The sequence below is a fragment of the Staurois parvus genome, unplaced genomic scaffold (genome assembly GCF_062004578.1).
Source record: "Staurois parvus isolate SC_StPar_1 unplaced genomic scaffold, SC_StPar_1.0 ptg000770l, whole genome shotgun sequence".
Lineage (NCBI taxonomy): Eukaryota > Metazoa > Chordata > Amphibia > Anura > Ranidae > Staurois > Staurois parvus.
Window position 1 is genome coordinate 1,582,423 of NW_028318566.1, and position 144,179 is coordinate 1,726,601.

The 144,179-nt window shown below is 43.1% G+C and overlaps 1 protein-coding gene and 1 pseudogene across 1 annotated transcript; one reads left to right on the forward strand and one right to left on the reverse strand.

Annotated features, from left to right (window-relative positions):
- Window positions 1–16,595: 16,595 nt before the first annotated feature.
- LTC4S (leukotriene C4 synthase) lies at window positions 16,596–96,041 on the forward strand. The gene is made up of 6 exons (XM_089654510.1): window positions 16,596–16,780; window positions 42,724–42,853; window positions 53,091–53,190; window positions 54,046–54,116; window positions 61,742–61,823; window positions 94,099–96,041. Exons 2-6 carry the CDS (start codon window positions 42,796–42,798, stop codon window positions 94,208–94,210), a joined length of 423 nt encoding a protein of 140 aa, XP_089510636.1. The 5' UTR covers window positions 16,596–16,780; window positions 42,724–42,795; the 3' UTR covers window positions 94,211–96,041.
- A 10,626-nt stretch (window positions 96,042–106,667) lies between these two features.
- LOC149444809 (olfactory receptor 5V1-like) lies at window positions 106,668–107,539 on the reverse strand (annotated as a pseudogene).
- Window positions 107,540–144,179: the final 36,640 nt, after the last annotated feature.

Genomic DNA, 144,179 nt, shown 5'->3' on the forward strand with positions numbered 1-144,179 from the left:
TGTGAAAAAAATGAGTGTCAAACGCATAAAGTGCAAACCGCAACACGCCAAAATGTCCCTTGAGCTGTGAATGGTCACAGCGATCACATGCACAAGCTGGGCCAATCACATGTTATGTGATTAGCTGTGGCCAAATCACAGTTAAGAAAAAAAAATCCTGAATGAATTGATTTCATTCAGGTAAATGCTTGCTTATAGCAAAGTCATTCTTTGCTATAAGCAAATTGTGTAAAAAAAAACAAAAATACTGATCACTTCCCCAAAGTAGTACAATGTTACTATGGTAACATTATACTACTTTGGTCATAGTGAAATATGAAAAAAAAAATCCTAAAAAAAGAGAAAAAATTTAATAAAAAATAAAAAATGTTAAAACTTTTTTTAAAAATTATCAATTTTTTTTTTCGTACTGTCACCAGTCAGTGTCCCTGATCACCGCCATGCCAGTTATATGATGACGCTGTACTGCACTGGTGACAGTATGTAAAAAAAAAATTGTGAAAATCATTTTTTTTATTTCTGCATTTCCGAAAAATTATGACAAAAAAATTACAACTTCAAAAAACTCGCCATGCCTGTTATGAAATACGTCGGACTGTCTACTTTGTAAAAAGGGGTCATTTGGGGGATATCTGTACTGTTCTGACATTCTTGGACCTCAAGAAATTAGATTGGCCGTCAGTACTTCAGGATTGATCAATTTTCAGATATATACTACAGTTTGTGAACTCTATAACTTTCCTACAGACTAAATAATAAATACTAATTTGGGTTATTTTCACCAAAGACATGTAGTAGAATACATTTTGGCCTAAATGTATGAAGAACAATTATTTATTTGCAAACTTTTATACTAGAAACAAAATTAATTTTGTTAATTTAGCAAAAAATAAAAACCCCAGCAGTGATTAAATACCACCAACAGATAGCTCTAGTTGTGTGAAGAAAATGATAAAATTTTAGTTTGGGTACAATGTTGTATGACCGCGAAATTGTCATTCAAAGTTTGAGAGTGCTGAAACCTGAAAAATGGCCTGGGCAGGAAGGGGGTAAAAGTGCCCGGTATGGAAACGGTTAAGGGATGGAGGCACATCGCTTGGTGCATCAGGTCACATTCTATTTTTGTTCAACTGAGGGAAGGGGTGGCAGAGGGGAGGAAGAGAGGACAGATGAAGATGCCGGGTGTCTGGGGCCAGTGTAGCAGCTGAGCTGCAGCTCCTTCCAGTGTTCCTCTCAGACTCAGTCCCTTACTGCAAGGTGTCTGTCGGCTACTAATCATTGTGGAGTTCCAGCCCTTCTCTTCCCGCAGAGGCAGAGCTGCCCCTGCGGAGGAAGGTAATGTCTGACTCTGATGCCTCGTGTTTGTGTGAGTGTTACCTGGCTGGCCAGACATACATCACATGTTCAATGTGTCAGTGAGTGATGACATCATCATGATCCCACAGCCTGCTCTTCTAGTGTCTGCTGGGCCTGATATGTGTCAATGTGGGTGGTGGTGTGTTGTGTTGGATCTGTCACGGTGTGGGAGTGCTCAGTTCAGCTACCTGCTGTCACAGCATTTTATCTCCCCCCATTGCCTGGGGAATTCCAGCCTGGGATCTGTCAGAGTGTGGATCCATCACCCTCCACTCACTGCAACTGTCACCCTGCCACTGCCATCCACAGATGCAGTCTGTCTGTGACACTGATTTTGTCTTTAATATTGGTGCTGGCGGCATCTTATGGCACTTATTTTTGCAAATTAAAAGTAATTTTGCAGTTTCATGTTTTGTTGATTTAATATTTTATACTGTTTTTATATATTTATTTACTTATTTAGGGGGATAGGTGGTCCCCATGCCGTTTTTTTTTTAACTTTTAAATGCCGGCAATTCTTTTATTTAAATTAGGGGGGTTTCCCACTGACAGCAGGTAAGTCATGGTTGTTAAGGATGTGGCAGCCACTCGCTCCTTAACAACCATTATGTTTACTGGTAATAAAGGCTGCCAGCCAGCATTAAAATACCACTAGCTTTCACTACTAAAATACCGTATCACTATATAAAATAGCTCATGCAGTATTTCAGTAGCATTTTTTTTAGTGAATTGGAAAAAAGTTTTTGAAAAATGCTAAGAGGTATTTTACTGCACTTCTTAAAGCGATCAATACCACTTTCTGAATTGAGCCCTGTCAATGGGAGGAAAAAATGCTGTTATGTTCGTGTCACTTGCTTCTGTGCTGGTGTCAGTGGGAGAAAAAAATTCTGCTAGGTCAGTGGGAGGACAAATGCCATTGTGTCAGTGTCACTGGGAGGAAATTATGCTGTGGTGTTGGTGTCAGTGAGAGGGAAAAAAGCTGCTGTTTTGGTGTCAGTGGGAGCAAAAGATGTTGCTGTGTTGGTGACAGTAGGAGGAAAAAAAAGTTACTGTTTTGGTGTCAGTGGGAGCAAAAGATGCTGCTGTGTTGGTGTCAGTGGGAGGGAAAAACAGGGGTGGAGGCTCTTTCAGGTGCAAGTGTAGGCAGAGCCTTGAAGGGGACACACACACGCCTTAGCAAAGTGTAAACTTTCTAGTAGTTGTTCAGAGTTGAAACAGTCACAATAATTGAATGACTGAGACACTGTAGAACAAGACAGTTCAGAGGAGCTCTCAGTACTGTAGTATGCTGTAATGTTACCGGAGGAAGGCTTCTGTTAGAGGGGGTAGCGGTATGTTGTTTACCTGATTTGCACTAGCTCACCTAATAGCATCCTCAAAAGTTTCTATAGCACCAGACAATGTCCCTTACACTGTCCCTACTTGTCAGGAACCAGTCCCTAACCAGCGGGTTCCCCTCTCTAATTTGCCACTGGCTCAAGGCGCACCCAAATAAAGTGGGATCCCCTATTTAATGGCTCCCCCATTAAGATGGCTGCCTGAACTCTTACGGGAACTGGATATCAAATCAGATAACTTCCCAGAGAGGACTAACAGAGTCCCTGAGGAAATAATTACCTTTAACTGACTACCCTTCTCCTGCAACACTGGCGTAGTGCCACCTACAGGTGGGATGAATACCTGCACCTGCCTACACACTGAACTAAGGGGCCCTGTTTGGCTCTAGAGGAGTCTGAAAGCTGAAGGGCTCTGAGGGAGGCAGGGTGGCTAAGCATTCACCATGAAAAATAGAAATATTTCCATTGACCCTTAACACTGATCTAGAGTGTGAGCAGAAGAGAGTGTCATGCTCTATCAAGAGATGGGAGCTGCTGAAAGTTCTGCTGGACCATGAGTACTGTGATAAGAGCATGTGGAGTAGCAGTAAACTTTTCATTATACTGACTTGACAAGAGAGCAGAGCATGCCTACTGTATATCCACTGGCCAGTATAAGCCATGTAAACAAAGAATCAAAACCGGAAGTGACAAAAACCTTGTTGCTTTTGGCTTCATTTGTCACAGAGGAGAAGGAAGAATGGATGTTCCTCCTTGTCCTAAGTGCACAGCTGATCTGATCACTTACAGCAGTGGGACCGGAGAGCCTGGGAACAGTGGCAGTGTGATGGGGGAAGGCGGGGGGGCCTTCTGAGCACTATAAAAGAGATCAGGCGGTGTTATAGCTGCTTGGATCGCATTTAACTGAAAGCTGATTGCCGGCTGAAAAATTTGATACCAAGTTTTTCCTGTCCCCCTTTTGCGAATATACAGTTATATAGTCATACTTCAATTCGTGTGTTTGCATTCACTTTCTGGTGGTGATTTATTTCAGTTAAGAGTGTACTGTGGTGTCAGCAGGGGTTGGGCTTTTAGAGAGGGCTCCAGATCCACAGGGAACCCAAACACAATTCAGCAACTACTAAGGGGGTAGTGCTACATATGCCTAAACTGAAATAGTTTGTTAATGGCAGCCTAACCGCAAAAAGAAACACACATTTTGCCATGTGAAAAAAATGAGTGTCAAACGCATAAAGTGCAAACCGCAACACGCCAAAATGTCCCTTGAGCTACTTAGCCACAGGTAGGGCAGCCCATTGAAATCAATGGGCTGCGCTATGCATGTCATGGGAAAAACGAGCCAAAAAAGTACAAGTCCACTACATTACCTGTGAATGGTCTGAAAGGGAAATTGATGTGTTTACACAAGAAGAATGAGGCCCAATTCACATCTGCATGTTTCTGAACATGTGGCAAACCACACAGAAAATGAGTTCTTTGCCATGCATTTCAGAAATATGCTGCAAATGTGCATTGTGCTTGTGTTGTTATTAAATGTTAAAGGCGCCCCAAGCGTGGGTAGCAGGCATGCGTTTGTCATGTGACAAACATGCTGCAAACACACCAAAAAGTGACATAAAAATGCACCATGCCCTGCTCCAAAAAAAGTACCCGTTGCCGCTACCATGTAACCAATCACAGCAGGTCACATGACAGTTGTATACAATGGATGGCCTCCTTTCTTGCCATCCATTGTATACAAATGTGGCTAGCTGTGAATGGTCACAGCGATCACATGCACAAGCTGGGCCAATCACATGTTATGTGATTAGCTGTGGCCAAATCACAGTTAAGAAAAAAAAATCCTGAATGAATTGATTTCATTCAGGTAAATGCTTGCTTATAGCAAAGTCATTCTTTGCTATAAGCAAATTGTGTAAAAAAAAACAAAAATACTGATCACTTCCCCAAAGTAGTACAATGTTACTATGGTAACATTATACTACTTTGGTCATAGTGAAATATGAAAAAAAAAATCCTAAAAAAAGAGAAAAAATTTAATAAAAAATAAAAAATGTTAAAACTTTTTTTAAAAATTATCAATTTTTTTTTTCGTACTGTCACCAGTCAGTGTCCCTGATCACCGCCATGCCAGTTATATGATGACGCTGTACTGCACATAATTTCTGCATTTCCGAAAAATTATGACAAAAAAATTACAACTTCAAAAAACTCGCCATGCCTGTTATGAAATACGTCGGACTGTCTACTTTGCAAAAAGGGGTCAATCTTTTTTCATTGATTTTTTATTGCTTTCCATTTGTATTATTTGTGTGTTTGTTCAGGGTAGTGGTTCAGACATGGACTCTGGGATGGTTGTATCAGCTGTCATACATCTGTAATTATGTGTCTAATGAGACAATTATTGTATCTGTGATTTGTACACTGTGGTTTCTACAATAAACAAACATTTTGTATTTCAATGGTTTTTATTGATTTAGTAATAATTTCAACAAGACTTCAGCAACAAGACACACCCATCCAGGGGCTATCATTGGCACATAAAAAAGGTAAAGAAACAGTGCTCTAACACCAACACAGCAAAAGGTGCGCCCACGCAAGGGCTATCGATGGCACATAATTTACAAAAACAGTGATATAAAATGGACAGTAGCTCAAACCGAAGGAAGCTATCCACCGCCTTATAAAAGAAACAAAAAGTAGAAAGGAAAAAGGAGTAGAAAATGAAGAAGACAAGACCAGGAGCTGAGGTCCGAGAACGCCAATATCAAAAAACATTACAAACCCAGCGTCATATCCAGAGGTTGCCTTTGGAAAATAGACATATGAATGCTGCCAGCATTGCTGCAGAGGTTGAAGGGGTGGGGGGTCAGCCTGTTAGTGCTCAGACCATATGCCGCACACTGCATCAAATTGGTCTGTATGTCTGTTGTCCCAGAAGGAAGCCTCTTCTAAAGATGATGCACAAGAAAGCCCGCAAACAGTTTGCTGAAGACAAGCAACTAAGGACATGGATTACTGGAACCATGTCCTGTGGTCTGATGAGCGTGTGTGGCGGCAACCAGTTGAGGAGTACAAAGACAAGTGTGTCTTGCCTACAGTCAAGCATGGTGGTGGGAGTGTAATGGTCTGGGGCTGCATGAGTGCTACTGGCACTGGAAAGCTACAGTTCATTGAGGGAACTATGAATGCCAACATGTACTGTGACATACTGAAGCAGAGCATGATCCCCTCCCTTCGGAGACTGGGCCGCAGGGAAGTATTCCAACATGATAACAACATGATAACAACCCCAAACACACCTCCAAGACTGCTGCCTTGCTAAAGAAGCTGAGGGTAAAGGTGATGGACTGGCCAAGCATGCCTCCAGACCTAAACCCTATTGAGCATCTGTGGGGCATCCTCAAACAGAAGGTGGAGGAGTGCAAGGTCTCTAACATTCACCAGCTCCGTGATGTCGTTGTGGAGGAGTGGAAGAGGACTCCAGTGGCAACCTGTGAATCTCTGCTGAACTCCATGCCCAAGAGGGTTAAGGCAGTGCTGGAAAATAATGGTGGCCACACAAAATATTGACACTTTGGGCCCATTTTGGACATTTTCACTTAGGGGTGTACTCACTTTTGTTGCCAGCGGTTTAGACATTAATGGCTGTGTGTTGAGTTATTTTGAGGAGACAGCAAATTTACACTGTTATACAAGCTGTACACTCACTACTTTACATTGTAGCAAAGTGTCATTTCTTCAGTGTTGTCACGTAAAAAGATAGAATAAAATATTTACAAAAATGTGAGGGGTGTACTCACTTCTGTGAGATACTGTATATTACAGTAAGCCGAAGCGCTAAAGGCAGCAGCTCAAGCGCCAGAACAAAGAGCGCCAGGGACAGAAGGTATCCTTGTCTCGTCCCTCGCCAAATAGGAAAGGGGTCTAAAAAATACCCAGCATATTTAACCGAAGCCGAAGGGGAAGAATTCAAGGCTTGGATCCAAGAAAGAATAGAGTCCCCAAAGCTGCAACAAGACAGCACAAACCGCAGATATTCCCAGGATAGAGAATCAAAAGCTTTATATATGTCTAAAGACTCCTTGAATTTTCCGCTGTTGTAGAAGGTGTATAAGGTGGACCACTTTACAAATGTTATCGCCTGCCTCCCAGGGACGAAACCTACTTGGCCCCTGTGGACCAGACTACGCAAAAATTTATTGATACAAAGACTGAGAATCTTGCCCAATATCTTCAGATCGTAAGAATTTCTTATAATAGAGACCTGAGAAGTTATCAGGACCCGGGGCCGTGGTGGACCGTAGAGATTTGATAGCTTTAAGAACTTCCGATACGGTTACACTGCCTGAGCTACAGGGAAGGGATCTGGTTTAGAGTAAAAGTGTGAAAGGAAGTCCATGAAATGGGAAACAATCTGCTGGGGATTGGAGGTACAGCCCCAGGCAGGAAGTCGCAACCGGTTTGGTTTGTGGGGTTTCCCCACAGAATTGAGTTTCCAGGCCAGCATCGGACCTTGCTTATTAGCACAGAAATAAAATTTATGTTTGGTCCAACGCAAGGCCCCTTCAGTCTCCGCAGAAGGAAGTAGGTCCAACTCTGAAGCCAGAGCGTCCCGTGTGCGTTTATGGGCCGCAGATGGGTGCAAATTCCAATGAGCATCCGAAGAGGCCAGCAGAGAGTGAATATCCAAAAGACGGTGCTTCCGCTTCCAAGCTGCCTCCAGCTGTATAATATGGCCCCGCACCATGGCTTTATGCGCCTTCCACAGGGGCACTGCCGAAGAGACCAATCCCGAGTTTTCCGCAAAGTATGTATGTAAGAAAGATTCTATTTGTTGGCAGGTGACCTGAGTGGTCAATAAAGATTCGTTAATGCACCAGTGAAAGGGACGCCATACCGACCCCGAGAGGGCAAGGAGTAGAACCAGAGGATCATGGTCTGACCAGGGCGAGGAGGGGATAGATATCCGCCTGACCAAGTAAAGCTGTTGGACATGCATAAATACATGGTCAATTCTACTAAAACTGTCATAGAGATTTGAGTAGAACGTAAAGTCGCGCTCAGTTCCCTCCAAACGTCTGCCAACCCCACCGACTGCAAGGGAGAGCGCATACGTTCCTCTAGCACTAAGTCATGAGAAGGAGCCACCCCCCGGGCATAGTACCTATCTAAGGTGGAATCCAAGGTAACAGTTGAATCTCCCAAAAGAAGAAGACCCTTGGAGTGTCAGGAAATGATGGTGCAAAGATGGGAAAAAAACTACTGCTGAAAGCGATTGGGGGCATAGTAAGAGACAAAAGTAACCTCCTGGTCCCAGAGGGTGCCCTGCAGGAGCAAGTACCTGCCCGTGGGGTCTGCTATATTCCGAGCACAGACGAAGGGGACATTGCGATTGAAAGCTATCAACACACCCCGTCGTTTCGCAGGAGCCAAGGCCATGTAAAAAGTGGAATAATGAGGAGAAAGATACCGTGGAGCGTAGGACTGAGAAAACCTGGTTACTTTCAAACATACCACGTCAATTTGTTGCGATTTGAGGTGATGAAAAACTGAAGCCTTGAATATTTTGTGCATGTACTTTCAAGAGGGGTGAGGCAATGGTGGGATTGGCGTAGGACGCCCAGCAGAAAAAGCATAAGTCGGCCAACAATTTCCACTCCCAAGGACGATTGGACCATGGCCTCCCGAAAACCCTGCCTAAAACAAGGACCAGAAAAGAAAAGAAGACACAAGGAGTATGTGCAATAGTACAGTCGTATCACACCAATGGTGAAGTGCATCTTACTGTCAGGCTCCGCCCAACGGGATCTCTAGTGGTCCACGGCACGGGGTTTCCCAGGACGCGGAGTCTAAGTCCCAGTCTGCCTTTTCACCAGGGCCCCTGATGGTGGGGATGGACTTGGTGCAAGACTGAAACCAGGTCGCGTCCCTGGGCACCCCCGGCGGTGGCAGAGGGGTCCCGCTGAGGGTATGTGCCCGGGTTGAGCCTGCTGTGAAGGGGACGACAGATCCCGATCCGAGCGGGATGGATGGGCAACTTTCAGGAGTAGGCGAGGTCAGACTAGCCGGGTCGGTATTGTGCGGGCAGCGTGGTACAGGGGGAGTAAGCGGAGAATGGTCGGGGTCACAAGCCAGGTTCAGCAGGTAGCGGGCAGCACGGTACAGAGGGTCAGGCAGAGGGATGGTCAGGGACGAGCCGGGGTCAGAGCAGGAGAAGGTCAGCATAAACAGAACAGGCAGAGTTTGGCAACAAGGAAGCGTACTTACAGGACAGGAACAAGACCTTGCGGCAACTTGGAGATGCACAGGGCAGCTTTAAATAGAGCGCCCTGCTCTCCCATTGGTGCGGCCGCGATCGCTACTGCGCATGTGGGGCCGCCGCGATCGCCGAGGACTCTGCGCTCGCCGGCTGGGACGGATCGGCAGTCTGCGCATGCGCGCGCCGCCGAGGACCCGGGATCCCTGACATTGCCCCCCCCCAACCGACCCTTACTCAACGGCTGGTACCGAAAAAATTCCCGCACAAGCCTTGGGGCGTGCACATTTTGGGCCGGCTCCCATGAATTTTCCTCCGCCCCATATCCTTTCCATTTAACCAGAAACTGAGTTTGGCCTCCCCTCCTCCTGCAATCTAAGATAGCTTCAACTTCAAATTCCTCCTCCCCATCCACGTCTACTGCCTCCGGTGGCTTAGACCTTCGATCCGGGAAGGGGTCTGGAGTTGCTGGTTTCAACAGGGACACATGGAAGACCGGATGAACCCTCATAGATTCGGGCAGTGCCAGCTCGTATGCCACCTCGTTGATCTTACGTTTGACCCGGAAAGGCCCCAAGAACTTGGGAGCCAATTTCTTCGAAGGGCAGGACATTTTTAAATTTGCGGTGGACAACCAAACCTGGTCCTCTGGCCGCAAACTCAATTCCCCTCTTCTTTTCCTATCAAACGCCCTCTTATTGTCATCCTGGGCCTTTGCCATTGCTTCCTGCAATACCTTGCTATTGGTTGACAGAAAGGTCAACATATCCTGCGTGGCTGGGACTGCGACCTCCGGGATTAGATCTGGCAGGAATACAGGGTGGAACCCATAGTTTGCGAAAAACGGGGACTGTCTAGTAGCAGAGTGACTTGCATTATTATATGCGAATTCCGCAAGCGGCAGGAGAGTAACCCAGTCATTTTGGAGGAAGGTGGTATAGCACCTGAGGTACTGCTCTAGGGTCTGGTTTGTACGCTCCGTCTGGCCATTGGTCTGTGGGTGATAAGCTGAAGAGAACGATAACTTAATCCCCAGGGTTTCACATAGAGCTTTCCAGAACCTGGACGTAAACTGAACCTCTCTGTCAGATACAATGTCCCTGGGAATTCCGTGGAGTCTTACCACTTCCTTAATAAACACACGTGCTGTCTCAAGGGCCGTAGGTGTGTCCTTTAGAGGTACAAAATGGGCCATCTTGGACAGGCGGTCTACAATCACGAAGATTGCTGTGTGGTCCTGAGAGGGTGGAAGTTCCACGATAAAGTCAATGGAAATCATGGTCCATGGCCTGTCGGGTATGGGTAATGGGCGCAAGAGACCCCAAGCTTTATTCCTAGTGGGTTTGTTTCTCTGACAAACGGGACAGGTCTTTATGTAGGTTTCGCACTCCCTGGCCATATTAGGCCACCAGAAAGTACGCTGCAGCAGCTCCAAGGTCTTACGTACCCCAAAGTGCCCAGCCAGTGGGTGATCGTGGCAGTATCCTAATACCAATGTACGGGCCTCCTCAGGGACCACAATCTGATCCTCCTTCCAAAAAAGTCCTTCCCTATTTAGTAAGGGGACACCAGGTGTACCTTGCATTCCTACGGACGCGGTCTGCAGTTGAGAATGGAGCTCCGATTGGAGAACTAAGAAATTTCCTGGGGACAGGATAGTGTCTGGCTTGGGATTCTCTTCGGGATCCCCAAACATGCGGGAGAGCGCATCTGGTTTTGTGTTCTTAGACCCTGGCCTATAGGTTATATGGAAAAAGAACCGTGAAAAGAACAGCGCCCACCTGGCTTGACGTGGCCTCAGACGTTTAGCTGTCCTCAGATATTCTAGGTTCTTATGATCCGTAAAAATCAATACTGGGTGTACCGCCCCTTCTAACAAGTATCTCCATTCCTCTAGTGCCACCTTAATTGCCAAGAGCTCCCGATCCCCGATATCATAATTCCTTTCCGCAGGAGTTAGTTTCCTGGAGAAGAAAGCCACTGGGTGCATGAGTTCTTTGATGCCCTTCCTCTGGGACAGGATCGCCCCGACCGCATTCTCGGATGCGTCCACCTCCAAGATATATGGCAAGGACGAATCAGGGTGGCTCAGAATAGGAGCTGCCGTAAACAATTCCTTTAAGGCTTCGAAAGCCCTCTGTGCCTCAGGTGTCCATTGGAAGCGAACCCCCTGCCTGGTCAGCTGGGTGATAGGGGACACTAGGCCCGAAAAGTTCTTAATGAACTTTCTGTAGAAGTTCGCGAAGCCGATGAAGCGTTGGACCGCTTTCTTATCGGTGGGGGCTGGCCAATCTAAAATGGCCGAAACCTTTTGGGGATCCATGGCTATTCCCGTGGGAGAGATGGTTAGACCCAGAAACGAAATGCTACTCTGTTCAAAGCAGCACTTGTCTGCCTTGGCATATAAGCTGTGTTGGCGGAACCGTTCTAACACGTGCCTCACGTGACCTCTATGGTCCTCCAAGGTTGGGGAAAAGACAAGGATATCGTCCAGGTATACAATGACGAAGATATCTAGGTAGTCCCTGAACACATCGTTTATGAAATGTTGGAAGGTGGCAGGGGCGTTGCATAGGCCGAAGGGCATAACCAAATATTCAAAGTGTCCGAATCTGGTACGGAATGCTGTCTTCCACTCGTCCCCCTCTCTGATACGAACTAAATTATAGGCACCTCTCAAGTCTAGTTTAGTGAAGACAGATGCTGACTTCAGCCTCTGAAACAGCTCGGGGACTAGTGGTAGCGGGTAACGGTTCTTTACTGTGACCTTATTCAAGTCCCGGTAATCTACGCAGGGCCGGAGGGACTTGTCCTTTTTCTCCACAAAGAAAATGCCCGCCCCGGCTGGTGACGTGGAGGGTCTAATAAACCCCTTATGGAGGTTTTCATCTATATATTCTTTTAGTACCCCTAAATCCCGCTCGGATAAGGGGAATATCCGCCCAAATGGGATTTCCGACCCTGGGAAGAGATCAATTGGGCAGTCATAAGCTCGGTGCGGGGGGAGAGTGTCCGCCCCCCGCTTGCTAAACACATCCAGAAAACTATGGTAGACTGACGGAATGACTTGCGCCAGCTCCGCATCTGTCTCTAGACACAACAAAGTCGGTGGAATCGGGGAGATCTTAGGGAGGCAATGCTGCTGGCAGTATGGGGAGAGGAACTGCATAGAACCCGCCTTCCAGTCCACCTGGGGATTATGGGCTCGCAACCACGGGAGCCCCAAAATAATTGGAAATAGTGGGGAACCGAAGGAGTTCTTCATGATGGGTCGATACGGTAGTACGGATAGGTGGGGTCTCGTGGTCCACCACCCCTGACTTAATACATGATCCATCTGCTAGAAAAATATTCAATCCCACCTCCTTGGTTTGTAGGGGAATTTGTTGCTGAACTGCAAAGTCTAAATCTATGAAGCAACTACACGCCCCAGAATCCACAATAGCCGTGGTCACCATTGTTCTCCCCGGCAGCTGAAGTGACACAGGTACCGCTAGATAACTAGTGTTGCCCACACTGTTAGAAGTGACTGTAGAGAAAACAGCGGAACACTTACCCCTCTTGGCTGGACAGGTACGTACCACATGGCCTGCTCCCCCACAGTAGAGGCAGAGATGGTTGGTAAGACGCCTCTGGCGTTCCTCAGGCGTAAGTGTCGGCCGGATCCTTCCCGATGGCCCGGTCTCGGGTGTATCCATGGCATCCTGGTTCTGGCTTGCCGGCTGTAACTGGGTTGAGGCCTGAGGGGGTGTTCCAGTTGATCCTTGTCCTTGGTTGCATCTTTCCTGCCTGCGCTCCCGCAACCGGCGGTCAATTCGAATAGTCAAAGCTATCAAGGCCTCCAAAGTGCTAGGTATGTCTATTCGGGCCAATTCGTCCTTCAGGGATTCAGCTAACCCTACGCGGAACTGGTGGTGCAGAGCCGCCTCGTTCCATTGGCAGTCACTATGCCAACTCCTGAATTCGGCGGCATAGTCCTCCACTGTCCGGTGACCCTGCCTGAGTGTATATAGGGCCCTCTCGGCCGTTGCGGTGCGCAGCGGGTCATCATACAAGAGGGCCATAGCCTCAAAAAATACCGTCACTGACTGCAACAGTGGGTCTCGCTTCTCTCGGAGCCGGTGGGCCCAGTCTTGGGGTCCCCCCTGTAGTAGGGAAATAATGAACCCTACCCTCACTGATTTGGAGGAAAAGGTCTGAGGCTGGAGGTCAAAGTATAGCTGACAGGAGTTACGAAAGGCCCTGAATCTACTTCGGTCTCCGGAAAAACGTTCCGGTGTGGGGACACGGGGTTCTGGTGCGGGTAACAACCCCGGAGTCTCCCTAATGGGTTCCCCAGACCCCCTGGTAGAGGTAGCTAAGGTCTGCATGCGTCTGTCCAATACCGTATAACCTTCCTGTAGGCCCCTAATTCCCAGTGTAAGGGTCTCCATCTGTTGGCAGATGTCGTCCAGAGGGGAAGTTCCCCTTCCAGGCTCAGTCATGGCCGCAAGGTACTGTCAGGCTCCGCCCAACGGGATCTCTAGTGGCCCACGGCACGGGGTTTCCCAGGACGCGGAGTCTAAGTCCCAGTCTGCCTTTTCACCAGGGCCCCTGATGGTGGGGATGGACTTGGTGCAAGACTAAAACCAGGTCGCGTCCCTGGGCACCCCCGGCGGTGGCAGAGGGGTCCTGCTGAGGGTATGTGCCCGGGTTGAGCCTGCTGTGAAGGGGACGACAGATCCCGATCCGAGTGGGATGGATGGGCAACTATCAGGAGTAGGCGAGGTCAGACTAGCCGGGTCGGTATTGTGCGGGCAGCGTGGTACAGGGGGAGTAAGCGGAGAATGGTCGGGGTCACAAGCCAGGTTCAGCAGGTAGCGGGCAGCGCGGTACAGAGGGTCAGGCAGAAGGATGGTCAGGGACGAGCCGGGGTCAGAGCAGGAGAAGGTCAGCATAAACAGAACAGGCAGAGTTTAGCAACAAGGAAGCGTACTTACAGGACAGGAACAAGACCTTGCGGCAACTTGGAGATGCACAGGGCAGCTTTAAATAGAGGGCCCTGCTCTCCCATTGGTGCGGCCGCGATCGCTACTGCGCATGCGCGGCCGCCGCGATCGCCGAGGACTCTGCGCTCGCCGGCTGGGACGGATCGGCGGTCTGCGCATGCGCGCGCCGCCGAGGACCCGGGATCCCTGACACTTACACTGGAAGGATACCAGTTGGGGGTGGCTCTACCACTGGACACATGGCTGCAAATGCATACATCAAAAACATAAGCCCTCAGGGGGCAAAAAGGCAATAACCACAACATAATGGAGTCCCACAGTAATAGAGGTATGAGTCCCCGGAAGTGGGTACGTCCACGGAAACCTCCCCGTTGGAAACCCAGCTAGGCTTGGGGGCCCAACCCCTTCCGGAAGGACGACCACAGGCTGCCATGGAACCCCAACAATGCAGCCCAGGTGATCCCCTACCCCAGCCTCCCAGCAGGGCCGTCATCCTTGCACCAAACTAGGGCCTACCTGAGCCAACCTCCCTCCCGATACCTGAGGAAACTATCGGCCCATTCCACGAACAGGAACCCAACCAATGTCACCTGGACCCGTGGCAGTCTGCAGTGGCAAAAAGTGATGATCCTCAAGTCCAGGAGGTGACCCACCACTCAAAGATGAAAACCCCAAGGGAGCTGGCCAGACCAGGCCCAATCCTGGAACACTATTAAACAGGGAATGCCTAAAAGGCCAACTCATGGTCCCGTCAGGAGAGTGCAACGGTGATACATCACGGGGGAGGTCCTGGACACAGCTTCAGCCTAAAGAAGAGCAGGAGGAACTTGATCGTAGAGGGGTCGGAGGGAGGGCCCTCTTCCCATTGGATGTCTTCTCCCAGAGGCAGCCCAGAGGAAGCGGCCTCGCCAGGGATCTGGATGAACGAGTCGGGCTCTGCTTAGCGCCTCCCGATGGAAGAAGGTATAAAGATTCTAGGAGAGAGTGGGCCTCCTCCGGCATGGCAACAGAGTGGCTGCAACCCTGGTAGTTGAAGGTGAGGTGAAATGGAAAGCCCCAGGCGTATTTAATTCTGTGATTCACCAGGACCAAGGTGAAGTGCTTCAACTGGTAGCGTTTCTGAAGAGTGATCTTGGAGCGGTCCGCGAAGAGTTGGTAGTGATGTCCCTGTAAGCTGAGGTCTGGGTTGTTTCTGGTCGCCAAGAGGATGGTTTCCTTAGTACGTTAATAGGTAAATTTGATGATAATGTCTCTTGGGGGCCCATCTGGTTGTCTAAGGTCCAATGCACGGTGTATGAGGTCAAATTCGAGCCGATCAATGGGAATGGCGGGCATCAGCTCCTGAAACAGGGCAGTAGCGGTTGAGTTGAGATCCGTAACAGTTTCCAGTATACCACTTAAGTGTAAATTGCTGTGGCGGGAACGGTTCTTGAAATCCTCAAGCTGGAGCAGCGCGTCCACCAATTCATTCTTGAGGTCACACAGATCTTGTTCATGGCTTTCAATGACTGTGACTGCATTGTCCATTTTGTCTTCGAGATTGTTCGTCCGATTGCCCAACTCCTGAATTTCTCGCAAGAGACAGTTTGCCAGCTTGGAGGTAGAGGAAGACAAGCTGCAGCATGGACTTGAAGTGGCCCAGGAGCTCAGCATCCCTCAGAGCCTGAGTGGGTGACTGCAGGGAGGCCGTTGATGCCAGGTCCTCTTCACCGATGGGATCCGGTTCAACCGCAAGTAGCGGCAGTAGAGGATCCAAAATCGAGGCCGGGGCTTCAGTTGCGGCCTCCGGTGGGTAGGCTGCAAACTTCGGCGCAGCCTACCTAGTGTTGGGGGCACGGCGGCCCTGTCTGTTTTGACCATTGGGGCAACGGGGGGGTAAAAGAGCTGGTGGCCCCCCTGAGAGTCGGCAGGTCAGCCGATGTGTCCGGTGGGCAAGGAGCACCTCTACCGAGCAGCCATCTTGGACGCTGCTCCAATATAAACAAACATTTTAAGAGCAGTGGCGGTAGTGCGGATCTTCCCTATGGAGTACTAAATACAGCCGAGCAACTATGGATCGGGCACCTGCAGCCTCTTTTCATGTGAGATTGAATGGGCAGTCGCATTATTATCTGCTTTACATCATTCACACACATAGCTTTTTTTATTTATTTAATGCAGTTTTATGCTTTTGATTTAGACAAAATTTTGTAGGTCAGGTTGTTTATGTAAACTAATAATGATTTGAGTTTATTTTTAGGGAAAAGAATGATTTGTTATTTACAGGGCCCCTTGATTTCTAACAGCAGCCCTGTCCAGCACCAGCACAGCAACTCCCCAAAAAATGTCTACAGCTGCCCCTGGTCGCAAAGCCTAATCTTTTGGCAGTGGCTATGCATGGTGCCGTGCCTTAGCAGAGGTTTCCACAGTATCCTCATAATTCTTTTGAACAATTCATGGAAAGCAAGCTCATTAAAATTTTTTCCACAAACTGAAGAAGCATCCACAGGAAAAAAGTGACATAACTATAAGTGACATATCAAATACGACATCAGCAATTAAAATTGCTTATTGTTTATGCATTTGACAGAACTTGGTCTTTCCCCAGTCCATTATATTAGAATCTGGATCTCCCCTGCTCCTGTGCACTTTCCACTCTGTAACTATCGACAGATTTAAATGGGACTAAAGCAGTGTGCCAGATGGGGATGTCCTATAATTCAGCGGACAATGCAAAATGCTTACAAGGGGAGCACGTTTCCTGCAGTAATAGAAAACTCACAGTTCGACAGAGCTCTTATGTAAACTCCCACAGTCACCATATAGCAGAGGAGGTGAGACTGGACAAAAGGAGAGACGTGGTAAGCAAAGATTCTGAAATCATTCTGAAGGGTCATTTCTATTACATTTATGGAGCTGTCATATTATACACTGTGCATAATATACTGACAGGTGTATTAGTATGTAGCGTTATATAGCAATGGGGGATTTATTAATTATGTTGCAGACACAAATAAGTACTTTTGCAGAATAAATTAGGGATGACTTGCTTTTTTTGAAGATGTTGTTTGGTATTTTATAACCATTTGCAGTCTTTGCAATTGTGTTTTAGGAGCTGATTTATTTTTTATAGCTGTAGCTGTTTTTCCACTCTAAATAGAAAGGCCTTTGAAGAGTGAGGTTGATATAACAATGCAACAATCATGTAATACAATTGAGCGTGTTCATTTAGGTTCCTTGAAGATATTCCCTGTGGTGGAGGTATGTCCTGTGTGTTCAGTTATACCTCCGAAGATTGACTGGCAAAGGTAGTGGCTGGATTTGGTTTTGATCATTTTTGCCAAAAGGTACCTTAAAGCGGAACTTCAGCCAAAAATAAAAGTTACTCTCATAATCTTCCTCCTCCCAGCCTGCTACATAATCATGTTATTTTATTTCAGGGCGCAAGTAGCTTTATTATTATTATAATTATTATACAGGATTTATACAGCGCCAACAGTTTGCGCAGCGCTTTACAATATAAGGGAGACAGTAGAATTACAATTCATTTCAGTACAGAAGGAATAGGAGGGCCCTGCTCGTGGAGCTTACAATCTAAAGGAAGGGGGAAGTGGTGCAAAAGGTGATAGCTGTTCTGATGGAGGTGGCTCAAGTACAGTTCTTAGGTGGAGGTGGGGTAGGCTTCCCTAGAATAAGTGAGTTTTTAATGATCGCCTAAAGGCAGACAGGGTGGAGGCTGACCAGACATACTGTGGTAGGGAGTTCCAGACGATGGGAGAGGCTCTGGAGAAGTCCTGGAGGCAAGCGTGGGAGGTGACGAGGGAGTTAGAGAGCAAGATGTCTTGGGAGGAGCAGAGCAGACGATTTAGACGATATCTGTGGATGAGGTGGATGATGTAGCTAGGGGCAGTGTTGTGGATGGCTTTGTATGCTGTGGTTAGTATTTTTGAATTTTATACGTTGGGTTAGTGGAAGCCAGTGAAGGGATTGGCAGAGAGAGGCAGCAGTCACTGATCGGTTGGTAAGGTGTATGTATCTAGCAGCAGTATTCATATTAGACTGAAGAGGGGATAGCCTGTGTAATGGTAGACCAGTGAGGAGGGAGTTGCAGTGATCAAGGCGGGATAAAATCAAGGTGTGGATAAGTTGCTTTGTGGTGTCATTGGTCAGAAAGGGGCAGATTTTGGAAATGTTCTTGAGATTGAGGCGGCAGGATTTAGCCAGTGATTGGATGTGGGAACCAAAGGAAAGGTCAGACTCTAGGATTACGCCTAGCACCCTGGCATGAGGGGAAGGACCAATGGTTGTGCTGTTGATCTTAATGATAAAGTCATCAGTGGGGGATCGGGGAGGAGGAAATATTACAAGCTCAGTTTTGGAAAGATTGAGTTTAAGGTAGTGGTGTGACATCCATGCTGATATGTCGCTTAGTAGATTTGTGATACGTGAGGAGATTAAGGGGGTGAGATGGGGAGTGGAGAGATAGATCTTGGTGTCATCAGCATAGAGGTGGTATTGGAAGACATGGGAGGATATCAATTGGCCCAGGGCCAATGTCTCCGGAAGTTAGTAGTGATAGGAGGGTGAGGGAGGTGAGGTGGGAGCAGGATTTATATGAGGGCAAATGTCGCAGTGATTTTGGAGCAGTGACATTATGTGTGCAAAGAGAGAGCAGGAGATTATAAGTGCAATGATATTGAGAGGGCAGATATGTACAGGTTGTGAGGTGGGGACGAGGGGTAAAGAAGAGAGAGTTTGAGAGGGCCTTATAGCAAAAAAGAAAGTTAGTAAGAGCATGTTGGAGAGTGAGGAGAAATAACAAAGGAAGGCTGAGGGAAAGATGATAGAGGTAAGAGCACTTGCAGACTACATGGGGTGGAGCACTAATGTTTGTACTTGCCTTAATTAAAGTGCCGTGTTCAAAGTGCCATGCACTTTGTGCAAGGAATGGCAAGCCTGTCCCCTCTCTAGCTGTCCCAAGAACTGTACGGAACTTATACTTTGATGGACTGGGGGAGGATAGGCAATTGTTCAATTAAGAGCTATTAAATGACACATGGTGGAGGTTTTCTGCCCTTAACAAATTGCAAGCAGGATAGACACAAGATAAGTCAAGGTGTTTGATCTCAGCTAAGGCACTATGAGGCTAAATTAACTTAATATAGACAAGTATAGACAGCAGTTACAAAAAAATCCAACAAAGCAGATAATTTCAGTCATGCAAAATAGCTTAGTGATTGAGAGAGCAGTGGAATCAGTGGTTACCGAGGGCAACAGCAGGCAGATGTCAATTGCAGGCAGGCAGAGTAGGAGGCTTGAGAGAGTAGTGGAATAAGTGGTTAACTGGAAGAGCAGAGGAGAAATTATGAGAGGCTTTATTTTGATGTAGCCACTTCCACTTCCTTGCCTAGGCAGGGGATAATGTCACATATCTTTGGAGGCTAGAGGATCACTGTCTTGCGCAAGTGCAGTAGGTGGCCAGCCATTGTGCAGAGCAGACCCTGATCCTCCTTTTCTGGGGCCCTTTTGATGGTGATCCTGGCTCCTTCCCCCTTCTGAGCACTCCCATAGCAAGTAGCTTGCTATGGGGACACTTGTGCAGTCTCAATCCTGAGCCGGGCTCTGTGTGACCGTTAACACACACAGCACGGCTCAACCCCACCCCCTATTCTCATCTCACAGGCTTTGATTGACAGCAGCAGGAGCCAATGGTTCCTGCTGCTGCCTCTATGTCCAGTGAGGAGAAAGAGAGAGAGAGCCGCTGTAGTCAGGCACAGTGCTGGATCAAGGTTGGGCTCAGGTAAGTATTTAAGGGGGGCTGGGGGGGGAACTGCACACAGAAGGTATTTTACCTTAATGCAGAGAATGGCAGTTGTGGGCAGGGCCAAGTGGTTAGTACCCCAGTGGGAGGAATGGTACAAAATGCAATGGTGGGTTGTAAATTTATTATCTGGTTAAGTGGAAAGTAACAACAGGAGCAAAATTTGCAAACCCCAGCCCTGTTTATGATATCAACACCAACTACTTGCTTAAGAGTTCCAGATAGTATAGAAACAGCAATACCAGGCTAATTATGCTATCCCTATCCAGCCTGGATCCTGTCCCTACACTATCCACTATGCAACTACGTGCCAGGCGCAGTACGGCATTGCTATGTATAAGCATTGTCCACACCAAAGATTGGTGCAGAGGTCATCCATGTGTTGCAGTGTCTAATTGGATCACTGCTCTCCTGGTGTCACCTACGGAAGCTGCAGAGAAACAATTCAACTTTCCTCCTCTATCTCCACTGTACAGCAGTTCACAACACGGCGCCACCTACAGAAGGGAAGGAAAAATGCACCTGCCTACAGGCTCCCAAAGCAAAACGGTGGTATGGAAGATATGGCAAGCCATGAAAAGCGTTAGCAGACAGTGCTGAACTTTATGGGCTGGTATGTGCTTCTTAACAGTCAGCAGCCACAGTACTTGTATCTACTGACTTTTCATGCCTGGATGAAGTTACTTTTTAAGAAGTGGAAAGGATCATGCTAAGATGGGGGGTTATGCCTTATACTGGTCTCTTTATGATAAGATTGTCTTCAATGTTCCTTTTTTGCACTGTGTTAGGATGGCCAACGAGAAAAGTACCTCCTGCTTTGCTTTATTCACCCCAACTTCATCAGCCTACCTTTCCCATGTACCTTAATTGCTCCATTCAGTGCTGGGAGCCAAAGGAAATACCTGTTCCATCATGGTATGGATTAGCATGTGACTCACCCATGTAACATCACTAGGCCAAAGATATTGCACAAAGTGGTCCCTTTCCTCCTCTTTGAAAGTCCCCCACAGGTGCTTTCCTCTTCTCCTTCCTCCAGGTACCTTCTCAGCAAGCCAGGTGCTAAGGGAGCACTCATGTGTGCATGCTCCCAAGACAGGTTGTGTGCATCCATACACATAAGCCATGTCCATGCTCCCTCCTCACAGGAGTTTGGCTGACAGCAGCAAAAGCCTATGGCTCTCGCTGCTTTCAGTTTCTCCTGTGAGACCAGGAAGTGAGAGGAGTGGTGCTGCAGCTGGACAGCGTTGAAGTGGTAAGAGAAGTCAGGTGTTTAGGGAGGAGGGTGGGTAGGATAGGTAGTGGGGATAACCACAATATGCCATACCAGCACCATGATCACCACCATTCACCATATCAGATCCCTGATCATCTGCATATGCCATATCAGCACCCTGATCACCTTCATACACCACACCAGCGCCCTGGTCACCTCCATTCACCATACCAGCATCCTGATCACCATCACATCATACCAGTGTCCTGATCATCGCCATACACCATACCAGCGTCCTGATCACTGGCATAGGCCATACCAATGTCCTGACCACTTCCATACCCCATACCACCATCCTTATCACCGCCATACTCCATATCAGATTCCTGTTCACCGCCATAACCCATTCCAGCATCCTTATCACTGCCATATGCCATAATAGTACCCTGATCACGTCATAAACCATACCAGCATCCTGATCACCACCATACCTCATACCAATGTCCTGATCACCACCATACCCCATACCAGCGTGCTGATCATCGCCATTATCCATATCAGCATTCTGATCACCACCATGCCCCATACCAGCATCCTGAACACCACCATACCCCATACCAGCATCCTGGTCACCACCATATCCCATACCAGCATCCTGAACACCACCATACACTATACCAGTATCCTGATCACTACTATATCCCATACCAACGTCCTAAAGAGCCGCTTGGATAACTTTTATGGGCAGCAGGAAGGGCCCTCCTTCCACCGTCACCTTTACTGGGCTATTCTGAGGGATCAGGGAGCCCAGTAAGGAACAATATCTGGCTCCGGGCACACAGTGAGAGGATTTGATGTTGTTGCTTCCACTGTGTGATGTCAGAAATCAGAAGCGGCAAGGATTTAGTCAGTTCCGGTTTTGGTTCTTTGTTTACTTGGCCGTTACTGGCCAAGAAAGTGGCTGATCAGGCTGATCTGTGTCTGATCGGCTGCCTTGGAGGCCAGAGTAGAGGTTTGGGGTCTAATAGACACCAGATCACTCCATAAAGAGGACCTTTATTATAAATAATAAAATGAAAAAAATGTTTGAAGTGCCTCCGTCTGATTGTGCTCGGGCACAAATGCGATCGCATGTACTGGTCTCACACGTATATGCAAATAGCAATCGCACCACATATGTGAGGCATCGCCGCTAACATCAGAGTGAAAGTAATAATTCTGGATCCAGGCCTCCTGTGTAAACCTAAACTGGTAACATGTAAAGGCTTTTAAAATGTTGCCTACGGGGATTTTTTGGTACTGTAGTTTGGCACCATTCCACGGGCAGACACAATTTTAAAACATGATATATTTGGTATCTATTTACTTGGTGTAACATCATCTTTTATATTTTACGAAAAAATAGCTATTATATTGTGTTTTTGTGCAATAAAATTCATTCAAGTGTATTTTGTTTCCAAAAATTTGTGTTTGATAACCCACTGTACAAATACCATCTGGCATAAAAATATACAACACCCACCATTTTATTCTCTAGGGCCTCTGCTTAAAAAAATTTAATGTTTGGGGGTTCTAAATAGTTTTCTAGCAAAATATTATGTTTTATACATGTAGGAGAGGAATGTAAGAAGTGGCCCAGACTGGAAGTGGTTAAGGTGCTTCTTGGATGTCGGGCTCCTCTGTTTGGCTAGGCTGTGAAAAATTCTCACACATATGAAATCTTCTTATTCAGGAGGAGTAGCATAATGTGTTTTGGGGTATAATTCTAAGTATGCCCATGCTATGTGTAAGAAGTACACTTATGGTAAAAAAATGAAGTCTTCAAAAGACTCCCCATGACTCTTAAATACCTTGGGGTGTTTACTCTCCAAAATGGGATCATTTTTGTGGATGTTTCTTCTGTTCTGGTGCTCCAGGGCCTCCAAAAATGTGACAGGTAATCAAGAAATTAGATGCATAATTTATGCCCCTGGAATGCCTAAAGATTTTTACTTAATTACTTCATTTTCCAAAAAACTGTGACAAAAAATGCACGTAAAAAAAACTTACCATGCCTCTTACTAAATACCTTGGACTGTCCACTTTCCAAAAAGGGGTCATTTTGGGGGTGTTTGTACTGTCCTGGCATTTTAGGGTCTCAAAAAATTAGATAGGCAGTCAGTACATTAGGACTTATAAATTTTCAAATATATGTATCATAATTTGTAAACTATAACCGCCTGGAGCTTAGTGACGTCACTTCCGGTACGGAGCCGTTGACAAGAGGTCCGGGTAGATACATTCCGCTTGTTAACTTTTATATTTGAGAGTGTGAACATGGCACATTTTATGTATTTTTTAAATAAACATTATCACACGATTGGAGGCTTTCTTCTTTTCCTCATGGGGATGTTGAGAGGAGGAGAAGGAGTAAAGGCACCACTGATTACACAGCAGGAGATGCACTGCCATCTTGAGTCCCTATTAGGGAATTTACCAAGCACATTAGACCTGTATATTTTGGTATATAAGTCCTGGTTCTTTGGTGAACGGCCATCCTTATGTGTGGCGGTGGGACACGTTGGTGACATATAAAGTTATTAAGATCACGGGAGTTAATCCATACTGAAGTTAACTGGAGCACGGTCACAATATATTTGGGTTATGGACTTTGATTTGCTATTGGGATTCTATTTATTCACATGATTTTTATATGTACTGAGTTTTTCATGTATTGAGTGTTATATTTTGCATTTATGTATTAAGGTTATTATTATGGAGTAGCGCAACACTTTTATTATTCATTTTTAAGTATTTGGGTGTGGGAGCTCTTGGCAATTTATTATGATTTTTAGTACGTGGGTGGCGCACTTAGCTATTCAGTTAATTATTTGATCCACAGTACTTTTTTTTCTGCCTCTAGATGTTCTAAATCTGATGGTGAGCATAGTTACATATAAATTAAAATAAACAGTGTAGCGCTAGTAACATTAAAAAATATATATATGAATATTAAGTGAATCAGTGATTACAATACACAAACTAAATACACATCCCCTAAAAATATATATCCAGGATAATGAACAAAAGAATAAATAATAGTGTCATGCGTGAATTCCCTCGTGGGGAATATCCAGTGCATAAAGTGACAAATACAATCTTAATTCAATAATGTGACAAAAAACAAACTGGTGCTCAAAATTGGTGAACAAATAATCAATTGCAAAGTCCAAAAAAATGTAATAATAATAATGCGATGCTTTATGGTGGTCCTCCCACTTCACTCTTCATGCAAAAGTAATGTGCAGTGTGCGTGATTCACACGTGCCAATCCTTTAACAGCCAGAATGCCCCCTCACCTCCTTACTTAGACCCCACAGGGCCAGCACGCTTTGAGGATCAAGCGATCCTATCAGAATGGGTTCCTCTCAGGATTTCCCCTCTCGTCTCCAGCCTCCACCAGACTAGCAGCCAGCTCCTCCCAGGGTCATAATGAGACACAAGCAGAGACCCTCCATAGTGCAACCAGTTTTATTAGATCAATTGACAGATAAAAAGAATTCCACTCACATTAGCCACGACTTTTTCCAGCTTCCTACCACATGCTATGGGTGTACTGCATGGGTATTCACAACAGGGTGATCCAATATGGCCCCCACGCTGGAAATGACATCACCGCGTTAACGGAAGTTCCTCCCCACGTACCGACGCGTTGCGTCACGTTCAGCACGTGACTTCATCAGGGTCACCCTGATGAAGTCACGTGCAGAACGTGATGCAACGCGGTAGTAAAGTCTCTTAAAAAAAAGGTATGTCATAATGTGCTAGTATGCATTGCATACTAGCACATTACGAAATACTTACTTTAAAACAAACCCCCCCAGCATCACTCCTGAGTTTGTGGGTTCATATACTTCACTTTTGAAAAAAAACCTCTGTATATAAATGTGCAACAATAACAAACACAACTCTATCCTGTATATTGTGCAAAATATATCACACAAGTGCAAAATTATTACTAAACGTTCATAGATGTGAAAGGTGGCAGATCTCATGCAACCCCTTCACCACTACTTCCACTTCAATCACCATAAAAGTGACTTGTGCAATTAACCAAAGTTGTCTAATTCGAAAGGTTCAACCAAATATTGGTGCTGATCAACCACCACCTTGTAGCAGCTACTTCGATGAACCTCCACCGCACCAGTGAGCAAACAGGTTGCTTAGTAGATGGTTTGGACCTGCCAGCAAGGCCCAAACACGCTTGATGTTATCCCTCTGGCAACACCAATCCACTGACACTGGCCTCCAGTGAAGGTACAATAAACTACTCCACAGAAATGTAGACGTCCGAAACAATCACTCCGGTATCAGCCGAGGTGTCCACACAGAAAGTCACAATCACATTAGCACATGAAAGAAAAGATCTCCATAGTGCATAGGTCCTTAAAATTTGATTAACCACTTGCCTGCCACCCTATAGCAGAAATACTGCTACAGGGCGGCAGGGCTGCGCAAGATCACGTATATATAGATGATTTTGCATTTCTGGGTAGGGTACCCCGCCGCCATTGGTGGGTCACGGCCAGTGATTCCCTGCCAGCACCCGGCAATCGCCGAGTATCACTGACAGGGGAGAGGTCTGAACGTAAACAATACAGATCTCTCCCCTGACAGCTCCTGCACACTGCTTTGTATTGCTCCGCATAGCAGAGCAATACAAAGCAATGTGCTGACACAGTAAAACACGCACACAAAGCACACACAGTAAAATAGCACACAGATAACCCTGTGATCGCCCCAGATGTTAAACCCTTCCTGCCCAGTGTCATCAGTACAGTGTCAGAGCTTTTTATTAGCACTGATAACTGTATTAGTGTCATTAGGATGTCAGTGGAAGTTAGTCAGTTCCAGGGGCGGACTGACCTTTTGTAAACTCGGGCACTGCCCGAGGGCCCGGGGTCAGTAGGGGGCCCCATGAGATGCCCCTGGTACCTTTTTCATAGGCTTATTTGAGTTTGGGCAAGGACACAGGGTCCCATGATCCCCTATTGCCCGGGGGACCCATGAGTTGTCTGTCTGCCCCTGGTCAGTTCCCCCCAGTGTCAGAATGCCTGCCGCAGTCCCTCAGTCCCGCTATAAGTCGCTGATTGCCACCATTACTAGTATAAAAAAAAAATTCCAGTATACTGTATATACACCTCTATTTGTAGAAGCTATAAGTTTCACGCAAACTAATTAATTTACATGTATTGATTTTTTTAAGCAAAGGCATGTAGCAGAATATATTTTGGTTTAAATGTATCACGAAATTTGACTTTTAAAATTTTTTTACTGGACATGTTTAATACCAAAAAGTAAAACATATTGTTTTTTTCTCAAAATTGGCAGTCTTTTTTTTTTTTAGCTCAAAAAATAAAAAACACAGAGGCGATCAAATAACACCAAAAGAATGCTCTATATGTGGGAAAAAAAGGACATAAATTTCATTTGAATACAGTGTTGAATGAGCGTGCAATTGTCAGCTAAAGTAATGCAACACCGTATTGCAAAAATGGCCTGGTCAGGAAGGGGGTAAATCCTCTAGAGGGCAAGTGGTTAAAGTGACACTGAACTGGATTAACCACTTGAGCTCCAGAGGATTTACCCCCCTTAATGACCAGGCCTCTTTTTGCTACTCAGCGCTGCACTAATTCAACTGATAATTGCGCGGTCATGCAATGCTGCACCCAAACAAAATTTACGTCTTTTTTTCACACAAATAGAGCTTTCTTTTGGTGGTATTTGATCATCTGTGTGCTTTTTATTTTTCACGCTATAAAAAAAGGCCAAAAATTTTGAAGAAAAACAATATTTTTTACTTTCAGCTATAAAAAATATATAGTAAACTCAAAGTTGGTTATAAATTTAGGCCAAAATGTATTCTGCTACATGTTTTTGGTAAAAAAAATCCCAATAAGTGTATATTGATTGCTTTGTGTGGAAGTTATAGCGTCTACAAACTATGGTATAAATACTGCAATTTACGCCATTTTTCTGCTATACAGCGCTGCGCTAGTTTAACGGACAATTGCGCGGTCATGCAATACGGTACATAAATGAAATTTACATCCTTTTTTTTCCCACAAATTGAGCTTTCTTTCGGTGGTATTTGATCGCCTGTGCGGTTTTTATTTTTTGCGCTATAAAAAAAAAGGCTGACAATTTTGAGGAAAAAAAAACTATTTTGGACTTTTTGCTGTAAAACATGTCCAGTAAAAAAAAATGCAAAAATCAAATTTAGTCATAAATTTCTGCCAAAATGCATTCTGCGACATGTCTTTGCTAAAAAAAAAAGCCAATACGTGTAAATTAATTGGTTTACGTGAAAGTTATAGCGTTTAGAAATGGCGGGAAAGATACTGGGATTTTTAGGGTTTTTTTTATACTAATAATGGCGGCGATCAGCGAATTATGGCAGCGATCAGGGACTTATGGCAGCGACCAGCAACTTATGGCGGGACTGCCGCGGACATTCTGACATTGGGGGGTACTGACTTGGGGTCACTGACATCCCCAAAAACACTAATACAGTGATCAGTGCAAAAAAAAAATCACTGACACTGTACTAATGGCAATGGGGAGGAAGGGGTTAACTTTATTTTGCAGGGAAGAGTTATAGGAGTGAGGGGAGTGTTTTATTAGGGGGCGGGGGTGTGTACTGCATGGGACAAGGCTGATCGAGAAAGAGAAACTGTTCTTTCTCGATCAGCTCATCCTCAAGCTGACAGGGAAGTGACAGACAGCACAGCTACTTCAGCTGTGCTGTCTGTCACTGTTTGCCGCCGATCGCCAGGACATAGCCGCTAAGGAGCAGCTGTGACCCGGCGACTGACATCTGCGGCGGTGATCCGCGGGACAGATAGGGCGGCGGCGCACCTCACGCGCGGCCCCTATTTGTTTACAAAACACACGTTTTAAAACGTGGTTTTGCCTGCGAGTGCCGCCCTGCCGCCGTATATGTACAGTGGCTGGGCAGCATGTAGTTAAAACAATATATTCTATTCTAGCACTGTATGTATTCTTAACTCAAAAAAAAAATCTTTTGCTATCATCCTTTCTCCAAAAGGAGAGCTTTGGGAGCTCACATAGGATGTTACAAATAAGAAAAATACATTAAGCCATGATTTTCTGAAAAACAGATTACACGGCCAGTACGTAGTGGATACATACAGATTATTTTTTAAAAATAAGGATATCGTTTAGTGTCACTAACGATAATGTAATAATTACTGAGCCTCATTAATTTTTGTCTAATATATATTCCCGGAGTTCAACTTTATATTTAAATGGGACTTTGCAAAATTACAGCTTGGGTGTAAATTGCATTTCCTAAAGTTCCTTAACGAATATAAATTATCTGAAAACTGTCCAGCCATGAATCCTTATCTTGCCGGAGCAAACACTAAAAACTGGTTGAGTAACTTGTAAGGTGACCATGGCTGGGTCAGTAGTCTGAATGAATAAGCACGCAATTTCCTCTGCTGAAAACATTTTGGAATGCTTGAATACAATAATTTGATTTTGCTATAATGAATTTCCTTCCTGAAGATAAAGTGAAACTACATGAAAAATAAAAAATGACATACTGACACTGTCTGCCATTAGCATTAACACAACAGTTAACTTTGTTTTTCTATGCCCCCACAGAACATAGTTGTATTAATTGGAGATCCAGCCAGTAAGTGTGTTTTTTAAAAACTTCCTTTAAAAGACCAAACTGTCCAGCAAATGTAGTGGCTAGAGGATGAAAGTGTTACTAAACCCAGGTCCCTGCATTCACTATATCTGGTCTCCCTCAGTACACAGAACATGGAACTGCAATTATTTTAGTAAAAATAAACTACTAAATACCTTTTCTCACCAGCAGTTAGAGCAGCCTTGTGACTTCTATCAGTGTTCAGCAGAGCACTGCTTACAGCTTATTGGAGTTTTCATTTTGCTCTAGGAGGATGCAGAACCCCTGCCCTCTGTCTGGACAGTGCTGTTTGGCCCTGTGCTGATCACATGCGCTCTCCCAAGAAAAAAAAAAGCCTCTCTAGAAATACACCCCAAATTGAGCATGTGTAGAGTGAATGCACACGATAAGTCTTATCAGGAGGTAAGAGGGGGACACTGGAAGAACGGGAGGATCAGAGAAGCCAGGATCAAACAGCCTTTTTACAAAATGCAGAGGATTAACCCCTTAGGTTCCACAGTGATTACAACAAGCCTGCTTTACTGCATATATAGCCTGATTTTACTGTTGTGGGTTTAGTAACACTTTAAAACAAACCATTTAACACTGACAGGAGTAATTGCAATGGTTAGCTTTTATTAATTTAGTTAAAACCTTTTTTCCCAAAAGGAAAAGAAAACTGTTTCTGTAATGGCTCAAAAATTATTAGATGAAGTTAGGAGGATCTCCCATCTCTAGAAAAATGTTAAACACTGTAGCTGCTGACTTTTAGGACACTTACCTTTCCAGGGATCCAGTGATGTCCTCGCTCAGGTCAGTTCTTCAAAGGTCTTTAGGTCCCTGGCACTGGCATATTTACTAAGTGAATCCATCTGTGACTCCTTGCAGCTTCATAGCTGGCCTCCCACTGCGCATGCGCAAGTTGCACTGCGGTTTGCAAATGGTCATGCAGCCTCTGGGGAACTGTGCTGTGGTTGCAGGCATGGGGAGATGGAAAACTTCCAATGGAATCGCCTAGGAAGTGAAAGCGGGCACCTAGCAAAAACTAAGTATCCGCTCCCCCCAAAAAAATAAACCTAATGTTGGGGGGGTCAAGCATTCTTAAAAGCAGAACTTCCCATTTATGGTGACGTTCCGCTATGGGATTTAATTTGTTTGTTAATGTGTCCACTGTTTTTTGTTCTTTTGTTTTAAAAAAGGAAACCTAGTGCAGCCACTACATCCAATCTGCAGAATATTACACACAGCCCGATTTACAAACATCCAACTTACATACGACTCATACTCAAGAATGGAGGTCCCAGAAACTGCCGGGTGGCCATCTTGCTGCTCACTGCATGCTGCCACCTACTCTCTGTGTGGACCTGTCAGCAATCCCACATCACTGTATGGCCAGTTATCCCTTCCCTATGCTATCCAAAATTAAAAACTAAAAATAATTGTTTGGCTGTACCTGCTCCAACTTACATACAAATTCTCCTTAAGAACAAACCTACTGTTCATAAATCGGAGACTGCTTGTATTTGTTTTTGGATTTAAATACACTAAGCAACACTTATAAAGGGTCATACATGAACTCCCAAAAATCCATTGAGAACAGACCTATTAATGTAGCCGAGCCAAACAACAATCTGGTATTCAGCAAAAGGAAGGTCTTCACATCTGCTGTGGTTAAAGAACACCAAAAATGCAATAGTGTGTAAAATGAGAAAGCTTTAAATCGGTAGCAAACCGCATCCTTTATTAAAAATCCCCTACAAGGTAAAGACATAATGTGCTAGTATGCATTGCATACTACCACATTATGTAAAACTTACCTAAAATCAAGCCCTCCAGCGGCGCACTGTCACCACTGTAGAGGTTTCTATCTTCACCTGGTCTTGCTTCCGAGTTCGCGAGCTTCGTCCATCTGACTACCTGGGCTGAGATGATGTCACTCCCATGCATACGCACTGGAGTCTCGGGACACGGCACAGTTCTCTGAATGAACGACACGGGTATGCCGTTCCTTCAGAGCGCATGCGCCGGCTGCAAAAAAACTTGAATATCTTAAATATTCATTTTACCTACAGGTAAGCTTTATTACTCATAGCTGACAGGTCTGCAGGAGACCTGCATGGCATAAGCTAAAAAGTTGCATAGTTAGTCTGGCTGAAAAAAAACAAAAGTCCATCCAGTTCAACCATTAAAAAAAAAAGTTATAATAAAGCTTACCTGTAGGTAAAAATATACAGAGTGGGTTTACTACCACTTTAATAAAGTTAAAATCAATAGTTACACTCACCTGTCTGGAAAGTAGTAAGCACTTGTAGCTGGCCTCTAGATGGTAATAATTACCAGAAAAATAAACAGGCAGCATTTAACAAGATGGCTTAGTGGTTAGCACTTCTGTTGGGCTGTACTATGCTCATGGGTTTGAATCCCAACCATGAAGACTACCTTGAATACAGCACCCACCACCCAGAGATAAGTATTGTGCCTACTGAGATTTATATTAGTGCAGACTTCGATAGTGTCTTTGGGGTTTATTTACTAAAGCTGGAGAGTGCAAAATCAGGCTGACTTCTGCATAGAAACCAATCAGCTTCCAGGTTTTATTGGCAAAGCTTAAAGGATAAGTTCACCTTTGGGAACATGTTACAGCTCAGTGTTTGCTGGAGACACACTGCTCTGTGTGCACCCATTTTTGGATGGAACATGTAACATGTTCCCATAGCTGCAACCTCTCCCGGTGCCCCCCTCCCTCTAATAGATAATACAGGGAGAAGCTTCCCCATACTATCTGTCAGATTTCAAAACAGTGCAGTGGTGTGGGGCTCGGACTTCCGTGAATAAATGAACTGCAAGTCCCGGCAGCCTTAGCGTCTGTGGGCTTGTAGTTTTCCATGAACTACCACGGTGCTGTGGAGCTCCATGGTAGTTCATTGAAGCTTCCTGTCAGAAAATCTGCTTGTTTGTACATCCCATACAACAAGCAGATATTTTGACAGGTCTGCAGGAGACCTGCATGGCATCAGCAACATAGTTACATAGTTAGTCTGGCTGAAAAAAGACAAAAGTCCATCCAGTTCAACCATTTAAAAAAAAAGTTATAATCTTATACCCACAGTTGATCCAGAGAAAGGCAAAAAAAGCCCAGCAAAGCATGATCCAATTTGCTTCTGCAGGGGAAAAAAATCCTTTCTGATCCCCCAAGAGGCAAGCGTATATTCCCTGGACCAACTTTACCAATAAATGTTAGTATCCAGTTATATTCTGTGTATCTAAGAAACAATCCAGGCCTTTTTTAAAGCAATCCACTGAGCTGGCCAGAACCAACTCTTGAGGGAGTCTATTCCACATTTTCCCAGTTCTCACTGTGAAGAAACCTTTCCCTGTTTGGAGATGAAACTTCTTTTCCTCCAGATGTAAAGAGTGCCCCCTTGTCCTCTGTGATGACCTCAGGGTGAATAGCTCTACACCGAGTCCTTTGGACAAAAATAATAAATGCACATTTTTTTACCTGCAAAAAATGTGCATTTATTATTTTTGTCCAAAAGGTGAACTTTCATTGAAGAAGTTGAGGTTAGATTTGTATCTATGAAAGTGAGCCTAATTTTGCACTCTCCAGCTTTAGTAAATAAACCCCGAAGAGTCACACTCTTGGGGGTAAGAAACACACTTACTGGCTGGATCTCCAATTAATACAACTATGTTCTGTGGGGGCAGAGAAAAACAAAGTTAACTGTTGTGTTAATGCTAATGGCAGACAGTATCAGTATGTAATTTTTTATTTTTCATGTAGTTTCACTTTATCTTCAGGAAGGAAATTCATTATAGCAAAATCAAATTATTGTATTCAAGCATTCCAAAATGTTTTCAGCAGAGGAAATTGCGTGCTTATTCATTCAGACTACTGACCCAGCCATGGTCACCTTACAAGTTACTCAACCAGTTTTTAGTGTTTGCTCCGGCAAGATAAGAAGGATTCATGGCTGGACAGTTTTCAGATAATTTATATCCGTTAAGGAACTATAGGAAATACAATTTACACCCAAGCTGTAATTTTGCAAAGTCCCATTTAAAAAGTTCCATTTTACTGGGTCGGGTTAATTACGCAACTAACCCTCTACTGCCACCACCACTTTTGTTGGAGACTGGGAAACTCCCATTATCAAATATACACTATAATGATTGAAAAGTCTCCTGTCCAATATGGTCACCGCAGGCCGATTGGGCAGAGGATTAAACAAACACAGTAGCGTCTCTTCAAAGGCAGGAATTTGTGAATTGCAAGTAAGCGCTTAGAAACAGTTTAACACTTTCAGAAAGAAAGATTTATTACTAAAAGAGTCAAACAGGTGCAATAAAATATTTACAAAGAAAATGTAACTATATATATATATGCATATAAAGGTACAGCAAAGAGATACTAGGAAGGAAATTAAAGAGTTAAGTTACTTGCCAATATGCCTTGGTTTGTAAGCAGATCCAAGTGCAGAGCAGGAAGGGTCTTTGATCTCCTCTGTTACGATGTTAAACTCTGGAGATGTGTGCCTTGAACTTACCTTTCAGGCTTGCAGCCTGTCCTTTTTAAAAATCCCTCTGGAGGGGGAAAAGGGGGGGCTCTGACTCTGCCCAATACAATATTTTGGGCCGGAGGTCAGTGGACTCTCAATTAAAACTAACAGCTTCATACTCCATGATATGAAACATACAGTTGCAATAAAAAGTATGTGAACCCCCTGGGATTACGTGGAGTTTTGCATGAATTGGGCATAAAATGTGCTCTGAACATCATCTAAGTCACAACAATAGGAGAACACAGTCTGCTGAACATAATACTACACAAACATTAGATGTTGCCATGGTTTAATTGCACATAACATGTAAACATTCAGAGTTCAGGGAGGAAAAAGTATGTGAACCTTTGGACTTAATAACTGGTTGACTCTCCTTTGGCAGCAATAACCTCAACCAAACGTTTCCTGTAGTTGCAGATCAGACCTGCACAACGATCTGGAGTAATTTTGGACCACTCCTCTTCACAAAACTGTTTCAGTGTAGCAAAATTCTTGGGATGTCTGGTGTGAATCGCTCTCTTAAGGTCATGCCACAGCATTTCAATCGGGTTGAGGTCAGGACTCTGACTGGGCCACTCCAGAAGGCGTATTCTGTGCTGTTGCAGTCATTGTTTTGTTGAATTACTTGTATGCTTTGGGTCATTGTCCTGTTGCATCACCCATCCTCTGCGGAGCTTCAGTTGGCGGACAGATGGTCGTACGTTTTCCTGCAAAATGTCTTGATAAACTCTAGAATTCATTTTCCCATCAATGACAACAATCCGGCCAGACCCTGAGGCAGCAAAGCAGCCCCAAATCATGATGCTCCCTCCGCCATGTTTTACAGTGGGAATGAGGTTTTGATGTTGGTGTGCTGTGCCTTTTTTTCTCCACACATAGTGTTGTGTGTTCTTCCCAAACAACTCAATCTTGGTTTCATCTGTCCACAGTATATTTTGCCAGTAGTGCTGTGGAACATCCAGGTGCTCTTTTGCAAACTTCAAACGTGCTGCAATATTCTTTTTGGACAGCAATGGCTTCCTCCGTGGTGTCCTCCCATGTACTCCATTCTTGTTTAATGTTTTCCTTATTGTAGATATGTCAACAAAAATGTTAGCATGTGCCAGAGATTTCTGTAGGTCTTTAGCTGACACTCAGGGATTCTTCTTTACCTCATGCAGCATTCTGCGCTGTGCTCTTGCAGTCATTTTTACAGGACGACCATGCCTAGGGAGAGTAGCAACAGTGCTAAACTTTCTCCATTTGTAGACAGTCTGTCTTACCGTGGACACATGAACATCAAAGCTTTTGGAGATACTTTTGTAACCCTTTCCAGCTTCATGCAAGTCAACAATTCTTGATTGTAGGTCTTCTGAGAGCTCTTTTCTGCGAGGCATGGTTCACATCAGACAGTGCTTCTTGAAACCAGTAAACCCAAAACAGGTGTGTGTTTTTTAAGGGCAGGACAGCTGTCAGCAACACATCCAATATCATCACACTGATTGGAGTCAAGGTTGGCTCACTCCTGCCTTCAATTAGCTCTGGGAGAAGTAATTAAGCTAGGGCCTCACATACATTTTCCTCCCTGCACTGTGAATGTTTACATGTTATGTGCAATTAAACCATGGCAACAGCTAATGTTTGTGTAGTATTATGTTCAGCAGACTGTGTTCTTCTATTGTTGTGACTTAGATGACGTTCAGAGCACACTTTATGCAGAAATCATGCAAAACTCCAAGTAATCCCAAGGGGTTCACATACTTTTTCTTGCAACTGTAGGTGACAGCTGACCTGAGGAATGTTCAATTAACTGCTGGTCAGTTTTATGAGGTTTCAACTTCTTTTTTCGAGGAGAAGGTCTTATCTGTTTTATGATGGATGAGAAAGGTTACACTTTCCGCAGACTGCTGGCACCAAACCAGGGATGCCTTCACCTGTGTTGACCCCCCACCATCTGTCACTCAGGAGATAACGTTTGCCTCTCAGGAAGGGAGGGGGTAGGGAATGAGGGCTGAGGAATACTTCCACTAAAAAGAAAAGGAAAATGGGAACTCCGTGTCCAACTCTGATGGGCTAGTTTGCTACACTGATGAATGATTAATATAAGGACAATCTCTTCTGAACTTTTGATGGACACTTTTTTTCTTACTCTTGTGATACTTGGCACTATTTTATGTGTTTCATGATTTATTTTATGATGATGTATTTTGGCTTGCACAAATCTTATATTCTTTAAAGTATGTTTTAGCTACGGGTAAGCATTTAACTACTTGCCCTCCAGAGGATTTACCCCCCTTCCTGACCAGGCCATTTTTTGAGATACAGTGCTGCATTACTTTAACTGACAATTGCGCGGTCATGCAACGCTGTACATAAATTAAATTTATATCCTTTTTTTCCCACAAATAGAGCTTTATTTCGGTGGTATTTGATCACCTCTGCGTTTTTTATTTTTTGCGCTATGCAAAAAAAAGTCCGACAATTTTGAAAAAAAAAAATATATTTTTAACTTTTTGCTATAAAACATATCCAGTAAAAAAATAAATAAAAAATCAAATTTCGTCATAAATTTAGGCCAAAATGTATTCTGCTATATGTTTTTGCTAAAAAAGATCCAAATACATGTAAATGAATTGGTGTACGTGAAAGTTAGAGCATCTACAAATGGTGGTATATATACCGGAGTTTTTATTTTTTTTTTTATACTAGTTATGGTGGCGATCAGTGACTTATAGTGGGACTGCGGCTGGCATTCTGACACTGGGTGGGAACTGACTAACATGCCACTGACATCTCAATGACACTAATACAGTGATCAGTGCTAATAAAAAGCACTTACACTGTACTAATGACACTGTGCAGAGAAATACAAAGCTGCATGTCCTTGCTGGCAGGACAGAGACCTGTGTTATTTACACATAAGTCTCTCCCCTGTCAGCTTTACACGATGATCGCCGGCAAGGAATCCGGCAGGGGATGAACATCCCTAGGCGCCAATGGTGGTGCCGGGAAATGCAAATCACATATATATATATGCGTGATTTGGAGCAGCCCTGCCACCCTGTAGCAGTAGTATTATACTACAGGGCAGTAGTACTATAGGGCAGCAGGAATGTGGTTTATAAGGAATACCTGTAGGTACATGCACAGTTTAGGAGATATTTATATGCGTGCTGCATTCTGTCTGTTGAGAAAGCTGAGACTCCCACGCACATGCGCAGGAGTGACTTCATTGTGACTCAGCCAGTCAAACAGCCGCAGCTCGTGAACCTGGAAGGAAGACCGGGTGAAGACGGAAGCCTCGAGGAGCCGTGACAATGCTCCGCTGGAGGGCTTTGTTTTCAGGTACAGTAAGTATTTCATAATGTACTAGTATGCACTACATACATGCATTGCATACATTTGTGGTTTACTACAGCTTTATTATAGTTGAGTTATTACAGCATTAACTAAAGCAAAGGAAAGGGAGGAGCAGAGAAAAAATATAGAACACACTTAAAGGCATATGACAGTCATATGAAACACGACACTCCTCGCCGAAATCTATGATTTCTATTATAGCAAACTTTAGTTCAAGTCCAATATAAAATATGAAGATTCTTTCCAGGAACATCTGCAAAACAAGAGGGAAGAGAAGAACAAAGGAAAACAATGCAAACATTTAGCATAATACTTGCAGACGTTGGTCTCGAAAGTCCAGGCCGAATCATGGAAATCCATTTTCAGAGGGGAAGGCAGCAACATGCACTATTCTTTCTTACCTCCCTTTAAATAAAGTTGACCTGTCTTTCTCTTTGGGTAAAATAAGTACTAGTTCCTTTATAGGCCTGAAGTAAAGGTGTGAAGAACCTTTTTTTATTGTGGATATAGCCAAGATGTGTCCCGAAATGCAGTAACAGGTACTGCACGACTGCCGCAGTCAGCAGGGTTGAGACAAGTGGGAACATAGTGCCATTTTTCAGGTGTAGAGAACTTCCTTATGCTTTCCACTCTGTTGCTGATTGTCAGGGATCCCTCTGTGCAGCCGTATATGTCGGCGCCGGATCCCCTCTGGCTGCGGCGGTGAGAGTGCGCATGCGTGGGAGTGTGCGAGCACGCATGCACACTAGCGTACACGTCACCACAAGGCGGGCTATTTAAATCTCCAGTCCAGTTTAGCCTATGCCTTCTGGTCTATAACGTTCTGCACTCCATAACCTGATTCTGTTGCCTGTATTTTATCTGACCCTAAGAAAGAACTCCGCCTGCACTGACCCCGGCTTAGCCCTGACTATCCGCTTGCCTGCTCCCTTGTATTTGATTTGCTCGTTTGATCCTGACCCAGCTTGTCTGACTCTGCTGCACATACTTACCTGTATCTGCACCTGGCCTGTATCCTGATTGCCGCCATACCTAACTGCTGATGCACCCATGTTCCTGCATCCACACCTGGCCTGCATCCGGATCTCCTGGGTCTTTACCTGCCTACCATCAGCTCCAGACCCACCCGCCACTCGTGCCACTCCTGGCTCCGCGCCCTCTGTTCCTACTATCCAGGGCTCCAAGTGGGAGTAGTAAGAGGACGCCTCCTCTCCCCGTCAGGCTCCCCAACAAGGTACGTGACAGTTTTCGAGGAATAATTTTAGATATTTTGGTATCAGATAGAAAATGCCAGTATTTGTCAACACACCTTCTGACCATCTTGTGTTGTTTGTTAAAGGTAGTGATAATTTTAAGGGGTTGTATGGTGGGAGCTATAGATTTGTCTTTTTTGTCAAACAGTAATTGAGTATGAGAATAACTAAATGTTCGATTAAAAGCTTTACGTAAACAAGTCCTAGATTATCCTCTTTTCAATAACTGAGTTTGTAATTCATTGGCAGCCTGCCTGAAATTGTTATCATTTACTACAGTTACAGTATGTCAAAGTCAACGATATTGCGAGTAAAGGATAGATTGAAGTGGTTTGGGATGAAAGCTGTTGACTCGTATTACAGTATTACCTGCAAAGGATTTCCTTAATAGATTACTCGCCAGAGTACCATCTGCTGTAATCTCTACTTCTAAATAAAAAAAAGTGATCCTGTGTTTGTCAAATGACATGGAAAAGGACAAGTTGTATTGATTCCGGTTCATGAACTTAAGGCAGTCCTGTAATTTGTCAAAAGGTCTATCCCATAGTAGGAAGATGTCAGCTACAGTGTCTTGAAAAAGTATTCCCCCCCCTTGAAATTTTCCACAGTTTGTCATGTTACAACCAAAAATGTAAATGTATTTTATTGGGATTTTATGTGATAGACCAACACAAAGTGGCACATAATTATGAAGTGGAAGGAAAATGATAAATGGTTTTCAGAATTGTTTACAAATAAATATCTGAAAATTGTGGTGTGCATTTGTTTTCAGCCCCATTTACTCTGATACCCCTAACTAAAATCTTAGAAGAAAACCTATTAGAGTCTGCAAAAGACAGAGCGCAGCTAACCTGCAGGAAAGCCACAGATGCCCTGGGCTGTGTCAAAGCAGCCTTATAGGGGGCTCAGGACAGTAAGGGCACATTTACATTTACGGTTTGGGCATGTTTTTACTACACACCCTCAACCACTGGTGTAACATCAATGGCGACACCACCCCATGCTCCAGGGGGCCTGTGTGGCACCTGTCACATTCTATTGTACACTTGGACAGGAGGGGTGGCCACGGCAGCATATACAGGAACTGATCCTCTCCATTTTCCTCCTACAACCGCTGAAAGCCAACTTCTCCTCTCCATCCTGCCAGAATTCAGCAGCTGCAGGAGGAAAATGTTCAATATGCTATTCAAAATAATAGAAATTAAATTCTGAACCATATCATTTCATCATTAGCAAAGCACTTAAGTGGCTCTCCCTCTTCAAAAGATTGAGCACCGCTGCAATAGAGACAATTCACACATATTACAAACATTGCAAGTATCTATTTTTTTATACATAGACTCCTATAGCTTGCCTCCAACTTTTTACTGCATGGTAACACAACTTAGTGCACTATGTGTGGTTTATTTAGAATAGCACGCCAATGAACAAGTACAGTAGCTAGCCAAACACCCATGGTACAGTGCACCACAATGCTCATGTCATGCATTGTGGTGCCATGCATTAAAAAATTGATGCAGATATATTTTTGTGTCCATTGTTGTGCACTGTCAAAATTACCAATCTGCCTTAATATAACAAACATTAATGCACTGCAGCAGAGCAGAAAACTGCAAAAAGGTCATCAGACATTCAACTCTCAGCCCTGGTCAAATATAACTAGGTTAAAATGAATACCTATTAAAAAATAAAAGTAACAAAACAAGCTTTTGCTGCAATGTTCCTATTAAATCTGGAGATTTCACTTGCAGTACATTTTTCTGACACTATATTTCCTCAGTCTGATGGCCAGCCTACTTCCAGGTTGTCATGGACCTCCCACAGCCAGTGGTCAATGAAATGAGAAGCAGGACAGTGATAAGCTCACCTTTCTGTCTTGCTGTCAGCATGCTTCTTGTCCGCACATAAACTGGTTATAGGTAACTATGGTTGCTGTTACTAAATGCATCATTTAGCACCGTGGAAGGATATTTGGATACCTGTATCTCTGTTTCCTTTAAATTGAAGTCTGGACTTGGTTGTAATGCTTTAGGTCAGTATATTGTACTATTGCCTCACTATACTTTTTTTTTTCTAAGGTGTACTAGTTTTCTGAATGGACAATGTTGGGTGCTCATACATGGTCTTAAAATATCTATATTCATGGTGTTGTTTTGTGTGTGTTTCGACAATGTTGTCAATTTTTAACTTTTGCACTGAGTCATTATCTCTAGTATTATGGGAAGGGTTTTTGTATGTGAAATGATACACTAAAGCAAACACAGTTTGATACGGCTTAGCTCAGATTGCTTGTATTTCTTTCTTTTTTTAGTATATACAGTCATGGCCAAAAATATTAGCACCTTTGCATTTCTGTCAGATAATGCACAACTTCGCCCAGAAAATTGTTGCATTTACAAGCGTTTAAGGATTCTTATGTTTATTTATTTTGTTTGTATTGGTATGACAAAAAGTGGAGAAACAAAAACCAAATCTGACACATTCCACGCCAACCCCCAAAAATTAACTTGGCAAAATTATTCGCACCTTCTCAAAATTGTAAAAAATATTTGCATTCCAAGTTTTGATGCTCCTGTAATTTGTGATTAAACTCAGCTGTAGCAATTAACAGGTGCTGACAATATAGAAATCATGCCAGCCACTAGTTAAAATGGTGAAAAACTGACTCAACCTTTCTGCTGTGTGTCTCTGTGTGCCACATGGAGCATGGAGAAGAGAAAGAGCAGCAAAGAATTGTCTGAGGATTTGTGAAAAAAAGTGTGGAAAAAAATGGACAATCTCACGGTTACAAGTCCATCTCTAGAGATCTTAATGTTCCTGTGTCCACTGTGTGCAACATTGTCCAGAGGTTTACAGCTCCAGGCACTGTAGATAATCTCCCTGAATGTGAACGAAAGAGAAAAACTTGATCAAAGATTACATCGAAGGATTGTTTGGTGGATAAAGAACCTCCATCAACTTCCAGACATTCTAGCTGACCTTCAGGCACAGGGTACAACTATACATCGCCATCTGAATGAATAGGGACACTAAGAAGACCCAGGAGGACCGCACTGCTGAAACAGAAACAAAAAAAAGCCAGATTGGAGTTTCTGAAAATTTACCAGGATGCCAAAATCCTTTTAGGAGAATGTGCTGAGGACAGACGAAACAAAATTACAGCTTTTCGGTAAAGCCATCATTCTACCATTTTCAGAAAAAGCAATGAGGCTGTGACAGAATGCCTGTTACCCCGATTGGGTGATTCTGTCATAGAACCAGTTCCTCGCCACTGGGACACAGGACCAACGTATTATAGACGGGCATTGCACCCAAGACTAGACAACACTAGCTTAGATGCCCAAACTGGAACTACTTTATTGGACAAGAACACAGGTTTTTTTTATGCTTCAGAAACAGGGGCAGTCCTCACCATAAAACAGATATTACACATTGAGATAAACATCCCACACTGATTAGGTAAGAGCTTGATCACATTATCCTAAACAGTATAAATGGTAAACAGTAAAGCCAACAGTGATCTGATTAATAGTAAGCTAATCAACAGCAAGCACCCAAACAATGCTTTGATTAATGAGGGAGCCCACCACAGACAGACTGGCAACAAACCCACTCCTGAATACGCAAAGTATATTACAGATGCTGTCTTTCAGGTGTTTGCTTTCACTTTTATAATCTGTCCATCATAAGACAAAACTCATATAATATTCCAACAGTCTGAAAAGTGGAATTAATTTATCTTCATAGATTTCTTGAGGGAGATTGTTGATAAATATTTCTGTCCCAAATAGAGGAGCTTCTCCAACCCAGTCTGCATGAGGGCCACCATATTACATCTTTTTATCCACTCCAGAAGGGAAGATTTATTGTCTTTATGCAGAGAATTAATCCAAGCCTCGCTCTCAGCGTTCATCACGTTATTATCCAACATCACAGACTGATATCTCTCCATGTGATTGGAGGCTGAACCAAGCTCTTTTCCATGCTCTGACAGGATGAAGCAGACAAAATCCCATGGACCATAATCAGTGGTTAGAAGGCTAGCCCCTAGTCCCCTCCAAAAGCCCCTGTCCCAGTTGGATCTGTCACAGAGGCCTTTAAAGAAAAGAATACAGTCCTTACAGCCAAACATGATGGAGGTTCACTGATGTTTTGGGGTTGCTTTGCTGCTTCAGGCACTGGGTGTCTTCACTGTGTACATGGCATTTTGATATCTGAAGACTACCAAAGAATTCTGGGGTGCAATGTAAGGCCCAATGTCAGAAAGTTGGGTCTCTGTCAGAGCTCATGGGTCTTACAGAAGGACAATGACCCAAAGTACACATCAAAAAGCACTCAGAAATGGTTTCAGACAAAGTGTTGGAGAGTACTGAACTGGCCAGCAATGAGTCCAGATCTCAATACCAAAGAGTACCTGTGGAGAGATCTCAAAACAGCAGTTGGCAAAAGAAACTCTTCCAATCTGAGAGACCTATAGCAGTTGGTGAAAGAAGAGTGGTCCAAAATTCCAGTAGAGAGGTGTAATAAACTCATTGATGGCTACAGGAAGCGATTGATTTCAGTTATTTTTTCCAAGGGATGTGCTACCAAATTTTTAAATTGAGTGTGCCAATAATTTTGTCCAGTTCATTTTTGGGCTTTTTGTTTCTCCACTTTTTTGTGTCATACCAAAACAAACAAAAGAAAAAAACACAAGAATGCCTAAACATTTGTAATTGCAACAATTTTCTAAGTGAAGTGGTGCATTATCTGACAGAAATGCACGTTATCAATATTTTTGGCCATGACTGTATGTTGGTTTGCACAGGACACTGCCATCATACATTAAGATTTCTTTCTTTGAAACAGGATTTATAAAAATTAAATAAATAGTCATGAGCAAGTCATATACATAAATTTTTTCCTGTTTGACATTGGCAGCTGTCTGTCACCGATATCTGACATTGTCTTCATCAACGAAGAGGATCAAGAATACAGATCTGTTTGGCCATCATGTTACCTAATATTGTTCTAATAGGAGCTGTCACTTTACTTGGAGTTCTGGAGCAAGGTATGGAAAATAAGTGTTCTTAGTTAAAGCAAAAAAAAAAGCTTATGAACTCTTTCTAGAAACGCATGGATTATGCGCATATAGGAATAATCATCCCAGGTATCCGATCCATCAAAGACCGAGTGGTGGGCGTCCTATTCACTGTGGGTCATCAGAAACAACACGACAGGTCCAGAGGTCCCCTTAAGGCTAGTCACACTGGTAGTGTTGATCCCTCTTCTGGCTGGTGAGGGCACCCTTTCTGTGGGAGTAGCAGCTCCAAGAAGGAGCCCCAAAAAACAGGTGCCAGAGATAGTGTAGTATGTTCTTAAGGTGATTTTATTAGTCAGACATAGCAATAGGGCAGTATGCACATCACAGCAAATGTGTATAGGTAGAAGACAGCATTACTGACCCCAGTAAAGATGGCCACCGGGCCTCCTCGTGGCTCCGGCGGTAGGAAATGACGTCACGCACTGCACAGCTCCTCCTTAGGCCTTTCGTGCTATAGGCACATCATCAGAGGGGAGGCTGTACTATGTAATGCTGTCTTCTACCTATACACATTTGCTGTGATGTGCATACTGCCCTATTGCTATGTCTGACTAATAAAATCACCTTAAGAACATACTACACTATCTCTGGCACCTGTTTTTTGGGGCTCCTTCTTGGAGCTGCTACTCCCACAGAAAGGGTGCCCTCACCAGCCAGAAGAGGGATCAACACTACCAGTGTGACTAGCCTTAAGGGGACCTCTGGACCTGTCGTGTTGTTTCTGATGACCCACAGTGAATAGGACGCCCACCACTCGGTCTTCGATGGATCGGATACCTGGGATGATTATTCCTATATGCGCATAATCCATGCGTTTCTGGTGAGTGCGCATTGCTGTTATTTCAAGGCAGTACATACCTCGGAAGTATATTCACCTTATCAGACAATACCGCGGATATTGCATAGACTTTATATATGTATATTTATATATATATTTTTTGTCTTCATCCAGTTATTAATTCTTGAGCGCTGCACTGTTCTTTGTTATATTGATATACGTATATTTTAAAGGTATTGTGGTTACCTGAAGTGTTCTAGCTGCTGTATACATTTGAGAGCGCTCACTACATATTGCTTTTTATCTGTATGAACTCTTTCTGCTTGCTTGCTGCCCTCCTACTGCAGTGCTCTCTGCTGGCATAGCTGAGCTACAGGCATAGCCTTCATCAAACTGTACTTTATTACCGAGGAAGGGACGTTATTGGAGTAGGTCTGATATTAGTGTCTACACTGCTGCAGGCCTCTAGTTAAACAACGGAATGTAGATTGCCCTCAGCGCATGGAACCATTCTGGAGAATGTTTATATATTGCTAGTTAAAGTATCAGTAGCCAGCCATCACACTGTGGCAAATGTGCACATGCATAGACAGGGCAGCCATCAGAAATTATGAGGCCCCTTACACAGCTTTAGGCCTGGGCCCCCCTGGGCCTGATCACCAAAATTCCCCATCCCACCAAGTCCCCGTCCCCCCTTTTATTTTAACACTCTAACAACCTAATATATGAAAATAAAAAGTGTATTCCAAGTCATCAGTGCACCTACCTACCTCTAAATAACACCACCCCGACACCTACCAACCTCTATATAAGACCCCCTGACACTTACCAACCTCTATATAAGACCCCCTAACACATACCTATGTTTATATAAGACTCCCTGACACTTACCAACCTCTGTATAAGACCCCCTGACACCTACCTACCTCTATATAAGACCCCCTGACACACCCACTTACCTCTATATAAGACCCCCTGACACCTACTTACTTATTTATAAGACCTCCAGACACCTACCTACCTCTATATGAGACCGCCTGATACCAGAGAATTTTGCTGTCAGTTGGAGGATCCTGTGAGGGAGGACGTTGTGAAGAGGACACAATACCTTATAAAAGCTATGTCCTTTCACTGGAGCCTCCATCCCCCATATCATCACAGAGGAACCTCCATTTCCTCACAGACAGTCTCTGTCCCTTATATCTCCTCATGGACAGCCTCCCTCACCTCAGGCACAGCCTTCATCCCTTATTTTACCATCAGAGGGAGCCTCCATCTCCTCACACTCAGGGTCCTTTCCCATTCTGTTTGTTTCATCAGTTCAGTTACATTTTTTCAAAGAAAAAATGGATAAGTTTACATCAGTTTTTCACATCCACCTAATTTGAGTCCCAGAGCCATTTTTTCAATTTTTTTTTACCTTTTTTCGGTTTACATGATTAAAAAATTATTTTAGGCCTGAAGACTACTAAAAACCCCCAAACATTATAAGTTTTCTGAAATAATTTTATTAAATGCAAGATTTCAGAAAAAAATACACTAAAGTTAATTTTAGGGCACACAAACAATAATTTACACAAATTTTGGTAAAATATAAAAGATAAAGTTGCACATAATAAATAGATACCCAACATAGTTAGACAGGCTGGAAAAAGACAAAAGTTCATCCAGTTCAACCATAAAAAAAAGTTATAATCCTACACCCACAGTTGATCCAGAGGAAGGCGAAAATACACAGCAAAGCATGATGCAATTTGCTCCTGCAGGGGAACAAATTCCTACCTGATCCCCCGAGAGGCAATCAGATATTCCCTGTATCAACTTTACCTATAAATGTCAGTAACCAGTTATATTCTGTGTATCTAAGAAAGAATCCAGGACTCTTTTAAAGCAATCCACTGAGCTGGCCAGAACCAACTCTTGTGGGAGTCTATTCCACATTCTCTAAGCTCTCACTGTGAAAAAACCTTTCCATATTTGGAGATTAAATGTATTTTCCTCCAGATGTAACGAGTGCCCCCTTGTCCTCTGTGATGACCTCAGGGTGAATAACTCCACCCCAAGTTCACTATATATATTTATACATGTTGATCATATCTCCCCTTAATCTCCTCTTCTCAAGAAAGAATAAATTCAGTTCCTCTAATCTTTCCTCATAGCTGAGCTCCTCCATGCCTCATCTCAGTTTGGTTTCCCTTCTCTGTACTTTCTCCAGTTCCCCAATGTTCTTTTTTGTGAACTGGTGCCCAAAACTGAACTGCATATTCCAGATGAGGTATTACTAATGATTTGTACAGGGGTAATATGATATATCTCTCTGGAGTCTATACCTCTTTTAATACAAGAGAGGATTTTGCTCCCTTTAGAAACCGCAGCTTGGCATTGCATGCCAATATTAAGCTTGTGATCTACCAGAACTCCCAGATCCTTCTCCACCATTGATTCCCCCAGTTTTACTCCCCCTAGTATGTATGATGCATGCATATTCGTAGCCCCCAAGTGCATCACCTTACATTTATCAACATTAAACCTCATTTGCCACATAGTTGCCCAATTAAACAGTGCATTGAGGTTGGCTTGTAAATTGAAGACATCCTATAAAGACGTTATTCCACTGCACAGCTTGGTGTCATCTGCAAAGACTGAAATGGGATTTTTAATCCCAGACCCTATATTGTTTATAAATACATTAAAAAGTAAGGGTCCCAACACTGAACCTTGGGGTACGCCACTGACAACCCTAGACCATTCAGAGTTTGAATCATGAACCACTACATTCTAAATACAATTTTTTTAGCCAGTTTTCTACCCATTTACATACGGATTTTTCCAAGCCCGTAGACTTTACCTTACACATTAACCGTGTGTGGGGAACTGTGTCAAAGGCTTTTGCAAAATCTAAGTATACTACTTCCACCGTCACTCCTCTGTCCAAGTTTTTAATCACCTCCTCATAAAAAGAAATCAGATTTGTTTGACAACTTCTGTCTTTCATGAGTCCATGCTGTCTGTTGCTTAAAATATTTTTTTCCAGGAAGAACTCATCTAACTCATGTCAAGCATTAAAATTATGTGCACTCGTGAAACAGCAAAAAAAGTCAATACCCTATGTTTAAATTTTATATTTTCCATAGGTGATACTTTAAAAGCCCCTAAAGGTCATCAGTTTAGCATTACCCATGAGCTCTGCTGCTAAAATGATTGATCTCACACTGACGTGCACGATGATATGTAACATGTATTGCACAATTGCCTTTTTTTTATGTAGGCGTCCCAATAATTGCATATTTTAATGTATCTCTGCAGATGTGGGGTAGGGAGGCTCAATTTTTTTTTTTTTACTTTTAATGTGTGTTTTTATTTATTTTTTTAACTTACAATTTTATTGCTATCACAAAGAGGACCAATAATCTCCTTTGTGATATTATATAAGTGACAGGTCCTCTTTGTAGGTGGGAGGGGGTGGGGAGGGGCAGTGTGTGCAAAGAGGGGGCAGAAGAGGAACAGTGTATATAGTGAGGGAGCGGTGTATACAGACAGGCTCCCTCACATGCTGGCGCTGATTGCCATTTTTTTTCTTTACTTTATAGCTCCGAGAAGGAGCTGTCATTCTTCCTACTGCTAAAGTAAACAAAGGGGCAGGGTCACCCAGTGACATTACTCGGTGACCCCGCCCCTTTGTTTACTTCAGTGGCAGGGCCGAATGACAGCTCCTTCTTAGAGTTATAAAGTAAAGAAAAAAAAAGCAATGACGTTTAGCGCCACCAAGTGAGGGAGTCTGCCCGTATACACTGCTCCCTCACTGTATACAATGCTCCTCTCCCCACTTGCCTTTCACTGCACGCCCCATCTGCAGTACACACAGCCCCGCCAAATGGTCAGGCTGCCCCTGTTTGAGGCCCAGGTCTCTGGGATCGGCTGGGCCTCTCTGGACGCCAGGGCCCCCTACATGTTTATTAGTTGCCCCCCCTGATGGGGGCCCCGTGTATAAGAACATGACCATGTACATAACAGAAAATTTCATATGTGTATAGTTCAATGGGCTGCTTAAGCTTGGATCAGTGTTTTTGAAGGGCTTGTTCACACCATGGTGCAGAGACTGTGAGCATTCTGCAAGGGCCCTGTTCACACCACCACACTAGTATCACATGCAGATTTTTTCTCCATAGGAATTTGCACCATGAATAAAACTCATTGATATGTGCATGAAAAATGATGTAAACTGATGTGAAACTGATGTCTCTGCAAGTGAAATCTGCATGTCAGTTTCCATCAGTTTTTCTGCATGTATGGTGTGAACAAGGCCTTAAACCAGATCTCAGCACAGTGAGAATTCAGTGATGGAAAGTTGTGTTTCATTTTAAAAATTCAACTGACTAAAATAATATCCTAAAGTGGAACTTTACTCAGAAAATTAAGTCCTGCTAGATCACTTCAGACTGGCCCCATCTGCAGGTATAGATATGTAAAACATTAAAAATAAGTGCCTATACTGTTTAAAATCCAGTAATACACTTACTTCAGGCTGGTCCCTTTTATTTCAGGTACCATATTTTCTGGCGTATAAGACGACTGGGCGTATAAGACGACCCCCTATTTTTTCTGCTAAAATGTAGTGTTTGGGCTATACTCACCGTATAAGACTACCCCTCTAGCAATGCACACCAGTGGGAGAAATAGTGCCCCATCATTGGTATCAGTGGGAGGAATAGTGCCCCATCATTGGTATTAGTGGGAGGAATAGTGCCCCATCATTGGTGTCAGAGCGACGAATCGTGCCCCATCATTGGTGTCAGTGGGAGGAATAGCACCCCATCATTGGTGTCAGTGGGAGGAATAGCACCCCATCATTGCTGTCAGTGGGAGGAATAGCACCCCATCATTGGTGTCATTGAGAGGAATCGTGCCCCATCATTGGTATCAGTGGCAGGAATAGTGCCCCATCATTAGTATCAGTGGGAGGAATAGTGCCCCATCATTGGTGTCAGTGGGAGGAATAGTGCCCCATCATTAGTATCAGTGGGAGGAATAGTGCCCCATCTTTGGTGTCAGTGGGGGGAATCGTGCCCCATCATTGGTATCAGTGGCAGGAATAGTGCCCCATCATTAGTATCAGTGGGGGGAATAGTGCCCCATCATTGGTGTCAGTGGGAGGAATAGTGCCCCATCATTAACATGTGGAACCAATGTAGCGCTACTCACTTTAAAACATGTGAACCCAAAATACCTAGTGAATAAATAAGAAATCAATATCCACTAATGTGAAATCATGCGCATAAAACATATATGTGATAAAACCTAAATCACTAAAGTGAACATAATCATATCCATTAAAGAATATTATGTGCTTATTACAAATGAATATATGTATATATAAATATATATACATACATATATACACACACACACACAACAACAATGTGTATTAACACATATATATAAACCCCATAAAGTGAAAAAAATCCAAACGTGCATATATGTGAACTCAATACATGCACCTAAACACAAAAAAATATATATATTTCCGTGTATATAAAGTCCAAAATTAAAAATGATCACACTCAGGTGAACACAAAACACTCGTGCTGATATTTGTGTATAGAAGTGAGTTGATAGTTGAAATCATCCGAACATCGGCTGAATCAGCCTCTCACCTTAAGGATTCGACCCTTGCGAGTCAAAGCGTTTGTTAGGATCCCTCTCACAGATCCTCCAGGTAAGTATCACTCCAAACAACTGCTCACATTGTATATAAATCTCCCCCCAGGGATCCGCACTTCAACACTGGCTCCTTTCTCCAAGTAGGATTAAATGCTGCGCCAATCACTCATATGGAACATAAAACACAAGCTTCCATTGTGTAATATGTTTATTACCAAGTGTCACAAACAACAGAAAGCGCACTTACCTTAAAAATAGTAGTAACAATTCAGGGCTCCAATCCCACGCTTTTGGATCTAATCTGCATGGGTGTACAAGGGTATACACAGGTGTACCAAAATGGCCGTCACGCCGGAAATGCGTCACTACGTTGGGCCCAACGTAGTGACGCATTTCCGGCGTGGCGGCCATTTTGGTACACCTGTGTATACCCTTGTACACCCATGCAGATTAGATCCAAAAGCGTGGGATTGGAGCCCTGAATTGTTACTACTATTTTTAAGGTAAGTGCGCTTTCTGTTGTTTGTGACACTTGGTAATAAACATATTACACAATGGAAGCTTGTGTTTTATGTTCCATATGAGTGATTGGCGCAGCATTTAATCCTACTTGGAGAAAGGAGCCAGTGTTGAAGTGCGGATCCCTGGGGGGAGATTTATATACAATGTGAGCAGTTGTTTGGAGTGATACTTACCTGGAGGATCTGTGAGAGGGATCCTAACAAACGCTTTGACTCGCAAGGGTCGAATCCTTAAGGTGAGAGGCTGATTCAGCCGATGTTCGGATGATTTCAACTATCAACTCACTTCTATACACAAATATCAGCACGAGTGTTTTGTGTTCACCTGAGTGTGATCATTTTTAATTTTGGACTTTATATACACGGAAATATATATATTTTTTTGTGTTTAGGTGCATGTATTGAGTTCACATATATGCACGTTTGGATTTTTTTCACTTTATGGGGTTTATATACTGTATATGTGTTAATACACATTGTTGTTGTGTGTGTGTGTGTATATATGTATGTATATATATTTATATATACATATATTCATTTGTAATAAGCACGTAATATTCTTTAATGGATATGATTATGTTCACTTTAGTGATTTAGGTTTTATCACATATATGTTTTATGCGCATGATTTCACATTAGTGGATATTGATTTCTTATTTATTCACTAGGTATTTTGGGCTCACATGTTTTAAAGTGAGTAGCGCTACATTGGTTCCACATGTTTATGCTGAAGATCATTGGTATATGATTTAATGTGAGCAGCTTCTCGTGATTACTTAACTAATTAATTTTTGAAGGTATTTTGAGCGCAGGAGGTTCACACCATTACAGTGCCCCATCATTGGTGTCAGTGGGAGGAATAGTGTCCCATCATTGGTGTCAGTGGGGGGTGGAATAGTGCCCTATCATTGGTGTCAGTAGGGGGGGAGGAATAGTGCTCCATCGTTGGTGTCAGTGGGGGGGAGGAATAGTGCCCCATCGTTGGTATCAGTGGGAGGAATAGTGCCCCATCGTTGGTATCAGTGGGAGGAATAGTGCCCCATCGTTGGTGTCAGTGGGAGGAATAGTGCTCCATCATTGGTATCAGTGACACCAATGATGGGGCACTATTCCTCCCACTGACACCAATTACACTTGCTGACCTCTGTTCTAGTATGGTGCTGCTGCAGCCAGCATGTGTGGTTGCAGCAGCACCTCTACACGGCACACTTACCGGCTGCTCCTTCACTCGATTTTCGTGGGGCCACTCGGCTCCGCCCCCTCGTCGGTGATTGGCCGCCTGTGTGCCTTTCCTGAGCTACAGTTCTGGCGGCCAATCATTGGTGAGGAGGCGGAGCCGAGCAGCTGTGCGAACATCCAGTGGCCGAACTGAAGGAGCAGCCGCACTTCCTGGACCGGATCGTCGTGGGACCGGAGCCAGGTAAGAAACAGCAGCCCCTGCCCACCCCTGTACTTAGTGTCCCTTCCATTGGAAGGGGGGGGGGCGGCGGCGGCACTGCGCCGCCCCCCTAAAAAGTGTCAGTATGCCATATACCGGCATATAAGACGACCCCCGACTTTTGAGAAGATTTTCAAGGGGTAAAAAGTCGTCTTATACGTCGGAAAATACGGTACTTATTATATAGTGCTGTCAATTTACGCAGCGCTTTACATATATATTGTACATTCACATCAGTCCCTAACCCTCAAGAGGTGTACAATCTAAGGTCCCTAACTCACATTCATACATACACATACTAGGGACAATTTACCTACCAGCATGTCTTTGTCTCCGGAGTACCTGAAGGAAACCCACGCAAGCACAGGGAGAACATGCAAACTCCAGGCAGGTGGTGCTGTGGTTGGGATTCAAACCAACGACCCTAGTACTCACAGGGGGAAGTGCTAACCATTCAGCCACTGTGCTGCCTTTTACAGGTATAGCTACGTAAAACATTGAAAATACGTGCCTATACTGTTTAAAATCCAGTAATACACTTGCTCTGCACATGCTTAGTTGCTCTCTATTTTTTGGCACTTCTCCAAAAATATAGAGATCGATCTGCTGACAGCCTAAAGATTTACTGCCTGGACTTCAGCAAAATGACAGCCTTCAGTAAGAAGAAACAGGAGCAATGCTGGAGGCAATTTACAGCATACACTAATTGCAGTAGCATAATTCTTAATGTGGAATGTATGTTCATTGCTAAAAATCATTAATTTTTTATCACGTTCTTATGGGTAAAGTTCCGCTTAAAAAAAAGAAACACCCAAAAGCAGAACTCCAGGCAAAAATGTTATTGCACCATGCAGTGGGGCTGTGCCGAAGGGGCCAGCCTTCTGCCGGGGGATTGGTGGGTCAGGTACAATGGGGAAAATAATTATTTGATCCCCTGCAGATTTTGTAAGTTTGCCCACTTGTGTGTAGCACATGAACACATAACCAGTCTGCGGGAGCCAGAACTATTGTTAGTTGGTAGGGGATCAAATACTTATTTTACTCACTGAACTGCAACTCAATTTAGAACATTTGTATCATGTGTTTTTTCTGGATTTTTGGTTGATATTCTGCCTCTAGCATTTAAAATACACCTGTGATAAAAATTATAGACATTCATTTCTTTGTAAGAGGGCAAATGTACAAATCTGCAGAGAATCAAATAATTATTTTCCCCACTGTAAGTACAGTATATCTTTCCTCTCCCCTAGAACAAAACAAGCAGTTAACCTGCACTTCACGGGCAAAAAATGGTTTTGCCTGGAGTTCTTTCAAATAAAAGCATCTGTTGCATTATGTTCAAAACTGCTTTCTAAAAAAAATTCCTGAGAATACTCCAATATTTCTAAACAATTAAAGAATCAAGTCAACCATAAAGCTTTTCAGTTAGGATAACTTCTAACACCAACCTATTTTATCTCTAAGAGGTACAAGAAAGAACTGATTATCATCAACCCGTTTCCAGGCCTGCCCATCTGTTACTTTAAGGGTTTCACCCATCTTATTGTATTATTCATATACAGTAATATACAGAATGGAAAATGCAAGAAGTGGAGTGAGACTTTGGAGGGGGAGATTGGGAGTACAGGTCCAGGAACTGTGAATATGCCTCTTGTGCAAGATTTATAAAATTAGTTTCGTGTCCTCACCCATGTATAAAATGCAATATCTGTTTTGGATAGAAGAATACCTTAAAGAGCAATTCTACCAAAAACATATTCAAGCTTCTCAAACAGATAAAACAAAAAATTGTTTCTTTCTTTGTAGCATACTTTTCTCTGCAGGTGATTGGAGCCAGGCGGAAGTACAGCGTCTCCCCTCCAAGCACTTCTGGGCCTCCGGAGTTTGAAAGAGTTTTCCGAGCTCAGTAACTAAAACATCTATCTGTCTATCTATCTATCTATCTATCTATCTATCTATCTATCTATCTATCTATCTCTCCATTTTTGTAATATCTATCTATATATCCATCCTTGTATTATCTATGTATCCATTTTGTATTATCTATGTGTTTATAGATCCATGCTTGTATTATCTGTCTATCTATAGACCTGTTCCTGTATTTTGTGTCAATCTATAGATCCATTCTTGTGTTATCTATCTGTCTATGTATCTGTCTATCAATATTGTATTATTTATCTTTAGTTCTCTCCTTGTATTATCTGTTTACCTAAAGATCTATCCTATCTATCTATCTATCTATCTATCTATCTATCTATCTATCTATCTATCTATCTTTGTAGTATCTATGTATCTATAGATCCATATATCTATGTATAGATTAATTCTTGTATTCTGTTGTATCTATCTATATGTCTAGAGATCCATCCTTGTATTATATATGTATCCATTTTGTATTATCTATGTATCTATAGATCCATTCTTGTATTATGTGTCTATATATGGCTCTGTTTGTGTAATTTATCTATCTATCTATCTATCTATCTATCTATCGATCCATTCATTTTTGTATTATTTATGTATCTATAGATCCATCCTTGTATTATCTGTCTATCTATAAATCTATCCCTGTATTTTGTATCAATCTATAGATCTATTCTTGTGTTATCTGTCTATGTATATGTCTATCAATTTTGTATTATTTATCTATGTATCTATAGATCTAGCCATCAATCTATCCATCCATCTATCTGTCTTTCTATCTATTACATATATTAGGTTCATTTCTTTCTTCTGACTGTAAACAATGTTTTCATTCCAGAGTTAACAGCACTGAATATTTTCCTTTATTCCTTGCTGTATTATGGCTGTCAGGGCTATTCTTTCATCAAGGTGAGTGAAATTTGTTTTTACATATTGGCATGGAAACTTAATATAGGCACAGGGGTCAAATAAAAAATGGAAACACTACATGATTACACTACACTACATGATTTGCAGGTGTGAAAGTGACGATATGGTTTCCGTTTGAAAGTGGAAGTGATGTAACATTCTTTTGCTTCCGCTGCATGATGAGACACCTAGCTAACAGGTGGGAAGCCTCACTATCGTCATTCCCTGCATGCGCTGCTAGTAATACGGAGTTATGTCAGAGCTTACTAAGCTTCAAAGAGGGTAAATTGTTGGTGCCCTCTTAGCTAGTGCACTTGTGTCTGAAGTTGCCAATTTATTTGCCGTGTCGGCAGCATATACAGTTTCCAGGGAACCACGTCTCATAAGCCTCAGAGCGGTCAGCTGACCAAAAGAGACAAAAGGACACTGCGCAGGATTATGACCCAGAATAAGAAAACAACTGCTGCAAAAGTGACTGCAGAGCTCAAGCTCAGTCCCATGAAGACGGAAGCCAAATCCAGCCATAGGCTGCAGTTAAGAGATCACTGTTTTATCTTCTTTTAACTCCTTTTGCAGTCTTTTCTTTAAAACAAAAAGTGATTTTAAAAATTGTTGACAGCTAGCTGGGAGGATGTTATCAATAAGATATGTACCTGACTATGGGCACCCTGATATTTTGAAAAACATTTTTAGGTATCAAACAGAACTAATTAACCTCCCTGGCGGTTTTCCCGAGTGTAGCTCGGGGTAAAATTTCTATACCACAAGCGGTAACCCCGAGCTACACTCGGGCTTACCATGCGGCGCTGCTCTGGGGGTCCCTGCAGCACTTACCTTGTCCTTCGTTCCCATGATGTGTCCCCTGCAGCGTCCCCGGCCATCTCCTCCGGCCGATGCCGGCATCCGGCTTCTGTGTTCCGGTCCCCGTGACGTTGGGACGTACGGGCGCCGCCGGCGGCGGGAAATTTAAAAAATTTAAAAAATGTCATTTTTTTTTTTTTCAATTTTAAATAGTAAAACATTGCTGTTTCATCCCATTTCACATACATATTGTCCCTAGTGCTTTGTCATGTGCCCTGCCTGCATTTTGTCTGTTCTTTCTGCCTGGAAACTTAGAAAAGTCCATGGCGTCCAAAAAGCGTCCCTTTACGTCAAAAGCGGTTTTAGACCGGCTAGAGAACAGCGATAGTAAATCAGAACCACATACAGAATTGAGTGATAATGATTTGTGGGGAAATTTTCCTAAAAATTACAGCCTACAATAAAAAACTACTTCCATGTGAAAAAATGGTACCGCTTTCAGCACAAAAAAACGGAAGGAATCATACCGCTAGGGAGGTTAAGGGGTTAAGACTTCTTATTAACTCAGAATTTTTTTAGGAAGTTGCTTCAGGATATCTCATTCCAGAATAAGTTCAGGAGGGACAATAGAAACTGTTATCCTTGGTAGTAAGTATGCAATTTCACTGCCAAAGTGTCAGCTGTGGTTTTGATATATTTGATTATATCCTTCCTGCCACAAATTGTTAAAATATATTAATTCAGTTCAGTGGCCATGTAAATATGTTAGACTGCAAGACACAGCCGCTACACTCAGTGTGTTCAAAGAACTCATTAGTGATTTAAAGCGGTATTAAAGTGTTACCAAACCCACTACAGTAAAATAAGTCTGAAAAGCAAAATCTTGCCAGCTGTTATACCAAATATATCATATAAAATACCAGAATGACTATGATTCCTATCTAAATATAGATAGCCATACATACACCCATACAAATGTGTCAATATATTTAAAATAACAATGCTGTACCGCACTCCACTATATGCAAAGCAATCAAACAAATATAAACAAATAAAATCAAAATAAATCGAAATAAAATATAAAAATCTTTTCCTGGATAACATATATTCAAGTGTCCACATAAAGTCCGTGGTTATCTGTAGCCACTATAATGTAAAGATGTGGTGCTCCTCAATTCACCTCTTATGATACTCACATCAACATTTGTGCACCTCCTCCAGTTTTGCCCTCACCAGGTGTATGTAACCAAACCATTACATGAAACACTGCAACACATATGAGGCTGGAATGGACCCGAGCATAGACTTGTCTCCTTTTTTCGACCTGGTAATCTTGTGAATAACACCCCACCTGTCCTAGGGTGGCTATGCTAACTTTCTTCATTGTATCTATAATAGTTTTGGAATTAGGCTGCCCCCTCCAAATTTGGGCAACAAATACATCTATCTTCATCTTAACTGCATGGGGATCATGGAATTAGTACAGAAGATTGAAAGGAAAGCAGGTAACATCGGTCAAGATTTCGGTTCAGTTGACAGAAGTGACAAGTATACTGCATTTCTGGCAAGAACAGCATCTGATCTGAAGGAGGAGGACAACTAGAGCAGTGAAGGAGACCCAGACCCATTGGACATTAATCCCATCTCATCACAACTCCAAATTAAAGGGACACATGCTTTATATGACCTCACGTAACGGTTTGGTCACATACACCAGGTGAGGGCAAAACTGGTGGAGGTGCACAAATGTTGATTTGAGTATATTACAAGAGGGGAGTTGAGGAGCACCGCATCTTTACATTATAATGGCTACAGATAACAACGGACTTTGTGTGGACACTTGAATATTTGTTATCCAGGAAAAGATTTTTTATTTTGATTTATTTTATATTAGTTTGATTGCTTTGCATATAGTGGAGCGCAGTGCCGCATTGGTATTTTAAGTAAAATCAGTCTGTGTATGCAGTAAAGCATGCTTGTTATACTCACTGTGGAACCTAAGGGGTTAATTGTCGGCTATAGACAGCACCACTAATCATTTGGGAAAAACCTAACAGGCTGGTTGTACGGAAATCGATTGATAGATCAACTTGTGTAAAATCAGGGTGCCCATACATGAATGCAAATTCGTCCAGTCCCTTCTGAACCAGATGAATTTCAATCCATGTATGGCCGGTTTAACACTTCTTACTAATTCTTGTGAAAAACACAGTACTTTCTGTGATAATGTCTTTATCTGCTTTTCTCATCAGGAGGACAAATCCATCTTAGTTCAGGCATTATCTATTATTATTATTATACAGGATTTATATAGCGCCACCAGTTTGCTCAGCGCTTTAAAATATAACGGGAGACAATAATACAACAACACAGTTCAATACAAGAGGGTTAGGGGGGCCCTGCTCCTTGGAGCTTACAATCTAGGGTTAGCATCTACTTCCTGGACTGAGATGCAGACCCAAAGATGACAAAGTCATATAAATCAAGGTACCCGTGAAATTCTTTGCCTTAGCTGTGTATTGTGACATATCTGGGGAATACCTCAGTCCTTTTGAAGACATAAGCAGATGAAGGCGTTGTCAGGGAGGCAACTCTATGATCAACTCTGTGATCTCCATGAGAGGTGATCAGTACCCACGTTATACCTACACATTACTTGCACAGACATTGCATAATGCACGCGTGCACTTGATATCAAAAAATATCTAATGCTAAATTCACTTTAAAGGATAAGTTCACCTTTCATAACATGTTACATGTTACACCCGTATTCAGGTTATTCAAGTTCACATTACGAAGGGACCGGCCCCCGCTCCTCCCTGATCCCAGTTGTGACAGTTGACGGGGGATCTTCTCCTCCCCACTAGCTGTCACAATTTAAAAAATGCAGCTATGTGGGGCTCTGCCCCAGTGGTATCACTAGGGCTGGTGTCACCTGGTGCTGTAATACATGGTGTCACCCCTCTTCCCCCATTGAGCACCCTGACACCATACTGTATGTGTTGTATACAGTGGTCTGTATATAATGTACAGTATGGTGTCAAGGTACAGACTGGTCTGTATATAATGTACAGTATGGTGTCAGGGTAAATACTGGACTATATACAGTGGGGATCGAAAGTTTGGGCACCCCAGCTAAAAATTTGTATTAATGTGCATAAAGAAGCCAAGGAAAGATGGAAAAATCTCAAAGGCATCAAATTACAGATTAGACATTCTTATAATATGTCAACAAAAGTTAGATTTTATTTCCATCATTTACACTTTCAAAATAACAGAAAACAAAAAAATGGCGTCTGCAAAAGTTTGGGCACCCTGTAGAGTTAATATCTTGTACTGCCCCCTTTGGCAAGTATCACAGCTTGTAAACGCTTTTTGTAGCCAGCCAAGAGTCTTTCAATTCTTGTTTGAGGTATCTTTGCCCATTCTTCCTTACAAAAGTCTTCCAGTTCTTTGAGATTTCTGGGCTGTCTGTCACGCACTGCTCTTTTAAGGTCTATCCATAGATTTTCAATTATGTTGAGGTCAGGCGATTGTGAAGGCCATGGCAAAACCTTCAGTTTACGCCTCTTGATGTAATCCCCCGTGGATTTCGAGGTGTGTTTAGGATCATTATCCATTTGTAGAAGCCATCCTCTCTTTAACTTTAGCTTTTTCACAGATGGCATCAAGTTACCATCCAAAATTTGCTGAAATTTTATTGAATCCATTTTTCCTTCTACTCGTGAGATGTTCCCTGTGCCACTGGCTGCAACACAACCCCAAAGCATGATTGATCCAACCCCATGCTTAACAGTTGGACCACAGAACTTGTTTCCAAAATGCATCAGGCTTGTCTATATGTTCATTTGCAAAGTTCAAACGATGATTTTTGTGATGAGGACGTAGAAGAGGTTTTCTTCTGATGACTCTTCCATGAAGACCATATTTGTACAAGTATCTCTTTATAGTGGAATAGTGTACCACAACTCCAGTGTCTGCCAGATCTTTCTGGAGGGATCGTGCAGTCAAACGTGGGTTTTGAATTGTTTTTCTCACAATCCTGCGAGCTGTTCTGTCTGATATTTTTCTTGGTCTTCCAGATCTTGCTTTAACTTCCACTGTTCCTGATGACTGCCATTTCTTAATTACATTCCGAACAGAGGATATTGACATCTGAAAATGCTTTGCTATCTTCTTATAGCCTTCTCCAGCTTTGTGAGCGTCAACTATTTTCAGTTTCAGTTTTCTAGACAACTGCTTAGAAGAACCCATGGTGCTGATTGTTGGGGCAAGGTCAGATGAGTCTGGGCATTTAAAACCTTTGAGATTGACATAACCTGGTCTTCCCAGACAATGATTGAGAACAATCCATGACACTGGCAGGTCTCAGCTTTGCAAAGGGGGCAGTGCATGCTATAAATTCTGCAGGGTGCCCAAACTTTTGCAGACGCCATTTTTTTGTTTTCTGTTATTTTGAAAGTGTAAATGATGGAAATAAAATCTAACTTTTGTTGACATATTATAAGAATGTCTAATCTGTAATTTGATGCCTTTTGGAGATTTTTCCATCTTTCCTTGGCTTCTTTATGCACATTAATACAAATTTTTAGCTGGGGTGCCCAAACTTTTGATCCCCACTGTATAATATACAGCATGGTGTCATCTGGGTACAGACCGGTCTGTATATGATGTACAGTCATCAGGGTACAGGGTACATGTTGGAGTATATATGATGTACAGCATGGTATCATCAGGGTACAGACTGGTCTGTATATGATGTACAGTCATCAGGGTACAGGGTACATGTTGGAGTATCCCATGACCCTAAACCCCTCTCCTGTTAGCCCTCATGCACACTTGACGTTTTGATAATGCTGGTAAGGTTATCTGTGTAAAGTCACGTTAAAAATGTTTTTCAGCTTTTTTTAGCATTTTTGCAGTACCGTCTAGCGGCATTTTGCCGCAATTAGCAGCGTTTTCCCGCGTTTGCGTTTTTAATACCACAAAAAAAATTTGGAGGGGGTAAAAAAAGTCCAAAAATGCCGGTTTGCGGCGTTTTACCTCCTCTAGAAACCCACTGGTTTTGGGGTTTTTTTCCTGCCAAAAAACATCCCAGCCAAAAAACGTTGATTACAGCCTATGTGTGCATGGACACATAGGATAACATGCTGGGGAGTTTATTGACTGTAGAAAAAAACATCAAATGGCAAAAACAGCAGCTGTAAAAACGTCCAGTGTGCATGAAGGCTGAAAGTTCTTTGAGCAATAAATCCTAAAAAGACATCCCGTAGACTGGACTTTAATTATCTGTGTGCTGGATTAACTCATGGCCTCTGTACTACTTAGGGAGAACCTGTTGCCAGAATAGGATCATTAAAACAAGTAAACATAAAAGAGATCTTAGAAGTGGGGTGTTGCTTGGAGCACGATTACATGGCCTTTTAAATATCTCTAACTTAGACATGCAGCTTCAGCTCAGCTGGGTCTAGCTAGTCTCTGGAGTACTTATTCACACCTCCAAACTGGAGAGCGCATTACTCAAACCAAGCCATACCCACATAATCTCAGGCAATATGGAATCCTCATAATGGAAAAAGCCTCCAAAATCCATAAAATTCAGGAACAGTGGAACAAAGATATCCCTGAAATTTATTACCAAGTATAGCGGGAATTTTTTATTGCAGATTTTGAAATGGTTATATTGACCAGGGTCAAACTCTAATACACATGGTAATATGATGAATATGTGCTGGGCGCGTGAGATTAGACCTTTTTGGTCATAAATCACAACCTTTATTTCACAGAACTTTGACGGACTCAACATTTGTAATCCAAAATGGTGTCTTCCGGGTATCTTTGAGGACCTTTAAAAACATTACTGATATTGCTTTTACTGTATATTATGACAAAAAAACTGTTGCAGTCCTCTGGATATCCACTGAATTCCTCCACCTTAATACCTGGAAATTATTGATCAATCAAAGTTGTCTTTCTACATATTAACCTATAAAGCTAGATGTTGCCCTATGAAGTCTGATACAATTTTAGGGAGATTTGGTGGATCAACTTTTGATATTTTTTAGGTTCTAGAAAAGTATATTACTTCTATTTAACCTGCTCATGATATGGAATAATTAAGACCATAATAAAGTCCATGATAGACTCAGTTAGTGGGAAATAAAAATATTATTTGACTTTACAGGATGACATTGCAGAGTGATTATTTCTTCATTTTCAGTAGTACAAGTAATTTTAGGTTAGTTAGTACACGTTGCATGAGTTCAACAATTCATCATTGATACCTGTACAGTGCTGTGATTGTGCATTTAAATCACTTAAAGTGGAACTTCACTCTCTCAATCAACACTGATTATATTTGAATCCTTGTGCTGCTAGCATTAGTAAATAGATAGGAACGTATATCATATTTGCTTGTTTAAAACTTTTTTTTACATTTCTTCAGTTACTTTCTGGGTTCTTGCCTAGTCAAATGATGCCATACATCCCATGAGTCTTCAGCAGGGGAGGAGGGGTTTTCTCAGCTATGTACGCTCTGCTGCCTGTATGCCTGAGCAAAGGGCAGATGGATTCCATCTGACTTTACTCAAGTGGCCACGGCGAGAAATACTAGGGGGCATTTTTCAAAGTGATTTCTCAGCAAAATAAAGCATGGAGACATGGATCGATGGGGCATTTGCTTTGTGTATTAAAAATGAATTGTTTTTGCTTTGTGGTAATCAGATACAGTGTAGTTCTGCTTTAAGTCATTGTTACAATGCTTCTATTGATGTACACGATTCTTAACTGATCTATAACCTCCTTGCATTTGGTTCTTGTTTCAGGCATCGCTGCAGCATGTGGACTTCTGTACCTGTTTGCTCGGTATCAATATTTTAAGGGGTACAGTGCATCCTCACAGGCCAGGTAAATTAGACTTGAAGCTGCATGGCATACTTTAGGCTCTGCTTCTTTTAGTGTAACACTGAGTAAAAAGTGTGGTACCTGTGTTGGTGGTTATGGAAGTGATGGATCAAGCTTGGATCTTGTTAGAAAATATAAAGAACATGGTAGGGAACATTTCACATTATGAAGCTGGCTTAGATCCCTGTCCAAGCATTAACAGGATGGCAAACAACATTTACAGGGATAAGGAAACTCCCTTTCCTATTTCTCTGCAGATGACAATGACAGTACTGTGCAAAAGTTCTAGGCAGGTGTGAAAAAATGCTGTAAAGTAAGGATGCTTTCAAATTGTATTTGTTTATTTTTATCGATTTACAAAAGGCAAAGTTAGCGAACAGAAGAAAAATCTAAATCTAACCAATAATTGGTGTGACTTCCCTTTGGCTTCAAACCAGCATCAATTCTTCTAGGTACAGTCAATTTTTGAAGGAACTCAGCAGGTAGGTTGTTTCTAACATCTTGAAGAACTAACCAAATATCTTCTGCCTCAAATCCTTCTGTTTCTTCAGACTCAGGCAGACTCGATGTTGTTGAGATCAGGGCTCTGTGGGGGCCAAATCATCACTTCCAGGACTCCTTGTTTGTCTTTATGCTGAAGATAGCTCTTAATGACATTGGCTGCATGTTCAGGGTTGCATTCCTGCTGCAGAATACATTTGGGGCCGATAACACACCTCCCTGATGGTATGGCATGGTGGATAAGTATTTGTCTGTATTTCTCAGCATTGAGGACACCATTGATCGAGCAATGTTGAGGACCATAGATGCAATGGTCCGCCAAAGAAACCTAATGCAACAGATGAAACACATATCATGATTACTTCCCTTTTACATCATAAAATGTCCAGCAGTGCCATCAACACAGAACTGGCGAAAACCAGTAGGACCCAGGTACACCACTCTACTGTCTGGAGAAGTCTAGCAAGAAGTGGTTTTCATGGAAGAATTGTGGCCAAAAAGCCATACCTCTATGCATGAAAACATAGGAACTGGGGTGTAGAAAAAAGGCAGCAGGCCATCTGGATTGAATGGTCAAAATTTGAAATATTTGACTGTAACGGAAGGCAGTTTGTTTGTGAAGGGCTAGAGAACAGTACAATAAAGAGTGTCTGCAAGCAACATTGTGAAGGTTCTTTGCAAGTTTGGGGCTGCATTTCTGTAAATGGTGTTGGAGATTTGGTCAGAATCAATGGTGTCCTCGATGCTGAGAAATACAGGCAGATACTTATCCATCACACCATAAAATCATGGAGGTGTGTAATTGGCTCCAAATGTATTCTGCAGCAGGACAACGACTTCGAACATGCAGCCAATGTCATTAAGAACTATCTTCAGTGTAAAGAAGAACAAGGAGTACTGGAAGTGATGGTCTGGCCCCCACAGAGCCCTGATCTCAACATGTGTCTGGGATTACATGAATAGACATAAGGATTTGAGGCAGCCTACATTCCCAGAAGATATGTGGTTAGTTCTCTAAGATGTTTGCAACAACCTACCTGCCGAGTTTATTCAAAACCTGTGTGCAAATGTACCTAGAAGAATTGATGCGGTTTTGAAGGCAAAGAATGGTCACACCATGTGCTGATTTGATTTTCTCTTCTGTTCATTTAGTTTTGAAAGTTAGTTAATTGATAAAAATAAACTTTTAACGCTTCATTTTTTAAAGCAGTCTTCATTTACAGCATTTTTTACAGTGTGTGTGTGTGTATAACAGGGGTGTTGCTAGCACTGTGGAAGATCTGGGGCATCCTGAGTAACGATTTGGCACAAAAACAGCGCGACTACACTGCACTGCGCTTAAAGGGGCATGGTTAAATAGAACCTACTAATAGAGTCTACTCACTGTATAAGCAGTATACATATGGTACAGTACTCATACATGCAAATTAATTACTCATAGACCCATATACAACTCAGCACCATTATTTGTATTCAAAGAGAATTTATACTCTGATCCAATCTGTTGCTAATAGCAGCATTCCAAAAACTGCCTGCATGGCTCCTGTGGATAGGCAGATCACAGATATTCCCAGACATTCATCTTATATATACTGTATGTTTGGCAGTGAAAATGTCTATTGCTAAAAAATCGAAATCACAAATAGTAGACATTGTGACAACCAAAAATAAAATCTCCTGGTTCATGCTGCATGAAAAATTAACAAGTATTTTACAGGAATAAACAGAGCAGATCTGAAAATGTCTGATGTCCATAGATTTACTTCTTAGAGTCCCCTACTTGAATTTGGTGTAGGGAAAAGTGGTGGCGCGGGTTCCTGGTTAGGGTTAGTTTTTTTTTTTCTCTGGGTCTTACTCCTTGTATCCCTTCTTTTTATGTTCTTCTCCTTCTCTATTGAGGTCCTTCAACTATTTGGGCTCTGAGCCAGGTCTTCAGTCTTGGGGACTATTCCTGTACATCTGATCCGACCTAATAGATCCTTATAATATTTGACAGTATATTTAAGTAGTGCTTTATCCACTTACCTACCGCCCTAAAGCACATAGACTGCTACAGGGCGTGATATACGTGATTTTTCAGTTTCAGGTAGGGGGAGCATGCGTGCACCATCCCTACCTGTGCTGCCATTGGTTGCAGCAGATGTTATTCACCGGGTCCCTGCCAGCAATTATAGGCACTCAGTGATCTCTGCTAAAGCTGAGAGGGGAGAGATCTGTGTGTAAACAACACAGATCTCTCTCCTGTCAGCATGGACATACTACTTTCTTGCTCTCTGTAAAGCTGTGTTTTTGATGAAGTGTACTGAAGTATACAATTTAGGGACACATTGAGGGACAGGTTTTTAATCTATCACCCAATACTGAAGATCTAGTTAACAGCTGATGAATTATGCCAGCACAGTACAAACAGGATTAACTGTAGTAAAAATAACCCCCAGCTCCAACCTAACATTAGAACAGAGGTATACCGCTCAGGCAAACAATCCAGATCAATCCACAACAGGTACAGGCTCTGGCTCACCACCACATACGATACAATAGGAAGAAGGGTCAGCCGCATACTGTACTGTAATATTAGATTGGAATAGGAAGAAGGGTCAGCCGCACATTGGAGGATAGATGAATATAGTGTGTCATCTATCCTCTGATGTGCGGCTGACCCTTCTTCCTATTCCAACTTAATATTACAGTAAAGAGGAAATCTAGGCAGGATTTTTAAACAAACAAATTGCAAGTAAATTCAATCCAAGATGGCGGACGCATGAAGGATGAGCTCCGCTGACCCTCAGCCTTCACGGACCTCCCGCTCTGCTCCTGCAGCACACACAGACCCGGGAGAGCCCTCTCCCAAGTCGTGCTGTCCTCAGGCATCCCCATGGGAAAAATCGGGAGCTGGGAGCCGCCCACGACACCTCCAGATACCCGGCCTCGAGTACCTGCAAAGGTCCAAGTGAGTACTTCAGAAGCTCCGCTGAGATGGAAGAGATAGACATAGAAGCTCCTGCTGCTCTGCCTCCCACCCCAGTGGTCTCCTTTTTGATGGTGGATAACATGGAGGACAAACTGCAAGTATGCTTACAAAATATTACCCGCACTATCTCTGCTGAAATTGGGAAACTGGCCCAGGAGCTAAGGGGGGAGATAACCTAAATAGGAGACCGCACAGACCACCTTGAGTCAAAATTTGATGAGCTGGTGCAATATGTCCATGTCCTAGAAGAGGATAATGCGAACCTGAAACACTCCGTGTCCTAGTTACAGCTCCAGCAGGAAGATCTGGAAAATAGGGAGCGCTATTTGCTGTCTCTGTTTACCACTCTGGCCCCCAAGGTCCCAGATGCTGATTGGCGAATGGACCGGGCCCATAGGTCGTTAGGTCCAAAACCTCCTGAAGGCACCAGGCCTATAGATGTTATCATTTGCTTTCACTACTTTGACAGCAAAGTGTCAGGGCAGGAGCGGTGGAATGGGCAGGCAGGCCTTATGGTAAGGTCACGCACCGACTGACGAAAGCCACCACCCACAGACCGGAGTCCCTCAGGGAGTGGAGTCTAAGCCCCAGGCTGCCTATCACCAGGGCCCCTGATGGTGGGGATGGACTTGACGCAGCCTGAGACCAGGTCGTGGCCCCCGACTAACCCCAGCTGCAGTAACGGCTGCCGCCAATGGCGTATAGCTGGTGGGGCCAGATGGGAAGACGTATAGCGTGGTCGGACAGGCCGGGTCGGTAACAGCGGAACAGACAGTACAAGACGGTAGGCAAGAATACTCAGGTCACGAGCCGGGTTCAGCAACGGGAGGTCAGGAAATAAAGCCCTTTAAAAGCCTGAAGGTGCTTATTGGATTTTGGGGTCCTGTACTTGGCAAGTCTGCCAAAACATCTCTCACATGTGGTAACCCCATACTCAGGAGAAGTAGCAGAATGTATTTTGGGGAGTAATTCCACATATACTCATGGCATGTGTGAGCAATAAATCATTTAATTGATACTTTTGTGTAAAAAAAATCTTCTATTTATTCAACATACCTCTCAGCAAATAGTTTGGGGTGTCTACTTTCCAAAAAGGGGTCATTTTGGGGGGTTGGGGTATTTTATGCCCAGCATTAGAAGTTTATGCCACACATCACTTACTCTTCTAACTTACTGAAGACCAAGCCTTTTCTGACACATTTTGTTCACATGAAAAAATCTGTATTTTTTGCTAGGAAATTAATTTAAACCCCCAAATATTATATATTTGTTTTAAAGCAAACACCCTAGTGAATAAAATGGTGAGTGCTGCAATTGTTTATGTCACATAGTACTCACACAGCGATTTTTCAAATGCAATTTTTAAAGAAACATTTTTTTTTTACTTTTAATGCACAAAAACAATATATTGACCAATTATTTGGTGACGTATAAAAGATGATGGTATGCTGAGTAAATAGATACCAAACATGACATGCTTTAAACTGTGCATGCCACGTGCAATGGCGACAAACTGCATGTTTTTAATATCCATAGGCAACAATTTAAAAGCTTTTACAAGCTACCATTTTAAATTTACAGAGGAGGTCTAGTGTTAGAATTACTGCCCATGATCTGACGTTCATGGCGATACCTCACATGCATGGTGCATACCACACACTCTGCCAGAAAAAGTGTGTGGTATGCCCACCATTAGACTATACCTCCCTGCATGCACCCACTTCTAATGGTGGGCTCACATTAGGTCACATTGTGCCACATGCGCCAGTTTCCAGATTGTACAAATGTCTAAATAGTGGCATGCTTGAATAAAAATTGTCCACACATAAGTGATACCCCATATGGAAAAAGGATGACACCAAGTCCCAAACTATCATGCCACTGCTCCCCATGTAGTCTGGGCATCTGGGGGGCTCCACGTAACTATCTTTTCCCTCGTAAATCTGAAACTTATTTGTATAGCCTGTTGCCCTCTCACAGGTCTTATACATCTTGACCCCATATCTGGCACGTTTGCTGGGGAGAAATTGTTTGAAATCAAGGCTGCCTGGACTCATTAACGCAGATTTTTTGCTGGGGAGTATAGACATCTGCAAATTTTTGGTTAAGGTGATTTATGAGGGGCTGAATTTTGTGGTCAAATTCAGGGTCACTTCAAGGATGACAGAGTGTATTGTCGTTGAAATGCATAGAACACATTATACTCTCATATCTATGCCTGGCCATGGCTGCAGAGAACACGGGCATATGATGAATCGGGTCTGTGGACCAATACAACCGCAATTAATTTTTTTAGTAATGCTCATGTTGAAGGTTAAGCCCGAAAAAAATGTAAATTCGGAAACTGTAATGGGTTTGAATTTGAGTTGAGTGTAAACACTGCAGCTCTCCTCTCTGTCAGTGATTGCCGGTAATCGCCGGGCCATGGCAGGTAATTAACGGTGATTGACACCCGCGGCCGCAATCGGTGGCGTGGGTAGGGCAGTCGCGCGCCTCGTGTGACTCTACCTGAAATGCAAAATCACGTAAATATACATGATTTTGTGCAGCGGTGCCACCCTGCCGCAGTATATGTACTGTGGCTGGTCGGCAACCGGTTAATGATGTCTTTGTTTCCAACCGTAATCCTTATGGCCTCTGTTCTAAGTGATATATTTGTTTGTGATAGGCCTGTTGCCCTTTAATCACCTGGTTTTCTATTCCTATTGTTTTCTGTTTTGCCTCATCGATGATCACTTTTCTGTATACTCAGGTTTGCACGGCTGATACAACCATTGCTGTTTTATGATGGCTGTTGTCATATAGGCCCTGATTTACTAAGAATCGAGTCTACCAGCAGATGCTGAACATTCAGGCAGACTCAATTCAATCAATTAAGACCTGTCAGTCTTCTGAAAAGAGTCTAGCAAGCTGATAGGAAAAGAGTCTACTTTCTAGGCACAATCCCCTTAGTAAATACACAGTCCAGTTAGACACATTTCTGTCAGTGCCAGGAATATTGATCAATCAATTAAGATTTTGGTTACTGACTAGAAAGTGGAAAGGGAGTGAATCTTACCTGCGTCCTGTTCTTCTGACAAGTTTGAAACTTTCAATTTTTCTTCTGTTTAGATTTCATTCCAACTTTGTTCCTCTTCTCTTAAACTTCTCTCCTTATACAACTTGACCCCCCCCCCCCCGTCATCACCTGTTCCATCTGCAAATCTATGTATCACCGCACCACTCTTTTTTTATTTAACTATATAACTATTTACTGATCATGTTAATGTGTCTCATTTCCTGTCACCTACAGCTCAGATCTCACATTATTATAAGATTCCTAATTGTATCTCACCACTAGTCTGATTGAATTCACAATTCCTGGTCAGTCCCGTTCCCTTACCTATAATAACCTTTAGGGCCAGTTCACACTACATATGTTTCAGTTGCTTTTTCTGCATCCAAACCACACAGAAAGAAGGTTTTATGCTTGTCAATGTCATAGTTCACATCAGTGCTTGCATTTCCAGTGCGTTGCAGGTGCTGCCAAAAAAGTCAAACAGGCTACATTGTTTCTGCACAGAACTGTACTGGAATACGGTAAAACACCCTGGAACGCACTAAAACGCACATGTCCCTAATTAAATTGAAGAAAAAGAGAGGGGAAAAAATTAACTGGAATGCATAAAAAAATGCACTGGAACATGCCAAAAATGCATCCAAAATACACTGGAACACGCTAAACATGCATCACAAAAGTGCATGCAAAAAAGCATCTGGAACACATCTAGACTGTGTTTCTATAGTGTGAACTGGCCCTTAGGACTTGTTCACACCATTTGTGGTGAAGAAACGCATGCAAGAGCACGCATTTTCCTGCACTTTTGGGTCTGTCTAGGTCTCAGCAGAAATTGGCATCCTACCTATTTATTTCGGCCAAACTATAGCTCAAGCTTGGAGAACCCCTTTGATTGTCTTCCAGGGGGTGAAGACCCAGATGAATGCTGTGATGATCAATAAACAGATCTCTAGCGTTCTTCAAGATTCTCATCCGAGATTACTTAAGGTTTGGGAACCATGTTATTCCCTGCCATCCCTGCCTCCTACTAGTTATGGCCTATTATAGTCATTGCCTGTGCTAGCCCTGGATCTGTGATTCTTTTAGTCTTCTTTTCCTCCATGTTTTCTTTCTGATTCTTTCTTTTTTCTTATTTTTTTCTATGTTTTTATATTTTCTTTTTCCTGTAATATGATGGATTGCTGCTGCTATTATTTGGTTTGGCTTTTTGCAGTCCCTCCTCGATGTCATTGAACATTCCGTTATTTGGCTAATACAAGTCAGCAGGATGTATCTGTTTATGTACATTATTGTTCTGCTCTGCACCTGCGTGGGTGTATCTTGAGCTTGTTGTATTCTTAAAACAAAACTTTCTTACAAAAAATATTGAAATAGAATAATCAGCACCGACATACACTTCGTATTGTGAAAAAGATTATTAAAAAATTTGTAAACCGAGGCATTATTTTCAGTGGATTTTCATTTGTAAACCAAAAATTACGTTAACCGAGGTGTTGGTAAACCGAGGTACGCCTGTACTAGTATTGCAGTCCTTTGTATTGGGATACATAGAACCAACATACATCTGTATTGGCAACATAGCACAACATTTGTGTCACATTTGAGATATCTGGCTAGTTACACTGACCTTACCCAGGGACTTAGGGTTGATTCACACCCCAGAAATACAAATGCCAGCCTTTTTTTTTTTCTTCACTATAGTTCACAAGTTTAGCTGTCACTTTACCCAGAGTTACAGGAAACTCTGTTTCTTTTAAGACACTAAAAGCAAACATTGTTTCCTTTAGGGGAATAAACTCAAAAAAAACTTTCTCTTTTAGCTGGGGGAAAGAGACAGCTAAATTTCTGAGCTATAGTGAAGAAAAAAAAGCGATAATAACATTTAAAAACCAGCACCATAATAAATAAAAAAACGGAGTGGGGTCCCTAGTCCCATTCATAGCAAGCCCTTCCGGTCTGGTACAGATTTAGTGTGGAAGCCCGCCAAAATTAAAAAAAAAATGTCGTGGGTCCCCCCCAAAATCCATACCAACCCTTATCCGAGCATGCAGCCTGGCAGGTCAGGAAAAGGAGGGGGGATGAGCGAGCGCCCCCCTCCTGAACCATACCAGGCCACATGCCCTCAACATGGGGAGGTGCTGTGGGGCAGGGGGCTCCCCCCCCAAAGCACCTTGTCCCCATGTTGATGGGGACAAGGGCCTCTTCTCCACAACCCTGGCCGGTGGTTGTGGGGGTCTGGGGGCAGGGGGCTTATCAGAATCTGGAAGTCCCCTTTAGCAAGGGGGCCCCCAGATCCCGGTCCCCCCCTATGTGAATGAGTATGGGGTACATGGTAAAAAAAAAAGACAGGACACAGTCTTTGACCAGTCCTTTATTAAAAGAAAAATCTAAAAGAATGTCCCAAGAAGTAGATCCAGCATCAATCACGTATGGTTCAGGGAGGGGAGCGCTCGCTCATCCCCTCCCTTTCCTGACCTGCCGGGCTGCATGCTGGGATAAGGGTCTGGTATGGATTTGGGGGGGACCCCACACCATTTTTTTTATTTTGGCGTGAGGCTTCCCCTCAAGAGCCATACCAGACCTGAAGGACTTGGTATGGATGAGAGAGGGGGCCCCACGCTGTTTCTTTTTTAATTGCCGACCTTTATTTTTAGATTCAGCTGTCAAAATATATATTATCTAGATCTTCGAAATATGTAAAACCATCTTGCAGAGGACTCCACACAGAGATTTATTATTAAACAGCGTCTAAAAAGAAAGTGCCCACGGCAGACGGATAAATTGTGTCCTGCACATGTTCATTTCTATCCCTGCATAGACCTTGGAAAAGCATCTAGTTCTTGACTGTCATGAATTCCCTTAAAAAACTATTTTTTACCCATTGAAAATTTTTTTTGAAATGTAATATATTGTTTAAAGTGAAGTCCAGATATTTGGGAAAGCAAATTTCAATGTGAACATGTTTCTGCAGTGATTTTTCATTTTCTTAGACGTGCTTCTAGGATGTCTGCTTTTTTAGACTGATTCCTGTATTTTGCCTAGTTAGTAGATTAGCTTTCAAGTCTACTTGTTAGACTCTTTCTTTAGTAAATGTCTTTGCCGTCTAAAAGTAGATGGACTATAATGAAAAGTGGACTTTATCCCATGGAAATGTGTCTATGCACATCAGTAAATCAGGGCCATAATGTCAAAGGTCTTAACTCAGTCCAAAAAGGGTGGATGGCTCTGAAGGAGTTAAGATCCTCGGAGCAGATATATTTATTCAGGAAACCCATTTCAAACAGGATGGTTCTTTCCGCTTTGCCTCCAAGAGCTTTCCCCAATCCTGTTCGGCTCTTGACTCCTCTGGGAAAGCCAGAGTAGCTATTTTGGTTCGAAAAAACTGCTCCCTACTGGTCTCCTCCTCTCGAGTTGACCCACTAGGTTGTTATGTTTTGCTGGAATGTATGTATGAGGGCTCTCCTTTTGTGCTTTTGAACTTGTATGCACCCAACTTTGTTCAGCTATCATTCCTCTCTCAAACTTTAGAAATATTGTGTTCCTTATCTTCTCATGTATGATTGTAAGGGGGGAACTTTAACCTGGTTATGTCCCCTCATAAGGATAGGAAGGTCCTTTTTGCATCTACTCCATCGAAGAGGCTGTGCTTCTCCTCGACAGCTTTCTGTAAACTGATCCGGGAGCATCTCCTCTTTGATGCCTAGCAGGTTAAACATCCTCTCCATAGACAATTCACATTTTACTGTACTCCACACCGCATGTTCTCCCGATTGGATAATTTCTTTGTCACCACCCCCTTGACTCCCTTTTTGGTCTCCTTTGAGATCAACCAGATGATCACTGTCACTTGATCTCCTTCTCCCTAACTCCTCCCCTAGGGTATGCCACTGGTGCCTCAATGAGAATTTTCTGCACTTGGCACTGCCTGAGGGCCCGGAGTCAGTAGGGGGCCCCATGAGATGCCCCTGGTACCTTTTTCATAGGCTTTTTTGAGTTTGGGCAAGGACACAGGGGCCCCATGATCCCCTATTGCCCGGGGGCCCCATGAGTTGTCAGTCCGCCCCTGCTCGGTAGCCTCATCCTCAACCCTCTTGGAGGCTCATAAGGCTGTCTTCAGAGACTTCTGTATTGCCATGGGCGCTTGTTTAAAAAAGGCCTCAGTTTGCACCAGACAATCTCTTTTACACCAATTATCCTTAGCCGAACGGTGACTATTAGATAACCCGTCTATAGCTTCAAAAAGTTTCCCATATATGAGACCAAATTAAGGCCCTTGACCTACATAAAACTGCCCAGTCTCTTGCTTAGGCTAGGCAAAAATTCTATCAGTTTTCCAGTAAACCGCATTGTATACTCGTAAATAGACTTAAATCTCAAGCATCCCCCTCATTCCAGGCCATGTACTCCAGTCTGATGGCAAACCCACATATGACCCACATGTTATGGCTACAATATTTGGGGAATACTATAAGAAGCTTTATAATTGCCTAGCCCCTGGTAATCACCCTCCCCTTCAGATGGCTGCTTTTGACGCTTTTTTTGATTCCTTACAACTACCACATTTGTCACCCTCCGATGTTATAGCCCTCAACGCAGACATCTCCATTTAAGAACTATTGGATGTTGTCAAACATCTCCCTACTCACAAATCCTCAGGGCCAGACGGTCTTCCTTACTCATATTATAAGTCCTTTATTGGTATGTTAGCTCCCCATCTCCTGACCTTGTTGCGAGATCTCCTGAAAGGGTTGCACCCACATGATGACTTTACCCGCGCATACATTTCTGTGATCCTCAAGCCGGATAAGGACCATTCCCTTCCAGATAACAACCGTCCTATAGCCATATTAAATTCATACTACAAGATTTTTATGAAAATACTGGCTAACAGATTGGCCAAATGTATCTCCAAGCTTATACACAGAGACCAGGTGGGCTTTGTCCCGGGTAGACATCCTAGATAACACTAGGAGGACCATTGCCCTGATTGATCTTGTCAATAAGTCCCTGACTCTTACTCTCTTGTTGACCCTGAATGCCCAAAAAGCATTTGACTGACTTAGTTTGTCATACATGTTTCTAGTCCTGGAGAGATTTGGGTTTAGTGGTCCGTTTGTAGCAGCTTTAAAAGCCCTTTACTCTACTCCCTCCTCCCAGGTCAAATTGGCGTCATTTTTATCTTCCTCCTTTCAGAAGTCCAATGGTACAAGCCAGTGATGCCCGCTCTCCCCTTTGTTATTTATCCTCTGTTTGAAACCCCTGGCTATAGCTATTAGATCCAATCCAGATATCCATGGGATACGCATCCATAATAGTGACTTAAATTGTCTTTGTTCGCAGATCATATCTTGCTGACGGAGCCCCATATTACTCTGTTGGTCTTGCATCGTACCTTACATCTTTTCGGTGCCCTGTCAGGTTATAAGGTTAACAACTCTAAAACTGAAGCATTATCACTCCACATACCATCTGCAACTTTATCTTCCTTACAGTTAAACTATCCCTATCGATGGTGTCCTCATGCCTTGAAATATTTAGGTACCAACCTTACTTCCTCATACCACTCCCTTTATGACGCTAATTTTTCCCCCCGGTTTCATGCAATTTTCCAATCCTTAAAACCCTGGGACAATCTTGCCATCTCTTTCCTTGGATGGATTAATGTGCTAAAAATGACCATACTGCCCAAACTTCTGTATCTGTTTGAGACACTTCCTATCTCTATCCCCATGTCCAAGTTGCGCTCCCATCAGAAATCCTTCCTCCATTTCATCTAGCATAATAAATCTCACCAAATTCCTCGTACTGTCCTTCTCTCCCCTCAATCTAGGGGGGGTCTGGGGCCGCAGGCATTGTGTCTTATTATATCGCCTTCATGTTCTTGTCTCGTGGTCCTCCCAGCATCCCCCTAATAAATGGGCCGAGATTGAATGGCTACAATTAAGTCCAATGCACCCCTGTTCCTACTATGGTCTACGACCAACATTGAAACCACCTCTCACAAACATCTCCTGCTTGGACCCATGAATTTCATGTTATCTATATGGAGGCAGCGAAGGATTAGATTTGCCCTGTCCTCTCTGTGTTCCCCCCGACCAATGTTATATTTAATTCTAGTCTCCCAGACAGTTAGACTTTGGCTCGTGTGCGTCCCTGGACCGAGACCAATCTATTTCAGTTGCGGAATCTGGTCCATCCAATGACTCGTAAGCTTAAAACCTTTTCTGAGATTCAAAAAGCCACTCAAATGTCATCTCATCAGTACTATGTTTATCTACAGATATTCCACTTTTTCTCCTCCAAAGGCCCTTCCCTAACCCTTGAAAAGCCCACTCCCTTTGAACTCATCTGCATCCAGGGTCCGTACCAACGGGGCATAATTTCCTCTACTTACAAGACGTCTGCCCCCTTTCTACTGATTCCCATCTTTACATGTGTAAATGGCCATGAATCCTCCAATGTGATATTGCTTTGGATGAATGGAGTAGGATTTGGGAGGCTGCCTCAAGATCTTCTATATGTGTAGTATATAAAGAAAATACTTATAAAATACTGATGTTTTGGTATAAAACTCCTGAAGTTCTCCATGCTCATAATCTGAGTGTTTCCTCTGTCTGCTGGCGATGTGGTGAGGAAACTGGCACTCTCTTCCACATTTTCTGGACTTGCCAGCACATTGCACCTTTTTGGAGAGAGGTCCCTAATCTTTTGCAGCTACTCTTTCAGGCTCCTATTTTATTTGAGCCCATCCACTTTCTGTCTGGCCTACCTTTTCCAAGCCTCTCTAAATTTGCCAGGAAACTATCCTCCCATGTATTAACAGCGGCCAGGAGAACCATTTCTATGCATTGGCTTTCTACTACGCCTCCTACACCTTAGGAATTGGTGAAGGTTATAGCTGAGATTAGACGAATGGAGTACCTCACTGCTTTGCATGCTGACTCTGTCCCCTTATTTGAGGCAGTTTGGGAACCATGGGATCTTTCCATCTCCAATCTGCCTACTTTATTGTCTAAAAATGCTGGCTATTTCACTGTTATGTATTGACATTGTATGTACCTATATAACGCTCATCGATGAGCCTATTTCTCTGTTCTTTTATTGCTTTGTGTTGCAACTCTGTTTGATGTAAACATTTTGAAAATTAATAAAAAGTAAATTATAAAAAAACCCCAAAAAACTAAGCAGCGATTTTTTTTTAAAGTTATGCGAATATGTGAATGGAAATGTAACAAAGTAGGTATTATTCTAATTTGGCTGCAAAAGTGTAAATACACTTTAAAGAAAAAACTTCCTCAAAATAGTTGAGGACTACTGAGCAACCAGCTTCTGTTGAGACAATAAATACTTTGGCCAGGGCAATGTAATGTACAATAGAGCATAACAAAATAAATGGTGTCAGGAGTATATAATCTACAGAGAGCAAAGTTCAAGAGTATACAAAGTACAGCATAATATTTATAGTGCTGACATAAGGGGTATGTAATGAAAAGAATGCAGGGGTCAGTAGTATGTAATGCACAGAGTTCAGGGGCCAGGAGTATGTAACATATAACCATATAAAAATAAGTATGGTTTACAGACAGCTGCACTTTGTGTTTTGCCGTTTGCTTTGCATACTTCTGACCACTTTACTGCCAGTGTACAGATTCACCTAGCAAAATTTTCTACATCACCCTTGTCTCCCCCCAAAAAAATCCTCCTTTCCTCACCCCCAGAAAAAAACTCCCCCACTCTGAAATAATCTTTAGCACCCTCCTTTCCCTCAACAATAATCCTCTTCTCATAAGCAAAAATCCCACCAAGCACTAATTTCCCCTCACGTTTAAGCAAAAGCCAAATCTACCCCAAACAAAAATTTCTCACCTGATCACAAGTCCCTCCTTCCCATTAAATTGAAATCCCTTATCAGAACAAATCCTCTACTTAGCCCAAATCTCTCCCCTCCCAACAATGAAATCACCAGATCACAGGCATCATCCAAAACAGAGTGGGGAGAAGTCCTCCTAGGCTGCCTTTTGATTGTGTCATACCTAGTTTTCAGTACTGGAAGGAGCCTGGAGAAATATTTTCTCTAGGACAGGTAAATATTTTATTTCTTTTATTCTTTTTTTTTTTAACCATTAAAAAGTTTTAAAGTAGAATTCATGGCAAACCTAACTACTCTTAAAAAGGCTCCCTCCCCTTCTCCTAACACCTATTCTGACTAAATTGCTTGAGAAAAGTCCTCCTTCCCAATCATGTGATCCAACTCCCCTCTGTCAGCCAGCAGGGGAGAGGAGGGAGTGCAGACAATGGATGGGCTATGGCCTACGGGTGACCAGCTGTTGTTGAGTGCTCTCTCCTCTCCCCTGCAGCTGGTTCTGGCTGACACAGGGGATCACATGACTGGACTGGAGCAGCCTGAAAATAGGTAAGTATACAAATCTTTCTTATGCAGGTTAGTCAAAATATATGTCACCGAAAAAAGAAGAAAAAAAACAGCGTGCAGAGCACCGGATATGGCTTACACGTTTCAAGGGGAGATCCCCTCTTCCTCAGAGCCTGTGTTCATTTGGCGTTTGTGAGTATATATCTGCCATTTTTTTTATAAATAAAGTTTGTATTGAGGTAATGCGCAAGGCTGGTGCGCCCCGTTATTTTTCTTGTTTTATAGTCAAAATACATGTTTGTAGGGAGAGGGAGCATTTTTAAGAGTCGCTAGGTTTTGCCTGGAATTCTACTTTGACATAGCTTTAAGATAAAGTGTATGTCAAGGTAAAATAATAAAAACATATTTAGTACATCTCTGGAATACATGCACATTTCCCCATGTTTTATCTCTTTACGCATACTGCAAGTACAAAAAAATAATTGTTGATGTGCAAGAAATGTGCATGTCGGGACCCAACTACTTCATTTCCGATAGATAACAAAGGGCTGTCCTTACCTTCTTTCTCCTCATTTCCATAACCCCTTCTTGTGAACAGGCAGAAAGCACCGACAGTTATTAGCTAACAAGATTTCTTGTAAAATCCACCATGTTTTTTGCACTACTTGAACAGGGAAATAAAAACCTTTATTGGTATATTTTAGCAGACCAAAAGGGAGCATACTGCATAGGAGAAATCCATTGCTGGGGTTTATATACACTTTAATATTTGAGTATGCTTCTGCTTTACAATGATATTAAAACTGATTGTGGGTTAGTGGTTAGCACTTCTGCTTAGTAGTGCTCAGGGGCGGACTGACCATTTGGAAACTCGGGCACTGCCCGAGGGCCCGGGGTCAGTAGGGGGCCCCATGAGATGCCCCTGGTACCTTTTTTCATAGGCTTTTTTGAGTTTGGGCAAGGACTCAGGGGCCCCATGATCCCCTGATGCCTGGGGGCCCCATGAGTTGTCAGTCCACCACTGGTAGTGCTACAGTTGCAGGTTTGAATATTATCCAAAATGTTACATGCCTGGGGTTTGCATGTTCTCCCTGTGCCTGTGTGGGTTTCCTCCGGGTACTCCAGTTTCCTCCCACACTCCACAGACATGATGGTAGGTTAACTGGATCCTGTCTAAAGTATGTGTATGAATGTGACTTAGGGACTTAAGATTGTAAGCTTCTTGAGTGCAGGGACTGATGTGAATGTATAATAAATGTGAAGTGCTGCGTAAAATTGACAATTCTATAAAAGTGTAATAATAACTAGCACTTTATATTTAGTACTGATTAAATCCTTCAAATAATAATGCCATATCCTGATTTAAAGAAAAAAAATTAAACTTGGAGTATCTAAATATGTGACACTAATTTTCAAGCACTGGGTCAGACATTTCCTACAAAAGTCTGCATATTCAGAAGTTCACTAACAGCAGAATGAGTTGATATTTGTGACATGTATGGACAATGTATCCAATTATGTCCTCTCACTGAAAGCACTGTCTGTGTTCGATTTTCCTCTGTCTGGGTGTGAATAGCTGCAGCTGGTAAGGAAAGACATTCCATCAATCAGTACAAGTTAGCTTGTTTTCCAAAGTCACTAGCTAGAGGTCATTTTTCCTGGCTGCTTCCTGCTGCATGTTTATCAACCCAGGACTGAGCTATAAATGGATGGAGAGCGCCTTCCTGGACACAGTGCAGCAATTTGACATAGCTGACATACACAGGACAGCATCCTTACCCAATGTTACTCTGCAAGACTGTCTGAGGCCGACAGCTTGTCATTCTAAAGCTGGCCATACATTAAACATTTTTTTTGTTCAACCGTTCAATGATCGGATTCCCCCATCCGCACAATAGAGGTTTATTAGGGAATTAATCCCACTGTGCTATTGTGTTCTGATGGCATGGAGACTTTCTTGCCATCAGAATACAATGATCAGTGCTGCTGGCTATAGCTGGCAGCAGTGATTGTTCAGGAAAAATCTGACAGGCTGGTTGTACACAAGTCCATGGATACATCAGCTTGTGTAGAAGCAGCCTGCCCATACATGGATTAAAATTTGGCTGGACCCTGCTAAACCAGCCAAATTTTGATCGATGTATAGAACTATCCTGTTGAGAGCCACTGGTTTTCATTTCCCCTTTACTTTCTGCACAGCCAGACAACACGCATTTTCCAAAGTCGGTGATCAGTCCATGAGCGTGGTTTTGTTTGTTTTATAAGGGTTAAACTACTTGGATGGGGGTCTAAGAGTATATGGGATGGCTAAAGGAACTGAAACAATTTGGAGGACAAAACTTTCTAGGTACAAAAAAAATCAAAAATAGATCCCGGAGTGGCTTTTGTCAGCACACAGTCCATATTAGGAGCACTTGGTCCCCTTAGATGAACCTCTTCAGACCCCAGATGAAAATCTCCTCATCCACTAGGCTATCATGAAAAGTATTCTAGGGCAAGGGGTTCAAAGACACATAAGTATACTGTCCCAGGAGAACAAGTTGGGTATTGCACTTGACTGCTCTCTCCCTTGTAGACCCAGGGGATGTAGAGGTACTGACATTCTCATGTTCCTGTAGCTCTGTAAGGTGAAACTTCTTTCAGGCCTTATGCTGGGTTGGCTTCTTCCCTTGTTGATAGGGTGTCCTTCTCTGGTGGACTGTAGAACAGCAGAGGTCCCGCTTTCAAGCTCACAGCCTGTAGGTAGACCCCCCTTTTCTGGAGCCCCCTCCCAGGCTCCACACTAGCAGCACCTTCCTCAATTCATCTTTCACCTGACTCCCCTGCTGACCAGGCTGTGTCATATTTATGGGCTGATCTCCCACATTGCCAGGCCTCCTGCTTGGGATTGGTCAGCCCCTCCTCATCTCTGCCTACTGGCTTCTAGAATCTTCTCCAAGTTTCTAAAGCAGGGGGAGGTACCAGAGGAGTAGGACAAACTTGTAGAGTCCTCCTTCACTGACCTAACATAACCTTACAGACTAATTCCCAGGCTGACTCACACCGATGCTTCTAACAACTATCCACACTAGAAGGTGCTACACGTGTATCACTGCCCTTACTTTCAGTAGCCTTTTATCTGTTGATTCAGTTATTCCTAAATTTGTTTCTTATTTAGCAGGATATTAAAGTGCATCCTGCCTAAAAATAAAATGTAATATACAGTATTGCAGATGACCAGATTTTACATGTAACAGCTAGTTTTCTTATTTCAAAAAGAAAAAGAAAGGAAGGAGGCACCAGCTAAGTGTAGCATAAAAGGTATACACTTTATTCAAAGTGGGGAGGGTGTGGTGAGACTGCCACAAGTGCTGGATTATTTTTAACAGGACTGTATGGACTGTTATTGGACTTTTTTTGGACTCAGGATGCCTTGCCATCATGTGCCATTAACCCTTTGTTTGTTTACGTTTTCTTTTTTTCAGCCTTTTTTCCTCTTATCTTCACCTGGTGATTCTTCCAGTAACACACTTCAAGTAATACGGTGATATTGCTTACTTGCTCACATAATGAAACAGGACAGGACTACAGAAATCTCCCTTCCTCCTCTTCTCCATAACATGGAGGGGCGGAGCTCTGTAGTCTTCAAAGATAGCTGAACAATGTAACTGATAATATTCCATTTATCAAATACAACAAAATTCTTTCAATTATATATTTACCAGACCAAACAGTATCAAATAAGAGACTTTAATTGTTAATGTTTACATTATTATTATTATTATTATACAGTACAGTATACAGTATAGCGCCAAAAAGTTTGCTCAGTGCTGTACATTATAGTGGGGGACAGTACATGAGACAGTACAGTAACAATACAATACACGAGGGGTTCGAGGGCCCTGCTCTTTGGAGCTTACAATCTAGGAGGGAGGGGGTAGTGGTACAGGAGGAAGTGGCTGTGGGGGATGGAGTGGTAGGAGGAGTGGAGGAGGTTGGCTGTTAGGTGAGGGGAGGGTAGGTTTCCCTGAAGAGATGGATTTTCAGGGTGCGCCTAAAGGTGGGGAGGGTAGGTGACAGTCTGATGGATTGGAGTAGTGAGTTCCAGAGGATGGGGGAAGTCCTGGAGTCGGGCATGGGAGGAGCAGACTAGGGAGCTAGAGAGTAGGAGGTCTTGTGAGGAGCGAAGAGTACGTGTTGGGTGGTATTTGGATATCAGGTCAGTGAGGTAGTTTGGGGCAGTATTATGAATAGCTTTGTACGTCAATGTTAGTAGTTTAAAGTGGTTCTAAAGCCTTAAGGTTTTTCACCTTAATGCATTCCATGTATTAAGGTGAAAAAAAACCTTCTGTGCTGCAGCTCCCCCCAGCCCCACTCTTACTTACCTGAGCCCAATCAGATCCAGCTCTAGCCGCTGTCTCCCTCCTCATTGTACAGATTGATAGCAGTGGGAGCTATTGGCTCCTGCTGCTGTCAATCAAATGCTGTGACACTGAAGTGGGGGGTGACGCCAGCTCTGTGTCATTGGACGCAGACAGGATGGCTCTAGAGTGAGCCCGCATGGGTGCCTCCATGGAAAGCTGCTTTTCGTGGCGAAAAAACCCCAAAGAGGATGGGCCAAGAGTGCCGGCGGAGGACCCCAGAAAAGGAGGATTGGGCTGCTCTGTGCTTTTGCATTGCATTGCACAGAGCAGGTAAATGTAGGCATGTTTGGTATTTTAACAAAAAAAATTAAGGAAGATTTAAAATCACTTTAAAGCTGAACGCTGGCCAAATTTGCAGTCTGTCTCAGGTTTGGCTGCTGCTTTGTATTTTGAAACTTTCCCTTTCATTAACCCGGAACAGACCTGTAAGATCTGACCTTTCGTTGCTGAAACTTTTCGTCCCACCAGAAGTACTGAGATCACTGTGGATTGCTTGCTCAGAATCCCTTGCCATTCAGTGCTTTGATGTCACTGAAAAAAGTGCAAGATGTTTTGTGAATGGCAGGGATGTCAAGCGAGCAACCCACAGTGATCTCAGTACTCCCAAATGGACTGCAAGTTTCATCAATGTGTGGGATTAATGAAAGTATAAATTTAAGCCCTGGTTCACACTGATGAGGTGCGGAATTTGCAGCATTTTCTGTGCGAATTCTGCACCGCATCAGAATCATTCACGTGAACCGCTGAGGGTGTGTATGTTAACAACCCCGCTGAAAGCGGTCTGCAAACACGGTATGATGTGCAGAATCGGATCGCATGGGTGTGAATACCCATGCGATCCGATTCTAGTGCGGACCAAAAAAGGGTCCTGCACCTTTTTGGTGAGGGTGCAGTATGATTAGAGCCATAAAAAATGTATGGCTCTAATCGCACCGCACATAAATCGCATGTGATTTGCACAGGAATGCGGTGCGGTTCCTGTGCGAATCACATGCGATATACTGCACTGCATATATGTGAATCCAGGCTGAAACAACAATGCAGCAGCCACACATGGAACAGACTGCACTTGGGTAATGCCACTCTGTAAGGGGTACTGCAGCTCACAAAATTCTCAGTGTATCCTTGTCACACTGGTATACATCCTTACATACTTTTTATTATTATAATACCACTTACAAAATTACAATTGAATTAATATCAAATCCCCTTATAGAATAATCTCCACCTTCACCCCTGAAGATGCAAATAATAATAATAATGAATATGCCAAAAATAACCAATAAATAAATAAATTCCAGCTAGCCAAAAATATCAAAGTGAAAAATAAAGTCCAAAATAAAGTCCAAAATTTAAATTCAAATTAGAGAAAAAAAACACACAAATGTCCCTCCTGTGTGATACAGGTGATACAAAAAAAGTCCAAATTAATTGAGCCTCCCAATGGCTTCCACGACAAGTGTTACCTCAAAAGAAAAAGAAATAATACATAGTGCATTATCCTTTATATAAAAATCTTATCAACAATATGTGAAATCACTCTAGTGTATATCACATAAGTGATCCTTTCAGTGAAAAATAAGTGAAAAACGTAAGTGAAAAAACTGTGTATGTGAATCACTCTTCAGTGGCCAAAATCAATCAAAACAGTGTTTACTTCTAACTCAAGTAAGGAGTGAATACCCTTACCAATAGTCAACTATTTTGCCTTATTACCATCCAGATAACAGCGATGAAAATATAGCCCTCCTGGAGAAATCCACAAGGATTACCACACTCCCACGATAACACCTGGGTCCATCAGCAATAGTAATCCATGTGCCTCCTCACACCATACTCCATCAAGATGCCCATATATGAGGAATAAAATAGTGTAATACCGCCAAAACACCATAAAATTAAGGAGGCTCAATTAATTTGGACTTTTTTTGTATCACACAGGAGGGACATTTGTGTGTTTTTTTTTGCTCTAATTTGAATTTAAATTTTGGACTTTATTTTGGACTTTATTTTTCACTTTGAAATTTTTGGCTAGGTGGAATTTATTTATTTATTGGTTATTTTTGGCATATTCATTATTATTATCCTTACATACTTGTTGCTGTATTGTCTCCCATTATATTGTAAAGCGCTGAGAAAACTGTTGGCACTATATAAATCCTGTATAATAATAATAATTCTAGCAAACTTTGGCATTAAAACAGGAATTTTCGGTTTGCATAAATATACCATACTACATGTTAAAGCTGCCTATAGGGGTGCTACAGCTGCCCAGTTTGTACATGTTGCATTGAAACCATTGGTTCTGTATAATAGCCAAATAGCTAGCATTTTAGAATGTCGGTAATAGCATTCTATGTATTCCTGTCATCAAAGTTTTGCTGTCAGGAAATGAATAAATCATAGCATGTATTATTATACAGGATTTTTATAGTGCCAACATCTTACACAGCATTTTACAACATAAGGATAGCCAGTACAATTACAATACAATTTAATACAGTAGGAATCAGAAGGCCCTGCTTGTTAGGCCCCATCCACACTTGAAGCTCAAACGCTTGAGGGGCAAAAATCAATTATTCTCAATAGAGATGCTTCACATCTCCACTCCCAAGTCACCTGAAGCCAAACGCCTGACGCTCAAACAAGTTCTGGAGCTTTTTTTGTAGCTCAAATTGGGCAGATTTGAGCATTTTTACATGCTTTAATTTCCATAGCAATGCATGGAAATGCGTAATTTGCCCATTTTTGAGTGATTTTCTGCTCAAATGAAAAAATGTAAAACAAAAAAACTAGTAATATTATATGAATAAATAAATATAAAATAAATACACAAATAAATAAAAATAATAAATAAATAAAATGAATTAATAATATGTAATAATAAAAACCCAAACCTGAAAAAAAATACATTTTTATTATTATTAATTAATTTATTTTGTGTTAGGGTGTTTAGTATTTTATCACTATTTTTAATATTATTATTAATAATTTATTCACTTAGGTTAGGGGGTTAGGGGGTTAAGGTTAGAGGTTAATTATTATTTATTTATTATTACATAGTATTTGTTTATTGTATTTATTTATTACTTATTCATGATTATTTTTATTAATTTGTATATTTATTTTACATTTATTTTTTAATTTATTAGTATAATTCATTAGTATTATTATTAACACCCTAACCCTAACAAAAAAAATAATGAATAAATAATAGGTTAAATATTAACCTCTAACCCCTCCTAACCTTAACCCCAACCCCTAACCTAACTTTAACTCTAACCCCTTACCCTAAACAGAAAAAAAAAAAAAAATAAGAATAATAATAAAAAAAATAAAAACTGATGGAAAAGCTAAAAAGGATGAAAAAAACTAGCAACAAATGATGCAACAGCAGATATTTTTCTCTATTGGATAATAAAATAACACCAAAGCTCAAAAACACCTAAAAACGCTGTATGAAAACACAAAATCGCACAAAAATCACACAGAAATTCGCATGCAAAAACGCACAAAAAACTCTCAAATTCGCTATGCTCAAGTGTGAATGAAGCCTTAGAGCTTATAGTCTAAGAGAGAGGCTCAAGAGATACAAAAGGTAATAACTGTGGGGGATGAGCTGATGGAGAAAATAAAAGTACAGTTCTTAGGTGGGGTATTATAAAACAAATATGTGCTTTTCATGGATGTTAACTTAGGCTGGATAATTGTTGACCTCTGGGTGAATCAGCAGATTTTGTAATGCTTCTGCCAAGTCAGACTCTCTTTTAACTGGTCACTTATTATTTCCTTTATCTGTAATTGCTTGCTATCTTCCAAACAGGGAACTTTTCAAGCTGAAGTACAGTAATTGTTAAATAAAACTAGCATATCACAAGGGACACAATTATGCACCAGATGCCTGTTCTGATTTTATTGAACACATCTATAGGGTTGGATATTGAAATAGTTTGTTTAAACTTATTGCTATTTCTTAGAATACAACTTGTCAGTATATAAGGAACCTGAAAAGACCAATTATATTTTCACTAACAGCCGAATAGGTATCACCAATCCACTATCTATAGTTGGTGCCTTCGGATTAATGACAGGTGGCTCCTTTTTGAGTCACCAAAGTAGGCAGTTCAGTTATCTTTTGGTCCTGGTATCACATTGTTAAAAAGTGGGGAAATCTGCATAACGGATCATCAGTCAACAATACCTAAAATAGGTTCTAATGCTGGGTACACAAAAGAAGTTTTGTTTCTTTCAACCCAGTTGGACAAATGAAAAATGACGTACAGATCGCCGTATTACCATATCCGATGTTAGTGTGGCGATCTCCTCACTGAGCTATTGTTCTGAAGGGGGGACTAACCTCCCACCAGGACACACTGACCAGCACTTGCAGCTGATTGGATGCCGATCGGATGCTGGTTTTCCAGCATGCCCATTTAACAGAAGCTGGTCGTGAGACTAGCTTATGTTGGATGAGGAGCTGTACACACAGGACAAAAGTCGGCTGGTTCCTGCCGTTTTTGCCCGATTCCCTAGCTGTGTGTACCCAGCTTTACATTTCAGCACATATCATCAGACACAAAAAAATTTTCTTTTGAGCATATTTGGGATTTAAATAAAAGATGATTTACACCTTTCCTGCCTGCAATCCGTATTTTAAACCATTCCTAGAACAATTCCCCATACCAATATATTTAAAAACATCCCCTCTTTGAGAGCCTGCAACCAATACTTTGCATGGCTTGTGGCTCTCAGCCCTGGCTGTCAATGATAGCTATGATTGTAGCAATTGTACGTACAGAGATGGACGTGGTCATCTATCTTGCTACAGATCCTCCATCTTGTATCATCTCTCTCCCTCCAATCCCCCTCCCTCAGGAATGTGGTCTGTATGTATACTGAGATCACAGACATCAGGTACAGCGGGATAGCTTCATGGTTATAAACCCCAATTAGCCTGGGCCCAGTATGTATGTGAGACTCTTGCTTGGAGGTGATCGTAAAGCTATAAACCAGTCCTTCACTGAACATGAAAGACATTCTGAGATAGTCTTAAAACAGACGTCACATTTAAAACCAATTTTTCCATATAATTTCATATCTTAAGATATGAAATAATTACAGTTATGATTATTATTAGACAGTATTTATACAATGAAAGAATAACACTTATACTTAAAATATCACTGATGGCCCCTGGCCATATAAGGAACTTTGAAAACGTGCCTTAGCACAAAACATGTCAAGAAGTTGCCCTCAGTGCCTACCACATGGATTCTTATATGACCAGGGGCCATCAGTGATATTTTAAGTGTGTTATTCTTTCATTGTATTCACCACAATAAAGCAGTGTTGCGCTATGGCATTCTTTGTGCTTGGACTCATTCTTCCATGAGCCTGCCTTTTAAAAGGAAACCGTCAGATGACATCTTAACTGCTGGCTCCCTCTGGTGGATTTCGATTGTACTTCAAATACCTTGATGCTTGGTTAAAGACCATATGATGACATCTTGAGTTCTGGCTCCCTCTGGTGGACTTCGATCGTATTTCGAGTATTTGGAAGCTTGGCTGGTATGCTGTAATTCCTGCTGCTGCCCATTAGAGGATCCGAATTCCAGATGTCCAACTGTAGATGACCAGTTTTTCATCACTCATATGCGCTTTAATAACGCTATCTGGTCAGTGCAATCAACACCTATATCTACCACCAAAGTCACTATTGCCACCCTTGTTTTTTGAAAGACTGTCACTCTCATAACCACACATTTTCTGTCTGGACGTTCAGGATACTTATTTATTTCAGGTACTTATATAACGCTGTCAATTTACGCAGTGCTTTACACACATATATATATATATATATATATATTGAACATTCACATCAGTCCCTAACCCTCAAGGGGTGTACAATCTAGGGTCCCTAACTTACATTCATACATACACATACTAGGGCCAATTTAGACAGGAGCCAATTAACCTTCCAGCATGTCTTTGGAGTGTGGGAGGAAACTGGAGCACCTGGAGGAAACCCACGCAAGTACAGGGAGAACATGAAAACTCCATGCAGGAGGCGCCATGGTCAGGAATCGAACCCATAACCCATTTACTGCAAGGCAGATGTGCTAACCACTAAGCCACTGTGCCGCCCCAACATTCTGCATATTAATCTACTAGTGGCTAGGCTGCTACATGTACCTAGGGAAGGTTATTGACCATGGTATAACTTGAGAGGGATTTGGTCATAGCCTGAGTTCCCCGCCTAAAACACCCCTCCCCAAATGAGGCAATTGGTTCTCTGCTTTAAGGAGACACCCTGCTGAGTTCCTAGAAAAGAGGCTGTTATGCTTGGAGATGAAGAGATCTCCCTTTTAACATCAGGAACCAACTTTGGGAGAAAAGGCACCCTTTTGCTCAGGACACTTAAATCTGCTTAAACCAAGTACTCTGGCAAGTATTCTACCTCTCTAAACTTCTTTCTGTTATCTCTCTGCTGTGTTATTGCTCTCTGTATTTATATATATATTGGCTACATCTTTGTCTGTAAATATTTTTATTGCACCCTTTTGATCTTTTTAGTAATAAATCCTATTATCTGAAAAGTGTTGAACTGTTTCTAAAGCTCTTTAATGCAAACTAAGAATCCCTGTCTCTGAAGAGCGCTGCTGTGTGGTTTTTAAACCTCTATATACATCTGCCTGCGGTGACAGTGTGTATACAGACGATTATTCAAACATCATAGTGTTATTGCTAATATTGCCGAGTTTCCTCCTTCTCTGTACAAAAAGGTGGTGGTGGCAGTGTGAAGGGTTAATTGTGTAATTAACCTGACCCAGTAACAATCACTCTCAGGCTGCAGGTACATAGATTGTGGTCCATTAGCTGGAAAATCTTTGTGCAGGGTGCAGCTGAGCGTGGCATTGCTACACACGTGACAGCGCGGTCCTTCGGTCACGAGTTGGTGAGAAGGGCTGGGGGTCTGACGTCATGATCATCACAATGATCCCTAGTGACATTCAGAGTTTGTGGACAGGAGAAACTGTGAGAATAAGCTGGCCTCCCCCCCTCTCTCTCTCCTTCCCCCTTCTCTTTCTGTATCCCTCCTCCCCCTATCTCTCCCAGGCTCTCTCTCTTCCTACCCCTCTCTCTCCCCATTCTCTCAGTCTCCTCTTCACTCTCCACCCCCCTTCTCTCTTGTTCTCTTTCCCCCTTTCCTCCCTTTTATCCCCTTTCTTTTTCTGTGCCCCACTTTCACCCTCTCTCCCTACCCCCTTCTCATCCTGATCGCTCCACTTTATAGGCTGTGTTTTGTTTGACTTACTCCTGACCCCTGCATGTTGTACATCACATACTCCTGACCAAAGTGTCCATTTTCCCAACAGTTGCTAGTTTTATTGAAGTTATTCTTTAAGGTAGATTCAGTCAGAAAAAAGTTATATCTTTTATGTGCAGAATAGCAAATGTATTTGAAAATTAAAATTTTTCAAAGAAAACGATCCTTTGTGCTGAGGTTTATGTGTGTCTGTTAGACTGTCACTTGTGGCACAGTTATTATTATTAGTATTTATTTTGTCAGTACAAGGATTGTGGCATAGGCATGCAGTATATACAGCAACTATGTTCAGGTTCTGTTTAACCGCTTGCCGCCCTGCCACTGTATATATACGTGTGCAGGGCGGCAGTGGAGTGCAAAACCACATTTTAAAACGGGTTCCGCGCTCCCGCCGTTCTCGCCGGCAGGGGGGCACGCGCTCCCGCCGACCCGCGGGTGACACGATTCGATCCCGGAGGGATCAATCATTAGATTTCAGCCAGTGATGTCTGGCTGAAATCAGATGATCGGTCCCTGTCCTATCCTGTCCTGTGTTGACAGTTACACAGGGCAGGATATGATGTCATTCTTCTCTGCCTGGACACATTCTGTTCCAGACAAGGAAGAAGACACAGTAAAAGTGAGTAAAACAGCACATACCCACAGTTAGAACACTCTAGGTCACATTTGACCCCCTGATCGCCCCCCCCCCAGTTAACCCCTTCACTGCCCTGTCACCAGTGTCACTGATCAGTGAAGCGATTTTTATTGATCACTGTATCAGTGTCGCTGGCGACTTCTGATAGAGTTAGCGCCCCTCCCAGATAGCGCCAGTTTGCCCGCCAGTACACCAGTAATCCCGTTTAACCCCTTGATCGCCCCTCCCCAGTTAACCCCTTCACTGCCCTGTCACCAGTGTCACTGATCAGTGAACCAATTTTTACTGATCACTGTATCAGTGTCGCTGGTGACTTCCAATAGTGTTAGCGCCCCTCCCAGATAGCGCCAGATTGCCCGCCAGTACACCAATAATCCCGTTTAACCCCTTGATCGCCCCCCCCCAGTTAACCCCTTCACTTCCCTGTCACCAGTGTCACTGATCAGTGAACCGATTTTTACTGATCACTGTATCAGTGTCGCTGGCGACTTCCGATAGTGTTAGCGCCCCTCTCAGATAGCGCCAGATTGCCCGCCAGTACACCAGTAATCCCGTTTAACCCCTTGATTGCCCCCCCCCAGTTAACCCCTTCACTGCCCTGTCACCAGTGTCACTGATCAGTGAACCAATTTTTACTGATCACTGTATCAGTGTCGCTGGTGACTTCCAATAGTGTTAGCGCCCCTCCCAGATAGCGTGAGATTGCCCGCCAGTACACCAGTAATCCCGTTTAACCCCTTGATCGCCCCCCCCCCCAGTTAACCCCTTCACTGCCCTGTCACCAGTGTCACTGCTCAGTGAACCGATTTTTACTGATCACTGTATCAGTGTCGCTGGCGACTTCCGATAGTGTTAGCGCCCCTCTCAGATAGCGCCAGATTGCCCGCCAGTACACCAGTAATCCCGTTTAACCCCTTGATCGCCCCCCCCAGTTAACCCCTTCACTGCCCTGTCACCAGTGTCACTGATCAGTGAACCAATTTTTACTGATCACTGTATCAGTGTCGCTGGTGACTTCCAATAGTAATAGCGCCCCTCCCAGATAGCGCCAGATTGCCCGCCAGTACACCAGTAATCCCGTTTAACCCCTTGATCGCCCCCCCCCCCAGTTAACCCCTTCACTGCCCTGTCACCAGTGTCACTGATCACTGAACCAATTTTTACTGATCACTGTATCAGTGTCGCTGGCGACTTCCGATAGTGTTAGCGCCCCTCTCAGATAGCGCCAGATTGCCCGCCAGTACACCAGTAATCCCGTTTAACCCCTTGATCGCCCCCCCCAGTTAACCCCTTCACTGCCCTGTCACCAGTGTCACTGATCAGTGAACCAATTTTTACTGATCACTGTATCAGTGTCGCTGGCGACTTCTGATAGTGTTAGCGCCCTTCCCAGATAGCGCCAGATTGCCCACCAGTACACCAGTAATCCCGTTTAACCCCTTGATCACCCCCCCCCCAGTTAACCCCTTCACTGCCCTGTCACCAGTGTCACTGATCAGTAAACCGATTTTTACTGATCACTGTATCAGTGTCGCTGGCGACTTCAGATAGTGTTAGCGCCCCTCCCAGATAGCGCCAGATTGCCCGCCAGTACACCAGTAATCCCGTTTAACCCCTTGATCGCCCCCCCCCCAGTTAACCCCTTCACTGCCCTGTCACCAGTGTCACTGATCAGTGAACCAATTTTTACTGATCACTGTATCAGTGTCGCTGGCGACTTCCGATAGTGTTAGCGCCCCTCCCAGATAGCGCCAGTTTGCCCACCAGTACACCAGTAATCCCGTTTAACCCCTTGATCGCCCCCCCCCCCCCAGTTAACCCCTTCACTGCCCTGTCACCAGTGTCACTGATCAGTGAACCGATTTTTACTGATCACTGTATCAGTGTCACTGGCGACTTCAGATAGTGTTAGCGCCCCTCCCAGATAGCGCCAGATTGCCCGCTAATACACCAATAATCCCGTCTAACCCCTTAATCTCCCCCCCCCAGTTAACCCCTTCACTGCCCTGTCACCAGTGTCATTGATTACAGTGAACAGATTTTTACTGATCACTGTATTAGTGTCACTGGTGACTTTCGATAGTGTTAGCGCCCCTCCCAGATAGTGCCAGTTTGCCCGCTAATGCACGGGATTTTTTTACAAAAAACATGTAGTAGAATACATTTTGGCTTAAATTTATGACTAACTTTGAGTTTACGATATATTTTTTATAGCTGAAAGTAGAAAATATTGTTTTTTTTCAAAATTTTTGTGTTTTTTTTTATTATAGCGCAAAAAATAAAAAGTGCACAGGTGATCAAATACCACCAAAAGAAAGCTCTATTTGTGTGAAAAAAAGGACGTAAATTTCGTTTGGGTACAGCATTGCATGACCATGCAATTATCATTTGAATTAGTGCAGCGCTGTATAGCAAAAAAAGGCATAATTACAGTATCTATACCATAGTTTGTAGACGCTATAACGTTCACACAAAGCAATCAATATACACTTATTGGGATTTTTTTTTACCAAAAACATGTAGCAGAATACATTTTGGCTTAAATTTATGACTAACTTTGAGTTTACGATATATTTTTTATAGCTGAAAGTAGAAAATATTGTTTTTTTTCAAAATTTTCGTGGTTTTTTTGTTTATAGCGCAGAAAATAAAAAGTGCACAGGTGATCAAATACCACCAAAAGAAAGCTCTATTTGTGTGAAAAAAAGGACGTAAATTTTGTTTGGGTACAGCATTGCATGACCGCGCAATTATCATTTGAATTAGTGCAGCACCAAACAGCAAAAAAAGGCCTGGCCATTAAGGGGGGTAAATCCTCTGGAGCTCAAGTGGTTAATCATCCCTCTTTAAGCCATTATGCCACTGGTAGGCACAACCTGCTTATGACCATAATTTGCCATAGTGCATTACAAGTGCCGCAATTGATTGTGATTGTTGGCTCTATCTCAGGGTTCTCCAAATCTTTCATAATTCTAGTCATGCTCACATTTTGTGACACTGTTTTGACTATTTCATTGCAAAGCCAGGCAGATTACCTGTTGCAGGCATTGTAAATGTCAGTGCAAAAATGCACTGTGCCAATATATTTTCCATGTTTTGTGAGTAAAAAAAAATTTGTGGGAGGATGGCATCCCTGGCCTGGAGTGTGTGTGTATCTTTCATGAGCTAACTTTTGGTTTTCTGTTTAAAGTAATCAGGCTGCTGTAGCTGCCCAATTGGATCTCTGACCCCTGGAAGTATGCTCCCCCGCTATGCTTTCCAGGCTCTGCATGGCAGGTGTTGTTGGGTGAAGGGTAGAGAAAAAAAAAGTGAATAGCCATTTGCTAATCTCCCCTAGCTGCAAAGAACCTGCATGTATAACGTCACTTCCGGCTTCAAATGCTGCTTTCCCTGGCCCCTGTAGCCAGGAAAGAAGCTAATGGAGCACAATCTGCACTCCATTAGCTTCAATGGAGGTCATATGAGACTTCAGGGTCTAAAATCCCATTGGTGTCTCATAAAAGTGGAGTTCCACCTGAAAAAAAAAATGAAAGTCAGCAGCTACAAAAACTGTAGCTGCCGACTTTTGAAATACAGACATTTACCTGTCCCTCGGTCCAGCGGTGTCCTCACCACCGCTGGTTTCACCTGCCAACTTCTCTCGCTGGTGCCAACTTCAGTGTGGGCACCCGGCTGTGACAGCTTGTGGCTTCACAGCCAGGTACCCATTGCGCATGCGCAAGAAGTACTGCGCTTCGTGAATGGCCCCGTAGTCTTCTGGGACCTGTCACATGTCCCAGAAGACTACAAGGAGGGAGGAGCGGAGGACAACTTCCGCTTCCGATCGCCTAGGCGATCGTAGGGGAAGTGGGAGTGGATACCTGTCAAATTCGGGTTCCCGCTCCCCAAAAGTGCCAATCCTTAATGAGGAGCAGGGGGCAAAGGCTTAAAGCAGAACTTCCCCTTTTGGGTGGAGCTCCGCATTAAAGAGAATCCGTCACAAAGAGCTGATATCATATAGGGATCTTTTTATCCCCTGTGTGTTATAAATAACATTAAGTGGAAAAAAAGGGTAAAGAAATAATGTTAAAACCAAACACTTAAACCCCCCCAAAAAATGTTGAACCCACCCTGCTCCCACGTACACACACGAATATAAACATACCCATCATGGGGGGCTTTGTAAGGAAACTTTGCTTTCACTACACACATTACATATCACTGCACAAGCTGGAGTGAAAACAATAATTCTAGGGCCATTATTCATGGCTAGCTCTAAAGAAATGGGGATTATAAACTATTGTTTATGGTACATCCGGAGTACTGAAGTTTTTGTTGTTTTAAGGGTGTGCAATTTTAAAGCTTGACATGATGGGTATCTGTTTGCTTGGCACAACCTCATGTTTTACATTATACCACAAATTGGACAATATCATGTTTATGCACCCTAAAGTTAACTTTAGTGTATTTTTTACTGAATATTTGTGCTTGATAAAGTGTTATGCAAATAATATATGACATAAAAAATTGGAACTACCACTGTTTTTCTCCATGGTGTCTGCTTTCAGAACATATACAGTATTATTTTTAATGGTTTAAACTAAACCTCACGCCTAAAATGATTTTTTAAACGTGTGCAAAAACGGCTCTGGAATACTGGAACTGGAAGATACAATTACATTATTAACAAAAAAATGAATCAAAAATGTAAAAAGTAAAACAAAAAAGTGTTTACATTTCAATGTAATAGTTTAAATGTGTGTAAAAATAGAAAATTATTTAGGTATGCAAATTAGCCATAGAGCTGTTGTCAAGTTAGCAAACGGATGCTCACACTTTTAAATTTGAATTGGGCATCAAAGATGTCTGATCACAAAAGGGTTAAGCACCCCGGAGAACTTACATCCTTTATACAATTTAGACATAATAAACCTTGTAACAAATTTTAGTTTCCAGAAATGGCTATCCTTGCTAGGCATATTAATTTAACCTGAATATTCTTTTTAAATATGTTAGTATTTGTTTTTCCAGATTGGCTCCAATGTATCTTAACGCCGGTGTTCTCTGGTTTATGATTGGCCTTTCAGCAGTTGGCATTCTTCATGTTCTCTTTACCCACTTCCTGGAATTGAAGATCCTGTGATGTTACCCAGCTGAAGCTAATGTGAAAATGAAGCAAAAAAGAACACATTATCAGCCTCAATATGATTATTAATTAAGATGAATGATACAAGTGTTGATCGGATTGTTTTGCAGCACATCTTTATAATTAGACAGTCATGTGTTAAAGAAAAAGTTCACTCAAAACTTAAGGAGGTCATACACATAGCAATTTGTGAGTGATGTATGTGCAAGTGATCACAAACACGTGGTTAAAAAATTAAGAATGCAACCCATGTGGTTTTGTTCCATATTCTGCAATCGGCTGACTATATCAATCAAAAATACAATCTTTCAGCTATAACTGTAAATTATCTACTATATTTAACATGATCACTTATTTGAGCTGAAGTACAATCAGTTCTCCTGACACAAACAGATATTTGTTTGATTAATTATAAGCAATCAATATAAGCCTGTCACAGCCAATCATCCCGGCAGAGTCAAAATTGATTGAGAGCTTACTAAGTCAATCAAATAGAGGATCTTTGGTTTGCGATTTTTATTCATTTAAGTTGCAGTCAATTTTTTATTGTATGATCATTTCTAAATGTCTGTTGCCACTTTAACAGATATTACTTGTAGCACTACCCCCTTAGGAGTTGCTGAAGTTTTGGGTCCCCCGGTAGTCCTGCACAGCCAGGCAACACGAATTTCCACACCGACTTGCATGCAGGAGTCGGTAACCAGTCCTTGAGCTTGTTTTTTTGCATTTTATTAGGGGGATTTCAACTTGGATATGGTAAGGGGTGTAAGGGATGCCCAATGGAACTGAGAAACTGAGAACTTCCTGAACTATGTACAAGTGATTTCAGCAAACTCACAAGCTAGCCAGCATCTCCTGTAGTACCTTTCCAGATCCTAGGTATTCCTTAACCAGCTGGGTGAATCCCTGAGCAGGGGATCCGGTGTTTCCCACATAAATAGTGAAACAGTCCTGGGGGCAGGCTAATCCAACTTCGCACTAGAGTAATTCCTTCCCCTTTTTGGCTCAGGGGGTACAGTTCTACTCACTCAGTCTTTCTCCTGTGCAGCTGGTAGGTTGGTGTTTGCTACCAGGAATTTTAGCTGGGCTGATTCTTCCCTGCTATACAGGTGATTCTCGCTCTGGGGGCCGATGAAGGTCTGAGCTTTCCTCCTTCCAAGCTCCACTGCCTGTAGGTGAGCCCTTCTCCATCTGAGCCCCCTTCCAGGCTCCTCTCTTCACTCCATCTCCAACTTCCAACTGACACCTCTCTAACTGCTCCTCCTCCTCTGCTCTCTGACTACACCATATATAAGCAGAATTATTTATTAAGTGATACATATAAGATATAGTATATCTGTTGTAAGCTGCAGCAAGTATCACTACTGTATGCAAAAAAAAAAAAAAAAATCACAGCGAAAGGTGTAATCCCCAAAGAATTCCACCTTGTGTCTTGTGCTATATCTTAGCAATTTTTAAAAATCTTTTTAACACTGCATTCTTTTATATAATGCTGCAAGAACTTTGCTAACCATTTTTAGTCAGATTATTCAAATAAAATGGGGAAGTTACGTTTTTGGCATCCCTAGTTGGTATATTTCTCCTTACTTCAGTAACCATATTGAAAGTAAGGAGGAATATGCCAAGTGGGAACATAAGCACAATCCTTAAGCACTAACTGCCTGTTTAATTTCCCTAAAATGGCAGGACAGTACAAATACCCCCATAATTACCCCTTTTGGAAAGTAAACAGTCCAAGGTATTTAGTAAGAGGTGTGGTGGGTTTTTTAAGTTTTAATGTTTTGTCACAATTGTTTGGGAAAATGAAGAAATTAAATATTTTTTTTCACACAGTTGTCATTTAGAAAAGTTATTTCTCACACACAACATGGGCATACTTACAATTACATCCCAAACACATTCTGCTACTCCTCTGAGTAAGTATGGGGATACCATATGTGTGAGACTTTTTCACAGTCTAGATGCATAGAGGGGCTCAAAATCCAAGGGGCACCACTGGGTTTTTAAATTACATGTTTAATTTCCTAACTACTTATATTTTCTGAGGCCCTGAAGTGCCAGGAAAGAAGAAACACCCCCAAAATGACCACATTTTGAAAAGCAAACATCCCTAGGTATTTTCAGAAAGGTTATGTATATAGTATAGGGCGCGCTTGTTAGAGCCCAACCTCTGTAGCTGTAGGATAAAGGTGCCAGATGGATATTAGGGATGGATGGATGAATGGGAGCAGTAACACTGAGGCAGCTCTTCTTAGAGTGGAAGCAAGGCTCTAATGCATGAACATGAAAATGAGAGGAAGGCGCCTCTAAGTGCAGTATTGAGAATTTATTAGTAACCAATAGATAAATTGCACTTACAAGATAAATAGTTAAAAAGACTCATTGTGTGGTGTAATAAGATCCAGGTGGAACACCCAGCCATCCAGCAGCAAACTCTGTCTATAGGATCAGGACGTAGAGCCCAGGATGTGCCTGTGCATCAAAATGAGGCTTGGAGAGTGGAGTCGGATGGAGGTGAAGGGGCAGTAATGCATTTCGGAGCATGCTCAGTAGGCTCCTTCTTCAGACCTCAGAAAGGCATAGTGGGTCTTTTGAAAACATTTTTTGCCACTTTTTTTGGAAAATGCAGGAAAGAAAATTTGAATTTTTTATCTAAAGTTGCTTGAGGTGATTGTAGCCATATTAGTGCATTTTCAACAGAAACAATTGAGTACTGTCCGTGATACTTTTTTTATTTGCACTAACATACAATTTTGAGGACAAGCTTTCGGGGAGTGTCTCCTTCTTCAAGGTCCAAGCAGTACTATACAAATCACAAAGTTTTAGCAGAATGTTAGCAGAGATGAAAAAAAAAAAAAGAGGCTAGAGATAAGACACAGCAAAAGCAAAGGGGGTGAAGACAACACTCACACAGAGGGAGTCAAGCTTGAGCTGATAGTCATAAAACTGTTGGATAATGATTGAGGAATCCCATGTCCAAATTCAGGCCGTTATCTCTTGTGTCAAATAGAATTATCATTCTTAGTTCAAAAGTTTTTCTTTCCTGAATGGATTTGAAATTTCCTTTAAGAACTAAAATATTGAGGTCTCCCATTGTGTGGTCTGGTTGTGCGAAACGGTGTCCCACAGGTGTGCAGAAGTCATCTTCTTTATGTTCCTTGATGGTATGTCTGTGCAAATTCATCATTGTTTGCAACTTCTGTCCTGTTTCGCCAACATAAGATCCTTTCCTGCATTTTCTGCACTAGATAAGGTACACAACATTACTAGAGGTGCAGCTGTATGATCCGGAAATATTGAAGATCCCTTTTGAGTGTCTGACACTTTTTGATGGATTGATTTGGTTGCACAGTTTGCAGCGTTTTTTATTGCAGGGTTTGCTTCCATTATTTGTGACATCTTGATCAGAAGGAAGTTTCCTACTGATTAGTTTTAGGTTGGGGGGTTGTCTGAAGGCCAGTATTGGGGGTTGCTGGAATATTTCTTTCAGAGTTCCATCCTCTGTTATGATGGGTTGTAAATCTTTGATTATTTTTCTTATCCCTTCTAGTGCTGGGTTGTATGTGGTTACTAGAGGTACACGGTTGTTTGTTTTTTTTCTCTTTGTACTGAAGTAGATTTTCTCTTCGGGTTCTCAAGGTTGTGTTTATGCTGGTGTTGATAGTTTTGTCCTTGTAACCTTTCTTATGGAAGGCGTCTGCTAGTGTCCCGAGATGTTTATCTCTGTCTCTTGGATCAGAACATATTCGGTGGTATCTAATAGCCTGACTGTGTATGATGGCACGTTTTGTGTTTTGGGGGTGGAAGCTAGAACTGTGGAGGTAGTTGCATCTGTCAGTGGGTTTCCTGTATATTGAGGTGTGAAGCGTATCATCCCTGATGTATACTGTGGTGTCTAGGAAGTTGACGTGTGTGTTTGAGTATTCCATTTTTAGTTTGATTGATGGATGAAAAGTGTTGATCAATGAGTAAAATTGTTTTAGGTTTTCTTCACCTTCTGTCCATATGATGAAAATATCATCAATATAGCGATAGTATCTGTATGGTTTTTGTTCCATGCTGTTCAGGAATTTTTCCTCCTGGTCAGCCATAAATAAATTGGCATATTGGGGTGACATTTTACTTCCCATTGCAGTACCCATACATATCTAAAGTTGTTAATTAATAAGATTAATCTAACATGCAGCAAAGGCGTACTTAGAATTACACCTCAAAACACATTCTATATATGTGTGAAACTTTACACAGCTTAGCAATATATATGGGCCCAAAATATAAGAAGCACCTTCAGGCTCTCTAGGGGCATGAAATAGGTTTTCAATTTCCTGACTGCTGATCACATTTTTGGATAGTGTGACTGCTGTGGTGGTGGTGGGGGGGCGGTTAAAGCCTGACATATATGACATATATGCAGTAAATGCTTCTTTCTGGCACTTCAACCAAACAGGTCAATTTTGTTCAAGTATAACCGTATTGTACTCGTTAAAAACAACCACACCATCTTTTTTCAGAGCAGCCTGTATTTCTTTTAGGTTGCCTGTGGGTTTTTCTTTGAGTCCCAGACAATTCTCCTGTCAGTTATGACTGCAATCTTTCTTGGTCTATCTGACTTTGGCTTGGTATCAAGAGATCCCCGAACTTTCCACTTCTTAATAAGTTATTTAACAGTACTGATTGGCATAGTCAAGACTTTGGAAATCTTTTTATGTTCTTTTCCATCTTTATAAAGTTCCATTACCTTGTTAGGCAGGACTTTTGACAGTTTTTTTCTGATCCCCATGGCTCAGTATCTAGCCTAGTCAGTGCTTCCACGTAAGAGCTAACAAACTCATTGACTATTTACACACTGACACTAATTGCAACTTAAAAAGCCACAGATGTGGGACATTAACCTCTAATTGGCATTTTAACCCATGTTTGTCACCTTGTGTGTCTGTACCAAGGCCAAACATTCCAGGGTATGTAAACTTTTGATCATGGCCATTTGGGTGATTTCTGTTATCATTATGATTTAAAAAGGAGCCAAACAACTATTTGATAATAAATGGCTTCATATGACCATCATCCTTCAATAAAAGAGCATTTTTTGGCATGATGAGTCATATTTTCAATATCAATGCCAAAATTTCACAATTTCTGCCAGGGTATGTAAACTTTTGAGCACAACTATATATATATATATATATATATATACATACACACACACACACACACATACATACACAGTTGTGTTCAAAATAATAGCAGTCAGACATCACTAACCTGATCAATCACTGTTTTTGGCAGAAATGATATTTCTACATGATATTTCTACATGGCAAATAATTTACTAGCAGGTGTAGTAGAGTAATAGAAATCCAACAGACCCAACAGTCATGACATGCATGCTGCTGATTCTGTGTAATTGAGGGACATGTTCAAAATAATAGCAGTGTGGAGTTTTATTAGTGAGGTCATTCATTCTTTGAAAAACAGGTGGCAATTATTGCCCTTATTTAAGGAAGGAAGGCTGCAAATGTTGTCCATGCTGGTTACAGTGCATTTCTCTCTGAAATTCTGAGGAAAATGGATCGTTCCAGACATTGTTCAGAAGAACAGCGTACCTTGATTAAAAAGTTGATTGGAGAGGGGAAAACATATAAAGAAGTGCAGAAAATGATAGGCTGCTCAGCTAAAATGATCGCAAATGCTTTTAAATGGCAACCAAAACCTGAAAGACGTGGAAGAAAGCGAAAAACTACCATTCCAATGGATAGAAGAATAGCCAAAATGGCAAGGACTCAGCCAACAATCAGCTCCAGGAAGATCAAAGAAGGTCTAAAGTTACCTGTGAGTACTGTTATAATTAGAAGACGCCTATGTGAAGCCAAGCTATCTGCAAGAAGCCCCTGTAAAGTCCCACTGTTGAAAAAAAAACATGCTAAAGAGGTTACAATTTACCAAAGAGCACATTGACTGGCCTAAAGAGAAATGGCACAACATTTTGCGGACTGATGAAAGTAAGATTGTGGCCGGAGACAGTTTGTCAGACGACCCCCAAACACTGAATTCAAGCCACAGTACACTGTGAAGACAGTGAAGCATGGTTGTGCAAGCATCATGATATGGGGATGTTTCTCATACTACGGTGTTCTGCCTATTTATCACATACCAGGGATCATGGATTAGTTTGAATACATCAGAATACTTGAAGAGGTCATGCTGCCTTATGCTGAAGAGGAAATGCCCTTGAAATGGGTGTTCCAACAAGACAACGACCCCAAACACACCAGTAAATGTGCAACATCTTGGTTCCAGACCAACAAGATTGACGTTATGGAGTGGCCAGCCCAATCTCCAGATCTTAATCCCATAGAAAACTTGTGGGGTGACATCACAAATGCAGTTTCTGAGGCAAAACCAAGAAATAGAGAAGAACTGTGGAATGTAGTCCAATCATCCTGGGCTGTACTTTGAGCTGAGTACAGTACTTTGTACTGAGTACTTTGTACTGAGCTTTGGCTGTACTACTCCTATAACTCCTTCCTGCCCGGCCTATTGTAAGATGATGGCCAAGTGGGATCCCTATTATCCTAGTAGGACGCCCTCACAGGATTGAGCCAAGCTCCGTTGCGATCTGTCACTGGTTGTGTTCACCGGACACAGCCGATGACAGATCACTACACCAGCTCACTGCCAGTGTCACGTGATCACTGTGACCAATCACAGCAGTTCACATGACACTTGTAAATGTCAACTTCCTTTCTTGCCATTCATTGCTTACAACTGTGCTGCTATCTGTGATTGGTCACAGTGGTCACATGTACAAACTGTAGCATGTGATCAGCTGTGGCCAATCACAGCTGATCACAACAAAAACTACTGAATTAATCAGTTTTATTCAGTAAAAATGCTTGCTTATAGCAATGAAATTCGTTGGTATAAGCAATCATAACGTGTAAAGAAAAAATCCTGATCACTTGCCCGGGGTAGTACAATGTTTTTTTCCATTTCTTCATTTTCCACAAAATTAAAATCAAAAATGCCTCTTACTAAATACCTCAGACTGTCTACTTTCCAAAAAGTGGTCATTTGTGGGGGTATTTGCACTGTCCTGGCATTTTTTGGCCCAAGAAATAAAATAGGCCGTCAGTACATCAGGATTTAGCAATTTTTAAATATATACCATAGTTTGTGGATGCTATAACTTTCCTACCAACTAAATAATAATCACTGATTTGGATTATTTTTACCAAATAAATTTAGCAGACTACATTTTGGACTAAATTTGTGAAGAAAGATTATTTATTTGCAAAATTGTATATCAGAAACAAAGAAAATGCATTTCTTTTTCACAATTTTCGATCTTTTTTCATTTATAGTGCAAAAAAAAAACCCAGCGGTGATTAAATACCACCAAAAGAAATCTCTATGTGTGTGGAAAAAATTATAAAGATATATGGGTACAGTGTTGCATGACCGCACAGTTGTTATTCAAAGTGCGACAGAGCTGAAAGGTGGCCTGAGCGGGAAGGGGGTAAAAGTGCCCAGTAGGCAAGTGGTTAAGCTTGTCAGCACAATTTGGTAACATACACAAGGAGTTCTGATCCTTCTTGTGTTGGTTATCATCAGATCATTATGTATCCCTGTACAGTTTCATTGAATGGAGCGGTGTGCAGGGGATTTGTCACACCACTTCAGACCATATCCACTGTGTGGTGTGAGAGCAATGGTGTGATTGTTTTTCAGCATTTAATACATACAAAACATGTAATGAAAAATATATGTATTTCTTTATATTATGCCTGACTGCATTAGAGTAATAAATGAGGCTTTATTATTTTGGTGATAAATTGTTCACCACTTCTGGGTGTAGCCCAGTCTGCAACACTGAAAGGAAGAGGATTTTTGTGTCTGATCAGAGACAGTATACAGGCACGGCTTCAGCAGAGGCTGCTGTTACAGAACATGGAGCAGTCAGTTAAAAGCTGCCCTCCATCCAGGGCTGCTGTTAAAAACCCCCATACAGCCAACCTGACAGGGCCCCCTTAAAAAAAAAACACAGTTTACTATGCTTCAGTTATGAATGAATACAATGAGTGATCAGTGCCGATCACTCAATTGTGTTCATTCAGGAAAGGAAGGGGCTAGTTATGTGACATACTTATCAGACCCTTCCCCCACTCTCCATCCCAAGCAGCTGGGTGAATCAGATGTGCACAGGGACGTTGGTCGGCATGGTGGGCAGGGGGAGCAATTACTGGAACCGATCCCCTGTATGTCTCTCTGCAGAAGCTGAAAACCAGTGAGAGGGAGAGTAGAAGAATCCAGCTTTCAGGTGCTGCAGAGAGAGACATACAGGGCATCGATTTCAGTAATTGGCCCCCCATCATACCGTTCATTCTCTCTGCTCACATCCTATTCACCCAGCTGCCGGAGCCACCCTGCTGGCCTGGGCCCCGTACAGGAGGACTGGTGGTACCACCTTATCCACAGCCCTGCCTCCATCATTTAGGGGGAGAACTGAGGACGTGAACTGCTTAAGACTCTGGAGAGAAGTGTGGAGGATTATGGGAGGTATAGTTTCTACAGATTGAACTGGCTTTAGATTTAAATTAGAAAAAGACTTCAGATCCTGATGGCACAGGAAGAGGGGACGACTGAGAGAGAAATTGAGACTGAGAGCGGACCTCTGAACGTAAGTAAAAGAAAGACACAGTGGCAAGCATTCTGAAATGTCAGAGGATGTCCTGGATGGTGGTCGAGCTACTGAGGAAGACTTTGGAGGTAAAACACGCATAGAAATGGATTCAAGTCAGCACATTTGATCTCTTAATCAGTCAGCAGTCTAAAAAGAACAGATTTCTCCATCCACACTAATGAGGCCCTGCTAGTTCAGTATATTGTACTCTGATACCGGTACTGCCAAACTACACTGATCAGAGGCTGCAGCTGACTGGCTGCAGTCACTAATTGAGGAACATTTTACAACATGTCCCTTTGACAGAAGTTGATCAAATGACATTTGGCTGCTCCCTGCTAGCACTGATTAGTGAGCAGCTATCTCTATTCTAATTAAATTAGACTAGTCCTTTAAGGATTGGATACTTTCAGATATCCTTTTGTTAAGTCAGCCATCCTTATTGTTTATCTCTACAAGAGAAAGCTTTGAATATGGTGTCTGGAGACAAAAGAAAGTTTGCTCCCATAGTTTAGATCAATGACAGTCAATTTTTTAAAATCCTTCCTTCCCCATAGGACAATGCACCCGTACGTCCTCAAGTCAAAGTGGTTTACTGGGATGATGCATCATCGCTGTTATGGGCAGAGGAGACAACTGGGGTCTGATAGACCCCAGATGTCTCTGTAAAGAGGACCTTTCATTGCTGATTGTTGTCACAAGGGATGTTTACATTCCTTGTGACAGCAATAAAAGCGATTAAAAATGTAAAGAGACAGTGTAAAAATTTTTTTTTTTTTTTTAAAGCACCCCATCCTCCCATGCTTGTGCACATAGCAGAATGGATATGCCGGTTCTGCATGCATACATAAATGGTGATTGCACCATGCATGTGAGGTATCATGGTGAAGGTCAGTGAGAGCAATAATTCTATCCCCAGACCTCCTGTGGTAACTCTGAAGGGAGTCACTTTGAGTGGAGGGCTCATGGAACCCAGCTTATTTTGCAGAGGCTGGGAGACCCCTATCTCAGCTCCCCATATCCCTCTTATGTGCAAGTCACCCTGTGTCTCTAAGGAGCACAGGTTGACTAATGGGCACTGAGAATGAGGATGGAATTACTTCAGATGGGACAGTAATATTTATCAGCCATATGAAGACTATTCCTGGCTGTTGATTCTGAACTAGACATGTGTATTGAAGGAGCTGGACCTTCTGCTCTGTAGTGAGATCCTAATTCATCAAACCATTGTCTAGGTGTGAATTCCCATTCAACTTTTGTTTCTGTCAACCAGCTAGCTAACCTAATTAACTTACTGTTTAGAGTGTTAAGTCTATTTCTGTATATAGCTGCTTTTGCATATGATCATGTGATCAGTCTCAGGGTGTATTGTATAAAAGGCCTGTTTGAGTTTAAAATAAAGAGTTCCATGTTCAGATACATTACATTACATTACATTACATTGAGTTTATATAGCGCCAAAGGGTTTGCTCAGCGCTGTACAATAGAGGGGGGGACAATACATGAAACATTACAGCAACTACGAACAGCACACGAGGGGTAAGAGGGCCCTACTCTTTCGAGCTTACAATCTAGGAGGGAGGGGGTAATAGACTGGTGTCGTCTAGTCTTGTATGGTCGGCTGTGGTGTCTGTTGTGGTATTCTAACGGAAGTACTCAAGCGCAGTCTGGGTTGGTTCCATTACAGTAACCTGTAAAGGCATTTAAAGCATCACCTATAGAGATTTTTAGGTACCGTAGTTTGGCGCTGTTCCACAGGTGTAAGCAATTTTAAAGTGTGGCATGTTAGGTATCTATTTATATTTTATATATATATATATATATATATATATATATATATTTTATATGTTTACCACTGCTCAAGGTAGAGAGACTCCCAATCTCCAAGCACAACTCCTGTAGGTGCTAGCCCAGCTCGTGTGCTGCATAGATGAGAACAAAGGAAGCTCAATCAGCAGCACTACAAACAATTCACTTTATTGAACCAAAATAAAACCAATCCAGACAGTGGAAATACAGCAGGGGACTGGCAGGTAAACGCGTTTCATGCTAAATACAGCGCTTATTCATTACCCCTTAGGTATCTATTTACCTGGTGTAACATCATATTGTATATTTTACCCAAAAATTGGTATTATATTGTGTTTGTGTGCAATGAATTAGTTACAGTGTATTTTTACCAAAAAAATTGCATTTAACTGATGCGCAAATACCACGTGACGTAAAAATTAAACCACTTGCCATTTTATTCTCAAGGCTCTCTGCCTTAAAACCATATACTGTATAATGCTTTGGGGTTCTAAGTAACTTTCTAGCAAAAAAAATGATGATTTCACAGGTAGGAGGGAAGTGGCAGAATAGGCTTGAGAAGCAAGTGGTTAATATGGGGCCTCAAGTGTAGCCCCCAACATAACCAAAGGGTTGCACATAAAATTCAGTGAATATTCACTGTCAGAGACCCCAGACACAGAAGAAGATATACTCAAAGACTAGAGGCATAATACAAGAGATGGTCAGAGCCTCTGGACATAATACAGAAGATGGTCAGAGACCGTGGACGTAATACAAAAGATGGTCAGAGACTGTGGACAGGAAACAAGAGATATTTAAAAACTGCAGACATAATACCTGAAATGTATGTCTTTCTTGTCTGTCATTTTGTTTTCCCCCCAACTCCATTTTGTACTAACATGTTGATTAATTGTTTTGTATTATACCCAGAATGAGTTAATGAAAATATGCTGTGTCAGTTATGTGTTACAGAACTGTACTCACAATATTCTTCTTCTATTTCTTATGTTAGGTTAGCCTTGGTAAAGATGGAGATAGTATCCAATTATTTCTTTATACTAACAGCACCTGTTTCTGTTATGATATAATTAAAAGTCAAATATTTCTGTCCCATGGGAAAATAATTGTTGGATACTTGTAACTGATTTCAAGGCCTGAGAAAGTCATGTTTACAGCCTTGACAAGTATCTAGCGAGATTCTGTTGTATGTAGTAGATAAGTGTTTTAAAACAATGTAGAAACTTTTATTCCTGGGAAAGTGAAACTCCGCTTCTCATCACTTTTCAGAATTGACGTCAATGTTGTCTTTTTGTATTCAGCCAATCAATTACTGACAACTCAGCTTTTTGATACTCTGTGCCCCCCACCTTTCTTTTTTCTGTTATATTAATTTTCTTCCCGCTAATAAACTTGAGAGATTGATTTCAACTATCACTGTGTATGTGTATGTCTGTTGTCTTTTCTGAGATGAAGTCAATCTCCCCGACGCGTCGTACCTTCAACAGCCTAATAAAGACTGATAGCCAGGGGCTATCGACAACCTTTCAATACCTGTGATGGTCAGAGTATGTGAACATGCTATAGGAGTGTGTCATGGTTCAGGAGGCAGTCACAGGCTATAAACACATTACACCGGAGTGCTAGAAATTGCTGCTATAACAGGACTATGAGAAAACACTTATTAGTGACTGCAGGGGGCCCATGGCTTGCACAGAAAGTGCCAGAGGGCTACATGTGGCTCCTAGACAGCAGGTTGGGCAACAGGGGTTTAGGTAAACAAATCTGGCACCAACCTGTCTGTAGTAATCTTCCCAGCCTATTGCCCTTTATTTAGCATATCATCTTGAAATGATTAAAAAAAAGATTACAAGTGCCCCAAGAACAGACAGCCAGACAAACAAGAAAATATCCGCATTAAAATACATTAATATGCTGTACATGACTACCTACATTTGCCAGTAGAGATATCATATACTGTAAACCTTAAAATACAAATACATTGGTTAATGTCTTGAAATATTTTTTAATGACTTTTAAGACTTCTTTGTTTCTCAGACTGTATACCAGGGGATTTAACATTGGAACAACACCAATGTACAGCATAGAGAGAAGTTTGTCCTGTTCCTGCAAAAAAATAGATTCTGGTTTTATGTTAAGACTGAGAGATGTGAGACAAAATAATAAAACAACGATGAGATGAGAAGAACATTTGGAGATGTGTTGATCTTCATAACTGTAGATAGAATGTAGATGTAAGAATAAGCATTAAGGGAAAAAAACCCAAAACAATACCATCAACATTTATTAGAACCGCAATGCCACTGCTGTCACTACCGGAGATGGCGAGTATCGTCTTCATATGACAAAAGAAATGGTTAATTTCACTAGAACTATAGAATGATAACTTAGATATCAACACATACATCAAGGCATTAAAGATACCTAGACTGATGCAGAATAAGCTCAGGGTTAAGCAAAGTATTTTGTTCATTATAAAATTGTAGTGAAATGGAATACAAATGGCAATGTATCGATCATATGCCATAGATGTTAATAAGAAAAATTCTGTGCCAACACAAAAAACAGAGAAAAACTTGTGTAAAACATCCTTGGTAGGAGATATTAGCATCACCTGTGATTGTGATAAATAGCAGCTTTGGCAAAATGGCAGAGATGTATATAATGTCCAAGACTGTTAGATTGCATAGAAAAAAGTACATTGGGGTATGCAACTGCTCAGTGCAGCATACAATTAAAGTAACAAAAATGTTTCCGAGCATGCCAAACAAATAAATAAATAACACACCAATAAAAATCACATATTTGACATTTGGATATTTTGAAAATGCTAGCATATGCAGTTCATTGTAGAGTGTGAAATTTTGAATTTTTCCATTGTAATTGCATAGTAGGTCCAATGAAGTAGTTGAAACTGGTGTATTTAAAAAAGGTATATTTAATACGTAAAATAATGTATTCAAAATCTTATTTTTGTGATATGCATGTGTACATTTTAAACTTAAAGTCCTGGGTTTAGTAAAACACTTTAACAGCAATAAGAAATTGATAAACACAAAATTACATGAGCAACTATGAGCAAACTAAAGTACAATGTTTTCTTACTTAAATATTAATCCTAATCCTAAACTTTAGGAAGACTATTTCAGGAGATATTAAAATACCCTTAAATCTATTAAAACTTAATTAGTTGTGAATTAAAAGCTATCTCAAGTAGCTACTAAAGCTACAGACCATGTTTTATTACAGGATGTCAATTTTAGGCAGTTAAATTAAAAAGAGTAATAGCAGTTAGTTATAATGGACCTTGTATATTTGTTAGCCATTAACCTCTTCCTGCTCAGCCCTGGTGTACCTTTAACAGGATCTGTACGCCCAGGGGGCAGGAAGGATCGACTAATCGCATGACCACTGTGATTGGCTATCACAATGGTCCCGCAGTACCGCTGGATCCCGATCATTAATACAGACCATGAGCCCCTTTTAAGAGATCAGTCATTGTGTGAGCACAGAATGCTTTGTCACTCATGGATGCATATGTGTGGTATGTGGGCATTAAAACCCACCCTCTTTGCCGCCGCTCATGCACTATATTACCATAAGTATTAGGACACCCCTTCAAATCATTGGATAAAGGTGTTCCAGTCACCCCTATGGCCACAGGTGTAAAAAAAATCAAGCACCTAGGCATGCAGACTGCTTCTACAAACATTTGCCAAAGAATGGGTCGCTCTCAGGAGCTCAGTGAATACAAGCATGATGTCATGATATGTTGCCACCAGTGAAATAAGTCAATCCATGAAATTTCCTTGCTACTAAATATTCCACGATCAACTGTTAGTGATATTATAACAAAGTGGAAGCAGCTGGGAACAACAGCAACTCACCAAGTGGTAGGCCATGCAATATGACAGAGTGGGGTCAGCGCATGTTGAAGCGCACAGTGCGCAGAAGTCGCTAACTGTCTGCAGAGTCAATAGCTAAAGACCTCCAAACTTCATGTGGCCTTCAGATTATGAAGGGGGATTGGTTTTCAGGGGTTGGCCCCTTAGTTACAGTGAAGAAAACGCATAAGGCGTAAGCATATCAAGTCATTTGGACAATTTCATGCTCATTTTCATGTGGAAGCAATTGAGGGATGGCCCCTTCCTGTTCCAACATGATTGTCTGCTTTGAGGGCCCTTTGGGTGCCCATCTTAAACAGGTGGTAAAGGAGTGAATTTGGAAAGAGTGTCAGGAAAGGACTCACCGCTGGTGGTGCTGGGGCTCACCTGCTCTATGGGCTGCAGTACCAGTTCTTACCAGCGGGTGCTTTTTAGCAGCCAGGATCTTACCTCCTGCAATCAAGCTATCACCTGAGGCTGATTGCAGGAGGTGTATTTAAGCAGTAACCAGGCCTGCAATCAGTGCCTTGGTGTTTGTTTCCCATGAGCCCTTGTTGTCCTGTACCTGTATCCTGTCATCTACCTGCTTGATTCTCCTGCTTGATTCCGACCACGATTGAACTCTGCCTGCACCGACCCAGCTCTCCTTTTTGACTATCCGTTTGCCTACCCCTCTGTACCAGATCTGCCCGATTGTTCCTGACCTGGCCTGCCTGACCACTCTACCTCTCCATCCCTGACTACGCCTGTGTTTCTGAACATATAGATATTAGTTGAAGGTTTGGTTTTTGTTTGCACTGTGCGTCTTTGTATACTTGTGTAGCTCTTAATAAATTATATTATTACATCACTCCTGAAGCCTGCTATTCCCTGTGTCAGTCCACACATCTCTGGTCATATCCAGATCCTTGACAAAGAGGAATATATCAAAATATTTTCTTTATTGCCTTTGGAAAAGTTTAATTTTAATAAGGTGAAGCTGGAGGAAGGGAAAAAGGATGAGGAAGAAAAACGGAGATTTCGCTTTATCCCGCGGACGTTGGCGAATTGGCTGCAAGCTTTTAATATTCTAGCCAGTGTTATTGGGGAAAAGGCGTCCGAGCATTATTCGGCTCTGTTTTGTTAACCAGATTCTGTCAGTGAGGCAAAGTGGGTGTATGGGGGCGTGGCTTGGTTGCAATATGACAAGTAGTATCGTCAACATAAGGCGGTTGCGATGGGACCATAGAGATATCAGTTTGTGGATGAAGCTCATGATGCAAGCTAGGATCAATCCTACTCCCTTTCTGGGGGGGGGACCTGGCACCTCATCGGTGTCTGCCGGTAAGCGTAAGTAGTTTTTCTGCAATTTAATGAAGGATTGTGCAGATTCTGGGGTTCCTGTTGTTTTCACCACAAATGCTCCGGATGTGGGGGGCACGCATTCTTTGTCCAGATGCTTCAAATGAGGTAGAGGTTGGGCGACAGATTCTGGGAAAAGGGAGGATTCCAGTGAGGGTGGAAAAATTGGCGCCGTTTCTAAGTAGATACCCAGATCGGAAGGCAGCGCTTGTTTTGTTTCAAGGATTTTCTGAGGGCTTTGTTATTCCCTGTACCTTGCCTTCCCCCAGTAGCGGCGAATGTAAGATCGTTAAAGTTACGCCCCAAGGTTGTGGCTGCAAAATTTGCGAAAGGTAGAATGGGTAGAATGGCTGGCCCCTTTCCTTACCCTCTGCTGGATTAATTTGTTGTTTCGCCCCTTGGGATGGTTCTGAAAAGGAACCCAATAAATTTAGCCTTTTACACCATTAGTCTCACCCACAAGGTGGTTTCAGTCAATAATGCTATTGACCCAGCTTTGTCTGCTGTGTCTTATGCATCCTTTTGATGAGGCCGTGGCGTGAGTGCATGAGTTTGGGAAAGGCACCCTTCTCGCTAAGACGGATATTGAGGTGGCTTTTCGCCTCTTGCCGGATCATGTTCATTGTTTTCATTTTTTGGGTTGCATGTGGCAGGGTTAGTATTTCGCTGATCAGTGTTTGCCCATGGTTTGTTCAATTTCCTGTTCACTGTTTGAGGTTTTCAGTTCCTTTTTGGAGTGCATGGTTCGGGATGTGTTGGGTTTACATTCGGTGCTCCATTACTTGGACATGTTCTTGGTCATCGGCCCCACGGGTTCTAGAACATGCCTTATGCTGTTGGCTATGCTAACACATGTTTTTGCATTGTATGGGGTCCCTTTGGAGCTGGATAAAACAAAAGGCGCTGTGACGGAGCTAAAACTCTTGGGCATTGTCATTGACACCATGGCGATGGAATGCCGTCTGCCACTTGACAAGCTGGAGGACATGCTTGGGTAGTTTGTGGACGCCCTTGGCTGCAAAAAGATTCAACTGCGTTCCCTACAATCTTTGCTGGGTAAGTTGAATCTTGCTTGTCAGGTTATGCCTATGGGTAGAGTTTTTTGTAGACGGCTGGCGGGGGCGAGTTCTTGGGGAAACTGGCCCTGCCAGAGTTGTTCCCGAGAGTGTTGGCAATGGAATTGTGGGGTCCGGAGTTTAGGAACAAAAGGGTGAAATTTCATTGTGACAACATGGGGGTTGTGTCTGCTGTTAATAACATTTCTGCCTGCTCATCGCCAGTTGTTCATCTGCTTTGGCATTTGGTCTTACAGTGTCTTTGCTTGAATTCTTTTGTCTATGCTGTTCATGTGCCAGGAGTTGATAACACAGTGGCTGATGCTTTGTCTCGCTTGCAGTGGGAGAGATTCCATCAGTTGGAGGTGGAGCAAAGGGAAATTCCCTGCCTGAGTCACTTGTGTGAGGTCGCCTTGCCATGATAGCAGGTATGATTCATAATTCTGTTTGTGCGGCAACATGGTCTTCTTATAAAAAGGTTTGGAGGGACTGGCATGAGCTGGTAAGTTCGGTGGGTGGTTGCCCTCGTGAGGAGGATTGCCTGTGCGCTTTGCTGTACTTTCTTGGTCAGGACTTTGAGCGTGGGGTCTCGGTCTCTGTGATGAATCGCAAACTTTTGGGCTTGGCTTTCTTGTTCCGGGTTTCTGGATGCCACAAAGTCTTTCTATGTTAAGAAAGCCATGAGGGGTTATTGTAAGGGCAGAAGCGTGTCAGATTCTTGTCTCCCCATTTCTTTTCACATGCTTGGGGCCATTCTGGGTTGCTTGCAGGAGGTATGTTCTTCTTTGTACGAGGCGTTGCTCTTCAAGGCGGCCTTTGTGTTGACGTTTTTTGGAGTGATGTGGATTGGCGATCTGGTTTGTCAGTCCAGACGGTGGGGCGTGGGGGATTGGCTTTGTAAGACATACTGTAATCTCTAGTGGCAACAAGGTACCTTTCTTCATCAGACGTTCAAAAACTGACCAGTCTGGTCATGGGGCTTGGGTTGACTTGGGGCGAGTCCAAGATTATGAGGCTTGTCCAGTGCGGGTGGTTAGGGAGGTGGTTGGTAGTGAGGCCACTGGGATCACAGCCTTTTCTGATTCATGAGGATGGTTCTGCGTTGTCCAGGTTTCAATTTGTTTCAGTATTGCAAAAGTGTGTGCGGTTGGCAGGTTTCCAACCGCACGAATACTCTTTTCATTCATTCCGCATTGGGGCGGCTATGGAAGCTGCCAAGTGGGGTTTGGATGATCGAGTGGTGCAGTGGATCGGTTGCTGGGAATCTCACCACTTCGGGCTGTATGTTCATCCTCATCTTTTATGAGGATGGGGGACTTGGTGTCTCACCTTTGTGCTCCTTTTGGTGCGTTGTCATGTTGTCTTATCCTTCACTGAGGTCAAGCAGTGTGTGTTGTAGCTCGATTTGTATGTTGGTTTGTGTCCGTGTTTTTTCTGTGGTGTTGTTAACTACTTTTGCAGTTACCTGTGACGTTTTGTGTTTTTTGTTTTCCAGAATCGGAATGTTTGGAGTAGATACTTGGCTACTCATATGTTTTTTGGGGGGGTCAAAAGGGTGGCTGTGCGCCCTTAGGGCAGGCAATTGGGTTTCTCTAGGGGGATGGCCCAGGTGCGGTGGATTGGGTTTCCTGTCATGTGGTGGTCCAGAGTGTTGCCTGAGGTGCATCATTATGCCAGGTTAGATAGATCCCCAGATGTTCTCGTGCTACACATGGGAGGGAATGATCTGGGCATCCACTCCATGCGTGACTTGATTAGGGATATCAAATTTGATTTCCTTCATTTGTGATCTTTTTTTCCTGATACTATTGTGATTGAATAAGCAGGATCGGCCCTGTTCGCTGCCAGCACTAGCGTTTAGCCCCTTTTTTTTTTCAAGGAAGATTTGTACCAATTGATTGTGGGCCAAGGCAATTTATACGAACAACAATACATGGCCGCCCACCCAAATTCAGCTCCTTTCAGACAACTTGCATGGAAACCTATCACGGTTTCTGAATTTAAAACTCTTTTGGGCCTAACCTTCAACATGGGCATTACAGAAAAGAATGAAATGCGGTCATGTTGATCCACAGAGCCAATTCATCGTATGCCTGTGTTCTCTACTGTTACACTGTTTGTCAGGGCTCCGGGTATGACCAGAGCTGTGTGGACTGACACAGGGAAACGCAGGCTTCAGATACAGTATAAACAATATAATTTATTTAAGACTAAACAATGCATAAATGCAGTGCAAGACTAAACATAAACACAGTGCAAACAAACCAAACCAAAACTCCCAACAGATAACAAAAGAACAATACTAAGCGTAGTCGGGCAAGCCGGGTAGGTGGCAAACGGGCAGGCAAGGTACAAAGGAGCAGGCAGAGCGTAGTCAGACGGGCCGAGTCTGGAACAATCAGGCAGACAAGGTACCAAAGGAGCAGACTGGAGAGTGGTCAGGAATAGCAGAGGTCAGGACAGGCGGAGTTCAATCAGAGTCAGGGATCAAGCAGGATCAGACAGGAAGCTGACAGGATGCAGGTACAGGGGCTCTTGGGAAAACATACACCAAGGTCCTGATTGCAAGTCTGGCCATTCCTTATATGCACCTCCCGTAATCAGCCTCAGGTGTTTTGGCTGACTGCAGGAGTGAGCCTCTGGTTGCTGAGAGCACCCGCTGGCCAGTCCTGATACTGCAACCCACAAGGCAGGTGAGTCCCACCACTATTTGCGAGTCCATTCCTGACAGTACCCCCCCCCCTCAAGGAGGGGCCTCAGGACGCTCCAAACCGTCCTAAATGGGCAAAATGTTCCACCACCCAGATCCGGTAAATGGTGGGATATCAAGGACTGGTACATCAGGCTGGGCACCGGGCAGAGGCACATCAGGCTGGGCACCGGAGGGAGGCACATCAGGATGGGCACCGGACAGAGGCACATCAGGCTGGGCACCGGACAGAGGTACATCAGGCTGGGCACCGGACAGAGGCACATCAGGCTGGGCACCGGACAGAGGCACATCAGGCTGGGCACCGGACAGAGGCACATCAGGCTGGACACCGGACAGAGGCACATCAGGCTGGACACCGGACAGAGGCACATCAGGCTGGGCACCGGACAGAGGCACATCAGGCTGGGCACCGGACAGAGGCACATCAGGCTGGGCACCGGACAGAGGAACATCAGGCTGAGCACCGGACAGAGGCACATCAGGCTGGGCACCGGGCCACCAGGCGGAGCAGCGGGCACCGGGCCACCAGGCAGAGCAGCGGGCAGTGGGCACTGGGCCACCAGGTGGAGCAGCGGGCACCAGGCCATCAGGCGGAGCAGCAGGCACCGAGTCATCTGGCAAGATAGCGGGCTCCGAGTCATCTGGCAAGACTGCGGGCACCGAGTCATCTGGCAAGACTGCGGGCACTGAGTCATCTGGCAAGGCAGCGGGCCCCGAGTCATCTGGCAAAACAGGGGGCATCGGGTCGTCAAGCTCGACAGCGGGCACCGAGTCATCTGGCAAGAAAGCGGGCACCGAGTCATCTGGCAAGACCACGGGCACCGGGTCATCTTGCAAGACTGCGGGCACCGAGTCATCTGGCAAGACAGCGGGCATCGGGTCGTTAAGCTCGACAGCGGGCACCGAGTTATCTGGCAAAACAGCGGGCATTGGGGCTTTAAGCTCGACAGTGGACACCGAGTCACCTGGCAAGACAGCGGGCGCCGAGTCATCTGGCAAGACTGCGGGCGCCAAGTCACCTGGCAAGACAGCGGGCACCGAGTCATCTGGCAAGACAGCAGGCATCGGGTCGTCAAGCTCGACAGCGGGCACCAAGTCATCTGGCAAGACTGCGGGCACTGAGTCATCTGGCAAGACAGCGGGCACCGAGTCACCTGGCAAGACTGAGGGCACCGAGTCATCTGGCAAGACTGGGGGCACCGAGTCATCTGGCAAGACAGCGGGCACCGAGTCATCTGGCAAGACAGCGGGCACCGAGTCATCTGGCAAGACTGAGGGCACCGAGTCATCTGGCAAGACTGGGGGCACCGAGTCATCTGGCAAGACTGGGGGCACCGAGTCATCTGGCAATACTGCAGGCACCGAGTCATCTGGCAAGACAGCGGGCGCCGAGTCACCTGGCAAGACAGTGGGCACCGAGTCATCTGGCAAAACAGCGGGCACCGGGTCAGCTGGCAAGACTGTTGGCACCGAGTCATCTGGCAAGACTACGGGCACTGAGTCATCTGGCAAAACAGCGGGCTTCGGGGCTTTAAGCTCGACAGCGGGCTCCGAGTCATCTGGCAAGACAGCGGGCACCGAGTCATCTGGCAAGACTGCGAGCACCGAGTCATCTGGCAAAACAGCGGGCATCGGGTCGTCAAGCTCGACAGTGGGCACCGAGTCATCTGGCAAGACAGCGGGCACCGAGTCATCTGGCAAAACAGCGGGCATCGAGTCATCTGGCAAGACTGCAGGCACCGAGTCATCTGGCAAGACAGCGGGCGCCGAGTATTCTGGCAAGACAGCGGGCACCGAGTCATCTGGCAAAACAGCGGGCACCGGGTCAGCTGGCAAGACTGCGGGCACCGAGTCATCTGGCAAGACTGTGGGCACCGAGTCATCTGGCAAAACAGCGGGCATCGGGTCGTCAAGCTCGACAGTGGGCACCGAGTCATCTGGCAAGACAGCGGGCACCAAGTCATCTGGCAAAACAGCGGGCACCGAGTCATCTGGCAAGACTGCGGGCACCGAGTCATCTGGCAAGACTGCGGGCACCGAGTCATCTGGCAAGACTGCGGGCATCGGGGCTTTAAGCTCGACAGCGGGCACCGAGTCATCTGGCAAGACAGCGGGCACCGAGTCATCTGGCAAGACTGCAGGCACCGGGTCATCTGGCAAGACAGCGGGCACCAAGTCATCTGGCAAGACAGCGGGCACCAAGTCATCTGGCAAGACTGCGGGCGCCGAGTCATCTGGCAAGACTGCGGGCGCCGAGTCATCTGGCAAAACAGCGGGCATCGGGTCGTCAAGCTCGACAGCGGGTATCGGGTCATCTGGCTCGACAATGGGCACCGGGTCATCAGGCATCGGATCTTCTGGCTTGAACAGTTCAACAGGCTGGGTAGGAACATCAGGCTGGGTAGAACCATCAGGCTGGGTAGAACCATCAGGCTGGGTAGCGTACACTGGGTCATCAGGCATCAGGGTATCAGGCTGAATTGCGGGTGCCGGGGCACCAGGCTGAACCACGGAAGGCAGGTTCTCAGACGGCAGGCTGACCGGTTTGGATATTGGCAGGATGGTACTGGTTGGAAAGAATTTTCGCTTTTTCCTGGTTTTAGTTACTGGAGCACAGCAAGTAAGCGCAGGTTTGTAAGTTAAAGAAAGGATAGGTGCAGCGAGTGGGAGCAGGGGACTGATATGTGGTAGTTAGCAGAGTATACTGGGCAGTCACTGGGGGTGCTGTCGGGGATGCAGGAAGAGTGCCTTGAGCAGAGGAATGATGTTGCAAGCTGACTGAGGCTGGGTGCAACAAATCTGACCATGTCTGCAGTATGGGTTGAACAAAGCTCAGCTTACACAAAGCCTGTCTGGTCAAAGACTGCGCTGTGTTTATACAGTCTCTTAGTACCTGTTGTGAACATGCAGAATAACGCTCCAGAAAGTCATCTACATCATCCTCCAATAACCATACCAGGGACTCTACCTGGTCGGCACTAAATGGCGGCAAAAATTCATCCCTGCTTTCGGGGGTACCAGATGAAACCAACTCTGCACAAACCTGAATCAATGGTTGCACCTCAGAGAACTCTGTGCCCTGATCTACTAGGCAATGAGCGATCCTTATGCACTCTAGTAGTTGATCCCTGGTATACTCCTTCAGAGTCTGATAAGCAAAATCTCTGTCATCAAAGACCAGCAGCGACAAATACACCACCTCATCAAGATGCATCCTTCCCAGCAACAATAAGCCAAGATGGCTTCCCTGTGCAGCCACATCTGGTCAGGATTGGCCTTGGTGTAATGTCAGGGCTCCGGGTATGACCAGAGGTGTGTGGACTGACACAGGGAAACGCAGGCTTCAGATATAGTATAAACAATATAATTTATTTAAGACTAAACAATACATAAATGCAGTGCAAGACTAAACATAAACAGAGTGCAAACAAACCAAACCAAAACCCCCAACAGATAACAAAAGAACAATACTAAGTGTAGTCGGGCAGGCCGGGTAGGTAGCAAACGGGCAGGCAAGGTACAAAGGAGCAGGCAGAGCATAGTCAGACGGGCCGGGTCTGGAACAATCAGGCAGACAAGGTACCAAAGGAGCAGACTGGAGAGTGGTCAGGAATAGCAGAGGTCAGGACAGGCGGAGTTCAATCAGAGTCAGGGATCAAGCAGGATCAGACAGGAAGCCGACAGGATGCAGGTACAGGGGCTCTTGGGAAAACATTACACCAAGGCCCTGATTGCAAGTCTGGCCATTCCTTATATGCACCTCCCGTAATCAGCCTCAGGTGTTTTGGCTGACTGCAGGAGTGAGCCTCTGGTTGCTGAGAGCACCCGCTGTCCAGTCCTGGTACTGCAACCCACAAGGCAGGTGAGTCCCACCACTATTGGTGAGTCCATTCCTGACAGTAGCTCCTCACTGTTCGCTAGCTCATCATAAACCGCTTTAGCGCTAGCGAGGCGCTTTTTGGAAGCCATGAGCGCAAAACCGTTTTTAGTCGCAGAAACTAAAAAACTGCACTATGGATATATCTCAGGTAGAGTTGCAATGTATGCACTAGAGTAACACTTTATTTTGACAGTGATCTATTTTTATAATTCCTGCCTCCCGCAAGCCCCGCCCCCGACGGCACAGCATGGCAGACTCACGCTGATCACACTGATCAGCATGATATAGCCGACAACCAGGGAAGCAGACTGGGGACGGACGGAGGGGATGGCTGCTAGCAGCGCAGGACCAGGGACACAGATTGGCACCAGGTAATTAGATTGCGGTGAGCCCGAGTCTGGCTCGGGGTTACCGCTTTTGACAGCAAGATTTAACCCCGAGCCAGACTCGGGAAAACCGCTAGGGAGGTTAAGCATGTGGGGACCCAGCAACTTATCGTCCATAAGAACCAGATTCTCTACCAGAGCCACATTTTCTGCATATGTGAACTTCATATTGGGTTGTCGACTATCTGATCATTTCCTCTTCTTGTTAGGGGTAGTGGATATTTGCTTGATACTGCTGTCACTCAAATTTTCCCGATAATTGCTTTTGTTGGGTCTTGAGAGAGGTGTCTTCCTGCAACTGGCACTGCTATCACTTGAGTGTTCTTCACCATAGGGCATGTAAGTTTGGTCTGCAGCATCATTATCCCCTTCAGTACTGCTGTCTATGTAATTGACTTGATTAGGACCTAAATGCTGTTTTTTAGTGATTACAGTGAACATATCCAGTCACATGTAATTAAGAGTTTTCTGTGTTTGTTACAGGGAGGGAGACCCATCGATACCACCAACGATCTGTATAGGAGATAAGAGGAGGAGAGGCCCATTATTGTCATCTGAGGGACCCACCAGCAGAAGGATCCAACCACGTTCAGGGGAAATATCCAGTATATATTCAAAGGCTCATTGGTCCTTAGGGGCCTGGGCAGGAAGGTGAGGGGGCACTCCACCTGTTTGAGGATTGGCACTTGCAGTTACACCTGCATGATATTATATACATATGGACACCATTCATTTTATTGTGTTTTAGTCACTATATTGCATGTCATCACCAGCTTATCACTTATTACATATATGTGTTAAGATATTTGGGATATCCAATATCAGGTGTTATAAGGGTTATATAAGCACCGCACTGTTCTCATACTGTGATTCTCTGTACATTGTTGGTGTTTAGATTGTGGCACCTTTAGTGCTGGCTGCTGTATCATAGTGGTTTATCTAGTGGCGCAGGAGATATTCCTTTTATTTCTCTGGTCCTTTGTGACTGTTCTTCGTTGTCACTTGCCAAGATAGTGAAGGCTTTTGAAATACAGATCTACTGAGAGATTTACATGATGATAATAACATGTTTACTTGTCTGAGTTTAGTATTCTCAGAGGTTTAGACTAACCTTGTGTAGCGCTACCCTCTTGAGGGCCACTGGCTTTGATTGGGTCCCCCTAAGCTCTGCACAGCCAGGCAGCACACTTTTCCACACTTTTTCTCAGGGTCAGTAAAATGGTCTTTGAGCTTGTTTTTGTTGTTTTTATGAAGGGGTTAACAATTTGGATGGGGTATAGGGGTATATAGCAGTGATGGCGAACCTATGGCACGCGTGCCAGAGCTGGCACGCAGAGCCATCTCAGTGGGCACGCCAGGAAGAAGAGGATGATGAACGCACACTGACCGGCCATCCAGATCTCGTCCACACTGGACCCCCAAAAAAATACATCTCCCACATGTCTCTGGGGCCAGGGTGGGTGTGGACGAGAGGAAACGGCTCCTATGCGGATCTGGCACCAGGGGTGATGTAGCCGGGGATGGGCGTGGAAGAGAGGAAGAGGCTCCCACACTGCTCCGGGGCAAGGGGCGATGTGTTCAGCGTGGATGGGAATGAGCTGCTGGGTTGGAAGCCACACCGACACTGCCAGAGGTGAGATTAACTGCTTGCAGTGTCATCCATCAGTGCCCAGAAGTGTCACCCATCAGTGCCCAGCAGTGTCACCTGTCAGTGTCCAGAAGTGTCACCCATCAGTGCCCAGCAGTGTCGCCTGTCAGTGCTGCCCAGCAGTGCCGCCTGTCAGTGCTGCCCAGCAGTGCCACCTGTCAGTGCCTCCAGTTGGTGCTATCAGTCAGTGCCGCTTATCAGTGCCCATCATTGCTGCATATCAGTGCATCATCAATGCCCACCAGTGCCGCCTCATCAGTGCTACCTATCTGTGCCGCCTCATCAATGCCCATCAGTGCTGCCTATTAGTGCAGCCTCACCAACGCACATCAAAGAAGAAATATTACCTGTTTGCAAAATTTTATAATAGAAGCAAAGAAAACCTTTTATGTTTTTAATTTTTTGCTTTTTTCATTTATAGTGCAAAAAATAAAACACCCAGTGGTGATTAAATACCACCAAAAAAGCTCTATTTGTGTGAAAAAATGAGTGTTGCATGACCGCACAATTGTCATTGTTAAGTGCAACAGCACTGAAAGCTGAAAATTGGTCTGGGCAGGAAGGGGGTAGAAGTGCCCGGTAGGCAAGTGGTTAATTGCAGTGTTGGCACTTTGAAATAAAAAAAGTTGGTTTTGTGTTGCAGTTTTGGGCACTCGGGCTCAAAAAGGTTCGCCATCACTGGTATATAGGATGCAAGGAACTGTAAAACGTGAGGACAACTTCTTAGCAAACTCTGTATAAAATGTGGACAAAAAAAAAATCAGCAACGGTCTCTTTTAATGAAGCATCCCTTTGGTGTACGTCCTTAGACCCCAGATGAAACTCTTCTCATCCACCCAGCAGTCCTGAAGGTATCCTTTTGAGTAAGGGATTCCAGAAGCTACTGTAAAGCAGTCCCATCAGAGGAGAACTAATTGGGTATTGCACCTAACCACCCTCTCCCTTCTGTGCCCCAAGGGGTGTAGACGTGCTCACACTGTCCTTTCCTGTAGCTTAGTGGGTTGCAGCTGCTTTCAGGCCTTACACTGGTATGGCTCTCTGCTGACAAGATGTACTCCCTAGGAAACGTGTGGTACAGTGGAGATCCTTCTGTCGAGCACCAGCCTGCAGGTAGGCCCCTCTCCCTAGGCCCAAACTCCAGCACCTTCCTTCAGTCCATCTTCCACCCGACTCCAAAACTACTCTGCTGCACAGGCTCTCTCACATTTAAGGGATGTTCTTAGCCACCATGCCCAGCTTCCTGCCTGGGTATTGACCAAGTTCACTTAAACATGCAAATCCAGACCTCCTACCCTCCTCCTCCCCATTTCTAGAAAGTTCCTCCAGTTTCCTGAAAGATGGAAGGGCTCCAGAAGACCTGACCTGTAGAGCCTTCCAGCCTGTCCTGAGGTAGGTTCACTGCCTCACTCTCAGGCTGACTTATCCCAGACTTCTGGCAAGCCTCTGACTAACAAACAAAAATTCTGTTTAAACTACAGGGTGCTACACTTGCTTTTGTTTCTTCTAGATGAGTGAGACTTTGTGGGAGACCTGCTGATTCCAGGATTGGTTTTGTCTGTGACAGCATTATCTTTGGGGCACTATGAAGAACACAAAGATACTTTTCAGCTGCTGAGTATTTCACTTTATGCTTGAGATGTAAAAATAACGTCTGTTATTTAGCATAAACTTGGCTGATTTTAACAATTCCATCCTTCCTGTGAATGAAAGTATTGCCAGTACATGTGACATATGTTCAACCAAGGGCTCAGAGCTTCCACAGAATCTGCTGAAATGATCAGCTTGTGTTGAAGTGAGGAGGCTACAGACAGCTTGAAATGGTGCTACTTCCTGTGTTCCTTTTTAACAATCACAGACAGTTCTCCAAAAACAGAGTAAACAACATGGTAAGATTTACATAGTAAGAGTTGATACATACCGTGAAAAATGGTTTGTATGAAGCGCTGTCGGACTTCATGGTCACGCTCATCATCATAGGATACATGGATTGGTGGAATAGGGTCCTCATCAGTGTCTTGATCTTCAGTATTTAGAAGCAATCCTGCACTATGGTTATGAAGGACGTAACAGAAATGTTGCCAACTTTTTCTGGGTTATAGCAAAGAAACCCACCAGATAGCAATATAGAGTGTAACCTACTTTTAAAGCAGAGCTCAACCCAAAAGGGGGAAGTTCCGCTTTAAGTCTTTGTCTCCGCTCCCCATTAAGGATTGGTACCTTTGGGGAGCAGGTACCCGAATTTGACAGGTACCCGCTCCCACTTCCACTGCAATTGCCTAGGCGATCGGAAGTGGAAGTTGTCCTCCCTCCCCATAGTCTTCTGGGAAACTCAACAGGTCCCAGAAGACTATGGGGCCATTCACAAAGCTCAGCGCTTCTCGAGCATGCTCAGTGGGCACCCAGCTATAAAACCGCAAGCTGTCACAGCCGGGTGCCCACACTGAAGATGCCAGCTCCAGGGAGAGAAGACGGCTGGTGAAACCAGCGGTGGTGAAGACACTGCTGGACTGAGGGACAGGTACAGTATGTGGCTGTATTTTAAAAGTCAACAGCTACAGTTTTTGTAGCTGCTGACTTTTTTTTGTTTTTTTAGGTGGAACTCCGCTTTAAGGACACCAAAGGTACACTGAGGGACACATCTTGTCTTAGTAATTACTGCATTGTAGCAAGATTCTGCAGGTGTTGAGCACCTCAAGAGTGGTGTTAGTGGCCAGAGCAGACAAGGTTAGCCAGAATCACCTAAAATACCATTTGAAAATTCCATTTTTTTGAACAACAATAGTAGGCCATGCTGTGTGGGTAAAAAGTAACATTTGTTCCATACATTTTGTATTTAATAGCTAAACATAATTGTAATGGAAAGGCCTTAGGCCATATGTAAACTGGCTGAGGTGGAAATGGTTAGACCAGGATCAGGATCTGGTTTAGTTATTTCTTTAACAGGCATCACTAGCACTTAGATGAGGCAAGGTAAATAATCTGATGTGTATATTTTGTCTGTCTGCAATGTGTGAGAAGTATGAACATATCCATCCATGTATGATGTAATTTGATTGCTCCCTCTTTAATTGTAAGCTCTAATAAGCAGATCCCTCTGATTCCTCCTGTAATAAATTGTATTATAATTGTACTGTCTGCCCTTATGTTGTGAAGCCCTGCATAAACTGTTGGCACTATATAAATCCTGCATAATAATAATATATGTGGCATGCATTGAGACATATTTTCTAATAAAAATTATCTTACTAAGAATCCAGTCTCCAATTTTTCTATTACTGTCAAAATGGTGGTAGAACTGTGATTGTCTTAATATGTGTGCATCATGGACAGATCCTGGGAAGCCAGTGACCGCATTTCTGATGAACATATTTGCATCACAAACAATCTGGATGTTGAATGAGTGATACTTCTTCCTATTACTGTAGATGTGCTCTTTATCAGAGGGGGCAAAAAAAGGCACATGCATGCAGGCTATTGCTTGAGCATTTTGCAGTAAATACCACAAAACAGCATAGTGACAATTGACAAATTCAGGATCGGATTCGATATTAGGGGATTATGCCGCAAGCAATCTGCTTTAGTGTATGGAGCAGGGGCGGACTGACCATTTGGAAACTTGGGCACTGCCCGAGGGCCCAGGGTCAGTAGGGGGGCCCATGAGATGCCCCTTGTACCTTTTTCATAGGCTTTTTTGAGTTTGGGCAAGGACACAGGGGCCCCATGATCCCCTATTGCCCGGGGGCCCCATGAGTTGTCAGTTTGCCCCTGGAATGGAGTACACAGTTGCTGGCTGCACTGGTCCGGTGACATTGTAGCCGGTGTTGAGGTAATCAGGAACACTGTTGCTGGATGTACTAGCCTGGTGACACAGCGCCGTGGTACTGTAGTTCTTTGAGAATTACAAGCCGACATCCGCAAAAGATCTTGGTACTTGTAGTTCATTAATTCACAGAAGTCTGTGAATGAATGACATGGCCATGTGAATGGAGCCACGCACGGCCTAGCTATTTATAAAAAGTGACAGCTTCTACAGGGAACTTCTCCCCCTACTGCTGTCACAGATGGGGTGGGGCTGGGGATTGGGCAGCAGCTGCAGCATTGGGAAAATGTTACATGTTCCACCCTAAAAACGGGTGGAAATGTGACATGATCCCAAAGGTCAACTTATCCTTTAACCACTGTAAGACCACCCCATAGCAGATATACTACTATGGGGCGGCTGTGCAAAATCATGTAACTATGCATAATTTTGCATCTGCGGGCAGGGGACGCACGTGCGCACCGCCCTACCTACGCTACTATTGGCTCCTGAGGATGTCAATCACCAGGTCCCTAAAAACGGGTGGAACATGTGACATGTTCCCAAACGTGAACTTATCCTTTAGCCACTTTAAGACAGATGTACTGCTACAGGGTGGCCGTGCTGTGCAAAATCAAGTAAATAAACTCAATTTTGCATCTGCGGGTAGGGGACACATGCGCGCATGCCACCCTACCTGTACTACCATTGGCTCCTGAGGATGTCAGTCACCAAGTCCCGGCCAGAATTCAGTGATTGTTGGTGAAGCTGAGAGGGGAGAGATCTGAGTGTAAACAACACAGAACTCTCTTCTGTTAGCATGGCCGTGCTGCTTTCAATCTCTCTGCACAGCTGAGAGATAGTAAGCAGCAGGTCTCCTTAGTAAAGCACTACACAGTTTACACAGTAAGCACAAACAGTACACTGTTAACCCTTTGATCGCTCCAGATGTTAACCCCTTCCTGCCCGGTGTCATTAATACAGTGTTAGTGTATTTATATTTTATTAGCACTGATCACTGTATTAGTGTCACTGGAGATGTCAGTGGCAGTTAGCCAGTTCCCACCCTGTGTCAGAACACCCGCTGCAGTCCTAAGTCCGCTAAGTTGCTGATTGCTGCCATTACTAGTATAAAAAAATAAAATGAATAAAAATTCCAGTATATATACCGCCATTTGTAGATGCTATAACTTTAACGTAAACCAATTAATACATGTTTTAGCAAAGACATGTAGCAGAATACATATTGGCCTAAATTTATGAAGAAATTTTATTTTTTTTATTGGATGTTTTATAGCAAAAAGTAAAAAATATTATTTTTTTTTTTCAAAATTGTCAGTCTATTTTTGTTTATAGCGCAAAAAAATAAAAAAAAACGCAGAGATGATCAAATACCACCGAAAGAAAGCTCTATTTGTGGGAAAAAAATACATGAATTTAATTTATGTACAGCATTGCATGACCGTGCAATTGTCAGTTAAAGTAAAGCAGTGCCGTATTACAAAAAATGGCCTGGTCATGAAGGGGGGCAAATTTTCCAGAGCTGAAGTGGTTAATTACATCAAAAGAGTATCTTAGCTTGCCTGAGTTGCAAACTCAATTTTAGACAGCAGGAGGCATGAGCACACAACTAGCAACCATGCTCACTCTCAGAGCAGATCCCCTGGTTCTTTACATTTTGTATGCATATTCTGAATGTTTTATTGAACAGCTTTAAATAAATCACACTGTATTTACTGGCCAGCACTAACATGTCTCATCTGATTATCTTCTGCTGTACTGATTTAATTCTGAACTGCAGGCAGACATATATTAATGCAGGATGCAGGCCTAATAAATTATATATCATTAAGTGCATACCTCCCAGCTACCCCTCATTTGAAGAGACTGCCCCTCTCTTGGAACTTATTCCCACAGACCCTCTTCCCTTTTCAGTATTCCCTTTTTTGTACAGATGTGTAGACCTCTATAATAAATGTACTACTTAAAGTAGAACTAAAGACAAATCTTTTTCTTCTCATTTTGGATAGAGTAAGGGAGGGTTATAACCCCTGTAAGGTTTTTTTTGCCCTCTGTGTCCCATTAGGAAGACTTCTCTTCACTTCCTGTCCCATAGCCAAAACAGGAAGTGAAAGAAAATCACTAGGGTCACCAGAACTGGTGTCCCCATTGGAAGATATCCCTTCTATTCCTGTTTTGGGGACAACCCTTATTTTGCTTTCACTTTCAGTGATAATGGTAAACAGGACTAATAGAGAGGGTGAATCTCCCTAACAAGGGCATAGACAGCAGCAATAAAATAAACCTTTGCCTTTAGTTAGACTTTAACTACCAAAAGTGTTACATCATGGGTAGGCAACCATTGAGAGGTGATCTACCTGAACAACATAAAAGAGATAAAAAGACCATTGGGGTTCAGCTCCCTCCTTTTCTTAACTAGCAAGTCCTAACTAAATAGTAATCAAAAATATAAAAATATAATAAAATAGATGTCAATGTAAAAATATAAACATAGCCTACCATAAAAATGGACAGCGTCAGTCTGTAGAGTAGTGGACAGTGTCAGTAGGGCAGTGGATGGTGAGTGGACAGTGTCAGCAGGGCAATAGACAGTGTTAATAGGGCAGTGGACAGTGTGTGGATAGGGTTAGTAGGGCAGAGGTTGGTGTCAGTAGGGCAGTTAATGATGTCAGTAGAGCAGTGGATGTCGGAACAGGGGGCAGTGACATTAGGACAGAGGACAGTGGCAGTAGGACAGATGTTGGTGTCAGTAGGGCAGTAGGCAGTGTCAGTTGGGCAGTGGGTGGTATCAGTAGGGCAGTGAACAGTGTAAGTGGAAGAGTGGATGGTGTCTTTAGAGCCGTGGAAGGCCTCAGTAGGTCAGTGGATGGTGTCATTAGGACAGTGAACAGTGTCAGTAGGGAAGTGGACAGTATCAGTAAGGCAGAGGATGGTGTACGTAGAGTAGTGGATGGTGTCAGTAGAGCAGAGGGCGGTCTCAGTAGAGCTGTGGACAGTGTCAGTAGGGCAGTGGATGGTGTCAGTCGGGCACAGGTTGGTGTCAGTAGGGCAGTGGATGGTGTCAGTAGGGCAGTGGTTGGTATTAGTGGAACAGAGGTTGGTGTCACTAGAGCAGTGGATGGTGCCAGTAGTTTTTGAGTTTTATTATGTTACTTTTTATTATTTTGTAAAAATTATTTTTTACAATCGTGTAGCGCTACTTGTTCCCAGTGGTTGCCCTGACCTTGCAAGCCTCCCGACACCTCTGACACTCTGGGTTCAGACATAATTCAACAGTATAGAATAATAATGCAAGAAACATGGTTCTTTAGTCACACCTCTATATTAGGCTCATTCAAAGAAATAGGCCACAAAGTTAATGGCTTTAGGATATACAACTTCAAATAACTAATAAGATCCAAACACTAGTAAGCAGAAATAGTCAATTAGCAAATGTTTAGTAGATTATACCATCAATGAATAGTAATCTTTGTTTATTCGTTAATTGCACACCGGCAGCAGGAGGATGAATAAAAGGGTTGACTTATAAGCTCCCTCAGGGCCACCTGCTGCAATGGGGAATACAGTTAATGATAAAAATTCTACAGCATGAAAAGATACAGGTATCCTAGCTTGAATATCAGGGGCCTAAAAAAGGGGAAAGGTCCCTTTAACTAGAGATTACAAATGGAGTCCTCTGATGTTTAAAGTTCCTGGTATGATGATATTTGTTGTCTTCTGCTAGCAATGGTGGGGCCCATAAATGTTAGTGAGTACTAGGAAGCCAATGAAGTTACACAGAGGCCAATTAATGGGTCTAGAGCAGTGGTTCTCAACCTGTGGGTCGCGACCCCTTTGGGGGTCGAACGACCTTTTCACAGGGGTCGCCTAAGACCATTGGAAAACACATATTTCTGATGTGTAAAGAGCAGCTACTGTGTAGAAAGCAGCTACTGTGCTGAAAGCAGCTACTGTGTTGAAAGCAGCTACTGTGCTGAAAGCAGCAGTATTGAAGGTAAAACGACACTTCATGAATTATAATTACTGGGTAAATAATTTTATGGTTGGGGGTCACCACAACATGAGGAACTGTATTAAAGGGTCGCGGCATTAGGAAGCTTGAGAACCACTGGTCTAGAGTCATGTTAAAGAAGTAGTAAACCACCACAAAAAAAAAATCAGGCCTTGTAGGTTTAAGTTATAATGTACTAGTATGCACCACATACTAGTACATTATGACAGACTTAAATGGATACAGAGCCCTCCAGCGCTGTTATTGCTCCTGGGCACATCTATCTTCCCCCGGTCTTCCTTCTGGGTTTGCGGATTCTGGCTCTATGAATGGCCAGGGCCACGACGATGTCACTCCAGCGCATGTTTGCGGGAGCCCCAGCATGGAGGTCTGAACGTACAGCATGGTTATGCTGTCCCTTCAGAGCATATGAATCAGTGTCATCACCAGCTGCATGCTGTGGGAATATATCCTAAACAGTGCAAGTTTAGGGGATATTCACTGTACCTACAGCTAAGCTTTATTATAGACTTACCTGTAGGTACAACATAAAAAGTGGACTTTACTTCCACTTTAAGATGTGGTACAGCTGGTCAATAACGTTTTTGGGAGGGGATTGAAGCTCACAAGTTTTTGCATGCAGCACACAAATATACAGTAATTTCCTGATATAACTGCTATCAACTGGCTTAGGAATGACAAACCATAGTTACATAGTTAGTATGGCTGAAAAAAAGACAAAAGTTCATCCAGTTTAACCATAAAAAAGAAAAAAAAAGTTATAATCCTACACCCACAGTTGATCCAGAGGAAGGCAAAAAAAACCCCAGCAAAGCATGATCCAATTTATTCCTGCATGGGGAAAAATTCCTTCCTGATCCCTTGAGAGGCAATCGGATATTCCCTGGATCAACTGTACCTATAAATGTCAGTAACCAGTTATATAGTTATATTCTGTGTATCCATGAAAGAATCCAGGCCTTTTTTAAAGCAATCCACTGAGCTGGCCAGAACTAACTCTTGAGGGAGTCTATTCCACATTCTCACAGCTCTTACTGTGAAGAAACCTTTCCGTATTTGGAGATTAAATATAATTTCCTCCAGAAATAAAGAGTGCCCCCTTGTCCTCTGTGATGATCTCAGGGTGAATAACTCTACACCGAGTTCACTATGTGAACCACTGATGTATTTATACATGTTGATCATATTCCCCCTTAATCTCCTTTTCTCAAGAGAGAATAAATTCAGTTCCTCTAATCTTTCCTCATAGCTGAGCATGCCTTTTATCAGTTTGGTTGTCCTTCTCTGTACTCTCCAGTTCCCCAATGTTCTTTTTGTGAATTGGTGCCCAAAACTGAACTGCATATTCCAGATGAGGTGTTACTAATGATTTGTACAGGTGTAATATGATATCTCTCTCTGGAGTCTATACCTCTTTTAATACAATAGGGGATTTTGTTTGCTTTAGAAACAGCAGCTTGGCATTGCATGCCATTATTAAGCTTGTGATCTACCAGAACTCCCAGATCCTTCTCCACCATTGATTCCCCCAGTTGTACTCCCCCTAGTATGTATGATGCATGGATATTCTTAGCCCCCAAGTGCATAACCTTACATTTATCAACATCAAACCTCATTTGCCACATAGTTGCCCAATTAAACAGTGCATTGAGGTCAGCTTGCAAGTTGAAGACATCCTGTAAGGACGTTATTCCACTTCACAGCTTGGTGTCATCTGCAAAGACTGAAATGGTATTTTGTAATCCCAGACCCTATATTGTTTATAAATATAATAAAAAGTAAGGGTCCCAACACTGAACCTTGGGGTACACCACTGACAACTCTAGACCATTCAGAGTATGAATCATTAACTACTACTCTCTGAACACAATCTTTTGGCCAGTTTTCTATCCATTTACATGCAGATTTTTCCAAGCCCGTAGACTTTACCTTACACATTAGCCTTGTGTGGGGAACTGTGTCAAACGCTTTTTTGCAAAATCCAAGTATACCACGTCCACAGCCACCCCTCTGTCCAAGTATACCACGTCCACCACCATCCCTCTGTCCAAGGTTTTACTCACCTCCTCATAAAAAGAAAACAGATTTGTTTGAAAACTTCTGTCTTTCAAGAATCCATGCTGTCTGTTGCTTAAAATATTTTTTTTCCAGCAAGAACTCATCTATGTGGTCTTTTATTAAACTCTCCAGTATCTTCCCAACTATAGAAGTTAAACTAACAGGTCTAGAATTACTTGGTATAGATCTGAACCCCTTTTTAAATATAGGCACCACATTGGCCTTACACCATTCCAGTGGTGATATGCCAGTCATTAAAAAGTCCCTAAAAATTAGAAACAATAGCTTTGAAATGACAGAGCTCAATTTTTTTAAGACCTGTGGGTGTATGCCTTCCGGTCCAGGTGCTTTATTTACCTTTATTCTGTCTAAATATTTCTGGATCATATCAATTGTGAGCCAATGTGGATCATCTGGGGCTGTGTCAATACCTTGCCCATTGTGGACAAGAGCTCCCCCATGCTCCTTTGTACAGAGATGAAGAAGGTATTTCATAAATTTGCTTTCTCTTTGTCCCCAGTAACCCACTCTAGTTTATTTTGTAAAGGGTCTACATGCTCGGACCGAACCTTTTTACTATTAATATATTTGAAGAATTTCTTTTGGGTTGGTCCTGCTATCTTTTGCAATATGTCATTCATTTTCAATTTTTGCAGCCTTTATTTTCTTTTTGTATATTCTGTTATATGCTTTGTACTGTTTAAATGATGATAGCGTTCCATCATTTTTGTATTTATTAAAAGCTCTTTTCTTATTATCTATAGCTTTTTTAACTTTGACCGTAAGCCACATAGGTTTGATTTTTAACCTTTTAAATTTGTTGCCCATTGGAATATATTTTGCAGTGTATTCACATATAGTCTTTTTGAAGAACTCCCATTTCTGTGTTGTGTTCATCGATGCCAATATTCACTCACAGCCTAAGTCTTGGAGAGCAGCTCTCAGCCTTGGAAAATTAGCTATCTTAAAGTTGAACAATTTTGTTTTTCCCGTATGTGCTTGATGTTTGCAGCTAACAATAAATGAAAACATGCTATGGTCACTGCTACCCAGATGTTCTTTTATATGGACATTCGTAATAAGCTCTGCATGGTTTGAGATTACCAGGTCCAGCAGAACATCATTCCTGGTTGGGGCCTCTATGAACTGTACCATAAAATAGTCCTATAGTAGGTTTATATCAGGAATGGACTCACCATTAGTGGTGGGACTCATCTGCCGTGTGGGCTGCAGTACCAGGGCTGGCCAGCGGGTGCTCTCAGCGACTAGAAGCTCACTCCTGCAATCAGCCATCACCTGAGGCTGATTGCAGGAGGTGTGTTTAAGAAATGGCCAGACCTGCAGTCAGTGCCTTGGTGTATGTTTCCCATGAGCCCCTGTACCTGCATCCTGTCTGCTTCCTGCCTGATCCTGACTCTGCTTTGATCCTGACTCTGAACGAACTCTGCCTGTCCTGACCTCGGCTATTCCTGACCACTCTTGCGCTCGCTCCTAGTACCCTGTTTGCCCATTTGCTACCAACCTGGCCTGCCCGACTACGTTTGATTTGTATATTTGGTTATCTGTTGGAGGTTGGGTTGTTTGCACTGTGTTATGTTTACCTTGCACTGCTTTTGGGTTGTTTAGTCTTGAATAAATTGTCTTATTTACACTATACCTGAAGCCTACGTTTCCCTGTGTCAGTTCACACACCTCTGGTCATACCCGGAGCCGACAGTTTATAAATGCCCTTTAACTGTTCCTGCAGTACCATTACTCCAGTCAATTTCCGGGTAGTTAAAATCCCCCATTATTATCACTGTCCCAGCCCTTGCAGCCTTTCGATCTGTGCAAGGAGCTGAGTCTCCACCTCCTCATTAACATTGGCATTGGCGAACAAACACTTTAATTCATTGACACCTTGTGCACACATAATTTGCATATTTTTTATTTTCATACAAATGGTTCAACTTCCAGTGGTTGTTTGTAACATGGGAACCTTATCATCTGCCATAGCCTTCCCTCCATCTTTCCCTATTAAACCCACCAATAAGAACTGACCCGTGTCTGATCTGTCTGCTACATTATAATCTAATTCTACCTCCCCACTTGATCCTAGTTTAAATACTCCTTCAGCTTCCCATAAACCTCTCCCCCAGCACAGCAGACCCCCTTCCATTTAGGTGCAAACCATCTCTAGCATATAGGTTGCACCCCAATTAAAAGTAAACCCAGTGCTCTAGAAACCCAAATCCTTCCCTCTTACAACAGGTCTTTAGCCATGCATTTAATTCTCTAATCTCTTCCTGACTTTCCTGAGTTGCGCATGGCGCAGGTAATATTTCAGAGAATATCACCTTGGAGGTCCTTCCCTTCAACTTGCAGCCTAGTTCTTTAAATTGATTCTTAAGAAGCCTCCACCTTCCATGCATTTTGTCATTGATTCCAACATGGACCAAGACAGCTGGGTCATGCCCAGCCCCTCCCAGTAATTTATCAGCCCGGTCCACCAGATGCCGAACCTTGGCACCAGGGAGACAGCAAACCATTCGGTTGAGGCGATCCTGGTGACCTTCCTTCTGATTATAGAATCCCAAACTACCTCCAACTGTCTAGGCCTTCCTGCACTACCCTCACCACCCCTCCCGACTGTTAGGGATAGCAATGACATCCAGGGCTGCCACCCCTGTGCTTGCCACCCCCACATCTTCACCCAACTTGGCAATTCTGTTTGGGTGCACAAACCCAGGGCCAGCCTTCCTTTTCTGTGAGCCCCTGCCACTCCCTCTCGTTACAGTAACCCATCTTCCTACCTGATAATCCTAATTGGCCCCTCCACCCTCCACATCAATCTCATTAGCTACCTGTTCAGGGATTAGAACAGCCCTTTCAAGGTTGTCGGTTCTGTCCAGTGTTGCAACTTGCCCCTCCAGATTTCCAGAAGGGCAACCTGTTCACACCTGTCTCAGTGTGGGCATCTGGCTGTGACAGCTTGCAGCTGCACAGTTGGGTGCCCACTGACCATCCGTGAGAAGTGCTGCGCTTTGTGAATGGACCCGTAGTCTTTTGGGACCTGTCACGTGTCCCAGAAGACTATGGGGAGGAGGACAACTTCTGCTTCCGATCGCCTAGGTGATTGCAGCGAAAAAGGGAGCAGGTACCTGTCAGTTTTTGGGTATCTGTTCCCTCCTGTTCCCAAAGGTGCCAATCCTTAACGGGGAGAGGGGGACCAGTCCTTAAAGCGGAACTTCCCCTTTTTTGTAGAGATCCGCTTTAAATTTGTTTTCAAATATTTGTTCGATTTTGTTTTCAAATTTAAATTTGCTTTTGATTTTGTTTTTGAATTCAAATTTGTTTTCGAAAAAAAATTTTGGATGAATTTTGTTTTGTTATTTTGGATTCTTTTACAATTCATTATTTTATGTAATTCAAAATTCTGATACATCCAAATAACGAAAAAATTCATCCCGAAATTCGATTAGAAAAGCAATGAACCGCACATGTCTATTACTAAGATGGTACTGGGCACCAGCCTGTAGAGCACATGCCCGCGCCTAACCGGATTTTGGTCTAGGACTTTCAGACTCCTGCACACCCTTTTCTATTTACCCATTCGCTAGGATGCAGAGTTGGTCCTATTGCATTGCCCTATCCCAGGTCTATGCTATTATCAACAGAAACTGGCCACCTATTTGTTCCTTTGCAGCTAAGCATACCATAGCCAAGGCCTGTAAAAAAACCACAGTCTTCTTTGCAGCTGTGAAGGACTATTTGACCATTATGATGATCAATGAAAAGATGTCCAGAATTTTACCTAACTCCCACTCTAAATTCCTAAAAATATGGGAACCCTGACTATCTTACGCTTTTCCCACAGGCATACAGTATATGGTACCTTTTAACCCACTAACAGACTAATATCAGGGCCTGCAGGATCCCCCTCCCCTTTTTTCCCCTCTGTTTCTCCTTTTCTTCTCTGTTTCTCCTTTTCTCACTCTGATCTCTCTCCTCTCTATATGCCTTCCAGGCTCCTTCCTAACATTCTCCTCACATGCTCTTATGCCTGTCTCTTGTTCAGGCCAATGGCCCTGTCGTGTGGCCGTATTATTCAATCTTTAAAACTTCATCATACTGTCATGCATGCACCCTCCCTTTTCTTGATAATTACTGTGTAAAGGTGTAAACGATTCTCATTCACATGCGATCGTACATGACCCCATGTGTTGGTGACCCCTGCATTGTATTTCCTTTGATTTTCAATAACATTTTTGTACCAGAAAATATTTGGCCATATTCTATTTGTCTTGCATACATTCAATCTTCAGAAGCCTCTTTTTCATGGATATGCCAACGGTAAAACTATGATTGTCAACAGCATTAAAAACATCTGAAAAAATGAAAATACCATTGTACTCTGATCAATCGGGTAGTTATCTTGAACTAGAATTCTGTGTGTAGCATATCCTGGAGGTAAGTTCATACGTACTTATTTGCTTGTGGAATTAAATCCAAAGTGAAATGTAAAAACAGGAAGCCAAAATAAAGAAAACACAAGATGCTCACAAAAAGCAGCAAGGCTGAAACAGGGCTGGCACAAAAATACTGTCACGTTTGTGTTTGTGACTGTCTGCTCTGGGAGTGAGAAGGTGAGAATTATTGACCCACTTCCCACCCAGTCTTATGACTTTAACCCATAAGTTCATGAAAGGCAAGCCAGACCCAGGTGAAGAGGAAGCTTGGACAAGCAAGGGTTAAGAAGCAGCTTCCTGTTATTGTGGGACCCTGGATCAAATGGGTCCCCAAACAGTTGAGGGGAACTGATGGACAGTGGTGGCTTGGCTAAGACATTGCTTCCTTATAGGAAATGGCTAGGATGGCGTAGGCCCATTGTTCTCAGTGACTGTACGATTCTGACATTTAGAGTGTAGCTACAAGAAATTTAACTATTGAAAGGGGGAAGAGAAATTAAATACACTTTCAGCAGTCTGTAGAAGTTCTGTAAATAGATAGGGTAGGAAATATGTGGACCCGTACATTTTTTCCTTAAAAAACTCATTGATATCCACAAAGCAGACCCTTACTGGTGATGAAGTATAGGCTGTCATTACTGACTTTTGGCTGTCCTGCTATTTAGGGATAAGCCAAACACACCTAAGTTTAGTTTGACGGCCATATCATATGTTTGTATGCCCAATCCAAACCCAATTGAATCAATGGGAGCCAAATCTGTCACATCAATGATCTCCATTTTTAAGGATAATAGGCAAGGGATTGGAAAAAAAGTGCATGGGTGGACTGAGCACTGCTCCAGGGAACGTGCAATGCAAAAAAAAATATTAAAAAATGTTCTGGTGCTGCAAAGTGCTTTGTAACTACAACTCCCAGCAAGACCAGGGCAGAGAGTCATTACAGTAGGCTTGGGGCAGTTGTTTGGAGGACAGCATGCAGTACCTATCAAGTGGTTTCCTGTGTCAGTGAGAGCTGCCCATTGAATTATTTGCCACAGTGTTGGAGGGCAACATGTTTCTATATCAGACATTTATGAAATGTTACTGCCTTATTTATTTCACACAGTGTCAGAGACACTCGCTAGTGACATCATCAGGTCTGTGAAAATGCCATCGCTGAGTCTCTTTGTCGCAGCCAGGCTTGTGAAGAGGACTACAGCTGATGTCACAGCTGGCATCACTGAGCCCCTACAGATTGCTGGAGGAGGCAAGTCATCAAATGATGCAGTGGTGACAGGCCACTTGGCCACAGCCTAATGCCTATTATTTGAAGGAACAGCATACCATGTTTGGGCCAAAAAGTACAACAATGCACTCGACCAGTGGAAGGGGGATGGACAAGGACTATGGACCTCTGATTCCAGCATCACCTTTAAGTAGGATGCCCCTTACTATAGGGCTTGGGGGCAAATATATTGGTCCACTGCTATTTTCAGAGTTACACACTATTTTGCAACTGATCTTGTATACTTGTTAGAGTGTTTACTGTTGTTTTTCTGTTCTTTTGGTTATTGTGTAATGTGTGTTGCAACACATATTCAATATTTAGCCTTGGTGTGTAGGAGAGTGTGGTACTTACTGTCTAAAGAGTCACTGCCACTGAGAACAGGGGACCTGGGAAACAGCAGATTTTTCAGGGGTGCAAGCAACATATGTAATGTACATGGTATGCTACATAACCTTACCTCTGTATATGGAGTTTTTATATTTATTTATTCTATTTTTTTTTCTATTGGACACAACATAGTCTTATGTCTTGTTCCAACCCAACTGAAACTGCCATAGATGGGTCAGATTTTTTTGTTCAACCAATGGGTTGAATGAAAAAAAACTGACCTGATTCACCCATCTACACATTTGATGTGGATAGGGGGATTATTCCCGCTGAACTATTTTGGTCTGACAGCAGGGAGACTTACCTGCCATCAGAGTAAACAGATCAGGGCTGCAAGCTGCTGAACCAGCCAATCCCTACTGAACCAGCCAAATTGTGTTCCATGTATGGCCAGCTTAACTATGACACCTGCACCTTTGGTATTTTTGTCGTTTAGTAAATTCCCCTACTCACGCTGGTGTAGCCCACCAACTTTCTTTCCTCCAGATCCAGTAATCTTTGCTGTATGCAGTACTAGTTACTAAGTTTATATGGGAATGCTTTTTGTGTGCTGGTCTGCATGAGGCCACTAGCGCCCAGGTGCACTACAAGGTCAGCAGGGGCTTTTTTGGAGTAAAAGCTGTGCAGGGTAGCATGAAGCTAGGTGGAATAAGACAACCCCTGCAATCTTCTGATAACATTACTCACCTCTACAACCCTTAACAGCTTGTTTCACACTGCTTACTTCTGCACCCCCTAAAACCCTCATTCAACACTGCTCCCTTCTGCACACCCTGATACCTTGTTCCAGCATTGCTCATTTCTGCAATTCATGACATCTTGATCCAGTAGTGCTCACTTCTGCACACCTGCCACACCTTGTTCCAACATAATTCATTTCTGCACCCCTGACACCTTCTTCCAATTCTGCTCACTTCTGCACCCTTGACACCTTGTTCCAACACTGCTTACTTCTGTTTCCCCTGTAACAATTTCCAGCACTGCTCACTCCTGCATAGCTCTTCCAGACCTGCTCAGCCCAGCAAGCCTCTTCTAGCACAGTTCACCCCTGCTCTCTTCTAACATTGCTTGCTTCTTGCAAATGTCTATAGACCTCTTCCCCCAATGTAACAATTTACGCCTAGCACACATGATGAGAAAATCGGACGAAAAATACCACTTTTAGAGCCATCGTCCAATAATCTGATTGTTAGTACACAGCTTTTGAGTGCCGATCACAACAGTTCATGCTAAATTTTAAGAAGGGTCAAGCACAAAAATGTTTCTTGTATGATAACAGAATGAACACTTTTTTGTTTAATCAGTAAAGTGTTAGTCCGTAAAAAATCAAGTGACCAAGACTGCTCAGAAGGGAGAAACAAAGTGGAATATGAGAAACAGCAAACACCAGTCACCGGTACTCAAAGAGTAAATCTCATTCAAATTTCAATAGACCCCAATACCATAAAGTACAAAAGTAATTACAAAAAGTTAGTAGACTGTTGGCTGCGTAAGTGCTGTAAAAAATTATATATTATTTATTATGTTATATATATATATATAACACACACACAGTATTAATATATATACTGTATATATATAAATCCATATAGTAAAGAAAAAATATTTCCTGGCAATATTAATATCAATATATATATACTGTATAAACCTCCATGAATTGTGCAGTCTCCTTCACCTACCAAAAAATGCAGCAGCACAAAAAACGCATGAAAAACACATCAAAATGCGTCAAAATCCACTAATGTCACATTACATTAATTGAATCAAGTCACAGCTGCAGTAGTGTGAACCTCTGAAAGGAAATCATAATTTCAATAGAACCATATAACATGAAATTTCTCTTCTGTAGCTTTCAGAGAACTTTGCATTCGCTAAATGACATGCACTTAATGACACAGTGGATCCATTGCTGAATTTTGTTATTTTGCAAGGAGGCAGGGACCTGCTGCATTGACTAAATGTCGCACCATTGATTCTTTTGTGTGCTTTCATGGGCACTTTTCTATGGTGTAGAAGTAAGAAAGTGGGTGAATTGGGAACAGGATGGTTGGTGAATGTTTGAATGGTAGAGTGGACCTGTGTCCAGAAAGTTTGAACTGCTGAGCAGGACCATAACATGTGCAGCATGTCCTCTGGTGTCACACCACATCTCCAGCAGGTTTTGGGTAGTGAGAGATACATTACGTGTAGCTTGATCGGTGTGCAGTACCAGCGAGTGACACTTTTATAGTCTGACTATTGGTATCTATTGCTTATAGATGATTTATAGAAGAATTTAACATTTTGAATTGGTCCTTGGAAAATTATGTAATTTGGAGGTCTCTTTCCCAGTGGTCAAGAAGTCAAGCATTGTCTATGGAGAATTTTGGGTACCGTAGTTTTTCACCTTTTCATGGGTATATGCAATTTGAAGGCTTGACATGTTTGGTGTCTATTTACTCAATGCAAATATTCAACCATAAAATGAGTATTGTATTGTGTTTGTGTGCACCAAACCTAATTTTAGTGTATTTTTCCTATAATTTGTGTTTGATAAACAGGTGCAACATAAAAAAACGAAGCTGTCACCATTTTATTCTACAGGACCTCTGCTTTCAGAAAATATATACGTTTGGGGGTTTAAAGTAATTTTCCAGCAAAAATGCAGATATTAATATGTGTATGAAAAATGTAAAAATTGATCTGCTAGAAAAGTGGATAAGCAAAAATTAAAAATAAATAATGTAATTAAATTTAAAAAAGAGGGTTTTAGTTTGCTTGTACTGTTTAGGGTGGGTTTTTCAGGTTATTTTTATTTGGCTTTCATTTGTGTTTGAACTGTATTTTATCTTGGTTTTATTTTTTTAGGGTCTTTTATTGTTTTTTTACTGGGTCAACAGCAGCAAAAGCAATGTGAATTTGTTTGTGCCATTATAACAGCTCCACTTTGTTTTCAGTGGAGCACCACAGATCATTGAGGTGCTGTTTAGTTCATCAAAGCATCATTTACAGTGCACCTAAGGGAGCAGCGATCGTAATCCATCAGATGTTAAGGCTCCACAGGTGCAGGGTATTGGTGTCCACTCCCGGAGCTCAGCTGTGTGGACCTTTTTTAACATGTGTACAGTGGGCCTCTGATCTCTCACCATGCAGCTCATTGGGAACAGCACCAGAATGCTAGTCGTCAGGAAAAGGGCTGCACTCATCCTCCTACTTCTCTCTCCTCCCTTTTCAATTCAACCCGCATTATGCACAATTCCTTTATAGCAGTCTCTAGTAATTGGAATGATGGTATATCAAAGGATCAAAGAATGTCAGAGGTCTACTGTATTGTACTAGTGAGGAAGAGGGTCTGCATAGGGCTATGTAGAGTAGGGGCAAGTGTATGTTTCAATGTTCAGATTCTGCCAACCCCACTCCAGCAGTTGTAGCAATTCCAGGCAGGTTTTGCTGCCCTAGCTGCTAGAGTGAAAAAATACATCCCCAGCCACCTCCAAGCCCAGTATCTAAATGCCAGCTTGACCAAATTGCTGGCTTTGCCCGCTTTTCAAGCTGGTGGATTCTGCCTCCTTTCAGGAATTTGCAGTATATGCTGTACCACAGTGGCAGGTTCCTGGCTGCCATTTCTTTGTAAGTAAGGCCACCCATGCTCTTCACCATCACATGGAAGGCAATGTTTCCACATTACTGAATCACATGGTCAGTAGCACACTAGCAGACACTAGTTTTTTTAATTTAAGATTGCTAAATAACTGCTTAATCGCTCAGATATTGTGGCCTGTCCACCCAGGCTTGCTAGCTGTGGTGTAAACCTGTATGCTATTTCCATCAACAGTGTCCATAAAAACATTTTTTTCAGGTGCAAATGGCCTGCTCAGTCTCTCAGAAATTACTACCCATTCAAACAGACTTTCTAAATGTGGTGCAAATTTGTATGCTTTTTCCACCTGTGTTGTCCAAAAAAGCCATTCATGTTCTAAATTCAGATGCATTAGGCCACATGATTCCCACATAAATCTTTCGCCTGTCAAAAAAAGGCCTACTAGCTGTGCTGAAAAATGTGTTTCTTTATGCACTGTCCACAAAAAGACAATAGCTTTTTGGCTTCAAGATGCAACGTGCATGCTCAGCTCCACAGAAATTGTGGCCTCTCTATACAGGCCCTATACCTGTACCTCAAAACTGTCACATTATTCCATATTTAATCTTAAAAAAAAGGCACACATTTTTTATTTCTGTTTCAATAGATTTTTAATAACTTTTTCCAAAATAAGAAATACAAGACAGTACAGATTGTTACACGTAGCTCAAACCAGCTTATCAGGCAAAATGAGGGTACAACATAAAAATATCTGATCAGGTTACGGAGGCAAATGACATTCAGACAAAGTCAAAGATAGGGTAGCTCTCAGGCATACCAGCCAGTGAACTACTTGTGATCCAGTGTCCCCAATATACTGTAGGAGCAGATAAAGAAATATAGGTAATAGAAACAATAAAGCTGTCCAAGAAGAATCTTCAAGAACACACAGTAGGCCGCTTGAAGGGTAAAAATTTTAGATTTCGAGGGGCATTCTGTCTTATCTCTCTCCTTCTAGAAATTACAACCTATCTGATAAAGGCTTAAAAGATTTCCCTCAAAACCTTTCCATTTTTCATTATTGACCTAATGGTATCAAATAAGAGACTTTAATTGTTATGGTTTACATATACTTTAAAGTGGATCTAAAGCCTTAAGGTGTTTCACCTTAAAGTGTTACTAAACCCTCAACAGTAAAATCGGTCTGTATATGCAGGAAAGCATGCTTGTTATACTCAGTGTGGAACCTAAGGGGTTAATTCTCTACATTGTGTAAAAAGGCTGTTTGATCTTCACTTCTCTGCTCCTCCTCTTGTTCAAATGTCCATGTCTTACCTCCTGATAAGAGAGACTTCACTGTAGCCATTCTGCACATGCTCAGTTCAGTGTGTCCAAAAAAAGAATAAAACAGGGCGCACTCTAACCGTGCATTACCGTGATAAAAATAAATTTATTGCGTAAAAACAAATGGATACCCACAAACCAATGTTGTCATAAAAACAGAGATAAAGAGCCAAATATGACAGCCCCAGGCAGCAAGGATCATATGGTGGAACGTTTTGTGTGTATTTCTCTTGGGAGAGTGCATGTGATCAGCGCAAGGCCAATCAGCACTGTTCAAACAGAGGTCAGGAGTTTTGCATCCTCCTAGATCAAAAATAAAACTCCTCCTACAAGCTTTAACCAGTGCACTGCTGAATACTGAACACTGATAGAAGTAACAAGACTGCTCTAACTGCTGAGAAAAGGTATTTAGCAGTTTATATTTACTAAAATAATTGCACTTCCATGTTCTGTGTACTGTGGGAGACCAGATATGGTGAATGTAGGGTCCTGGGTTTAGTAACCCTTTACGAAGTTTACATCAATTTTTACAATTGGTCAGGTCTACAGTCTGAGATGAAAAAAAACACATTGTGGTTTGTTTATCCCTGATCAGGTCTGCTGGAACTCCCTCTGACATAGACATGACATGTATTGCCTCTGCTGTTTCCAAGCTCAGTTAAGGCGTATTGCCTAGAACAAGTGATTTATGTAATGTTATATGGTACAACAGCAATAAGGTCTTGTTTAATATCCTGGTATCTTTAGAACAAAGATAAGTCAATAGATAAGGCAATAATTAAGCGGGACCTGGGTGAACCATGAAGAATAGTGCCCCATAATGAAAGTCAATACTTTTGAACAGATATACAACAGGTTCGGTGAGGAATATAAAGTGAGAATGTATTAGGACATCAAGGTGGTCATACATACTGACTGATCCCAGTTCTCTGGGACAGCTGAGAGTCCCCTAGTTAGGAAGAGGTGACCATGGGATGTCTCTCCTAACTTGCAGACTATGCGGTATCAGAGTTCCAGAAATTGCCTGTCTCTGAATTCGATGTAAAATAAAGTGGACCTTTAAACAAACTTAAAATGCGTTCTTGACTAAACAGGACCTTAACCTATCAGGACTGCCTATTAGTTAAAACACAGTAGAGTCACTAGCAGCTACCCAGAACACATGCAGTGATTGGGGAAAGTAGGTGTAATGGAACCGATCCAGTCTGCGTTTGGGTACTTCCGTTATAATACCGCTTCCCGGTCCGAACACCGACCACAGACACCACAGCCGACCAAACAAGACTAGATGACACCAGTCTGTCTGAACATTGGACTCTTTATTTGAAACTCGAACTGGCTTTTTATACACTCGGGAAAATCCCCTCTCCCTGCACAGGGTGGGGCAATCTACACTTAGCAACAAGACACACACAGGTTTTCAAACTTCACAACAGCAGAGAGTCCTGTCAGGAGGGAAGGCTGCTGAAGACACCCCCCACTAAGCTAATACACATAAACACATACATCCCATAATAGTTTTCTCCCAAGCAAGACAAACAATAGAACAATGGGATGCAGCCACATGGCATTAAACAATCAACAACCCCCCACCCCAATATTAGGACAGATCACCCTGTACCCCTAACAGGCACAGGGTGACTTACACATAATAGGGATATGGGGAGCTGAGACAGGGGTCTCGCCACCTCTCCAAAGTGAGATGGATTCCATGGGCCCCCCCACCCAAAGTGACTCCCGCAACATATCTCCCCTTTCGGCAGGAGACTAACACAGGATGAAACCCCAGACTGGTGGACTCCGAAATTAACCTGTACTTCCAGTCCCCCAATGCCAGCACCCACACAGTTCCCCAAACAAATGGTGTCACACAAACCATCACTCACCCAGCCAACCTCTGCCTCTCTCTTAGAACATACCCGCCGCTGGGGACAGGTACGGCCTGGTCCTTCTCCCTGATGTCCTCTCAGCCACTGGGGAGAAGACAGAGTGGCTGGGCCGACTCCATCATGCTGTTGGGGATCTGGGCCGACTGCCCAGCATTCCTGGGGTATCCAGATAGTGACTGTAATCTCATCCACTTTGACTTGATGGACATCCCCAAGTGTTCGCAAAGTAAGGCTGAAATCCTCCTGTCCCAATGCTAGACCCTTTTCTGGGGTTGTGCCAGTGGCGACCAAAGTCCCATCCACGGACATCAGCTCAAGCTGCAGTTGTGAGGTGCCGGTAGCATCCTCTTCCTGTAGATCCTGCGGTGCTGATTGTTCTGGGCAGAGGTCAACAACGCCATGCCCTGATGCCAGCTCTTCTGGTGGAGGCTCACCGGCTGGTTCCTCCTCAGCAGAAAAGTCAATCAAATCCCCAGTCCTTGGAACTGGTGTCTGGGGATAGGGGTTCACCATCTCCTGTCCGTGGAACCCAAAAGATGTTACCAGTGCTGGGCAGAGTTCAGCAATGTTTGGCCCTGTTGCCAGCTCTTCTGCTGGAGGCTCAGGTTGTTGTTCCTCAGCAGAGAAGTCTATCCAATCCCCAGTCTCTGGAACTGGTGTCTGGGGATAGGGGTTCACCATCTCCTGTCCATGGAACCCAGAAGATGTTACCAGTTCTGGGCAGAGGCTATCAGAGCTCTACCCTTTTGTCAGCACTTCAGGTTTGGGGACGGCAATCTCTGGAATTTCCACTGCCGATTCTTGAGCATGCTGCTGAACATGTTTTAGCAGTTGCCTGTATGCCCTTTCCAGATGCTGTTCTTTCATCAGCAGGTATTCCAGATCTGGTTCAAGCTCTGAGACCCCTGTGAGACCGAACATAGCCTCTCTGTCTTCTCGCAGATCCTCAAGGGTAGGTTCTACTTCATCGCCAAACACAAAATGATCTGTAAGGCTCTCCCACAGCAATCCAGGGCCACCAAAGTCATATCCCTCTGAAGAGCATTCTGTTGTCATCCCTAAATATTTCTGCTCTGCGTACCATTGCAGAGCCCGATACCGGTTGTCCAGCTCTATCTCCTGCTGGACCAGTCTGTCCATCTCAGTCACCCATTGCTCCTCGGGTCGCTCTCCCAGGAATGGCATCCGTAACTTCCGATGGTCCCTGGTCAATTCCCCCGGGGTTGGATAGGACTTGCCCTTGTACATACCAGCAACCTGGAGGGCTCCACTCCAAAGCACCACCCGAATTCGCTGCCTGAGCTCCAGGTACTCATCTGCAGACACAGTCCTGGGGTATGTTGTAAGAATGATCCGCAGCAGCCCCGGGAACTCTGATGCCAGGTCCATATCTCCACTTGGGTGACTGATGTCTACTTTGCTGATCTTAAATCCTGGTGGTGGTTTGGATGTGTTCACAGCCAGGAAGCACAATCCCACTGCTTGCCACCAATGTAATGGAACCGACCCAGTCTGCGCTTGGGTACTTCCGTTATAATACCGCTTCCCTGTCCGAACACCGACCACAGACATCACAGCCGACCAGACAAGACTAGACGACACCAGTCTGTCTGAACATGGAACTCTTCATTTGAAACTCGAACTGGCTTTTTATACACTCAGGGGAAAATCCCCTCTCCCTGCATAATGACACAGGGCGGGGCAATCTACACTTAGCAACAAGAGACACACAGGTATTCAAACTTCACAACAGCAGACAGTCCTGTCAGGAGGGAAGGCTGCTGGA

Coding starts and splice junctions, on each gene's coding strand:
- LTC4S (XM_089654510.1), top strand. CDS start 42,796: ATGTTACCTAATATTGTTCTAATAGGAGCTGTCACTTTACTTGGAGTT. Junction 53,191..54,045: donor GAAAGAGTTTTCCGAGCTCA/GTAACTAAAACA, acceptor TTTTCATTCCAG/AGTTAACAGCACTGAATATT. Junction 61,824..94,098: donor AGTGCATCCTCACAGGCCAG/GTAAATTAGACT, acceptor TTGTTTTTCCAG/ATTGGCTCCAATGTATCTTA.